The sequence below is a fragment of the Rhyacophila brunnea genome, unplaced genomic scaffold (genome assembly GCF_057557595.1).
Source record: "Rhyacophila brunnea isolate RB1 unplaced genomic scaffold, BYU_Rbru_1.0 scaffold_2, whole genome shotgun sequence".
NCBI lineage: Eukaryota > Metazoa > Arthropoda > Insecta > Trichoptera > Rhyacophilidae > Rhyacophila > Rhyacophila brunnea.
Window position 1 is genome coordinate 16,692,752 of NW_028232859.1, and position 144,179 is coordinate 16,836,930.

The 144,179-nt window shown below is 31.8% G+C and overlaps 9 protein-coding genes across 11 annotated transcripts in view; 5 read left to right on the forward strand and 4 right to left on the reverse strand.

Moving 5' to 3' along the window:
- The first annotated feature begins 9,222 nt into the window (after window positions 1-9,222).
- LOC147071965 (uncharacterized) lies at window positions 9,223-13,055 on the forward strand. Its single transcript, XM_085946522.1, has 3 exons — window positions 9,223-9,913; window positions 11,231-11,399; window positions 12,899-13,055. The coding sequence occupies exons 1-3, from the start codon at window positions 9,223-9,225 to the stop codon at window positions 13,053-13,055; spliced, it is 1,017 nt and encodes a 338-aa protein (XP_085802648.1).
- Window positions 13,056-17,220: 4,165 nt separating this feature from the next.
- Window positions 17,221-20,238, forward strand: LOC147071966 (uncharacterized). The gene is made up of 4 exons (XM_085946757.1): window positions 17,221-17,496; window positions 17,936-18,271; window positions 18,661-18,829; window positions 19,726-20,238. Exons 1-4 carry the CDS (start codon window positions 17,427-17,429, stop codon window positions 19,922-19,924), a joined length of 774 nt encoding a protein of 257 aa, XP_085802883.1. The 5' UTR covers window positions 17,221-17,426; the 3' UTR covers window positions 19,925-20,238.
- Window positions 20,239-24,125: 3,887 nt separating this feature from the next.
- Window positions 24,126-30,116, forward strand: LOC147071967 (uncharacterized). Its single transcript, XM_085946526.1, has 6 exons — window positions 24,126-24,162; window positions 24,722-24,849; window positions 25,905-26,052; window positions 26,588-26,680; window positions 27,940-28,091; window positions 29,889-30,116. The coding sequence occupies exons 1-6, from the start codon at window positions 24,126-24,128 to the stop codon at window positions 30,114-30,116; spliced, it is 786 nt and encodes a 261-aa protein (XP_085802652.1).
- Window positions 30,117-35,693: 5,577 nt separating this feature from the next.
- Naa35 (N-alpha-acetyltransferase 35) lies at window positions 35,694-50,444 on the forward strand. The gene is made up of 14 exons (XM_085947531.1): window positions 35,694-35,799; window positions 35,910-35,992; window positions 36,600-36,748; window positions 37,358-37,581; window positions 38,883-39,069; window positions 39,648-39,834; window positions 39,922-40,103; window positions 40,303-40,491; window positions 40,663-40,803; window positions 41,962-42,140; window positions 43,183-43,441; window positions 47,660-47,817; window positions 47,935-48,028; window positions 48,389-50,444. The coding sequence occupies exons 1-14, from the start codon at window positions 35,759-35,761 to the stop codon at window positions 48,527-48,529; spliced, it is 2,214 nt and encodes a 737-aa protein (XP_085803657.1). The 5' UTR covers window positions 35,694-35,758; the 3' UTR covers window positions 48,530-50,444.
- Window positions 50,444-57,081, reverse strand: LOC147071969 (uncharacterized). The gene is made up of 4 exons (XM_085947532.1): window positions 56,965-57,081; window positions 55,427-55,714; window positions 51,285-51,414; window positions 50,444-50,602 (listed from the first exon to the last, which is right to left on the reverse strand). The coding sequence occupies exons 2-4, from the start codon at window positions 55,661-55,663 to the stop codon at window positions 50,457-50,459; spliced, it is 513 nt and encodes a 170-aa protein (XP_085803658.1). The 5' UTR covers window positions 55,664-55,714; window positions 56,965-57,081; the 3' UTR covers window positions 50,444-50,456.
- Window positions 57,082-61,827: 4,746 nt separating this feature from the next.
- On the reverse strand, window positions 61,828-84,356 carry LOC147071970 (sodium-coupled monocarboxylate transporter 1-like). Its single transcript, XM_085946695.1, has 13 exons — window positions 83,917-84,356; window positions 80,274-80,433; window positions 79,387-79,452; window positions 78,632-78,683; window positions 75,330-75,397; window positions 73,503-73,657; window positions 72,653-72,793; window positions 69,845-70,063; window positions 68,734-68,876; window positions 67,970-68,097; window positions 65,397-65,587; window positions 63,622-63,811; window positions 61,828-61,997 (listed from the first exon to the last, which is right to left on the reverse strand). Exons 1-13 carry the CDS (start codon window positions 84,141-84,143, stop codon window positions 61,956-61,958), a joined length of 1,782 nt encoding a protein of 593 aa, XP_085802821.1. The 5' UTR covers window positions 84,144-84,356; the 3' UTR covers window positions 61,828-61,955.
- An 11,442-nt stretch (window positions 84,357-95,798) lies between these two features.
- On the reverse strand, window positions 95,799-106,961 carry LOC147071971 (sodium-coupled monocarboxylate transporter 1-like). Its single transcript, XM_085946389.1, has 14 exons — window positions 106,603-106,961; window positions 104,499-104,658; window positions 104,332-104,397; window positions 104,176-104,227; window positions 104,011-104,078; window positions 102,646-102,800; window positions 101,321-101,461; window positions 100,987-101,095; window positions 100,768-100,877; window positions 100,548-100,690; window positions 99,534-99,661; window positions 98,827-99,002; window positions 97,050-97,272; window positions 95,799-95,935 (listed from the first exon to the last, which is right to left on the reverse strand). The coding sequence occupies exons 1-14, from the start codon at window positions 106,806-106,808 to the stop codon at window positions 95,879-95,881; spliced, it is 1,794 nt and encodes a 597-aa protein (XP_085802515.1). The 5' UTR covers window positions 106,809-106,961; the 3' UTR covers window positions 95,799-95,878.
- A 2,892-nt stretch (window positions 106,962-109,853) lies between these two features.
- On the forward strand, window positions 109,854-113,229 carry Rrp42 (exosome complex component Rrp42). Its single transcript, XM_085946348.1, has 6 exons — window positions 109,854-110,000; window positions 110,086-110,282; window positions 111,139-111,304; window positions 112,158-112,337; window positions 112,450-112,667; window positions 112,772-113,229. The coding sequence occupies exons 1-6, from the start codon at window positions 109,944-109,946 to the stop codon at window positions 112,869-112,871; spliced, it is 918 nt and encodes a 305-aa protein (XP_085802474.1). The 5' UTR covers window positions 109,854-109,943; the 3' UTR covers window positions 112,872-113,229.
- Window positions 113,230-113,301: 72 nt separating this feature from the next.
- Window positions 113,302-144,179, reverse strand: part of HisT (Histamine transporter) — a 154,671-nt gene continuing 123,793 nt past the window's right edge. For all 3 annotated transcript variants that reach the window (XM_085946346.1, XM_085946347.1, XM_085946345.1), the window contains exons 4-8: window positions 126,334-126,475; window positions 121,035-121,234; window positions 120,685-120,899; window positions 119,503-119,608; window positions 113,302-118,505 (exon numbers count right to left, since the gene is read on the reverse strand). In XM_085946346.1, the coding sequence (XP_085802472.1) occupies window positions 118,344-118,505; window positions 119,503-119,608; window positions 120,685-120,899; window positions 121,035-121,234; window positions 126,334-126,475 (825 nt within the window). In that variant the 3' untranslated portion in view covers window positions 113,302-118,343. The remainder of the gene's footprint in view (window positions 118,506-119,502; window positions 119,609-120,684; window positions 120,900-121,034; window positions 121,235-126,333; window positions 126,476-144,179) is intronic.

Below are 144,179 nucleotides of genomic sequence, written 5' to 3' on the forward strand. Positions count from 1 at the left end.
TATTATGTATGAAAGTTTGGAATAAGACAAAAATATTAACTGTTACATCACTAATAAAATTAAGGTTACATGTATTTTATACCTACATGATTTAATATTTCACTGTAACGACACAAAAATTGGAAATATTTATAATATTATATTGTATCCCCTTGTGTTTCCAGATTGGAGTCAAAAACACATAAGATGCGGCTCTCCGTCGTTTTAGAACTCCTGCTCATTTTCATCCTCATCGCCTTCGCAGCATCAAGAGTGATTGGTAATTTATTATTTAAGTTTTATTAATTTTATAAAGAAACACACTACATTTATAAAATGGTGTTACGTCACATGATTTAAACATTAATGTTTGCACGAAGATTCTTGAAGTTTCCTGTTAAACCTTCATTACTGTATCAAGATATCTTTATTAACTCAAACTTTACATAAGCATAAAGAAAAGATAGGAGCATTTGAAATGTAGTCTTTTAGGAAAGTAGTCAATATTTCTTCGGTGAATAGACGGAAATGAAGCGACACTCAAACTGATGAAGAAGAAAATAGATCTTTGAATACCATCCGAGGCAAACAATAAGACATTGCAGGGGAAGTTCAGGCAAACATAAGAAGTGTTGAAGAATATTATACGTATCATATTTTATTGTTGCCTTGATTTACTAACGGAAGTTAAAGATGTGTTTTTATTAATTAAAAATAATTATATCTGCCATGATCGTTACCTAACATTTGTATTTGATGACTTTATTTCATATTATTTTATTTTATATACATACTGTAAAAGTATAATAAGTGTTTGTAGATATTACGGTAATGGTAATATTCTATCATTTAGAGGAAAATACTTATAACTTTTATAAATATTAAGTGAGACATGATACTGTCGCAAGTTACCACATAAATGGAAATTATGAGAAATTGTCAATTTTTTTTGTTTGTATTTTTGCACAAGTTACAAAATTAAACGTTTTATGTACTGTTTAGTGCCAACATGTTATATTTCAACGTACTAAGTAAAGATGACTTTACTTTAGTATTATTATTTTAGTTATATTTATCAATACTTACAGTAACTTTGCGTGTAGGTATTGTGAGACAATCAATATATTTTACTGTTGGATGACCAAGAAACGTGTACGCAATGATATTAAATTAGCACGCAGGGCTTGGGTGCTAGGCCAAATTTGCCACCCCCTCCCACAAATATGACAGAAGTCAAGGAAAAGTTGAAACAATAAATTGTTATTTATTATTTTCATCAACATATTGACATATTTTACTATCAATAGATACGTAGCGGAGCATTTATAAATACATATTTAATTATATAGAAGCGAATTGCGCTGCAGGCGACTTTTTTCGTTCATTTTCAGTAATTTAGTAGTATATATTTTTAAATAATGTCACTAAAAATGTTTTTGTTGGACTTTTGCCGCCCCCTGAATCCTGCCGCGATTGGGGCGTCCTTGCAAGCACGTACAATATTCATTTTAATTTTAAGTCAAACGTCTACAAAAGAGCACATTTTTCTCAGAATAAACGTGGTTAAAATGGATAAGATAATCTATTTTTTTTGTTTTGGTTTTTCAGACTCTAAAGATGTAAGCGAGTCGAGGAAAATCATCCAAACTGCCAAAAAAGATGAAAGGCAAGAGATTGGTGTGAACAAATACTGCAATTGTACTGATAGTCTCTGCAACTGCTGTCGCGAATTCCACGTACCAATCCTCAACATTAATGGACCAGGTATGAACAATGATTATATTAAAAATCAGCGATGGTGATACCAAATAATATGGGGATTGTTTGATTCTTTGAAAAAACACTAACTTTTGATTAATGATTTTGTAGAGATATTATTAACACATATCTACGTAAAATTTAAATGCCCCTTCAATACAATTAATATAAGACGGAACTCTAAATTATAATTATAATTTCCGTTACATAGTATGCTGTGTTCCAGTTGTGACAAAACATTTTTTATTTCTAAATAAATTAATATTTAAGCTTTTGAAATAATGTTGACAAAGGAAATCTCTATACTTAGGTATATAAATGTGACTATGCACTCTACTGTACCACATGATACGTATACAATAATAACTCAATGTTGTATCTTAGTAGTCATATTTATTTTGTTAATCAACATTAACGCATACATAAAATCACATACAAAATAAGACATTATTTTAATAGCTACAGTGAGTTACATATTATTATAAAATAATATCATTATCTTTCTTAATATCTACTACAATATAAAATAATAATAAAACATTCATGATTAACTCATACTCAACGAATTGTTATATATTATATTAAAATTATTGGTAAAATTTATTATTAACAAAATCATTGTATTAAAAGAGTAGCTACATATAGAAATAAATACGTGGGTTTATTTTAAATTAATATTTCATAATGCCAATAAAAATGCTACTAAAATATTTTAGTGGATACAAAAAGCACCGTTGTATGCATTTTATGCACTCAGTTATACATTATTACATTTCACATTATTTTTTTATATTTCAATTTCTGCTGTAATAAATGACGAAAGTGTGAACATTTACTTTCAATGTTTTTTTTATTATTTCAGGTTGTGCGAAGCTCCAATATATAGCCGAAGACAATTTGTCAGTAGCTTTGAGTATTGCAGACAGAGTTATCGCCACACAAACATTATCAGGTAATTATAAGATTTACCATTGAATCCAAAGAATTTGGACTATAAACGGAAGGAGCCCTATAATGTTACATTTTTAACTAAGTATTAATGCTGAAGTGTAGCATTATTAGCAACTTATCATGACCGACTGCCTTTTTACACGCCTTGAAAATTAGGAGATAAATGTCATAGAAGTAGGATGAAGTTCTCAGTAAATTAACCTGCAATATAAAGTCACCTTTAGTTACATTAATCAGTGGTCCTTTTTTGCATAAATTTCAAACATTTATGGTCATTTCATAAATTTTCTCTATATAAGAAGGATTGGTAATTGTGCCGTAGATGCCGTCATGAGCTTTTATAATATTTTTTTACGAAAACAGTTTATTCCATGTAGAAAATTATAATAAATACCTTTTTCTGTCGGCGCAGAGGCTTTTCGATCCAATAATTGTTAATTTCAATTTTGAAATATTCATACATTTTGATGCACCATTATCACAAACTAAGCTTATATTAGGTAATTTTATGTTGGGATAGGTTAGGTTAGATTAGGTTTGGTTTGGTCTAAAAAGAAAGTTATAAAGTCTCATGACGGCATCTGCGGCACATTTACCGAAGGATTTTTCAATATCTTTGATTGAATTATTCTAACAACGTGTCAAATTGACTATTTAAGTAGTTATCAAGGTTCAATAATAATGATATGATACTTAATGGAAAATCTGGACTCATCAATGCAGTGTTGCTTGTAATCATTTAATTTACAATGCAACATTTCCTACGTCAGTTATGTGAAAGATTAAATGATTTATTATTGAGGAAAGAAACTTTCTTAATGTATTTAACACAGTGATTTCTAACCGTTTTTATTTTGAAAAACCCGTGAAATATGTATTATAATTAGTAAGTAATTTCTACTATCTGACACACATGTATGAGTTTGAAAGAGGTATACAATTAGCATAAAATTCATGATTCGCCTAGGTTTTCTATTTGCGGCACACAAATAATGACTATGAAAATACACCCATGGCCGATTTAATAGCCCCCTACCATATTCAAATGCTATTGCATCTTTTTGTAATATGTATGTTTCTGATAAGTTACGATATTATCACGTATATTCAATATAGAATGTGACAATCTTAAATCTTGTCTATTATTCATCCGAATGAAAAAAAATAGTTTGATTTGTTAATCTGATCTACGTAAGTAAGTAACTACCTAAGTATCTAAAAGTGGCAAATGATACAGAGTCCCGAATTTCATAATTAAGAGGATTGCTCTCATTGGCGATAGAGTATATTCTATAATTTATATTATCTACCAACCATTTTAAAGAACGACTTTATTTTTTATAGAATCATGGTCAATATTAATATTTATAATTTATAAAAAATATGACAATCATCATGTATTATTTTGAAAAATAATATGTTAAAAGGAAAGTAAAACATGGGGCATTTTTTTAGTAATTCGGCATTTTTCCATAAAGTTGGCGGGTAATAAAGCTATTATCCTTGCTACGTCAAATTATGTAAGTTTTCCGTCATCCATAACGAGGTCGTAATGGCGTAATAAATAATTTTTGTTGTAAATATTTTTTAATGTTAGATATTATGATATATATTATATATTTAAGTTTGTCTAACTCTAACTGGTAGCTTTGTACTTTAGCTAAGCCGCAGGGGTCGGCAAACTCTTGGACCAAAAGAGTCAAATATGAGTAGCACAACGGTACATTTTTTTTCGAGAGCCATACATATATTTTTATAAATATGATTTATTTGAGTGAATTAATTACATGTTTTAATTGTTTATATATCAAATGAAGAAGATTTACCGAATAAAACTAGCGTAAATATATGTTTTTTTATTGTAGAAATTATAAATATAATTTTTACAGAATATGAATTACACACAATTTTCACGCATTATTTAAAACCAATGTGAACAATCCTTCATTGCATTTTTTTTGGACAGTCACTGTATGTTTGGTATGTAACTTGTAGTTTTTAATTTTAGGCACGACTCTGGCGGCGGCTTCTCTAAATATGCTCTTTATATGAAAACGATTGTTCACATACATATTATGTAGAATCGAATATAGTAAAAATAGCAAATGAAATTTGTTTCAATTGGTCATATTATAATTATGACTTTAGAAGGCTATTTCATGTATTAAAAATCATAGTATTTACCTTATGTAGATCTTTTAGAGCACTCCATTGTGTTGTGAAATTAAATTGAATTTTTCTCTCTCAAAATGTTAAATTTTGATGGCAAGACCTGCGAATAAATATGGAGCTCCATAACTCTTTGCTCGTTAACTCTTCCATTTGTATTTCATTAAATTAAATGGAGAAAAAATTAGGTTCTCGACATTTGCAATAGGTGGATTTAAAATAAATGCTAAGGTTCGTTCACTATTTTTAAATTCTTGGAATCTCCACATAATAATATATTCCCTCATATTTAATATTGCTGTCATCAAATAATCAGTGCTAATGAGGGCATTAATATTATCAGAGTTATTTGTAGTATTTTCAAACACTATTTATATTTTACTTTTTTATTTGTTTATAAAAATCTTAGCGAAAAATTGGGAATAGTTTGCACTGTGTGTATTGTACGTCACCTTTTTGCATACCAAAAAACGAGACATAAAGTAAACAAATAATCATACCTTTTTGCATCAAGCATCATGGAGGAATAATTAATAGGCTCGCGATAATGTCGAAAATTATATAATATAATAAGTGTACATATCTTATGTTTGAGGCTTTCACGGTTGTTTTTTTTATCGTAGTAGATTTTTGGGTTTCCACCGTGTGTCCTTCTTCCTTCTTTGCTCGACGTTTCATCTCACATGATCTCTTGAAAATGGACTCTGCAACGAGCCCGAAACGTCGAGTAAAGAAGGAAGAAGGACACACAGTGGAAACTTAAAAATCTACTACGATAGTGTACATATCAATGACAAAAAATAAGAATTGTGATTTTTGCAAAAGTTTTTATGAAAATTGTGAATTGGGACTTTGGCAAAAAAAGCCGTACGCCAATACTCCAAGAGCCACGGTTTTCCGATCTCTGAGCTAGGGTCTAAGTTAGCCCTAAAGCCCTGGGCTAAGTTAAATCCAAATGTTTTTTTACAATTGTCCCTTTCTTCCCATAAATTCCCTCCTTCAAATATGAGTACCTACGTAATATGTATAATAAATGGGTCGCGTGTATTTACGACTGTCATCTTTTATTTACAATTGTTGGTATATCATTTATTGGTATTTTTCTAGGACGCAAGCCTCGACCTGTCTGCATGCCACTCCCAGGCGGCTTCTCCAAATTTTGCGGCCGCGTCTACAACATTGCAAGAACCGGCGAAGAGTTCAAGGCGTGTCTAGGACTCGAACTGCAGTCGCAAAATACCGTCGAAGCTTCTATGAGGGTGTCGTGCTTCAAATTCGGACCCAGAGGAGTGCTCCAAGAGGCAGCCGAACCACTGCCACTCGCTACAGAGCTCCAGGACGGCGACGACGACGATGACGATGATGACGATGACGAAGATTTCGGAATCGGCGGCGACGACGACGACGACGATGATGAAGATGATGATGATGACGATGACGACTTTGGTATTGGTGATGACGGTGTGTTCTAATCGCACATTGCAGACATTCAAATAATCTACAATTTATAACAACATGTAAACGATGGTTTTGGCTAAGCGTAAAATCGTATTTTTTTGTTGTTGATATCAGTATAAATAAAAAAAATATTAGTTAACAGATGATAACATATAATACATACTGTTCATTAAATAAATTTTAAGAAATCTGTTAACGATATAATGTAGCTGTTTCGAGTAGAAAGGAGTGTCATTTTTGATTTCTAACGCATATATTATTTATTTATCTCAGAGGACGATGACGATGATGAAGCCGCCGGAAGCGAAGCGGACGATGACAGCGATAGCGCTGACTACACGGGGTTCAGTTACCTCGAAGACGGCCTGGGAAGTCTTTTCGGATCTGAGTCATCGGGTACTAAAAAGCCAATCAAAAAGAAAACGGGAACCACTCCTCAAGTAGCCAAACCTGTGGCAGCGACTCCGAAGCCACCGACAAAAACTCCCCTCAAAAGGAAACCTGCCAGAGCTCCGGTCAAAAAACAACCTCTCGCAGTCACCACTAAGAAGCCCGCGACGACAACCCCCGCAGTACAGGCAGATGTCACAGAAAAAAATGAATTTGTATCAGAAATAGCTCCTAGTAAAAATGCGAGTGGGCTAAATTTACTTCACACGTCGGCATTACTTCAGCTGACGAATAAGCCAGATGAACAAAATGAGGTGGGTGTGCCGAGTGCAATTTTAATTGCGTCCGATAATGACGTTGCAGCTTCAGATTTGTCGGTGCAAAAAATAAAGCCTCTGATTAATGAAAACAATCGTCCACGCCCGACTAAGCCTGGCCAGGTCAAGCCTAGTCCTGAACCTGCGACGCCAATTCAGGATCTCGGCATTCAATCATCCATTTCTTATATTACTGGCCAACTGTCTGAAGTACCGGTCACTACCATTGTGTCAAGTACAAAACCAATGCTCGAAGTCATTGATAAATCTAAATTAGATACATCCACTTCCTCGGGGAATATTAAAACTACCGCTCCCCCGCAGAACTCAAAGCCTACCACAGCGGCTCCAACAGTCGAAGCTGACGAAGACGAAGACGATGAAGGAGGTGTTGTTGAAATAGTTCAATCATTTGGAGACGATGAATATAAACCTACCAGTCAGATTACAGTTGAGACAACACCAATTAAAGATGAAGCTTCTAAATCCAATGAAGACAGTGAATCAGACGAAGGAGACAAAAATTCCGATGATAAAGAAGACGATGACAGCGACGATGACGATGACGACGATGAATATGATGACGATGATGATGACGAAGAAAATGCAACTGACAAAGTGGAGACTGGAGCATCTGACAAAAAGAAGAAGAAGAAAGAAGAAGACGATGATGATCTGCTAGGTTTCGGAGCTATCAGCGAAACGCTAGGGTTAAACTATTCGAAAGAAAAAAAGACGAAAGTAAAAAAGGGGACAACCAATAGCACTGGCATTAAAAAGAAAGATGATGATGATATTTTAAGCTCAATAACAGATTCGCTAGGCTTGCGCCGCAGCTTTAATTTGAGATCTAGAGGCCGACAAAATAAAATGCTGAGGTTCGAAAATCTCAATTGAAATCCAAACTCATTTTTGTATAAGACGTTAGATGTAGGTAATTTATTATATTTATTGAACATAATTGTAAGTATTTAAATAATTTATTTGGGGCCAGCAAATGTGTTGTAAATATGGAATAGTATTTAAAATTTAATCAGTATTTTTCAAAGTATAATGTTATCAATTACTTTCACAATAAAAATACCATCTGATGAAACAGTTGTTTTATTTCAAAATGCATTTCCGTTATTCCCGATAGGTAGTTTTAGTCTGAGAATGAATGATCACAAGGCATAAAATTAACCTCTTATGTAGATTTTAAAACAGGTTTAATTTGATGTACGCTAAAATGACAACCATATCTACAAGTTAAATCTGAAAGGCGTCAATCGCCCGAAATGAAGCGGCACAAATTTTTTCGGCGGACTCTCAGTTATATTCAAATACCCTCGTGAACAACAAGTTTTTTCAGCAAAGTCCTAACAACATTATTAATTCACTATGAAGGATATCAGAATAAAACAATTCTGTAAAATTTCTTTTATATTTTTGTTTAGTGTTTTTTTCTTATTTTGTGATGCTAAAACAGCACCTGGTGAGTTTTTGAAAAAAAAATCTTAAATATATTTTAACTATAATCATTTTTAAGAGTAAATATACAACAATATAATAGTACCTATGCATTTACTATAATTTTTAGTTTGGTAAAAAATATATTAGTAATATAATATGAAATAATTACAATACAACGAAGCTAAAATATTTGATTAATAAATATCACAGTAACACATTGAAAAAATTAACATTAGTATTTTATGAAAATTAATATACATATTAATTTCTATAAATTATATTATGAATTAAAAAAGCAAATGAAATTATATGCCATTTTCCAGGCTTGGCTATCAATTTGTTAATTTATTTTAAGAAATAAGAATGCATTTTTAATATTAAACAGCATGAGGCTGTACTTATTTCTATTCTATAAAAAAATATCATAAAAGCAAGAGCAGTGTGTCAAAAATCTCTACAGGCATTTTTTTATAAAGTTTCTATAAAAATGTAGCTAAAATTTAATATTAGTTATTATTTAGAAGATTTGGTTTATAATTAAAACTTTATTTGTGTTTATGGACTGGATAATCGTAATTTTTGTGTATCAGTCATTGATTGAATATACATTAAATTAAATAATATGAAGATTAAGACGTATCCACGTATGTTGTTTCTTTTAGAATTCACTATCACGAAATCTACGGAAAACTTCAAGGAAATAAGAATTCCATTACACCTATGGAATCAGATAGTTTTGACAAACTACATGCCTGCTAAAAAAGCAATCGGCGATGATTTAGATGCGAATTATACGATACCGGAATATCATTTAAATAAAACTCAAAATATAAATGTTCAAATAATAGAAGAAGCAGTCTTACCGCCAATAATTAATGATATCCAAAATATAACCAATCAAAACATAGACGAAGCAATTTTACCGCCAAAAAATGATACCGGTATTCTTTTGGATCCCATCATTCAAAATAACAACGATTTGACTGAGACATATGTGGAAGAAATTTTGCAAACAACGCCCATTAAGAAACCGAGTCATGAAATAGAATTGGAAATACTCTTACCTGGAGTAGATAGCTCGATAGAAGACAATTTAACGCAGATCACCTCGGAAGCGGAGATTGTTGAAACTTTGCCTCAAGAAGAAGTGATTGCCGAGGCTCCAGTGGCTGATGTAGTGGCGGGTGCTCAGGATGCGGTACCTGCACTTCCTGGCGCTCCACCCGGTGGTGCTGCATCCGACCCAGCCGACCCTGCCAATTCTGTATTGGTGCAGACAAGCCGCTCCCCGTGCGTTTGCTTGAATGGAGCTTGCGGCTGCTGCGCTACGATTTTCAGACAAAAAGGATGCGCGAATATTGCATTTTTGCCGGAAGAGTTTTCTTTTGAAATGAAGATGACGATGAATGGAAGGGTGCTCACACAAAGAAAATTACCAAGTTAGTATAACCTTATTTTTCAACCAATATATCCCTTGGTATTTCACTAGATCAAATTATTTATCATCTACTACATAAAGTTTAGCCAAAATTGTATTTGGTGAGTTTTTGGTATGGAGGGACTATTTTTTTTAAAACCATGTTCGATCTTAAGAAGATCATAGGCTTCCATAGAGTGGAGGTTGTTTTAACATTTTTTTTATTGAGAAAGTAATGATATACACTTGCTCAACCTATTAGGTTCATATTCTGGGTACAAAAACATGTAGGTAATTTTTTTCCAGATCCGGGATTCGAACCCGGGTCCCACGACATTATAAGCTGACACGCTACCGCTCAGGTATCGTGAGATTAATGGTGGCTATTAAACAATTTATTTATTCAATGAATAATTAGCAAGACACAAGAATGTAGCATTATTTATGGAACATACATAATTGTGAAATACACCATAAACATACCCGTTGGAAAAAAATAGAAAAAATATTTGTGCCCGAAATCAATATTTTTTCTAATAGGATATCATTATGATTTGTTTTAGAATTATGTAAATTAATGGCTGATTGATTGATTTATTTTTGTGAAGTGAAAGTTTATTTCGCGAAAATATTTTAATAGGTCCTGAAATATTATCGTAACATTTTGGGACCTAGAGTATATTGTTGGCTGCGTTTATTATTCTTGGTATAATCAATGATATCATCACAAATAAAGATTGGTGTATAAAAGTATACTCATAGAGTGAGATTAATTCCAGGAAATAATTCTGCTACTTAGGTACTTTTTTATATTATTGAATAGTTCCTAATAATTTATATTACGAATTTTGTGATACTGTCAGTACCGCTATCTGGGTTGAATTCTTTTTATTTCGTATATTTATTTAATTATTGATGTAGAGGTTTTACGACGACATATTATTATAATATTAAAAAAAACGTAGATTTTTTTAAATAACAGCCACCAATGGTGGGTTTAGAGATTTTGAGGTCATCATAAATTCTGACTTACAACGTAGGTACCTAGTTAAATAAACTATATTTCTGTCCAATTACTAATGAAGATGAGAGTGATTTCACGTAATACTCTTACATTAGTATTTTATTGTTTTGTACAAGTAAGTAGGTATCTATATGTGTGGATATAACATAGGCCTTCACGATGTAGGAATAATTGTGTTATGCTTTGAATAATTTATATGACTGCTTTAAAACTGTTTCGAGACACCATTTTAAATTTTTGATCATCTGACGACTGACAGCTACTCATTATATTAATGTAAATCTTCAACTATTTGATTACAATTTTTGCTTCCAGTCAGCGATCCACCGCCAGTTTGCTTCACTCCTCCTCGCGCACCCTTCCTGGACATTTGTGCGCAGGTGAAGAATGTCCACTTCCGTGATCAGAATGTCCACCTCTGCGTAGACCTCGACGCCGGCGTCGGCGGATTCGATCTTGTCACTTGGAACTTCAACTGCGTCAAGTAAGGATCTTCCATTTGACCAAATTATCACCAACATTGAAAAAAAATCATAAACATCAAAAATAATTCACTAAATATACACGGAACATTGTTAAAAAATCGTTTTATATACAAAAGACAAGTTTTGATACGACGTCATATTAAATAATATTTAATTACAGAGATAAAACATGGACGTTTTCAATTATTTCATTTCACTCTCAATCGGGAGTATCAAATAGGATTTGGTCGGCGTGCCAAAATAAGCCGATTTTTTAAAGTCGTGGCGCGTGCCATTTCTTTTTAGGTGTACATATGATATAATCTAAATCATATTTATTGAATACAAAAAAAAACAATTAAGTACATTGGTAAATATATTGTTTATTGAAGATATAAAAAAAGTATACACATAAATGATGAAAGAAAATAAGGAAATATAAAAACATTTAATAACATACTGATTTATATTTGAGGCTTTTTGTTTCATGTTATTTGAGAGGCTTTTTATATCAGGCTGATTGATTTTTAGCCATATTTAAAAGCATTGAGAAATCAATTATTTTCTTTCGGCACTGTTTTTATTACAATTTCTGTATAATGAGTTTCAACATGGCCCTTAAAAGAAGATGTTCGAAATACAATAATTTTAGAGCATAAGCCACAGCGACTTTTATCTCCATGTGTAATAAAACCAACACGGCACGCGTGCCACGTATTTGCTATCGCTGCTCTAAATCATACTATTATATAATTTATTGGGTCACAATATTAATGCTAGTAATGTAGTTATTATTTTTTGATAGTTTAAAAAATGGGTAAGCTGATATGTACCTATACCCATACTACGTACTAACATATAAAATATAATTTATTTAAAAAAATACTCAAAATTTTACGCAATTTCTTTTAAATTATAAATTGTATTCTATGAAATACTTTTAACAATTTAAAAACTTAAAACTTGAAAATATGTCATATCATACAAGCACATTTTTTGGAAGGAACAAATTTATAAGAAAAGTGTAAGATATTCTGTTCAGAAAATGAGAGTTATCAGCTACATACCTAAAATAATAGAATGATTCATTCGAGTTATCTTAAAAGTATGTTTAGAAAATCTGTAATATCGACTTTATGAAAAAAGCCCTCCCCTCATAGAGACCGCATTTCGCCACTGACTGTGATGATATATTATGACAGATACGTTGAATAAAACTTAAGGTACATATGGAGAACCTAAATATTATATTAAAGTGAAAAAAGATAAAAATTGTTATTAAGATTAGATTCGATTTATTTTTGCCAAAATTCACAATATTATAACAAACAAAACTACACTAAAATCTTTCCACAATAATTGCTGTCAAAACTACAAGTACTTGTAGTCATAAAAAAATTATTCAATCCGAAAATGGAACACAATCAGTTTTTGAGTTATTATATCGCTGACAGATAAAACAAAATTTCACGGTTTGTTTTTCAAGATTTTTATAATTAATCATGATATTTTCCTTTAGGTTTGGTGCCGGAGGAATTCAGACAGGATTGGACCCGGAAAGAGCTACCCCGGCAAACAGGCCAGCTCAACAAGACGGAGGTTTATTTGGACTATTCAGTGATTCAGACGATGTTAGTGATGAAGATGGAGGAGGGTTCTTCGATGATATTTTTTAAATAATATAATATCTTAGAATTTTACTAAGAATTAAAAATAATCTAATAGTAATTTTATTGTAAGTTAAAAAGTAGATGGCTTTTGGGTAAAATATGATAACATCAAAACTGCTATTAATATTTTACTAGAGTTGGAATTTTGAATTGACACAAAAGTTTATTTTTGATGCATAACTAATTATTGACATACATATAAAACAATAAAGATAGTTCATTTCGAAAAAGATAAATGTGAAAAAAACCCCAACTGTCAAAGAGGTGAAGATTGTGGTCGTAGTTAATTGTCATGATTTGCCCAAACGGCATGAAAATAATATACCTATGTTTCGTTTTATAATAAATTATAAATTATTTATTTATTGAATAAAATATTTATTTAAATATTTGCATAAGCATTATAATTTGTTAACCTGTCTCCAAAACCTCAAAATAAAGTTGAATTAATTGAGTAAGTAACGGTTTTCCTAATATAATCACCAACTGAATTCTGTTACTCAGACTAGACAAAATAGTTCTCATTAAAATTATCATAATTTATTCTAAAATATTACTGGTGATATTTATATTATTATGAATCCGACTTTTTGACCCAAAAGTTTGTGAATATAAAATGGATAATGACGAGCACAAACTCAACAACTTAATCATTTATTATTGTAAATGTATCCATAATATATGCATGACCTGTGTTTTTGTTATTTAAACAAAACTAAATTAAATAAAATAATATTGCACGGCTTTCAGTTAATTAGCCGCGTGCTTGATAAGTTAGTTACGATCTTCAAATTACAATATAGGTAATTAAATAATTTATCGAACATACATATTTTGAAAACATTTCTGAGAAAATATATTATAACGAATAGAAATTTTTTATTTTAAAAAAGTAAGACATCCAGCAGGAATCGAACCTGCATCGTAGATGCACATATACCACTATGCTATAGGCGCCATACTTAATTGCGATAAATTTTAACTAATGGCACCTAATTCAAATTCAGTAACTACCGGTGATCAGCTTTTGTATTTTAAATATTACTAACCGACGTCACGGATCACTCCAAGAGTTTTTATTGTAACTTACATGAACTTGAATATAACCAAAAAAAAATATATTTTTTAAAAAACGGTAAATGTTAAAACACGCGCGTTACTATGATCTTACTCCCTACTTCATTTATCGTTTGTCAATTTATGGCTACGGCCGTATGTTGTAGCTTAACCATTGGGAAATGCCAATAAAAATGACGTATTTCAAAAAAATACTACTTTATTCTTAGGTCAATAATTATTATAAAGCAATCATTATTCGTAGGATGTTTATCACATTTGAATGGGCAAAGACATAGCTTATAATCAGTGTCTTTAGAATTATCTTTAAATGTGTTAATCGTGCCCATTTTTTGAATAATAAAATGATTATTCTTGTCAAATTTGGGATCACAAAGATTATAAAATATAATTTTTTATCGTAAATATGTCACTATAATATAATGTAATGTAATAATAATAATGTTGACATAAATTTTACTAATGGTTTTATAAATGCTTTTAAAAATTAATAGATATAAAAAATCTTAACACCACTGTACATGGATGTACTGAAATATGACTATAATCTAAAACATTAGAGCGAGAGGTTTTATTTTATGTAATAAAAATACTTTATGCAGTCATAAATATAAAGGATAATAAGACTTCAAAATTATATAAATAGATTATCTACAACGTTTAAGGAGTGTCCAGGGTTATGCTCTGAAAATACCATAAAAGCTCCATTTGACCTACGCTGAGCATGTGGGCCCTTTTTGCGAATTTTTTATCATGCATAATAATATTAGTTTATATGCACTTTTGTAGAAAATAATTACAATAAGTAAATGAATCATATTATTATTAAGTATTACATATTATGATTTTTTTCCTTCATTAGCTTTAACCATAGTGATAATAAAGTACAGTGACGTCCCAAGACAAAGTGACGACCATAAGCAGGCTTAGAATGTCATCCCTATTAATTGTAAAAATCTAGCTACCTATGTATTTTATTATTTTTGAATATTTTAAACAAAAAAATGAAAAAAAAAAATCTTTTAAAAAATGACATAAGCACACAATATAACTTACTGAAGATTATAGCATTTTCTCGAAAACTACTTTCAAAACACAGTATTTTGAGGCACATAGTTGTCTGATGCGACTTTGATTGGAGAAACCTTTGTAAAAATTTTGAATGTTACAATACAATACAAAAAATAGGATAGGTAGGTTGCAAGGATTTTTTATGCTTTCATAATTTATAAAACTATGATGTCGGGACTTTTTAACAAAGCGACTACATCGCCTGCTTTGGAAACCGCCACTACTCTCAACAGTTCGGGTCGATACCCGGTCAGGACACAATAAATATTTTTATGTGATTTACTCAAAGTCTGAGTATTTATGCTTGTTCAAAATTACTAATAAACACCTTATACGAAAAAGCAAGGATATGGTTATTAATAATTTAAGAAAAATATATTCGTTCCATTATTTGCCACCTTTTATAATCTGCCGCCCCAAAGCAACGCGTGATACCCTGCCAGTCCCCATGTGATGTCACTGATAAGGTAAGATACCATTTCTTCCCGAGTACAATAAGTTAGTAAGTATACTATTTTCTAAGACCGCTATCTCTGACAGTATTTGCTGTCTCGTTAGGTGCTCCTCCCAGTTTTTCTTATTTCCTGTCAAACTATCGAACCTTACACAGAATTTGATATAATTTTTATAGAAAAAAAAATGTAATGGCGTTGTTTTCAGAAGGTTCTTGGATAACATTTCTACATATTTTTGTTTTCAGTAAGTATTATTTTTTTACCGTAAATAATGCTGAAAGAACATTGTATTATTGTAGTATATATTGATGAGAAATAATTATACTTGGTGTATACTTTCGCATGGTACCTATCAAAAATATCTGGAGGAAATCGATTATAAAATGACTGTGGACTGTTATTATTTCAGAAGAGAAAAAAAAACGATAAATTACTTTTGATGTTAAACTGGTTTCTGGTTTCAGTCCACGTTGAAATGGACGCGAAGATTCTTCTTCTGCTCAATTCTCAATCCCCTCTTAACAGAATCTTGCACAGAGCTGCATTCGAAGTAAATACCTAATAAGCAAATATTTTTTAATTCGTATTACATATTTCTTCACTTATTATTTTAAGGAAGATTATTGTAGTATTTATTATAATTAATATAATAATAATTATGTCATCGCCAGCTGATGATGGCCTCCTTTCATTCCATGTACTTTTCTCAAACTCTAGTCACCCTCGCCATGTTTTACCACAAAATTTGTTGAGTTTGTCGATCCACCACGTTTAAGGGCGGTCTTTTGATAGTTTAGTGCCCCTCAGTTGGTGAATTGCATTTATGTGATACCATTAAATTAGGCACGTAAGAATTATCCTGGTCCAGCAGGGTATACGATATAATAGTAGGTAGGTATAATATATAATATTATAAAAACATAAGAGTAGGTGTAACATATGTACTTATAAGATTTTTTTCCCCGACCATGTCCGATCCTAATAGGATCATATGAGCCTCCACAGAGTAGAGGTTTGTATTAACAGATTTTGTTTTTTACGAGAAATGGATGTCAGCCACTTGCTCAACCTATTAGGTCCATACCCTGACTCACACGCAAATTGAAAAACAATATGTGTACTTACCAGATCCAGGATTCGAACCTGGGACCCACGGCGTGATAGTCCAACGCTTAAGCCGCGCGGCCACCGTCGGCGTCAGAGAAATAATAAAATAAAATAATTTTAGTTTGTTTTCTCGAATTGGAAGTAGGTACTGACATTTTATTTGTCTATTAACAATCAATCACACATTTGATAGATTCCAGAAAACTGTATTTTTTTTAATTTATGATACTTCTGAAATGTTACGTAAAGAATGTTAAAAATAAGGGAATCAAAATTTTCTTACACAACTAATATTATAATTATTATTATCGAATTTGGCAATAATAATTAATATCATATAGACAAAGTAGGATTATCAGATTCTAGTGGAAAGGGCAATATGAAATTCTGCCGAAGTCTCAAGCCAGCCCGTCGGTAAGCACACCAGTATCCGCATCTCGATATTAATAACACAACTCGGTTCTCCAATCGTGTCGCATGTGGAGCACAAGTTGAACGGACACCGTTCAGTCGCGTCTCGCGTCGGGTCGACGGTTTGTTGACGTGTCCGATCCGATTCCTCCGCTCATTGTCGACCGGATCCCCGAAACGGTGTCACCAATTTCTTGGAACGCGTGTCGAAAGTGGCGGACGGTGATCTCCGGCCCAGTAGTGTTGATGGAGTGAAATGCGCGCCGCGGCCTGTGTATTGCTCGTCGCGATCAATTATTATTGTATCGTCACCTGGACGATCGCAGGTGAGAGCGGGCCGCAGCTGATTTTTGTGCCGTGTCTTGAATTCGTTTTATTTGTCACTGTCGATAAACAAAGCCGCGCGGCATTTACCGATGTGAAAACTAGGCTATTCAAATTTACATCGCGACATATATTTACGGCTTAATTACAACTTTTAATATTATACCTACATACATAAGCAGAGTTTACGAGACACTTTCACGCACGAATAATATTATAGATTTAACTTTTAAATGGATTTGTAATAGCAGTGTTACTTAAAGTGAAATTATACAAATAATATAAAGTATCTATAATAGTTTTTCCTCCATTTTTGGAAGCATGAAAATAATATATAATCAACACAAAAAAATCATGTAAATAATTTAATATTATTTATACAAAACGATTAGCTTTTTGATAAATAGATGTTTAAGATAATTTAATATTTCTATCTTTTAGATCATCACAATGAGATTGAAACTCGAGAAGACCGACAGTTTCTCATCGAAGATATACCAGAATATGAGATCCTTCCGTTTCCGAGCATCGAGACGAGTCGCAAGGTTGGAGTGAGCAGGAAGAAGAAGAAGCCCAAGCAGACTTCATCGACAACACCAGCACCTGGAGGTACACCGTGTACATGCAACACTGGAATATGCATGTGCTGTACGGGTCCTATCCTCGACCTGTTGCAGCAGAAGGCTTGCGTAAAGGTCGTTTATTCACCCGAAGACTTCTCCTTTGACGTCTCCATGCTTCTCAATAAAAGAGTCATGTACCAGAATAAGGTTTCAGGTAAAGAAATATTTTAAACCTGAGAATTTTAAAACAGTTTATTATTCGCGTTGAGACATTCGAAATATAATAGCAATTGTGAAAAACAACCACCCGAAAATAAACCTCCACACATTTATATTTTCTCAAAGCTTTTTAAAATTAACAACGTTATTCTTTTTTTCATTGTAATTGAAAACTTTAATAAGACAAAATGTGATTTGATCCGCATTCTATTATTAGGCATTACATTAAATTTTGAGCCTTTCGTCATTTTTATAAAGGTGTAACTAAAAAGATTAGAAAACTATAAATGAAAATTGATTTTTTTATACGCCTGTTCCAGATTTTGATATAATATTACCTATGTAGAAATATTAATTTAATGTATGTAATAATTATATTTGTAGGAAAAAATCCGCCACCAGCTTGCATTAGACTGCCACGGATATCGAGTCTAAAAATTTGTGCGAAATTTTCCAACGTCTACTTTGCTGGCAGAAACCTTCACATGTGTCTTGGAATGGAGGGCAGATGGGACTACTACGAGCTCTTCTCCATCTCATTCGACTGCCTAAGGTTAGCGTTTTTTTTTAAAATAGCTATACATCTATAAATTAATTAAAAAAGCTAAAACAATAAAAATAAACACATGGATCTACTGTTGCGGTTAACCAAATATACAGTATTATTATTTAATTTTATTAATATGATTAGCATAATGAATATTTATGACAGAAATAAAGTTACCGTTAACATACTTTGAAGCAGATCAAGCAGTATTTTGAAAATTATTATTATGTTTATAATAATTATAAAAAACATATTTTCTTTTATTTTTTATATGATTTTAGATACAATATGATTTTCTAAAAACAGCGAAATTCTGAGCAGAGTAGGTATAGCACACACAGATTATTATGGGATATTTCAATATACTCTTTCTGACGTATAACGGTTGTTAGCCATTACTCCGAACATTCAGGTTCTTACTTTAGATCAAATGAAAAAATGTATTTTTTTAACAGACGAGTAATTGAAATACGCACTCTGCTAAAAATATATATTTGTTCATTTTATATATAAAACTAACAAAAAATTTTCGTTTTTTTAATATACTTAGTAAGTTTTTTTATGTCATGCATTTAACAAGGATATAATATAAAAATATAGTAAGTGGTATGATTAATTTTGATATTGATTGAATTCCATTGTAGGGCTTGATATCTGTTCTTAAAACATATTAAACACCATAATTGGTTATTTAGTTAATATAGTGCCTATGATAATAATTAATAAAGATTTTTCGTGTCATAAATAGGTATCCATATTAGATTATTTTTAGGTCATAGTCATAGGTACATTTACTAATGGCAACTCTGATAATAGTCGAACCGTCAATATACGTACATAGTCATCGAAAACGAAACATTTTACTAATTTGGTATCTACCTACTACGTTTTCTATTTTTCAGAATGGGATCTGAAGGCGTCGCAATAGTAAAGCCTGAAGACGGAGGCGGTGTACTTCCTGGAGTGGCTGGTGGTGTCGACGCTGTTATAGATTCAGGAGGCGACGATATTGGAGATTACGATGAAAATGTCGTCAGATCGTTTGTTAATGACATGATCAAAAAACAACCGAAAACAATAAAACCGATAGATCATAATTAAAATACATATCGATGATAATTATTTATTTACCAGGATCTTATAAGATACCTAATATATTATTGTTTGAAAATGTTAATCGTATTATTTATTGAAATCATTAAAGTAAACATAAATAAATAAATGAATAAGCCATACTTTTGATATACCTACTTAGTATATTATCTATTTCAGATAGTACCTGCACGTAAAGACGATAACACTAGATAAAAATGTATTCCAAAATTGAATTACTGGAATAAATAAAGCAAAAAGTTATAAAAAAGTTAAATTGAGATAATATAGGGGTTATAATGAATAAATGTTTAAAATTATTGAAAACCAAACAGTGTATAATTATTATTAATGTATCGAAAAAGTCGTATTTATGATACAGGACTCAATATATTCAGTCAGCTATTTTATACCAATTTCCGTTCATTTCATTATTATCTAAAAAAAACTCACATTCTTGCCTGGTTTTATTTTATTTTTCCTAGCCACATGAATTCTTGTAGCACATTGAACCTTTTAGCTTACAGTATTTTGATGAATGTCTAATTCAATAATAGTGCTGGGTACCTAGATAAATACAACATAAAATGTGTATTACGGTTTGGATTTACGATGAACCATCTGGAATCATAGAGTATGGAAGTAACTCAATATTATTATAGTTATTCGCCATTGCTCAACCCATTGGGTCTATAACGTGAGCCTAAAGTTACATTATAATAACAGCCCACGGAATTTGGAGACAAGCATGCAAACCTTTTCTCTATTAGAATTTTATTATATTATAAGAATTCAATTAATGAACAGATTTTTTAATTAGTGTTCGTTGGGTGTGGGTTTGAATCTCGTATCTGATAAAATGTGTTTTTTATATAAAAGATGCGATACGATGGATTCGATAAATCATTCACCATTCCTCGTCAAAAATCTTCAATAACGTCGTAGCTTTGCTTGAAATGGTATTGTATTAATTTACTATTACATATTATTTAATGGAGACAGACAAAGGTTAAATGAAATTTATAGGATCTTTGAACAGAATTAATGATAAATGATAGAGTATGATGAATAATTGTTATACCATTATCTATTAAGTTTAGTGGTCTACGCAGCGTAGAGGTTTGTAGACTTTTGTAATTATTATAGTAAGTGTAGAAAAACATTTATTTATTCATATAGTAGTAAATTATGCGATATTCAAATGCTATTTTAATAGAAAATGACGTGTATAGAGTCCAAATAAAATTCCATATAAAGTCTTGGTTTATAATGAAATAATAAGTTATAATATATAATATATTGGTATATAAATAGGTACCTACTGTTTAGTTTTGTGAGAGAAATAATAGTGTTTAGTTTCTCTTCAAAGTCACGTCTTATTCTCGCTCCCTAAAATCTCATAATGGGCAGAACGTGTGATAAAAACATACCACATTAGTTTTGAACTGTTTAGCTCATGAATACATAATATATATTATATAGCCTATTAAGATTACAGTATATTAGTCAAACGCTTCCCAGTGAAAGGAAGTACCCACTAAAAAAACAAAGCCATTTAAATTGTACTTTTGTTTCTTTCACGTTTATATATTCTTGTCTCTAACATGTTTACACTTAGAAAACATATTTTTGACGTCTTAAGACGTTTAGTAATAATCAACAGGAAAACCAAAAATAAAGAAAAGTGTGAGTAAAAAATTGACACCTTCTTAAAAGAAGTTAAATTATTTTATCGGATAAAATGATCTCAATATGATTATATAATTTATCCTGTAGTTTATTTATTGGCCAATAAAATATTATTTATGGTAGATGTTTATTATATTAGATGATTAAATTAAATAAAGTGAAAACATATTATGCTTTGATGCATGACAGTGATGATAAAAGAGAAAGTAGATATCTTGGAAAAGCCTCATAATCATAGATACTATAAGGAAAATCCTGTAAACAATTGTTAACCAAATGGGATCTTAATAATAACTTTTTATCTTTCTAAAGATTCTCCGGTGTTCAGCATTGAATAAAATTTAATTAAGAATAATAATAGCCGGGCTTGGATAAAATAAAGATAAAATTTTTATAGCCCAGGACCAGAAAAATAAATTATTGCCAAGGGGAAAAGTATTTTACATACTGCCACAGATTAAAACCACACAACCCAAACAACATCCATCATGTTTAATGTGATCAAATTTAGTCAATTTTAATTAAGTAATTTTTCATAGGAAAGCAAAATTATTAAATCAATATTTAAGAAAAATAAATAGTCACGTTTTTAAATCCAGACTAGGATTTCTTTAAAGTTAAATTCTGTTCTGAATTTGTTTTTCTAAAAATGTTTTTTGCATCCTGTTTTAAATAGAATTATTAAACAATATATTAATTTAATTTATGAAACGAAATTATGGTGAAACCCTAAATATAAAATTGAAAAAACTGTTATTTTTGTTAATACTAATAATGTTTATTTTATGTTGGCCTTTTAGTGTTAAAGAGAAGATTGGAGTTTAAATTTAAGTCATAAAAAGTAATAAGTTATTATAAGCACATGATATCAGTAAAAAAAAATGTGGACAGTGCCACAGATAATTAGATAAAATTTGTGAAATTTTTGATCACAAATAATATTCTACGTAAATATTATAAGTATCTCAAGAATATAATCAACCAATAAATTGGATCTGGAAATGTCAGTGAAGGTTTTTCTTGAGTCGCAAGTTCCGTATTTTACGCAAATGGATTAAAATATGTAGGTAATAAAACTAACGTATTTTTTAAACGTCTGTGGGCTTATTTTCAATCTTAGAGATGTTGAAACTAGTCACTCCACCATGCTAACTATGATTTCAATATATATTATATATGGACGTAAAAATAACAGAAAGCTTTCGGAAGCATGTGGCAAGTTTATAAAAAGCTGTTGGTACCTATTTTTTTTCTTTTTTTGAAGTAATACTTCTTTTGGCGCGTTTGGGAAAACAGATCAGGGTGTGTTTTGACGTGTGACGAAGTTGCGCGCGCCGATGCAACACATAATTTATTATTATGATTATATTCATTTCGGTCTCAAGGGTACATACGCATGCGCATAGTGTCATTTAGTTAGCCGTTAAATACAACCAAGTAAACAGCACGTGTTGTAAACATAACCAATATTATGTCATCATAAATAATTTATATGTTTATAAACAAATTTCTGGAGACTAACATTCTACACTGTTAATTTATATTCATAAAACTTTATTTATATTGGAGTGTGAATTTATTTTTCATTGTAAAGATTGTGTATTTATTTATTTATATAAATATACATGTATTTGATTTTTCATTAATTCACCATGGGCACTTCTGAATCGATTATAACCGCTGTATGGAAAAGATGAGTTTTGGTCCAATACAATAATTAAATTACAATTATCATGTGCTATATGAGACACATATGAATCGCGTATGTTTTCATCAACCTAATCCACTGTAATATTAATAGACTCAGGTAATGGCTTTTTTGTTTTGTTACGCCAAAGAAGTATAACTTCTAATCCGTTTATATATGTTTGGAACCGGAACGCGAACCTACGCAATGGATTGTATACGTGTCCACACCGGATTGTAGCTATTGCCATTAAAAAAACAACCAGTATATTGTAATAATTTGAATTGTATAAAGTAAATTTTAAAAAGGTTCCTACCATCTTTTTTGTAATTCGGTACCTATCTAGGGAAATTAAACAATTTTCGGTACTGCGGTTAAAGCGGATACAGCGGAAAACGCATTTTGAAAATAGCCGATAAACTGGATTATTTGTTAGTTTGGGTTAGTTTAGGTTAGGTTAGGTTAACCTAACAAATAATCCAGTTTATCCGCTATTTTCAAAATGCGTTTTCCGCTGTATCCGCTTTAACCGAACAGTACCCAATTTTCTAATGTATTTAGAGAAAAATGAATCTTTATCAAAAGAAAATTGTTGCTTTAATATACGTACTTAATATAGTTTTACAATTTTAATTTCGGTTCACCTTGTAAGCGCGGGCTCATACTCGTTGGCGGACTCAAAGTACCTGTAAATTCTTCCCTGCAGACTGCCTTTATATGTGTTACACTTTTTACTGATTTTTCCAGAAGTAGAATAATTATACTAGTGGCCATGTTTCCTACGGCACTGACGATGCACATTGCAGGCATGTAGGAGTATTATAATAATTATACATGGCATGGCATCTTACTTTCGGTTTCCTTCGCACAAGTGAGCTGAAAAATCAGTTGACAGTGACTCTCTGCCTCATCCACATATTATTATATAAATTCCCTGCAGTTTGTCCAAAGGTGGAAGTGTTTGTTTTACTTACCAGACGACACAATCATATAATATAAATTCAACGATACTTAGAAATGATCCAAAATATTAGATTTTACACGAGTGTTCTATTGTTAGTATCGTCAATAAGAATAATTGACGGTGTTCAATATGGTAAGATTTGAATTTATTTTTGATATAATATAATACTTATGCACATATATATTTATTTTTAAAATACCCACCAACCTCTACATTAGTCACCCATTTCAATAAAACAAATTTGAGTGAATTATATCAGCACTTATTCAAATAATATTTGAGTTATAACTTACTGCATTATATTTTCTGGATTGTAATGTGAAGCTTTTTTTATTTCGACGGAATACATTATGAATGTATTCATGAAAATATATTACGATCACTGAGCCCAATTATGAGGAAGTTTAGGTATTTTAAATAATTGTTAGTTATTGTAAACAATAGTACAAAATACACATTTTTTCAGGTGATGAAACTGATGTTGGCTTTTCAACGAGAGCCGTTAAAGAACTAGGAAAATACATTTGGCGGCGAGCAATTGTATACGAGGATGCATCCGAGCTGTCTGTATATTACAACTTGAAGGACAATCAGGTTACTTTAATAATAATTATATTTTTAAAAGGTTTGTCGGTATCTCTTCAGCCTCCGAAACGTTTCCGCTTCGGCCCGGAACCCTTTTGAATTCTTCGGTTCTGTCAGACGCGTTCCGCAAACGGAAGACCTGTCTAGAAAAACCTTTAAAATTACTTAAATTATTATTGTTCATTATATTATTGGATTTAGCACTGTTGAACCCATTTTTTAATAAGTATTGTATATTATGTATCTCTCAAAACTGAATATTTAATAAATTGTATAACTGCATCGCACATACGTACGAATTTTGGACTATAGCGCTCAACCATTATATTAATTTATGGTAATGAAAAATTAACGAAGTTTTGTATATATTTTTCAATCCTATAATCATAAGAAAATTAGGTAGATTAACGGTTACATATTTTAAATGTATAAACTAACAGACCCCGTACACTGTTTTCTTCTGCAGTCTTAGGTTTGAATCCCACATCTTACCAATTTACGTAGGTATTGCTTTTTTAAACGTGCGTTTGGATCTAAAGCGTCCATCCAAAAATCTCTTATAGGATGTTTTGCCCTGCAAACGCGCACAGTTTAACATAAATGAAAATCGAAATTCTTGCATTATTTTAGCTTAAAAACATGAATGATTACGAATTGGAAATCGGTGTTCAGTAGGTACTTACACGATTATTAAAGGTATTTGCCTCATATAAAAAACTAATTCCATGTCACTATGTAAACAATAATAATAATAATATTTTTTTTGTTTTGTATCATGTGCGCGTCGATTTATTTTTCAACTGATTTTTGTATGACAAACTTCAACGGTAGGGCAAGCACAAAACCTTAAACAATAAAAAATATTTTAAGTTAATTTTAAAATTCTACTTTAATTGAATCATTTACATTGATGACAGCTGTTTCGGGCTATAAACTCATCTTCGAAACAGTGGACTATAACTGAATTTGAAGATTGGATAACCGTGTAAGCCCCGGGTCAATTAATAAAAAAAATATGCATTTGATGTTGCACATTGCTCTATTTTATCTGATGATTATTACAGACTATTCATGATATGATGCCTCGTCCGTGGTACCGTCCTGGACAGACCTTGCGACTTCCATTTATTGGAGAAGCGTGCGCATGCTCAGATCTGCAGTGTGGGTGCTGTGCCGGAATCAAAATAAACCAATTCAATATTAATAGAAAAGGTCGGTATATATACAATTGATGCTGATTTTATCATAGGTAATCGACCACAAATGCATAGATTCAGATATCAAGCAGTAGCAGTTGTTGATACGTGGATGCCCAAGGAACTGGCAGATTTAGATGTACGTATGAGAAATCGCTCGTGAGATAAACCGCCATTGGGTGTTAAAGTACATCAAAATAGTAGTTTGTGTTAGATACCAGATTTTATTTTCAAATCTTAGATTGAATTTTACACTCAGTTTGTAAATATTTTTTTATTATGTTCTATCTTAAGAAGTTCATATTGGCCTATGCCACTGAGCATGGGCATTCAATATAATAATAAATTAAAAAATATATATTATCGGTAATAAAAATACAGCCAGCTGGTATTTAGGTACCAAGTGAATTAAAATTGTTTAAAATATTCCGTGTGTCAATGAAGTGTAGGTATAATGTTAAGATACCTAAATTCACTGTTTAGAGTAGGTATTTAGATATTATGAGATTGATTCGGTTATAATATAATAGACATATTTTCACAATTTTCAGCTTGTGCAAACATGACGTATGATCCATCTATGTTTGCGATAAATTTAGATGTCAGCATGGACGGTGTGAATGTCTTACACCAACCATTATCAGGTAAGGATATTGTTTTTTTAGGCTTATGTTGTATAATTATTATAATATACCTACTCATATACGATTTATGCGTGTAGCGATTTTGATTTTTGATATTAATAAAATCAGGGCTTCGAATCGTTATTTTTTTCATTTCGGGTTTCGTTACAGTTCAAGTAAAAAAATAAAATATATTGGTTCGGTTCCAGTTTTCGTACCGAAAAAATAATGGTTTTTCCGGTTTTCGGCTAAGCTCCGAGTGATTCATTTTAAAATATTTTCTACCATACTTTAAAACAGTTTTTGGTACTTGTGTGATATCCCGGCGCCACAATCCAAAACCAATGATAATGCTCCACTGTACACGATCGTGAATGCTTTCTTTGCGCCCTGAATTTACACACATAAAATACAATAACAACTATAAAACTGATTGAAATTCTTGACAGAAACGTTATTGATCGATTATCTGCTACACAATAATGCAATTCTTAATCCCATTAAATTTTATTTCTGGTCATAAACAGAATAAAATATTATGTTTCACGAAATAGGAATATAAATTATAATTATAATGATGTCAGTGGGTAAAATGCCGCTCTTGGGTAGGGTTACAATGCTTCCTTTGTCGATTTAGAAGCGTCATATTTTTAATCCACATTAACCCATAGCTTACGGGCCGCACAAAATTGTGTTTTTGCTAATTACTTTTCAAATGCAAATTAACACGTTAATTACAAAATTAATTAAAAGGGCCCGTAAGCATTGTGTTTAAAGGCGTGCGTAAATATTTTCAAGTTGTTAGTGATTAAAATAATCAGTTAAATTACAAATATGAAATATACCAAAATATCTAGTAGATTTTTTGAATTAAAACAAAAATATATAAATACAAAAGTATATTGAAAAAAATATCAGTAGATCTACTGAAATTTCAGTAGAAAATGCAACGCTGGTGGGGAGTAAGATTGTGTTAACGAGCGTGTTTGAACATGTAGCGAACCTAAAAAAAATATCGTTTTTTTCGGTTCGGTTCCGGTTTTTGTTTCGAAAAAATAACGTTTTTTCGGTTTTCGGTTCAGTTCCAGTTCGAAGCCCATATAATAACATACTATGTACTATGTAGGTACATTATGTATATAGTATTTTTTCTCCAATCAAAAATTCATTTTCACACATTATTTACAATATTCAGATTGCAGAATCAAATCAAAATGAATAGGTAGGGTACATAATACCTACTAGCTAAAATAACTTAAATATTTGTTTTTATTTTTCAGCTAAAAATCCCCCGCCTTTATGCATCCCAGTTCCGATCGCAGGAATTCCTGGAATAGACTTCTGCATAAAACTTTTTGATATCTCCACTCAGGACAGAAATCTACATGTTTGCATAGATTTTGAAACACGGATAGCTTCAGCTCCGGTTCTGGTAATTTCTTGTTCATTTATTTATTTTCACAAAATAATTGTGAGAAAAAAACATTAAAATCTCGTATAATTCGACATAATATTATCCCTGGTCATATCATATTTAATGGTCAGGATGAAGGCGAATTACAAACAATCAACGACTTTTTTTATTTTTTCCGTTTTTTAATTTCAAATATTGGTACGCGTCCAAAATAATTATTAGGTAAGTATGTTATATTAAGGGAGAGGCTTCTACCTACCAGATGCACCTAGCGAAAAACTACGAAGCTTGCAATTTGAGACATATTTTTGATAATAAAAAGGATTTCAAGTTATACACATTTATATTTTTATAAAATTTATATATATATATAATATTTATATATAAAAATATTTTTTTAAATATATATAAAAAAATATTAAAACTATGAATTATTGAAAAATCTGTATGAGAAAAAATTGAAAACTTAATAAACTAAATGTTAATAATAAATATGACCATAAAATATAAAGTAATATAACGTAACTGTGTACCTACGTAAATATGCAACAAATTCACATTTTTTTTACAATTATTGTGCGTTTATCTTTGACTTAAATAAAAAATAATTTTCTTTTTAATGTTTTCAGATACATATTTATTAATTACTACAGTTGAAACTAAAAATTATCATAAACTTCTCTTAAATTGCAAGCTTCGTATTTTTCCGCTAGGTGCCTCTGGTAGGTAGATGCCTCCCCCTTAAGGTAATGAATGCTCCACCTACAAGAGGCACCTAGCAGAAAAATACGAAGCTTGCCATTTAAGTTAATTTATTGATATCAATTACATTTTGTTATTTTAAAAGTGTTTTAGTTAAAACGGTACTTCAGTGAAACGGCAAATAATTTTCAACTATAGGTGCGACGACATTTCGGACTGGCTAGCAATCGGAGAGCGAAAGTCGAGCTGTGAACACGTCAATTTGTTTCGTGATGGCGACGGGGGTATTAATTCTTAAATCGTGTAAAGATGACTAAGAAACGTTACCCATTTACTTGAAAAAGAATACATGTCAATGAATATATTATTATTGTTACGAATAGAACAATAAACAGAACATTAAATGGACGCATGCTGGATTTATATGACAAATTATATTTCGTTCGGCGCGCGTCATTTACACAATCCGCGCATCGCCTAGTTACGATCTTTTTAGACCGTGCCCCAGCTGAGGTATAGTCTTAATCAATAGGTCTTAAAACATTTCAACAAACATATTGTTTATAATATTTAATACTTTTGAAATATTTTATCAAAGATAAACTTACAATTTAATAAAAACGTTATAAATAATTGTGAATTCGTTAGGGGATCCTACCTTATTATTAGATATATTATTTTATTGTTATTTTTATCATTAAAATTTAGTTTATTAAGTTTTATCCAATACATAGAAAATATTTTAGAATAGTTCACAGTTTGAAAGTATTTTATATTTTTATTAAAAAAATAAATGTGTATTTAGGTATGACGTAAAATTATTTCTCTTTATATCGAATCTGATTTCGGTATGGATAAAATATTAAAGATCATAAGCTCATAAGCAGACTCAAAATACCAACCCCTAGGTACCCTTTTATAGTCTAAATTTTCATAAATAAATTACCTACTTGACAGGAAATGCTGAAAAATATCTTCATGAAATCTACTTGCAAAGGTTGTCATAGATTCGTTTTTTTAATTTACCACCCCTAAAATGTAACGCTTTCTAAGTAGTGCATTTCTTGTCTGCATACCCATCCATAATATTATAGATATTTTTATATTCCCCAGGTCCTTCACTTCGATTGCGTAAAAATGGGGGCAGATGGTGTGTCCCTTCAAAAACCTAGCCAAGGTGACACTCAGCAAGTGGTTCTTCCGACCGAAGTTCCCGACCAGGAAGAAATTGTAACATCTCCCCAGACCGGAGTCGATATTTTTGACGAAGTTACTGAAATTAAAAAGGACTTCAGCACGAGGAGTCCGTTACTTGCTGCTCAAACTAATAATGAAATATAAAGAAATCCTGTCTAGCTTAGTGTTATAACTGGAATACCATATATCTATAATAAATTATTGTTTCTAGAAATCTAACTTTGTACCTACTATACTTTTGCATTAATATACCTACTTACTACTCACTGACTGCACAACTTTCGTCCTTGTCCTGACGTCGTCCACCCATCTCTTCTGGAGGCTGTCCAGGCGCCGAGTGCTTATGATGCCTTTTTTAAAAACCTTAGCCCAGTCGCACATTGAAAATAGTTTCGACTTGGATATTGTCATACATCAAAACTTAGCGCATTATTGCACCTTTATTTTATGCGCATAGGCGAGGCCTGGCCGGGGACGGTGACATCACGCAGCTAGCCAAAATAAATAAAAAAAATCAGCTCCAGCACCAGCTGTGCTGGTGCGACATTTTGATATTATACCCGCGACCCTGTCGCGTGAAATTTGTTGCTTGCGACACCAGCTGTTTTTTTCAAACTAAAATGTCGCATTCAAGCTGTGTGCGGATTTGCATTAAATCATATTATTACATTATGTTTTGTGAATACCAAAAAATCATATCGTCATATTCGACGTGTTGCAGTCGGACGACTTTAGATATGCGATGCGGCTTATGGAGAGCTCTAGATCCATCGTACCTAAAAGCGACACCGGCCCATCGGAGCCTTTGCGCTATCAATATTATATTAATTATAGTGGACTTAAACTTCTCGTAGAGCTCAGAGTTAGTAAGAGTGTAGTGTGTACTACCATGGTACCTACTACAATTAGTTTTATTTAACCAAGCATTCTTTTCCATACCTACCTATTTGGATAGCCTTTTATTCTTTCTCCGTCGGGTTTCAGGTTTCAAATCCAAACAGAACTATCGGTACCCTGTCAGGGCCGCCAAATCCATATGAGCGAAATATGCATTGCACGAAGGCTGCCGAATTAAGAGGGCGACCAAAAAACTTTTCGGTTTGTTTCAATTTTGCGACATGTACGTACTTACATATTAAAATGTTTAAAGTTAGCGACCATTTTGCAACACAAAGACACCCTCCCAGCCAAACAAAACTACTATAGAAATACACTAAACGTAAATATCTGTACCTACATGTCATAAATTAATAAATCATATTTTTGTGGTAGGTAAATAATAATTATATTCTTTTCAACTAATGTAGGAGGTACTTATTTTCCTTTTGTTAGTTTGAAAATATACCCCAAATTAATACCTATCATTCCTGATACTTTTTAAGCGTAGGGATATTTTGATAATATACAGGAACATAATTATAATACATGATAGGTACCTACTTACATCTATCTGGAAAAATAAATTTACAAAAAACTTAAATAATTGTATTGTTCATGAAAATTTTCATCCGTTTTTTAATGGAAATGGGGAGGGCGTCTTTTTGAATATCGTACAGGGGCGGGCCTGTGCCCTACTCGTGAGCCACTTTGTCGTGGGCGCACTCAGAGCACCGGCATCCGTACCTGTGAAAAATCCACGATACCTTTACACAATAGGTATCTACACAAAGCAGTCGCAACATGCAAATACATAATACTCAATAATACTCAGTGCTCGAAATGGAAAATTTCACGAACAGGAACGCTGTATAATTTTCCGAAACTAAGTACTTATGCTAATCCTTTCTTTACGTACGTACGTACTTTTGATATAAAAATGCAACAATAAACTTTAAACTTCTTACGTGGATCTATATTGGGCAGGTTGGTAAGGATTGTCAGCGCCGCAGGCGAAATAATCTTGTTTTAACAAAGTATACCGTCAAAAATTGTATTATTCTTTATTTTTACTTTATCTACCACTATAACCAGTGCATGATACCTCTACCATCACTCGTCACTGATTATAACTTACTGTCTCATTTGGGATAGATAAGTTTGTAATTAATTAGTCATAACAAACAACATATCCACATAAGTACCTTATAGATTCAAATTAAAAAAATATTTACGTACTTATAGAAAATTTTACAAATTCCATTTAAATACGAGCACAGAATATCAAACATCAAGAAATAGTATTAAAATAGTGTTTAAAAAATAAAGAAATAGTATTAGAAAAAACAGTAAGTGCCTACCTATACCAAGAATTTATAAAATAGCGTTTACATAAACTCGTTCTCACGCAGGTGGAATATACGATTATCCGAAGCGATTTGGTTGAACATAGTTATTTCCTGCCCAATTATCATTAGCAATTATTGCACCTTGGCAGAACAAACAACTTAGATTATCAAGAAAGTTATAAAATAATATATAATAAAATCAATACTAAGTACCAATAATGGCAGAGTTCTCATTTGTACTGGGTAGATATAAGTTGGAAAAAGTACGTAGCCTAAATACCTAGCTCTCTTTTTAACTTTCAGAATACAGTATGTAAGCATACGTCTTGAGAAATCAATCGGATAAAACCATGGATAGTATCCACTATCCACACAGCTTTAAAGGATTCTCAAAGATTTATTTTGAACCTTATCCACTATAAGGGGCATAAGGCCGTACCTACATCTAATAAAAGTTTCAAGTCATCCAAACAACGTAAACATAGCATTATTTGTAATTAAATTACCAATGGTGTGTCATTTTCATTTATATAAGATAAAACATGACGGAAGGTGAAACTCAGGTTGCTAAGCGCGATTCTTATAGAATAATATAAAATTGTCATTAATTAGTACCTACTATATTCAACATTATAAGGACTAATATTGTATTGTATGCATGTTATGTTACAATGGTGATGCTTTGGTTACAATTATTGTAATATACATCTACCACCGTATTTATTTAATAATCTATGACTAACACCACCTAAGATAATTAGATGTCCGCACTGGACACATAGGTACCTAATTTGTTAGTACCTACTTATTCTAAACGATTCAATCTATGTTGTTTGTCCTTCCCTACTCACATTATTATTGCCATGGAAATAATAATAGGTACCTACATACAATACAGATATTATGATAGTCGTACATTTTTATTAAAGGATATTCCTATATTTTTTTTAAACAAATTTACAAACAAAAATTTAGTAAAAGTTCTCTCCACACTACCTATGTATTATTTCTATTATTTTTAAAGTCACAAGCTACAATGCATGTAATAATAATTGTAATACAATAGGAACGTCCCAAATAAATAAACTCTGCAGAAGGCTATTCAATATTTTCTGCCCAAACCATCAATGGCCCAAACACATTTTTGTAGAAAAAATCATTCATTATTCACTGTGAAAATTGGGGTTTACGACTTATCATAAATATTTTTTTAACACAAGTCAAGTTGTTGAGATGATAATAATTATTGAATCACAGAACAGATGTTGCCACTGTATTGTCCACCGGAAAGAATTCCTAATGTTTTAGCAGATTTACACGAAGTACCTACTACGTAATTAAGCCTTCATTATTTTTATAAATATCCACAAAATTATCAAATTGTGCGTGTGGCCAGAATTATCTTAAATCAGTTTGGATACCAGCGACAATAGTATATGTAATAATATAATTATGTAAAAATGGCGAATTTGTATCCCACAGGAAAGTACTTATTAAAAACGATAATTGTAAGGGTGATTATCCACTTAGTGTTACGAAGAAAAAGCGAATTTAAGATAATAGACTTTTTAAAATATTATATTATAAAGCCTATTATAAGGAAAGTATTCATCCACAGGTAATTAATAAATAAATGTCAAAGGTTAAAAATTCTCCTCCTGTAATAGTATTTTGGTTAATTCGCCATTTTTACAATACACCGACGATATAAAGGTATTCGTATCACCTGCTGAGAATTTTAACTAACTTTTAAGAGAAAAAATTGTTATTAAAAAATATGTTCAACACAAAGTTAAAATTAAAACACAAAACTTACCAGAAGCAACAAAATTCACTTACAAAAAAGTATACTCATCATGACCTATGGCAAATAAATGAATGAATGTAGTAGTTATATCACAAGATTTATTGCACTATAGTCGCAATTCAACAATAATGTAAATTACAAAACAAATGTAAACATCGTAAAAAGAGGGGTTTACGACACGTCATAAGCTTTTTTTAACAAAAGTTAATTGTTGAGATGAATACCATCTGTTGCCACTTCAATGGTTATTGGAGTGAATTCCTAATGTAATGTAATGTGGTTTTAGCAGATTTACACGAATTACCTACTACTTTATTATACTTTCATTATTTTTATAAATAACCACTCAATATCATTTTTTAAATGATCAAATTGTGTAGGTATGTGGCCAGCGTTACGTTACCTGCGACAAAATATTTTTCAATAGTTTCGGTTAACACGTTTCGCCTGATGACATTTTTGACCAACTTTTAGAACAATTTTTTATTAAAAAATCAAGTTAAACACACAGTTAAAATTAAAACACAAAACTTACTAGAATGTAGCAAAAAAACACCAAACTAATAATATAAACAATTTTGTTTAGAAACGTATTTATATCTTAAATAATACAAAATATTTTAAAAGGCAACTAATAGGAATATTATAGCGGATTGCACGAGTCAAATTATCAAATTTTTTTGTACTAATTTAACCATCGAAAACACAATTCATTCACCCGAAAATAAATGGCGAAGTAATAATTTTTGTCACTCCGAATAAAATAATATAATAAATTAGTAGGTAAGTAAATTAACAATGCGTAAGTCAAAGGCAAGATTGTATTGAGATTTGAAATGTTTCATCCTTTAGAAATTATTAAACAATGTATACTTTATTTTTTAAGAGTTTTCAAATAGTGTCAGCAAGGCACATTTTTTTGGGTAATAAAGTAATTTACGCTTGCAGCTGGTTGTTTCTTGTTATTTAGACAATGCATTTAGGCATGGACATATCGACACAAAATAAGAAGGTTGAAAGAAATTTAGGGATGTCATAATTTTTATTTTTAACCCTTGCACGCCCGGCATAACATAACTTCGTTAATTTTTAATTTTGAGAAAAACTTTAAAAGATACATTCATATATAATTATCTCAATCTAACGAACCGCAACGCAATTTTAAATGAATCCACGAGCCGGAACGGTATATTTTTGAATTCCACGAACCACAACGGCGCTCCGGTGCGTTCCTGTCCATTCCGAGCGCTGATAATACTATTAATTGGTACCTACGAAGAATATTCATTTCCAGATAGGTACAACGACAACATTACAAAAGATTCGATTCTGCGGTAGAGTTCTGTTAAAATAAAATTCGAAATAGGTAGGTACCTAGTGACCCTACGGTTCGGCCTGAATGAAAAAATATTATTATATTTTGAAATATAATAATATATTAACTTATTATTGAAAATATACTATTAATTAACCAAAACCACCAAAACACATTTTACGAGAATGAGACGAAAATATGTATTCCCGTGCAGAAAACATTTATTTATCTTATTCAATAATGATATTGTGATTTTAATTTTCTGTTATATAGTTTGAAAAATCAATTGATAATGAATGAAATTGTATTTTTTTTGTGGAAAAATATTTTTTTGATCACGAATTTTTCATTGTCAATTTATTTTTCGCGATGGCAATAATGTCGGGTAAGCTGTCACAAAACCATAAAATTTTATTCTTCGTTAACTAAAATTTGAAAAATGGAACAAGAAGAGAATTTTGGATATGGAGAGAATGATGGGTAAACAAATAGTATTTTTAGAAGCTTTCCTGAAGTGTGCCTTTGGTTTCACTTACATTACGGCACATAATATAATGATTTTGTTGAAACATACAGCTTGACATTTCCAGGGTAATGGACCCATTGCCGGCATCTCCTGAAGTAAATTACAACTGGGTAGATGTCACAGATGATTTTATGACGAGTATTAAAGGTACGACTTGAATATTATGTACGGTTGTGTTCGCGTATTCTTTTAATATATAACCAAATAAAATATCGTACACACATCATTGTACAATACCTTCACAATTTTGTAGTTATACCCCTTAAGGCCATGCATTAGTTGAGGCACGGTCTAAAAAGATCGTCGCTAGGCGATGCGCGGATTGCGGGTGGCGGGTGAAAATGACGCCTGTCAAACGAAATATTAATTGTCATATAAATCCAACATACGTCCATTTTATGTTCTGTTTATTGTTCTATTAGTAACAATAATAATATATTCATTGACATGTTTTCTTTTTAAAGTGAATGGCTAACGTTTTTAGTCATCTTTACACGATTTTAGAATTAATTGACCCGTCGCCATCACGCAGCAAAGTGACGTGTTCCCGGGTCAACATTCTCTCAGTGAATGGCAGCGAGTCCAAAATTTCGTCGCCCGTACAGTTGAAAATTATTTGGCGTTTCACTGATGCGTCACCTTAAGACGTATCTGTATTTTATTTGAACATCTTTGATTTTTTCTTGTGATCGGTTTATTCGGTTATTACTTTAAGGAGTTTCAACTTTAATCAAATTGAATACTATATTTTTAGAGTTAGAATTGGGAGAACTCTTACACGATGAACTGTTTGGGTTATTTGAAGCGATGTCAGCGATAGAAATGATGGATCCCAAAATGGATGCAGGCATGCACTGCAACAGAGGCTCCACAAAACCACTCACTTTTCAACAAGCTGTGCAGGTATTTATGTATTACATTGTAGTAGGTAACCATTGAGAAATCACTACAAACTACACTTGCCAGATTAAATTTGGTCACACTATGAATGCGGTGGGCAGAAAAATGTTCTAGAAAAAAGCTTCACAAGTGGGAGGCAATAAACGTTTGTGTGCATTGATAACTCCTTTCTTAGAAATCCTAATGGTGGTGTTTAGTTTACATAGAAGCAAAAATATGTATAGCATAATATCTTAGTCTGTTCCGTGAGCCTGTGAGTCAGATGGAGGACGACAGCAGCTGAAATATAAAGCATGCACTATTTGAATTTACGATTTACCAGAGACTTAAATCATCGAGTAATTCACTCGGCACGGGACTTTTATTACTAAACTTGCCAGTGGTGAATGGAAGTTTCGAGTGTTCCAATAGAGAACTGCTTGCCATGACTGCGTGTAATTAATTGAAATAATGTCCAATATTTCTTAAAGTGAATGTTATCTTTTTACTTGTTACCTTTTACTTATTAGATGCTAATATCCCACCAGTTGGTTGGTTGTCTTTATATTAGTTTTTCTTTAATAAAAATCTCAATTTAAATGCAGATGGATGGCTCTGTGTAATTCATTTCAGGTTGGAAAATTGAAATTGGACAATCTTACTCCCGCTGAAATAATCGGTGTGATAGATGCAACCTTTTCTTGCATCGTATCTTGGTTAGAGGGACACTCTTCAGCGCAGACTGTGTACACCAATTTGTATTTACATTATCCTCAAGCGATCGAGGACAAAACATTGAAAGCTTACTGTCAAGCAATTTACAAAATATTGGATCTTATAAGGAACTACATACATATGTGAGTATTTCTCTTATATAATACTTGTATTAGCCGTTTATAGTATCTGAACCGCTATTGGTGTGGTAGTATGAATATATTATTAAAAGTAAGGTTATCTTATATATGTCTCCACGGTGGAGTAGTGCTAGTAATTTTAGTGCTAGCCATTTCTCAAGTAATGGGATCTTCGCATGTGGAAAAAATCACATGTGTGGTTGATCCACAGGGATCCAATGAATTGGGAAAATGGCTAACAACTATTCCTCATAAAAAGTCAGTTAATATGAGCTCACTATGTCAAGGTCCGTGTGCTTTACTCTGCTTATTAGCGAAAAATGATTTACTATTTTTTATGTAAACATTGTAATGAAGCTTTATGTCAATGATTTATATCTGATTCCTTCACGAACAAGTTCATGCGTAGTAATGTGCCAATTGATTTATGGAAGTACCAATGAGCAAACTGCATTTGTATGAAGAATGAATCTTGTCAATTTGATGTTTCGAAAATGATGGTGTATGCCAGGGGTGGCGAACCTATTGCACACCTGCCACTAGTGGCACGCAAGATTAATTTGCACGGCACGCAAACGAAAACCAATAAAATTTTTCAAAAAAGTTTTACAAATAAATATTATACTTACCTACATATAAAAAAATAATGACGACATAGTCATACGCTTTCCTTCGGTATTTCGGTTAAAATTTAGTAACCTGCGTCACACGGCGATATTTTTCACCTAAAAAACAAGCCAACTGAAAAAAATTGGGCGAAAATATTTTCCTAAAAAAAACGAGCCAACTGCGAAAAATTAAGCAACCTGCGGCTCAAGCCGAAATTTTTTTCCTAAATAAACGTGCCGACTGTTAGGCACGTCAAGACAGTCGATAAATATCTTTTTGGAAATTTTGGCATGCGTATGTAAAAAGGTTCGCCAACCCTGGTGTATGCTAATGATAACATACATAATTTGAAAACACCTCAGATATATGCTTACTAGAAAAAATCTACCTGTAAGCACTGGATTTGCACCAATGTGCTTAACCAATTAAATTACGGACATCCTATCTAATTATGCTGAAATTAACTAGCAGTTTAAAAAATATTTTTTTTCTGATAGTTGTATATCTGGGGTGTTTTCAAATTTTGTATGTTCAATATAAAGAATGTTACATTCTCAAATCTTGTGAATTATTCGATGAATAAAAGAAATTGCTTATTAATTGTAACATGATCATGTATTCGATATTGTATGCATATTGTACCTCTATTGTAGAGAAATGCAAATTTTTTTATTTACTGCTTCCGTCAATTACAGAGCGCAAGTTTTTGAAGAGGAAGACTTTCAACCGATGGCATATGGCTACAGATTGGGGGCGAATCCTCTCGATGGAAAGTATGGCTCTTATGATCCAAGTGCCGAAGTCACTGAACAAAAATGCATAGCTGCCCTGAGGAAACAGGAAGACGAATTGCATAGACAATCTAGAAATAATCCTAGTGAGGTAAATGCTTATATATTTTATTCATTTACGTCAGTGCTTACCAAAATAAATTGTCCCCTTTTATAAAAAAACATTTAAGGTTACCCGATTTTTTTTAGATTTTAGTGGCCTAGGTGCTTAAATTTATGTTAAAAATAATAGAACCCTTCAAATACTTGTTCATAAATCACAAACAGTCAATTATCAACACGAAAGATTATTATCCAGACACAAAGTGCTATCGATAAACGTTAATCAAAAATCTCAAAATGTAATAGCGTAAGCACATTTTTTTAAAACTTCAGTATAGATTAACCAGAATTGTGCTGCAGGCAACTGTTTTTACTGTAAGTAGGTCAGTACATAGAACAAATTTGTGAGAGAAGTATACACACTTATCAATCTTTATAATAATTTAAATTACATTTAGATCTATATGAAACAGAAAGAATTATGTTTTTCCAGACCCAGAAATATTTCACTGTTTGGAGAAAACTTCATGGCCCCCTGGAGGGTCTTGTAAACCAGTTGAACCAATCCCTTTTTTGATTTACTAAAGTCATCTTAGTATTTTTTATTATTTAGAAATTTGGTTTTAGGGGGAAGCTTTAATTGGACTTTTTGCTCGGATAAAATTCACTCGTATGTTTTATCAAACACTTACATTATTGACAAAAAAAGATCAACAAGCGACCAATGACTGCATCCGCCTTCTAGCAGGTTGTTCTGAAATGATGATCATCATCAGTAAAACAATTTGTAAAGGAACACAACCCGAGGAAAATTGTAAGTTAAATAATTCTTGAATCCAAAAATTCTGTTATTTACTGTTTACCACTTATGTATAATAGTCATATTGATTAATTTTTTTAGCGGATATGCCTAATCCCATGGGCTTCGAACCTTTAGTGAATCAACGACTGCTGCCTCCCACCTTCCCTCGGTACACTCGCATTAAACCGCGGCTGGAAACAATGCAGTATTTCGACGAACTCATTTCTAAATTGCGGCATGCCATGAAGATCACAGCAATCCCTTCTTACCGCAGTATTCTGGTACAAATAATATTAAACACATTTCAAAACACTTACAAAATATTTTCTGTATATTTAATTTTAGGAAGCGAGGTGTTGACGTACACTTTGTGTAAATCTAAATATTTAAAATTTATATATCGGGTCATATGAGAAAAGTAAAACAATTATATTATGGAAGTGGTAATATTGTAATTGCAAATTGTGTCTGTTTTTTTAGGACTTTTTTATGGAGTTCAGTCGCAGTCAGCCATGTATACTTTCAAGGTCTGCTCTTCAGTTGCTTTATTTGGGGGCTGAACGGAGGGGTACGAATGCGGGGGCAGGTGTGGCAGAAGCCATTCGTGAAGCGGCAAAGAATTTCATTCCCGCTCTTCTTCCACGACATCAACTTCTCAGTTATCCACAGGTATGATACTAATGATATATAGATATTTTATTTCAAAACGCACCCCCACTCTGTTAGGCATGATGTACAGTAATAAAATTCAAAGGAGAAATCATCTCCACTTTCTGTAACATGTTTGCCACACTGTAAAATGTTTGTTTATTAAGTCACCTAAACTTTTTGTTATTGCAGGCTAGGGAATACGTAGATACATTTCTCAATAGGTGTACAGGTCCATTCATGGGACTGCTTCAAGTATGCGGCCACAACAGAGCTCGCCAGAGAGACAAACTCGCGCATCTGCTCGATGAATTTGCTGCGCTACAGGAAGAGGTATTTTTCTTTTTGTTAATTAAATGTTAATGAACAGGCACACTATTGCGTAGATTTCAATTGAATTCTATATGAATTTGATGTCATTTGAGTGTTAATTTTATTATTACATTTGGTGTCTCATATATATGAGACACCAAATTCAGGTGAGTAATGTTGAAGCAGTTCTTTAGTGGCCTTCTGAACATAAAATAGATAATACAAAAATCTTGCTCATGTAAAAATAATTTGATTACCATAGATTGTTATATTTATTTGTCAAATATATATTTATTAATTGAATTGGTGTTAACAAGGTAGAACTCCATTACAATGGTTTTAAAACATCTTTTTTTTGTTCATTTTTTGATAATTGAGTTGTCATGGAATAAAAATAGTGAAATAATAAAAATTTAACATAACAGGACAAATTATTTTCAGTTTAATTTATGTTATGAAATAAAAATAATATAATTATAAACATCGAACACCTTTCAATCACTGTTTAAATCAGGTCACTCACATTGCACTGGGTTCATTAATGCATTATTATCAATCTTGAGTAGAGGGGAATAAGCTGGTAACCCTGAATATGCCTCTGTGGAAATCTCTTGGTTCCTCGATGTACACAACTTATTAATGTTAACTCCTTGCAAAGTCTGCTCATATTATGTCAGTACACATCAGGGAACATACAAATAATGGGAAGTACTATGATGCCTTCTGGGCGAGGCTGACATATGCGATAAGCTTAAACACATGTTAAGGAATATGTTATTTTTAATAGTTATGTATGCACCATCATATCCGTTTGTCACATAAACGAAATGTGCATTGAATTTTGGTCATATTTGAGGGTTGAATTTTTTTACATTTTATGGCCGGACCATTAATAATAATAAATCGAGTCTAGCCTCAAATTCTTTGTCCATGTGAATTATTTTCACATTGCTATCTTATTAATCTGTACATATTATTCTTAAATCTGAGACAATTCATTTGACATTTCTGATGTATACCATTTTCATATTGCATCGACTTTTTAAGTTAACAGCTTTAGAAATAAATCTAACATAACACGTAAGAATATGAATTTGGCATTTTATGATGTGCGGTATGAATAGTAAATTATTATCATGTTGCTTTGAAAGCGTCTATTCGAAAGTGTTTTCGTTTCAGGCGGAGAATATTGATGGATTTCTGCGACAGCTGTCTCTCAAACTGGATCCGCCCCGTCCTCATCTACCGTCTTTCGGAACTTGGATCCTGTACTACGTTCTGAGAATTATGATCATGTACCTGCTGTCTGGTCTAGAGTTAGAACTGTACAGTGTTCATGAGTATCATTACATATTTTGGTAAGTGGGAAAACACTGAATGTCTATTTTGTTTATAGTAAGTAATATTATAGATTTATCCTGAAATAAAGATTAATTATTACAAAAAATTGATCTTCTAAATCCTGATAGTAAAGATTTTCTAGTTCAACGTGATGTGATGATTTATAAAAATATGTTTATCCTCCTACTAGTAGTATTTCTTACAGGAGTTTGGTTATTCTTATTTTGGACATTGGTGTGGATTACGATAAAACCAGTGTTTTTGTAACCATGAATGATTTTTTTTGTGATTGATTATTTTAAAAATGTTCTTTGTTAAATTTAACATTTCACACTTCAACACTCCAGTTTTCTTTCGTTAATTGAGTTGTGTGCTTTAATTATATGAGCAGACTCCCGGATCGACCTGTTTGACTTGATTGAGAAATGTCATTTTTCATCTGTAAATCGGCATAAAGTTTTCTGTTCTGACATGTTTCAATGAATGGACCCAACGATTGCCTCTTATTCATTATTTAAGCAGATAATAAAACAAAAAAAAACATGCTAGCTCCAAATACTACTAGTAGACTTTTAAATACCGGTCCAAATACAATTGTGACATTCAAATTAAGAGAATATGAGTGTTGTTTTTATTTAATAAAACGCATTTTTTTTTTTGTAGTACTTATTCCACTTTTAATCAAAAGATTAGGACCGGTTTCGTCCGCCTCATCGAGTTGAAAATGTCCCTCTGAGGCGGACGAAACTGGTCCTAATCTGTTGATTAAAAGTGGAATAAGTACTACAAAAAAAAAATGCGTTTTATTAAATAAAAACAACAATACAATGCAGTTCCACCATGAATTGACAGTTAACAAAATAAAAGAGAATATGAGTGATCGGTGTGTGGGTGAGTTTTTTCATATAATTTAGCCGTTGGAAAAAGTAGATTTTGTTAGATTGTTTCCATTTTTGTCTGGAGACCACCGAATGGTTTTCATATTTTGTTGAGACTTTCCATTGCACAAAATGCCCTCCAAACAATATAATATTTATAGAGACGTTCATCCAATTGCAGGTATCTATATGAGTTTTTGTATGGATGGCTGGTGAGCGCTTTGAGTAGAGCAGACTCAATTTTAGCCGAGCAAGAAGCCGCAAATGCCCTGAGTAGCGGAGGAAGCGGGGGAGGCGGAGGAGGATCAGGGGCGAATAATCGGCGTGGACCGAAAGCGCACGCCAACCGCCACAAAAAGCGACCGCCGCCGCAGAGGCCTTCGCAACGGGAGGCGCTGCTCTGTCAGATCATGCAGAACCTTTGCGGAGGATACTACACAGTATGTATTTCATTCACTCAGCTAGTCTTTACTAAAAATAAATTGTGTCGTGCCGGGGGCGATGTTCCTAGGTCATGTAATGATGGCAATGGGATATTAATTTTATTCTGTATACAGAATATTGCTCATTTTTATGTGTAATTGATTTTATCAAAAGTTGGCAAACAAAAGTTTTGGGACTCATGAAAACATGTCAGTAAAATTAATACAATTTATAGCTACCTAATATTATTTCAATCTTTAAATGTACAGAATATCAAGAATTTTGACCTATTAAATAATATTAATTACGAAAAATCAATGAACTTATAAAACCGCAATAATAGGTATATTTTAAGTATGATTCTGCATCAAAATTGATATAAACTGGTATCACAGAACAGATTAATAAATAAAAATGTAAAAGCCATCGCTGTCGACTAAGATTTTGAAGCAGGGTACTTTATGACGTTCATGCTAAAAATCTAAGTAAGGTGCATTGGGGTAATTCCGACAGGAATTTCTATGAGATGACTAGAGGTTATATATTTCGGTTAATTATTCAAAGTGTTTTATATTTACTGCCATTATTGTTTTACCTCTGTGTACTTAAAGAAAAGATGTATGATAAATATATATTAGATTCTTGAATATATAGTTGGGTTCTTTAAATTGAGAATTTGAAATATTGAGTCATTTTTTTTTGGTATTGGGGAAATTACGAACTATCTTGGGGTAATTCCGAAATTATTCAAAAGTTGATTTTATTGCACTTTGACCGAAGGTTTACCTTTCTTTTTCGACCGTAATTACTCCTAACACAAAATATCATCAATTTTGTTAATAGTTTCTATAATCCCTAACTTTTGATACTATTAGTTCGGAATTACCCCAAAAAAAGATAGTGGTTCTCAACATTTCAGTTAAGTACTTAGGATTATAGGGATTGTGGAACGGGATGGAGCAGAGCAGGTTTATTCCCGGTCGTCACTACCAGTTTTGTTCCCACCGGTGACAAATAATGAGAAAAAATATCTCAATATGACACAAGTACCTACCACCTTAAATCAATAAAATAAAGACGAGGAAAATCAAAGAAAGTGATAATTTTAAAAATCAATTTTTATTTGAGTCTACATTCTTATTTGCCTACCTTGATAGAACAATATTTTTTATAAAGATGTCTTTTGTTTACTTACTGCTTTTTGCATAGCAAAATAATCTTTCTTCATACCCATACAATTAAATTAGTCAACATTAAAAATGTTAAATCAAAGTCGGAACTTGTCTTTTTAATCATTTTCATCTACTTTTATGGCATAAACTTATAATTTATTCCTGCTAGCAAACCTAAAACTAAAATGCGGGCTACACTGTTAAAAAAATATAACAGAATTGATTAAGACACGGTCTGAAAGCCTCACATATACATAATAATGATCTATTGGTTTGGTACGCAATCAGTCAAAATAAATTCTATCTTTATCATTACATAAGTAATATTCTTTTTCATCAGCACTTTTTTTTGTATATCTATCTTCTTCACTATAGTGACTCTGGAACTTTGTCACTATCTTTTCTTTTGGTCGTAATAAAGGTTAGCTACTGCTGTGGTCTCATAGTTTTTAAGAAGTTGATAGAGAAGTATGTTTCCTCATGTTTTATTATTTTTTCTATGAACCCAATATAGTACCTCCATTTTTTTCTGATTGAATATCTGACAAGCACTGAATCATTTAATTTGTAATTTTCCTTCTTCTTGAGGGTCTTTTTCTTGCGTTTTGTATACTATATCTTTATTTTTCAGTTTTAGTAGCAGTTGTTCATCTTTGCCCTTTTCTTCTGAGTCTTCTCTAGTTGTGATATTTTTTTCCATTTATAAAAACATCAACGTTGTCTTTGTCATCTCTTTCAATGTGTCTTTTCTCTTCGTTTTTTTTTGTCTGTTTTATCCGCTTGATTTTCTTTACCTTTACTTTTTTGCCAACACCTTTACTCTTAGTACAGAGAGAATTTGAATCGTTGTTGGTGAGCATCTTTTCGTCAGTTAAACTTTCACCATATTTCACATCTTTTGTTTTTTTTGTGACCTTGGTTCTTCCATGTATATTTTAAAATCATCTTCAGAGTATTCATCCATCAATACTTCAAAATCAAGATAATCTATAATATCAGAATCGCTATATTCGCTCATGATGTCGGATACACTAGTTATGCTGTTAAGTGAAGGCTGGTGTTACCGCACTTACCCAAGATTATATATAATAGGACGTGCGATAGCTTCTTATTAGGACGACGCTAAATTTACTTACTTTAATATTAATTTAATTAAGTATATTATGTACATCTAAATTAGATATAATTTTAGTATCTTTACAGATTGAGAAGCACTGCCAATTACTATGAAAAAGTTAAGTGGGCTATTGCGGAATGAATATATATCGGAATAACCCCAAAGGGGTATTTCCGAAAAAAAATTAAAAACAGAGCTAGGACATTGTGTTCCTCTCACAATTCGTAAAAAACGATAATCTATCGTAAAAGCAATCACTTATTCAAATAACTTACCAGAATTCCGAGATATGTAAGTTGGGGTAATTACGAATCAGCAAAAATGGCGCGAAAAACACTTCTCCGAAAAAACTTGATGGTATGCACGCATTGTTGACACTAGCGACTAGCGACGACTGTCGAGGCGAGCACAATGAACATGGTGTCTAGACTAAATGTTGCCAATAGGAAAATATCGCTTCGATTGGTAGAATTTTTGAACTTTCGGAATATACCCATATTCGGAATTACCCCAATGCACCTTATAACAAAGCGTGCCGACTGCCCTTAATATTGAATGCACGGTACATTTACGTGGCAAACTTTAATGCATATTATTATCACACATGCATAACTATTGAAAATAACATACAGTACACTCTCAGTAATCCGCCGCACGATTATCCGACAACTACTATAATCCGCCGTTATTTTTACTAGTTGAAAGCACAAAATCTAGTACTATAATTCGCCGGTATTCGATTGTCAAATTCAGTAGTCCGCCGCGTATAAGTACATATACAACGCAGATGAGACGGGTTTACTTTGGAATCTTCTTTCTTGAAACGTACGTTTATCGCAAAGAAAGTAATGTACCAGGGAGGAAAGTGCCCAAGGACTGCATCACAATTATACTGTGCTCCAATGCAACCGGGACACACAAACTGAAGCTTTTGGTCGTAGGGAAAGCTAGGAACCCTAAGCCATTCTAGAATATCTTCCTCACTGAACAACTGGTTGTTTCAAGTGATTTAATGTTTAATATTCAGTTAAACTTTGTTTATAAATATGTATAATAATAATAATAATAATAAATAAAACCGTAATTTGCTAGTACAAATTTCTCAAAAAAAAAAACTATTTTAACGAAATACCTGTTTTAGTTTTTACCATATTTTGTATGTATGCACTGTAATCTGCCGCTTTCACTAATTGGACACTTGTCTGGTTTTTGGGGTGGCGGATTACTGAGAGAGTACTGTATTCTTTAACATGTCTTTAATTATATCCCATATTTTTCCACACTCGACATCCGTAGCCTGTTATATCACACCCAGTAGGGTAAGCCAGTTCTCATTAATTTTGTGTTCCTTGCCTGCAACCATAGAATTATAATACATATTATATTACTTGTAAAAATGTCTCATTTAACTCCTCACGAAGCCATGTAACTATATTTCTGACATTTCAAACTTAAGTCCGTCCTAACTATGGCATCATTCATTTTCTTTGTTAATCGTATCCAAGAGATGTATATGCAGTGGCGGCTCGTGGATAAGATATTTGGGGGTGCTGCGGTTGATTAAAAATAAATGTTTATTTGGTTTATATTTTACTATTAACATCAAAATTAAATATAAATAACTAATTATATTAGGTAATAATTAAAATAAAGAACTTTGCATAAATTGCTTGCAGAAATAAATTAGTACTAATCTACTAATACTAATCTAAGATCTAATATATATATATAATATTAGAATAAATAATAATCTAAGTCTGAATCATCAGAAATAAATCTATACACGCTTAATAATATTGATATTTTCATACAATATTGTATGTAAATTTATGGATATTATAATATTACATTTGTCTCAATTTGCTTGGGGGTGCTGCAGTACCGCAGTGCATATGGACGAGCCGGCACTGTGTATATGTATAATATATATATGTATTTTGTTTCAGGCTCTCGTAGCGTTTCAGCTGCAGGGCAAGATACCTCAACCCATGTCGGCGTTTGATGATGAAGCCGTCCGCTACAAGCATCGATTCGCTCCCCTCTCCATCATGACTCCTCATCAAGTTCAATATAAAGAGTTCAAAGACATGACTCAACCCTTACGGTAAGTCGAAAAGGTGTCATAATAGCCGCCTAACCTCCATCTCCATACTCATAATCACTATGCTTAGTTACTAATATTAATAATTATTGATACATTGTCATGAATTGTATTTTGCAGGTATGAACAGCCGGCAGTCCTATATATGGGAGGCTGCAAACATTTTCAACAAGCTCGTGTGTTGATGGAGACTATTCCAAATCCTGATCAGGAGGTATTGAATATTTTATTATTTTTATTAAAATTTTGCTATAATAATACTATCCTTAGATTACAAACAATTATCTAATGATTACCTTGAATTGTAAAGAAATAATTTAAATTTGAGCATTTATTAAATAAAATATGCAATTCGTGCTACACATAATGCAGAACTATTTACTTATTTTTGCTTATTTAAATTATGGACAGCACGAAAAAACGGTGACATTTATATGATTTCAATGGATTCTATATATTATTTGAGTGTACTTTGAGTGTTTAAAATGTCTTGTCGACAATCGCTTAGTTGTTAGAGAGACGATAACCAAAGGCGTTACAGAAATGATTAGAATGTTTTTATTCTTATTTTCAGATAACTGACCTCCTCAAAGTAGCAAAAACTAATTACGTTGTATTGAAATTACTTGCGGACGGACATAAAAGTAATTCTACAACACCTCCGGACTTTGACTTCACTCTTCATAGACACTTTCCTATCATTAAACTAGTCTAAATATCAGCTCATCACTCAGTGAACGTTGTGTTAGTCATAATTATTGTGCGTGTGTTTACGAAACAATGTTTTGTGTGCTGTGGTTTATAATACAATGACGTTTTGGTTAATATGGAATAAGAGTAGATAACACAGAATCAAAAAATGTTTTTTACAAAGCCAAATAATAATAGCTCATTGGTATGTCATGTTAAATTCGAGTTAATAAAATTAATTCTACAATTATTTGCGACTTCTTCTTGGGACAGCTTATTGATTTTGTATTTTGTAACTAAAAAGATAACTTAAAATTCCAACCCTAATAATATCTAAGTTGACTTCAGACTGCAGTGTTGCTATCTTTTTTCAAGCAGATTATAGTACAAATTGTAAATATCTAGTATTATGGTATTTCTGATTGAAATCATCATAATTATAGTATTTTTAGCATATATACCCCAAAATTATATATAACTTACTATTTTATATCTTAAGCGGTATCATAAAAATATTTTCTACTATAGTGTGGATGGTAACACTGCCTCAGAATGTAAGTTGTAAGTGAAGAATGTATTTTTTATTCAGCTACGTCGATTAATGAATATCAGTCACTGTTTTTATTTGCTAATAATTTAATTGGAAATTAATATTGCCAGATGAGTTGTTAAATGTTTGATCCCTTAGATCACCATTTTAATACAGTGACTGACTCCAGAGTTGATTTTCGGCCGATCTGAGAACTACCCTTTTTTGTTTTTGGCACGTTAATTCTGCTTGTGAAATTGTTTTCAGAGGAAGATAGGAGTGTCAAAAAGATTGAGGCTACACAGAAACCGTTAATTAAAGTCACTTCATCTCATTTCAATCGATAGCTGATGAGTCAAAGATTTCCCCTCTCGTGCCACTCAACTATCCCTTTATCAGGATAAATGAATGTGTGGGGTGTTTATATGCGTGGCTCCATCAGGCTGTTTCACAGGCCTGTAAGGTTCAAAGGGTTTACATATATCAAGGTATGAATATCAAATGATGGCGAAAGCACTATAAATTATATGATGTCATTGTTTGACATCTCAACTCTCTAGGGTCCAGATATAGATTTACCTATTAGATTTGTTGCAAATTGCTGTTGATATATCATAATGTGTTTTTTCGTGGAATGAAACTAATATATTTTGGTGAATATTCTTGTAATTTATTTGAAGCGAAAAATAGTACCTTATTAGGCGACATTTCGTTGATTCGTGAATTCAATTAGTTTTGCTTAATGATGTCAATATGTCGATAAAATGTTGCAAATAAAGAAATACCTTTTTCAAATAGCATTTACTATTTATCAAATGTGTTTATTGTGTGAATACATTACACCTTATCGGTAAATTCAAATTGATTCGACTTAAATAAACTTACTTACTAATATAGGTATATAATTCTAACAAAAAACAGTAATTTGAGAAATATTCAGAAGCAAATATTATTCACCGAATGATGAGCAAATAATATTTACTACATATTAATGAAAGAATTCATTTTAATACATGGTTGTAATCGAGGAGTTGGATAGAAGAGAAGCCCAATATAATTGAAGCGTTCAGTGTATTTAGAATTCTGGATTCCATGTCACCGAAAATCTGCTGCTATCGTTCAAAATGTAAACATGCATTGTTTGTTTCAATTATAATGCGTTTTTCTCAAAACCATAGTTAGGTATTAATGCCACTTCTTTCTAGCCAACTCCTCAATTGATACCCCATCCAGCGATTTATTATATCATGATGTACCACATTTTGAAATGATGGCTCGGTTGACATATAATTATTTTGTCTGTTTCGTATTTTTCTTAAAATATGACTAGATACTATTATATATTTTTACATAAATACAATGTTTTTATGTAAATAGTAGTTTTCAGTTGAAAAATAAAACAGAATGAACTTATTTTAAAAAATTAAGATGGAACTCTTTTAATAACGGAGCATGTGAATGCAGCTGCTTCTTCTGTGTCTTCTTCATTATCGGACTCTCCCTCCGACACATCTGTCAGACATTCCATATCTCTTTCGCCTACTTTTAGGAAATCACCCTGAGGAACTCCTGTAAAGATATTTAAAAGAGCCAATCAATCATACTATGATATTAACTTGTTCATTATCTATAAGAATCTGAATTTACCTTAAACATTTATACTGCGAATAATACAAGCTCAACTATATTGTAAAAATGATACTTGATTAACTAGAGCCTGGTTTTCAAACTTTTTTATTTCACACTGACCGTACTGTATTCATTCACAACACACTAAAATAAGTATGTTCTTTTAAAACAATTCAAAATTTCCCCTAGATTAGAAACCTCTTATATTCCATTCAGAATCAGATTTGAGGTTTTTTATCTTTTGTGAGACATCAGACGCAACTGGTTTTTTCTCCATGTGGAATTTATGCAGTATTTTATTAGTACAGTATTTCATTCATTAAAACTAAAATAAAGAATGAACGGTCACAGTAGCAATAAGAGAAGAGCAGTTTACATTTTGATATTGTCTAAGGAAAACAGCTACTGATGACCATTAATCTATCAATGTGATGTGCATCAGTGCATTAAATTAAGATTATCTGGAATAGTTGTACAAAGCCACTGAACAAAGCAATGATCTTATAAAAATAAATGCATTTTGATAATGCAATAATTATTTTACACATAATATCGGCATTATAAAGTTATTGGCAATTCTTTTGTGAAAATATCTATAACAAATTGGTTATGAAATACTCACTTTCTTTATAAGTAACATTTCCACTGCAGTCAGGAAATTGCATTTGTTGCACATGTTGTGGTGTGGGAGGTCGACTGCCGCCCTCGTCTGAACTTCCTGCACTCATTTCTTCTTCATCACAGTCTTCAATCTAAAATCAGAACACAACTTTCATAACAAAACAATGGCTCAGTGAGGTTTTTAGTCTATAAATTTCATATTCTAAATTGATAAAGGGTATGAATCAACCTTTTCCTGAGTTTTCTAATATTATTCATCGACGTTAATATGTAGACAACGATTACTATAACTTCAAGAGCGGTGGTTTTAAGAACTCAATGTGTACTGGCAATGCTCATACGTGATAATAGCTCCAAGGTCATACATCAAGTTATAGTTGTCAGTGTTGTACCAAAGAGTTAGGATTAATGAATAATAAAGAGGTAGCCTATCAAACTTTTTGTATTACAAAGCGACTTATCGTATCATATATCATATTGGCTGGTATTTAAAAGTTAATATTCTCTGTGTTAACAGCACTGAATGCATTGTGAATAAAATGAAAAAGACAGCACGCTATTTATGCTATTGGTTTGGTTACTTATTTGTGATTGTTCATTTGAATAATGACGGTTCGATGTATAGAAAAAAAATTCTTTAACAATAATTCAAGGTGTTTTATCTCGGTGTGACCATGGTCTTGTTACAAATGCAATGTAAAATAACTTGCAACTGTTAAAACAATATCTAGTCTTGGTAACCTTATTATTAGATTCACTTTCAATATAAAAAGGCTCCATCTTCATCAAACAATGTTTGTCTTCAACATCTTTGATAAATACATGTTAATGAATGGTGCTAAATAGCAGTGGCGAAGGGTGACTTTTGGGAAGAGGTAAGCTGTAGAGATCAGAGAAAAATAGCACACTTGTAAGGTATACTTACAGGAAATAAGAAGATAATACTTACGATATTAGTACTGATGAATAATAATATGTGCACACTAATGACAACGCCACACTGAATCGTTGAAATTTCAATAGCTCACCGACGGTATAAAATTGAGCGATGAGTTTAAATTATGTATTTTCATAAACATTCATACACGTAACATACGCCCAAAAATATATCATTGGTGGCTTTGAAAAAAGCCGTTGTTGTCATTTTGCCATTCAAAACACTTCAAGATATTTCAGTAGGTAATTAATATAAAGGCTTACTATATGATCATTTGTACTCTAAGTCAATTCGTCTGTTTTTCTGCAGAAATTTTTTTAAAACATCATCATAAAATGTTTGCCCACGTTTTAATTTAATTAATAATTCTTTTTCAATAGCTATAATTTAAAGATTCGATAATCTAGTTTGATTTTGAGTATTTCGACAATATGTGTGGACACGTTTTAGAGTAGAAAAACTCCTTTATGCCGTCGCTGTCGTGGTCGGTAGCGTTAAAAATAATTTGACTAGTTTATAAGTCTGTGAGAAAGCTTCCACTAGACATTTTTTGTTTTTAAAATATTCGAACAACTCTCTTAAATTTGAATCTTGAAATTCTGGTAAAGAATAAATGACTTTAAGTTCGTTTTTCAATTGACTTGAATCAAAAATACCAGAATAACTGTTTTTCAGGGATTCAAATAGTTTATCTGGAAATTTTCGTTTAAACGATTTAAATAGCGTCGGTTCAAGTAATTCTAAAAAATTTAATTTTTCAAATGAAACAAATCTATCGTTCATTTGCATTAAAATGTTATCGCAAACCTCCTTAAAAATGATTTTAAAATATTGCTCATCATTTAATTCATTTCTGCGACGTTTTTTTGGTGGTTCACAGAGGTTTTTATATTTATTAGAATTCGGTCTCTAACCATTTTTTAAATTCGTTAATTTTTTTAATGGAATAAGAAATGTTTACAGTTCTACTTTGAATAATTTTAAATAAAATATCCGTTCGGGCATAGATTTCGGAGAATATTCCTAAGTAAAAGTTAAATTCAAATTCTTTAAATTTACTATCATAAGCATCTGCAAAGGTTAAAGAATCTTCATCCCATTTAGAAGAATTATTCTGTATTGTCTCGAATGTCGTTATGAAATCAGATCTATTGTCATGTATTACATTAAGTATACGAGAGTGGTAGTGCCACCTGGTCGATGCAACACTTGGAAGACGGCGATCCATTATTTCATTGAGCAATGCACTTCTCTTTGTAGATGTCTTAAAAAAACTCACTAATTTATTAATGTGTCCAAAAAATTTTTTACATTCCGCAACATTTTCAACGGATCTAGATAAAACTAAATTTAAAATATGAGCATGGCACGGTACAAATATGGCCATAGAACATTTTTCTCGAACTTTTGATTGAACTCCGTTTAATTATGAAGACATTACTGCAGCCCCATCATAACTTTGCGCTACCAATTTTTCACTACAATTAAACTTTTCTAATATGGAGAATACATGTGAACTCAAAACAATGGCAGTTCTCTCTGAACTTACGTCTACATAACCTAAAAATCGTTCTTCTACAGAATTATTTGAAACGTATCGCAAAATGGTTGTTAACTGTTCACGGCGACTAATATCTGGTGTTTCATCTATCATTATAGAAACAAAACTAGCTTCTGCAATTTCAGCCTTAATTTCTGAAATAATTACGGATGATATTGACGAAATTAAATCATTCTGAATCTCACCTGATAATCCAGAAAAGGCGCACGAAGATTTTAATGAATTAAAATGTCCTTCAATTACAGAATCGTAAGATGATAAAAATTGAAGAGATTCTATGAAATTTCCACGATTATTTGATGATTAACTTTCATCGTGTGCTCGAAAAGATAATTCTTGTTTACCCAAAAAAATTGTTGTATCTATCAATCTACGCATTATATTAAGGTTTCTGTAAACTTTCTCATTGTGTACTCTAGCAATTGCCTTTTGTTGTTTATCAACGGCAAATTCGATTCTAGTTTTACCAAAAGATTCCAGATTTACGATTGAATGTAAATGTTTTTCTGTAGTCACATGTTTTACCACTGAATTTGTCAAATTATTTAAATCATTTATACCAGAATAATTCCACGCAGACTTATCTGTGGCAAATAGCATACATGGCCAACAATATAGTTTATTTAATTGACAACTGCCAGTCAAAAACGAATATTTGTCATATAAATTGTTGTGGAAATGTCTAACATAAGTTTTTTTTGCTGTATGCAAATTTAAATGAACGGTTGATCTTCCAGCTTTGATAATTTCTGATTTTTGGATAAACGTCAAACTTGAAAATGATATTTTTAAAATTTGATCTGTACTACAGCAATGACCAATTTCAGTTGGAAAACTAGACATTTTTACAAATAATTTGTATTTGAAGCACTGACGATTGACTTAGGGTACAAAAAAAGATAATCTATCCACATTCAGAATACAATAAATCACAGAATTGTCTCACAAAATAAAACTATACCACTATGTTTTGAACAACAATCTGACTGAATTAAAACGATATAAATTATGTTTGTCTATGACTGAACTAATCTAAATAATTATCACGAGATACAATTATTTGTTATTTTTAAAATCAATTAATAATTATATCTGATTGAACCCAATAGACATTATTTTTTTAAATCATCTTATTTATTTATTATTATTTAAAGCGGCAGGCATAGACAATAAACTTTGCAAAAAGAGTTGGAAGGCGGTCACTCGAACGCTTCCAAGACGTGATAACATTTGTAGACTTGCTCGAAGAGATGAGTCATAAAAGGTATAGAAAACAATTTTCGATTATGAAGTCAATAATCGACAATCGTCATTCAAAGAAAAACAACAGATGTCGTTACTCGCTTGTAATTTTTTGTTTGATTCTAAACTTGGCTAATTTACATAGTCTACATTCAAATTCACACAATAGATGACTCTTAATATTTTAAAATTTTCTATATATTTTTTTATTGCAATTTGAAATAAATACTTGAAGATATAGTTTTCTTAGAAGGTAGGCTTTAAATAATCGCTTAGTATGGAGCCTTCGCCACTGCTAAATAGGCTAGGTAAGGGATAGCCAATTATCTAGAATAGAAAAAGACTGCTTCCCTCGGAAAATAAAGTGTCATTGATTTAAGATAATAAATAATTAAAAACAAACATGTATTTCGAAGGACTGCTGCTTTTTACGAAACTCTGCTAAGGAACTGGAAGGCCGGGGATCATCATGGTCAGTAGAGATTCTGACATGGCCTAGTGATGGAGTTCCTTTTGTCACTCCTTCTATTATTTTGAATCCCACATCCAGGTCGATAGGAAGATTCGGTGCTGAATTATCCGGCCCTACTGACCTTCTCCGCAGACCACATGATGGATTCAGTTCTGATGAATTTTCCATCTTTGAAAAAATTTTCGATTTGAATTTGCCGCCGCCTGTTGTATAATGCACCTGAAAGATAATGAATGTATATTAGCAATGTTCAATCAAATCAGTTTGGCAGATTTAAAATGTAATCAGGTGGAGCAAAAGTATTTTTTCCAATTTGTAATACATACGTATTGGAAATCATTAAAATCCTTTGATTTACTCGCATGTAAAATCGCAATATTAAAGTGGACACGTTAGCAAAATGGTACAAATACATGAACACGAATTTGTAATAATCACCCTAATTACTATATAGATAGAATTAATATTTTATCTACAAAGACATATTATGTACGTGTGGCAATAGTTCAGTGGACATTTGTAGCCTTATTAGTAAAACGGGACAACAATGTCGTAAAGACATTAACACAGATTTGCAATAATGACCCTTATCGCAGTGTAGGTAGAGTTAATTTTCCACCATGTTCATCTCTTTTTTGAAGCTATTACTTTCAAAGTCAGTTTACCTCCATATTCCACCATTTTGAGATATTCGCAAAAAAAAACCGTCAAGCACATTAAATTACAGGAAATAGAATATTTTCTTTATACAGTTATTGAATATTCGTTGAAAATGATGAATGGCTGATGAATCTAACTGACTTTGCAATCAACTTCTGTTTTAATACTAATTTACTAACAAACGTAGCTGGATGGCTTATGAATATAGGTTCGATAGGAAATTACTTGGAGAACCAGAATCAAGAATAAAATAATAAAAAAATGGAGGTAACCAACTTTGAAACCAATAGCTTCATTTATCTGTCTTCAAAAGAATGAAATTTCTGTGAACGAGCATTTTTGCGAGACTCCACGTGTTGCATTTTAAATTAATGGTTATTATAATCTGACACCAACGCGATAGTAAAAAAATTCTATGTTTAGTCTACTGGATTCTACGTTCTATCATAATGTAATAATAGTGTAGTTCGAAAGATGGTTTAAGATTTATGAATACAATGGTTGATACATTCGAATATATTCGATTAGTTGTTATTATTTAATAATTTTAGTATTTTGTCTATAAACATTTATAGAAACATTTTGTTCAACACAAGATGAATTTATTCCAATTAAGATATTGTTAATCTTGTTATAAATTATGGGGATTAACTGTAACTTTGACAATAAATATGGCAATCATTGAATATTTCTAAATGCGTTTGATAATAATCATCCAAGGTACCATATAATATTTAAAAATCTGCATAATATACATAGGTATCATTAATTACTATTTAATATTAAATTTAAAAATGAAAATTACTCACGATTGGGAGTGATTCCTTTCACAGTTTGTAGTAAAGTAATTTTGTAGGTAGGCAATGTTTCTGAAACGTGTTTGTTAATACCAGCTTATTTGTCATCCTTCCTTCCATATAGTTTTCATCGATGGGCTCACAATATGTGGGGGGAAGCCATATAAATCTACTTATACGCTTATTACATACTGTCAATCTGTGGATGTACTACACAATGTATTGGGAAAAAAATAAGAAGTATATTTTATTCAGCGCTTAGTGTGTTTTAAACAAAACTAGTCAATAGGAATAATTGATAATAATGCTTAATGGTGTTGGAAGAATCCTTGTTTGGAGAAATCATGAAGCTGATAGAGAAAGGACCTAGGACAACACCGACTGGATGCCAGGATAATTGGATGATGGGACAACTGGACGGCGGACATCTGGGTGCCGCACAAATTAATGAAATGCGCGAAGAAATACATATACATCATAACTAGAACCTCCAAGTAACCCAAGACCCGAGCAATATAATAGTTGTCGAATAAGTATGTACCAATAAAATTATAAGTAAATATTTTGAAGCAGAGGGTTAGAGTGGACCCTTTTTTGAGTTGCTCCACTCCGGGACCTAATACTTGCTCCAGCTCCGCTCCAGGGCTTACTCGGCTCCGGGTAAAAAGTTATTTTTACCCGGTACCTACCTATTATATGTATACAGATGTTTAAAAAATAAGTAGTTTTAAAATAATCATCATTTTCATTACTAATTCTTATAAACAAAATTTTCCGACAGCAAATCGTTTTTCATTTGCCTCTTCTATCAAAAAAAGTGAGGTTATTTATCACTCGGCAGTGTTGCCGTATTTCAAATAATTCCATTAGATTTTTGGACAAACATGTATTAATAATAAAAAATATCCGGAGCAGTGGAGCATTACAAATTTTCGGTGCTCCGGCTCTGCTTCTGCTCCGGGTAAAACCCCATTGCTACGCGCTCCGCTCCAACGCTCTGTTTTGAAGTGTTTTATTTCTGATATTATAATAAATTATGTACCTGTAATAAAGTGAGCGTTGTTGTAAAGATTCATGTCAATGGTGTCCTTTTACGAATGAATTGCAGCGGTACAATTGTACCTTCATTATGTAAATGACGATTTTCGCTTTCAAATTGTGGAGCTTATATTAATGAACTTTTTAATAGGGTTGGCTGTAAGTCATTCGCCCGACCCATTGAGTTCTTGCTCTGAATTAAATACACATTGAAAAATATCATATAATTCTTGCCAGATACAGAATCATACCCTGCACCCACTACTTCAGAGATGGATATTCAAATACGCAACGCTAGAGAAAAAATTAAATCTATTCATGAACATAATGTAAAATCTATCATTTTGAGAAGCATGCAATATGTTTGATTGAATTCTATATCTTTGAAAGTCTGAGAATTTGTTCTGTAAGTGTGTTGTACTTACTCGACTGTAGTGGTAAGTATGAACACGTTCATTTGTGCGTCTCACTGTCAAATTGGATTATAACACACAAGCAAAATGTCTCTTGATTGTTTTTCCTTTTCAGCTGCAAATATGTAGGGCACTAACGTCTAATGAACAGTATTAGTTTAATAAACATGTTCAGATTAATCTCTTTTGAATACACAAATATTTATAATATTATTCATAATTCAGTTTACACGAAACTTTATTTATAGTAAAATTGCATAATGTTACATTTAAAAAAAGTAAATTTAATTAACATTTATAAATTATTAATTTAAATGAAATGCAAATTTTATCACACTGATTTTGTCGATCCCTCATGGCTGAGGATCGTGACTACCTTTGAATTTTGTCATCTTTTGAGTGACCAAGACTTTCTACCCCTCTATCTTCTGCTTCTCTCAGGGCAGAGTGAATGCTGTCCCCAGTCAGGTCCTTCACTTGGTCGCTCCAGCGCGACAACACTCTTCCTCTGCTTCTCCTTACCTGGAGGCCACCCATACCCAGATTGTCTGAACCGCACCGAAGAATATGTTCAAAAAACTGCAAAATGCGTCTCTACACATAATATTATTGAGAGCTGTTCCTTTATCTGCAGTCTCTGGATGATCGACTGGTTCGTCTTGTGCTCTATTTAAGAAATACAAAGCATTCGGCGCCAACACCACACCTCGAAGGCATCAATTGCCTTCCGCTCCCTTGCCTTCAGGGTCCATGACTCAACACCATATAAAAACATGGAGAACACTAATGTTTGCACAACCATCATTTTTGTGGCAATTGAAATTCCCCAATCTTTCCATATATTGGTAAGACATGTCATCGCATTTTTCGCAATCTGTGTGCGCCTTCTTATCTCTGCTTCACATCCGCCTTTTCCAACAATGGTCGATCCCAGATATACAAACTCGAATTACATGTTGATAATGTCCCTCTGAGGCAGATGAAACCGGTCCAGTTGTATTAATTAACAAAAGTGGAATCAGTACGATAAAATTTGCGTTTTATTTAAACTGGATTTCCAGGATGAATTGACAATTATTAACACAATAAAAGAAAATAACAATAAACTCTTCTCGCTTTACTCCTTACGCTTGCCTCCTGTTCCAAGGTCACGGGTTTGAATCCCACAGCTAGGCCCTTTTTTGCTATTTTTTATTTGACTATGAATATGAATGTATTCGAGTCCAGCCCATGTACTCAATTGGCAAATGGCTAACAATCAATTCTCTTACACAGTCAAGGGATACACTCATGGCAGAAAATATTGATTTATTTTTAGTAAGTACATACGATAATTATGGCCTATTTGAAATACCCATGATACATTGTATCATGGTCATGCGGCTTAAGCATCGGCTTTTAACAACGTGGGTCCCAGGTTCGAATCCTGGGTCTGGCAAGTACACATATTGTTTTTCATTTTGTGTATGAGTCAGCGTATGGACCTATTAGGTTGAGCAAGGACTAACATCCATTTCTCGTAAAATCAAAATCTGTAAATACAAACCTCCACTCTGTGGATGCCCATATGATCCTATTAGGATCGGACATGGAAAAAAAAATTTGAAATAAAATATAATTTACCAGAAATATTCAGTCATTATTCAGTAGCTGTCATTCGACAGCCTGCTGTAGAGCAATGTGGTAGTGATACAAGTCTTTAGGGTTTGAATTTCGACTGGTTGAAATATTTTTCAACCAATACTTGCATATTTATAATGTCATGATTTTTCTTGCTTTTAATTCAACACATCAGATAGTGAAGATATGAGTGAATGAATTCCAGTAAATACTTAAATCTGTTAGGATATATAAACATTTTAGGCGGTCCATACAATCAACACACATCAATTGTTAAGTTATTAATATTTAAACATTTTAGGTGGTCTATACCAGACGTTGGCAAATGCGGCTCTTCGTTTGATTAATTGCGGCTCCCAATAGCAAGTATTTTCTTTCCCCGTTATGCTTGTATTTTCTTGCATGTACAATGCACGTATATGAATGCAACTGTCAAAGAAGCACATATTGATGTATGCGTGTGCGGTGTGCCTTCAACAGTGACGTCCCTAGACAAAATGCCGCCACATTTTATTTATACAGTACTTTTTATCATCCTTTCGTGACTCCAATATCTAAGAAATGTGTTGTATGGATACATTACTAACAATAAATTATATATACCACTAAATCTAATTTAAATGCCATCTCTGCTTTAAAAGGCAATATTGCGAATCGACGGTTTCAGATAGGTACAGTTAAAAATACACCTGACAACGAGCGACTGGCAAACATAATATTTGGATAAATTTTAAATTAGGTATGCACGTGTCATTGCTGTTCACCATGAACGTGATGTCCAAGGATAACAGAAGTAAACTAGACATCGCGAACCCAACAAAAAAAGTCCAGTTAACACTTTTATAGTACCTAATAAATACATTTTGTTTCCAACCAGTGCGCTGATTTTTTTAATGGAAAGATATTTCCGTTATTACTAAGATTAGGTAGGTAGCTATTTCTATATATACCTAATGATTCTCTTCGATTTGCCGCCTTTTGGGTAACTGCCGCCCCCAAGCAACACTCTATCTGCCTACCCCCACGGGACGTCACTGGCTTTCAATGTGTAGGGTGGGTGCTTATATATGTATTTTTTATACATTATATAGCAATTAAGATTTGAAGGGTAAGCGGAAAGAAAGGTCATTGTCACATTTACTCAGTTTTTCGAGATAAAGTGAAAAAACTTAATATCTTCTTTGTTATATTATTTACTAAACTTAAATTAAAAGTTATCTTACACACCAATTTAATATTAATTACAATTACAATTCGCTCTATTTAAATATATAGTTTTGTTATTAAGAAAAAAAAAATATAAATACAAATATTCTTTGTCAAATGTTTGTCATAATGATCTTTCTTTTGAATTTCAAAGTTTTCTTTCTGATGTCAGTGTTTGGACAATGATTTTTATTATTTTTTTCCAAGTATGCCCTCTAATAGCTTACAAAATTCTTCACATGATGTCATCATTAACTCATTTTGTGATTTTTGTGGACAATGATCTTTCTTTCCGCTTACCATTCATTTGTGTAGAAATGTAATTAAATTTGAATTTCTGCATTTAATACTACGTGAGAACGTGAATATGGTGTGGCTCTTTATATTAAAATCCAGAATGCGACTCTCGTTGACCTCATGTATGGCCATCCCTTGTCTATACAGTCAGTTGTCAATTAATCACTTATTAGTTTGAGTACCTCTCTCTGTCCATTGTTTTATCACACCATTTTCAAATTCATATCCTATTATTGTTTTTTTTCAAATTTCTGCTATGCATTTTTTTAAATTGGTAGGTAGGTAAAAATAATTTTAATGTAACATCATAGTGTCTTCATTTATTTACGTATATTAAAAATAATTCAGTATTGATTCCTAAATAATATTATTTACATTTCCACTATCATAATATTATGTTAATTATTTTTAATGAATGGCTTCAACATCTTAGTTTGTGGATTGGATTGTTCCATTTTTTAATTCTTCTTCCTGAAAGTTAAAATTTAGTTATATTATATTACTTATAATAGGCTTAACATAATTATTTATTTTTCAAATTGCTAGGTACAAACTAAACTAAAAAAATTAGGAATTCTTTATTAAGGAGAAAAACCACAAAATTGAAATCAAATATGAACAATAATTACAATAAAAAAGATTTCAAGTTATTTATACACATTTATATTTTTTATAAAAATCAATGTTTTTTAAAATAAATATTAAAACTATGAATTAGTCAAAAATCTAACCCGTAAAAAATTGAAAACTTAAAACTAAACTAAATTTTAATAATAAATATAACCATAAAAATAATGTAACAATAACGTAACCTATACCATAAATATGTAACAAATTCACATTTTTTTTACAATTGTAAGTTTATCTTTGACTTAAAATAAAAAATATTTTTCGTTTTAATGTTTTCAGATACATAATTATTAATAAATACAGTTGAAATTGTAAATTATCAAAAAAAAATCTCAAATTGCAAGCTTCGTATTTTTCCGCTAGGTGCCTCTTTAAAAACGGCTCAGTAAAGGCTTCACCTTAAGGAGGAGAGGCACGCCAGCAGAGAACCTAGCGGAAAAATACGAAGCTTGCAATTTGAAATTTGTTTTTGATAATTTACAATTTCAACTGTATTAATTAATAAATATATATAATGGTCCCAATATTGAAACTTGATTTGATATAAATAAAAAGGATTTCAAGTTATACACATTTATATATTTTTATAAAAATCAATGTTTTTTAAAATAGATATAAAAAATATTAAATCTATGAATTAGTCAAAAATCTCTTAGGTGATGCTTAGAAAACTTAATAAAATTTAATAATAAATATGACCATAAAATATATGTAATAATAGGGTGTGGTCCGATTCAACAAATTCACATTTTATTACATTTTTTACAATAAAATTGTAAGTTTATCTTTGACTTAAAATAAAAAATATTTTTCTTTTTAATGTTTTCAGATACATATTTATAAAAAAAAAATCTCAAATTGCAAGCTTCGTATTGTTCCGCTAGGTGCCTCGTTAAAAAAGGCTCAGTGAAGACTTCACCTTAATACTGTTGAAATTATAAATTATCAAAAAAAAATTCTCAAATCGCAAGCTTTGTATTTTTCCGCTAGGTTCTCTGTTGGCATAAGGATCCCCCTTAAAGACAAAACATTTGGTACACTCTATATAGTTTTTAAAAAAATACAATAGATGGCGATATCTTTTGGGTGGATCAGTAATATTATAAATGAGGATGAAATGACAAACCGGTTGGAACTTATGGAGCCATCACCGTGTCAATCCTAGTCAAATCAGGATGTATGGGAAGCCTGGTTATATATCGTAAGTTTTAAACAATAAACTTACGGGAGAATGCATTTAAACTATGTTCACGAAATGAAAGTAAAATTATTACTGTCTCATATTTTACTTCCCATACCACACCATCTCTTTTGCACCTTATAGTAAAGGCACATAATTATAATATTTATATGTAATACCCAGGTCTCCCTTCTATATTTACGACAATTAAATATTTATTCGTAGGTGTTGGAAGTTTACACTTCCAATAGCTAACAAATGAAAAAATCGATGTGGTTTATTCACCTGTTGATTCAATTTTCCTTCTTTAGCAGTGTAATATTTTCGTAGAAATGGTGCCAGAACTATTGGATCAATATTTTTTGTGTCAACAGGTTGCCAACACAGGCTCACTAGTAATGCTACGACAATGGTTATTGAAGATCCCAGGAGAGTATACCAAAGGTATGACAAACGGTATAACATTAAAAGGTCCCTGAAATAAAAATTAATTTAAACGGAAACCATTGTAATAATGAGAAATTAAAATATCTTTCTTTCTTCCATTTTGGCCACAGAAGATTACAGTGTGTTCTAGGCCAGGAGTCGGCGTTTGGGGTACATACTCGTCAGAAATATTTAATGAAAAAATAAAACTACCATATTACGAATACTTGTCGAAATACCACTGAGAATAACATTGCGCCTATCAACATTTATTATTTCAGGATAGTTATTTTAAGCCCAAAGAAAATAATGAAACAATCCTAGGTATTGTTATGAATCCATTCTAACCAATTAGACACAAGCATTAAATAGAATAATCGCTGTAGGTAGGTACTAAACAAGAAAAGCGGTTTAGAGTTCCAAATTTGTATGTCTTTGTAAAGCATTTTCAACAATGGGTGTTCTTCCTATTTTACCATTTACACTGCTAATCATCACTACTCTCTAATCTGTCACCCCTCTACGTAAAAATATATGTATGGGTCTTGAAAACAATCTAAATAGTTATCTTAGCCATATTGGCTCTACAGTGTCAAAATTTTGCTAGACCCTGGCCTAGAACCTGTCTGCATGAAAGAAAGTTTAATTCTTTGCGTTGTCTGCGTTTGTTTCTTCAACAATTTTCACCAATGTCAATATCATAATATACTTACATAACATACTACAGAAAAAAATGTTTTCAGATTGACACATCATTGTTAAGGTCGATGCTAAACTGCTATAATATTCTAGACACATAATATGAGCCGTTAAAAACTAAAGTGGTGTAAGTCACTTTTTGCACAATTTAGAGTTTACACCATAAATCGAAAGATTGAGCATCATTCTGTATTGTACAAAAGCGGTGTAAGTGTAGTTCAGTTATTTATCCATAGATTACAGTAACAGTCTAAAAGTGGCTAACCGAACAGCTACAGCGTTTTACGGAGTAGTGGTGTATGTCACTTGTAAAAGTATATTAGTCTATGGTCACTTGTTGGTGATATCGCTGTCAGATGCGTCGTATTTCATCATCTTTTTTTTTAACTCCCTGAAGACAGGAAGTACAATCGAAGACATCGGTCCCCTTGAATACGCCAAAGCAGTTGACGAGTGATTAGTTTTAACTTCATTTCTTTATCAAATGTTTTAATAATTATGTTTATTCAGTTTTTTATTCTTAATAAATTTATGAAAACATTTTAGTCAAATTTATTCAATGCTCATTCTCTGATGATAGGTGCTAATGTTGAAGGTAGGTTTAGATACACACAAAAATGGTGTAAGTCATTGAAACAAAATATTTTAGAAAAAACGTTGAAAGCAGAAGTGGTATAATTCATTTTGACAGTAAATAAATGATACATTTTCCAATGTATTCAAGTAAAAATAGTCACTATTAGTTAACGATGGTTTTTTAATGAGTAGATTGTGCAAAGGGCATCAAAGTTTCTCTATTACACCAAGCTTTACAGAGTTTCTACTAAAAACCCAATTTCTGTAAATCGTCCTTTTTTGACTTTTTACACCACTTCAGCTTTCAATGGCTCATATGTAGAACAAAATATGCTTGTCAGAAAATAATTATTACTTACTCCGGCTGGGGTTCCTCAGTTGTGCTAATATTATGAGCAGGCAGCACAGCTGGAGTGAAAGAATACTGGCAACCGTCGGTGCTGACAGTCTTTACTGGAAAGCTTAGGTCTCCGATTGCAATGGCTGCTTGCGCGCGTATACAAATCCATGCCAATGCTATCAGACCTACTATGCCACCGACTAATGCACCCTGGGAATTTAAAAAATCATTCTTACATTATTCAAGGGTATTAACATAAAGTGTCTATTATTATCCAATAGTATGGAAATGGTTATATTGCCTAAGTATGAAAATAGGTTGTAGAACAATTACCTACCTTATTACCGGTGTAAAAAAAATATTTTGTCAAATAAATACAGAAAACATGTTTTTAGATTGATACATTGTTATGGTTGTATTTATGTGAAACTGCTATAATATTCTAGAAAGGTACAAGGATTTACATGCTCAGTCAATGGCTGGTCGCAAAAGCTCCAATTAATATTAATCATACTGAGCTCATTTTCCCAATTGTTGGACACTCATATATCCCAGAGTTTTTGCTCGCATTGAAAAAATCCTCAAGAAAAAGGATATTATTGTAGATCCAGACAACTATGTAGAAGTAATAGCAGAAAATTCAACTGTCTGGAATTTAGGAAAAAACATCGAGGTGTTTGACTGGAAACATGATTCAAAAATATATTTAAAACCGACTGCATCCTGGCATTTCCCTTTCAACAAGTCAAAGAGATTTTTCATAACCAAACACAAAAACATTATTATTAAAGTGCAAGGTGAAATATCGTACAGATCAGAAATTTTAAATGCGAAGGGGGTTTTAAAACAAGGAAAACGTATGGGCTTAGCAACTCCTTCGCTCATTTCACCAGGATTAGTACCAAATAAGAAGAAAGTAGCTGATGTCTAAAATTTGTTAAAGAAACACTATGGGCAAAATTGGAGAGATCTAGAAAGTTTAATATTTACTAAAGACATGGAGAATTTAGTGAGCACCGATACTTCGGAGAACACATTAGAATTCCCTGAATTGTGTGAATAAGGAGAAAACATTATTTTTCTGTATAAAACTCTACAAAAACCTTTTGATGGGTAAACGTTATCACCTTATCACTTATCACATATTTAGCAGTGGCAGCGTTATGTTATTTAGAATATTTTCAGTATGATTTTGTGATTGTGTCAAGCACGCCACTGTTTATTAAAGAAAATATTTAGCTCTACAGTATTATTCAAATGGAATTGCTCTGATATTAAATTTGATACTTTTCATAACATGTGAGCACCAAACCCCATAAAACCGATTTTATTAGTCAGGCACTAATGCGCGATAATAATGTAAATTATTATATTTTGGAGCATTTTTCAATGGCGCCAAACCGAACTTGTATGTTATCAATGTGTAGGTACTGTGAAATGTTTTATAATTTATTACATATAACTTATAAGTATAACAAATACCTTTCAAATTCAAGATCAAGTACTGATGCAACTGGCTCAGCGCGGTGACATAATATTTGACTCACTTATTTACATGTTATCGACTTATTAAAAATGGTATGAAAAATAAAGAAGGCAAACAATTAATTTACTCAAGTAAAATATAAAATAAATAAATGAAACATTTTACAGTCAAATTATGAGAGTACCGCGTCATTCATACATTTTTTAAATCTACAAACCAATGTATATTTTTTATTTTATATTATTTTTGTGAAAACGAAAAAAATATGCCATACATACAGTGTTTTTATGTCAATTGCATTGTATTTTTAATTGAATTATTTTTACTGAACAATGAAAAACTGTAACATTTTTAATAATTTTTAATGTTTCCTAATTTTTAATATATTAAAGTTTTGCTTAAATTTGTATTTATGTAATGTAGGAACAAGATGAAAATGTTTTTTTTCCATTTTAAACTGATATTTTAGAATATCTACTTTACTAATACTAATTTTAAATGAATAAAACGTTTAAATTTTTTGTTTTATTTTTATTTTTAAAATATATTTTGGTGTCGAGAAAACAACATTTTTGTAGCAACAACTTTAAATAAAAATATGTAACCCTTTTTCATCCTACCACGCGCCACCAATGGAAGATTCCGACATTAAGTTGTCAAAATATTCCCTATAACCTTCAATGCGTATTTCAAAAACCGCTATAACACTATGTAACTTACAAAAGCCCCTATAACCAAACATTTAATATTTCCAATAATGGTCCATCATTGGGCTATTGTATTAACTAAAAATGAATAGATTATGTATTCGAATGAGATATTATCGTTGTTAATTGTCATACTTTGTCATGCATATAATATTTTTACAGCATGAAGATGCGCACACGATGGGGTGATAGTGTTGCAAAGGATGCCAACCAGCTGCTAAAGGTCGGGAACTGGAAAGGACGTGCGGAGGACCGTTCCGGCTGGAGGACAGCGGTGGAGGAGGCCAGGGCTCAACTTGAGCTGTAGCGCCATCGAAGAAGAAGAAGATGCAAAAGGCGTTTTGTGTAAAAACTGGACATACAACATCAGCTGTGTTATATGCATCAATATTGTCTTACTTTTGAGTGAACTTTTGGTACTAGAAGACCGACACTGAAAATTCCTAACGATGCTCCATTAGTGATGGCTCCCAAACTGGTTGATAACTGTAAAACAGTTCCCATTTTTTCCACAACAAAAACCAAACCTGCAATAAATTAGTCGATAAATAATACAAAAAAAAACTCAGATATGAATCTTAACATAGATATAAGATTCAATTTTTTGTATAAATGTTAAAGAATTTTGTCTGAAAAAGTTTTAATAGTCTAAAATTGTTCTCATCAATACAATATGGCAGTCATCGATAGCTTTACTTACCCAGCATGCTTTTAGCTTGTCTCTTTGATTGCTTAACATTTTAGATTGACTTTGGAGTGTATTGTCTGCGGCAGGCAAAATTACCATAGAAAATATATATAGGTACTACTGTCATATAAATGACATTTCACGCTTGAGCCGATGTCTCGCGTGTGACCAGCAACGTTACTGCTTTTGAACCAGTAGTGTCACATTGCAACGAGTGTTGCTGTGCTTTAACTGCCATCTTTTCCATGTGCCGGTACATTGTCATTCATACAGAGCTGTTTGCTTCCAGTATTTATTGGCTCATAGATATGATGGAGGAAATGATTAGGACTCGTCATTTGGCAGAATTAATATCCAGGTTTCCGAGGTGTAGTGAGCACAGCATTTATAAGTGACTTGTAAAGCGTGGTTTTAGGTAGTGAGTACACTAATAAAAGTAGTAATTTAAAATTAGTTTAAATAATAAAATACATACACACACAAATGACACCCAAAATGATGACGGAACCCTTCATCAAGACACTCATTTGATATTCAGTCATGGTTGTTTTGGCAAACGGTTTATAAAAATCTTCCAGTACTACAGCTGCCATTGAATTTAGGCCCGTGGAGAGGGAGCTATAATAAAATAAATATTTTAATCAGTACGAAAAGTAATGAAACCGTTTTGATATGCTTTAAGCTAAATTCGTTCTCTCGTATACCTATGTAGTTTTTGGTATTTTGTAAAATCGTTCATTGGTCGACCTATAAGTATAAGGTGGTATGCAGCCAATGAGCTAATGACGTTATAAATATGTAACTCAAAAATGAAATTGGGCTTTGTAGAATTTTTACGCACATGAGCGTCTCCATCAGTGTAACGGTACATGTCAAATTTCAAATCTTGGTTTTAACCAATACAAATTATAATATACAGTATAACCTCGTTTTTACGTGCCCGGAATTCACGTTTTCCCGGCAATTGCGTGTAATTTTTTCAGTCCCGATGTATTTCAGTACATTTAATACCCGCATTTACGTTTTTCTTTCCCGCGATTTACGTCGGAAATATTCAAAATATGCGAGTTACGCGCGCTTGACAATGATTGGTCGTGACATTCGAACGGCGTAAGGTGTTTGGAGGGAAAACTCCTTGTCTTTAGAACGGCGCACGTTGTTTGTTCTTTACATAACAAAAAAACAAAATTGCAACAAACTAATAAATGTTGTTTTTTAATAAAACGTTATTTTTTTAGAAACATAAAATTTAAATGTTCTTTTTTTCAATACCCCCCTTTTACATTTTCCCTCCAATTAGGTTTTTTTTCTTCAGTCCCTTAAAAAACGTAAAATAGGGGTTATACTGTATATGAAAATTAAATCTGGGTTATAAAAAGATAGTAGGTAGCTTTGTTTTGCATTGCTTTGGTATTTATTATTTATAGCTTGATCATATTGTCTTCTTGTCAATCGAATAACATTGGGTGTAAATAAAAGTTTATTATAAAAGTGAAAAAAATTAATTGGCGTCCAAAAATCTACTTATAGAATGAATATTAATAAAAATGGTAAGAGGTAATATTACAACATGCTCTGGTCTGTACCTGAGAGCTGCACTAAAGACTCCAGCAACAAATAATCCCGGCATTCCGGGAAAATCTCCCAAGACGTCCATAACATAAAGAGGCAAAAGTTGATCTTTGGCTCTTGCCAACTTTGTTGTGAGAGGATCACAATCATGGTATGTTGCATAAATGAGTAGGCCACAATAGCAGCACAATCCAATGACACCCAATACGCCAACCACAAAACACCATGCAGCTCTGAAATTAATATGATATTACAATAATTAAGATGGCGCAATAGTAAACTGGAGGTAAGCGGCTTTGGATAAACCTGGATGGAGGCAAATGCTGGAGCTAGCACTAGGAAGAAGAAGAAGAATATTCCAAAAAAAGTGAAATACATAAGGTGGTTATGATGAGTTGAAGCTTGTCAGTGTATACAATACTGTGAGTGCTTTTTGTCTATCAGAAATATGGGATAAACTTAAACATATGTTAAGGGGGAGGGTTCTTCCTACCAGCGGGTCCATTCTATATACAAGGCGACTATCGACCGCTAAAGTGATAAAGTGAGTGTTTATTACATATTTGTATTGAGGTATTATAATTGTTACAATAAGTTAGCCGTCTAAACAGTCAAAACTGTCCATCTCGCTCTAAATTTTATCACAGTCAAGAGGGGTGCTGTTAAAATATAGCACTTATTGCAACAATTACATCCAACTTATTGTAATTGTTACAATAAGTGCTAATAATTTGATACAAACCTACCATAGTTAGCCGATGTATTGATCACTTTAGCTGTCGATAAGTTTAGAATAGACCCACAGAGGCACCTAGCGGAAAAATACGAAGCTTGCAATTTGAGACATTTTTTTGATAATTTACAATTTCAACTGTATTAATTAATAAATATGTATCTGAAAACATTAAAAAGAAAAATATTTTTTTTTAAGACAAAGATAAACTTGCAATTGTAAAAAAAATGTGAATTTGTTACATATTAAACACAGTTCACAGTTAGGTTATTATTACATTATATTTTATGGTCATATTTATTATTAAAATTTAGTTAATTAAGGGCGATGCTTATACCAGCAGAGGCACCTAGCGGAAAAATACGAAGCTTACAATTTGAGATTTTTTTTTGATTATTTACAATTTCAACTGTATTAATTAATAAATATGTATCTGAAAACATTAAAAAGATTTGTTTTTTTAGGTCAAAGATAAACTTACAATTATTGTAAAAAAAATGTGAATTTGTTACATATTTATGTCAACAGTTACGTTATTATTACATTATATTTTATGGTCATCCTTATTATTATTATTATTAAAATTTAGTTTATTAAGTTTTCAATTTTTTACCTTTTAGATTTTTGACTAATTCATTGTTTTAATCATTGCGTGCGCACAACTGATCAAAATTTCATCACAATCGGATGAATGGTATAAGAACGTATACTAATAGAAGAAGAAGAATATGGTTGTACTAATTCAGAAACCTTCGTGAGCGTGCGCACAACAACTGATCAAAATTTCATCGCAATCGGACGAATGGTATAGGAACGCATACGAATAGAAGAAGAAGAAAATGGTTGTACTATTTCAGAAACCTTCGCGGGCGTAGGCATAACAACTGACGAAAGTTGCATCGCAATCGGATGAATGGTATATGAACCATACGAATAAAAGAAGATATAATGAAGAAGAAGATGGTTGTACTAATTCAAAAACCTTCGCGGGTATTGGCACAACCACTGACAAAAGTTTCATTGCAATCGGATGAATGGTATAGGAACCATACGAATAAAAGAAGATAGAATGAAGAAGAAGAAGATGGTTGTACAAATTCAGAAACCTTTGCGGGTGTTACCACAACAACTGACGAAGATTTCATCGCAATCGGATGAATGGTATAGGAACCATACGAATAAAAGAAGATATAATGGAGAAGAAGATAGTTTTTCTAATTCAGAAACCTTCGCGGGTGTGCACACAACAACTGACGAAAGTTTCGTATATTTCGAAAGTATAGGAACCATACGAATAAAAGAAGAAAGAATGAAGAAGAAGAAGATGGTTGTACAAATTCAGAAACCTTTGCGGGTGTTACCACAACAACTGACGAAGTTTTCCTCGCAATCGGATGAATGGTATAGGAACCATACGAATAAAAGAAGAAATAATGGAGAAGAAGATAGTTTTTCTAATTCAGAAACCTTCGCGGGTGTGCACACAACAACTGACGAAAGTTTCGTATATTTCGAAAGTATAGGAACCATACGAATAAAAGAAGAAAGAATGGAGAAGAAGAAGGTGATTTTTCTATTTAAAAAATCTTCGCAGGTGTGCACATAACAACTCACCAAAGTTTCATCGCAATCAGATGAATGGTATAGGAACACATACGGGACAGACAGACAGACATTCATTTTTATATATGAGATATTATAGCCTATAAACTTCGCACAAGTGCAAGCAAATGGCAGCACATAAAATACAAACAAACAAACAAATATTGATTTTTATATATTAGATGTAGGTACAGCTAGTAAAAAATACAATTAATAATTAATTCACTTTTGTTGCATTGCGCTGCACCCAAAGTGTTGCATTTATAGCACTGCGGACCAGTTAATTACCACATTTAATTAACATGCTAATAGTATCTAATGGCAACGCACGGGATGGGCATTTATACATATTTTGGCATATTATCAATAGGTGATGGAAACAAGAACTTCATACTCTAAAGTGTGTATTTAAATTCATTGAAGTTAAAAGTTATCTTAGCCAGTAGCGGTAGGGAACAGAGGAGTAAAATAATAAGTGAAGCCTTACTTTTGTGCTGCAGCTAAGCTTGGCAGAGACAAATATCTTTGAACCATCGACTGGCTGACACCATTTGAAACGAGCCAATAGAAGCAGCCACCAATTCCAAGAGACCAAACGGTGTGACGCGCATACGGGCTTGGATCAAAGCTGCCAAAAAAATAAAAAAGGTTTATGGAATTGCAATCAATGTAAATCAATAAACGATAATAATATTAATGTATAATTATTATTACTCTAAGTACTACTAGTCTAACCTCACATCTTTTCACTGCCCGGGTGAATGTTCTATTCTCTGAGCTACTGACCTGACTATGATTCATGCAAATTAAATCATTTATACACGCTATTGGGTGTTACAGTCTTCGCCAAGTTATAGCAGCCGGTTTTGAAATTAAATCAAGGTACTTAATTGAATGTTGTATTTCGAAAACGTTACATGTCACATTTAAAAAAAGAGTGACATAAGTTGCAAAAATCTTCATATTACCTAAATACACAAGTGTAAGGTAATTTTATTGAAGTTTTTTTGAAGACAACAGTTAATACTTACTACTTATAAAATAATATATTTTACATAAAAACTTTTCATTTATTTTTATATAAGTACTTAGGATTGTTTTCACTATTTTGACTAAAATACAATAATGACTTGTAACATTTTCGAAATACAGCGTTCAATTAGTTACTAACTCAATTTGTAGATGCCTAGGAGGATAAGCCAACTTTATTTACGACGTCTTTATATTTGTGAGCAATTACTAGATATTTAATTTTTTTATTCAATATTGAACAGACGCAAAAATTATTTAAGAATCTTAAATTAATAATTGATAATATGATAAAAAATATTTTTTACTTTGGCGGTTCTAGCCTTTCGCTGTCGATATTTCTTTGCCATACGGTTGAAATGCCACCAATGTCTGCAGTTCCTTTAACTGCTACTATAAATATTGCTCCGACCATTACAATTGTTTGAATTACATCTGTCCACACTACAGCTTGTAAGCCACCCTGAAATTTTAATAATTTATTAATGGTTCCATGAATAAGCAGAACATGAATAAACAAAACATGATAAAACAGAACAAGGATATACAGAACATGAAGAAACAGAACATGAAAAAACAGAACAGGGATAAAACAGAACAGCGATAAATAGAACTTATGACCTATCAGGAAAAATATAACATTTAATATTGAAATTGTCATATCTCTATATTATGTTATATTTATAATTTCTGCATTACTAATCACTGGAAAGCCTCAATTAAACGGGACTCAACTCGGTGTTGCCGGCAAGCTAGGTATATCTCGTCTTAATCAATCTAATATGTTCAAAATGTTTGGGTGACTAGGTACAACAAAATAATGAGTTTAATAATTCTGTGGAGTTGTACATGATTATCAAAATCAAGCAGATACACTGAGGTTTTTACAATGAATTGCCAACATGCAGTGATTATATATATCAAATATGTATATATTTCGTTTATAAACTTAAGTTTTATAAGTATTTAATAATTATAATAAATAGATACTACAAAAATGAATGTTTTATTTTTCCCCTGGCTATTCTGTTTTATCAATGTTCTGTTTTTTCATGATGTGTTTTGTCACCATTCTGTTTCTTCATGTTCTGTTGTATCATGTTCTGTTATATCATGTTCTGTTTTGTCCGGTTACCTTTATTAATATGTCCTTTACTACAAGTTTAATTTACAGATGGTGAGAAGAAATATTCAATAATAATAAAAAAAAAAATGTACTGACCATATGGATTAAGAAATTATCACTATTAGTATTTAGGTAAATGATTATAACGTTACCTACACACTTAGAACGTAATGCAGAGCTGTCGTTGTCAAGGCGATACCTCTATCTACCAGAGGCACCTAGCGGAAAAATACGAAGCTAGCCATTCTATCAAGAATAATATTATGAAATAGGCCACACGTTCTTTCTCTCTTCCACTTAGGCGTTTTAATAAGAATAATAATATAAGTTTTTCTCACTGAACTTAGGTAGCCGAAAATGACCTCTTAAAGTTAGGCGTGGAACTTGAAGATTTACGCGCCTAAGTGGGGTTCTGCATGGCGCTCTTAGATAGTAATCAATGTGTTATTCTGACATAATAATTATTGATATGTTCTGTTTATTTTAAATACCTATTCATATTGCATAATATAAGTACTTTAACTAACGATTTTTTTGTCCTCCATGGGGCGGTAATATTAAATTTAATAAAGGTATAATTACAGGCTAATAATTATATACTAGGTAGGTACTTAAATATATCACTGATTTCTCACTTACGCATGGAATAATAAATCAATTTTGATTATTGAAAAAAAATACTTTGTATTATGTTTAGCAAATTTTCGTATTTAATTTATTTTAAAGCATAGGTAAGAGCCTTAACAACAGATAGTTAGATACCCAGGGACGGATCTACACCAACATTAAAATGTCATGTTATAAAATGGTATTTTTTCATTCAAATTACGCTACTTAATTTATATTTGTGAAATCATTTTATCAAAATCTATTATTTTTCATATTCATTTTTCGGGCTCCGGGGAAATTAAAAATCCGGGGGGCCTGGGCTTTCGTATATTCGGCCCTGTATGTATCCTATTATCAATACAGTGTACTAACTCACTGAGGTACTTATGTATGTACTTACCATACACGTGTAAAATATGCAAATAATGCACACTATCGGTGTGATGATATGAACATTGATTCCAGTTACTAAAACAATAAATTAAAGAAAATATATTTAATACTTTTAATACATTAATTTATATTATAGTAGTAGTATAACATATAGAGGAAGTTCGTGAAAAGCGAACATGTTAAAGGAAGATGATAAAAATCAAATAAAAATATTGGCATTGTGATCCACATTTTTATTAAGTACTTATATTAATTTCGTACTTTGCATGTAGGTACCTAATAGTGTACATACGGGTTATGAAAAATAGAAAAAGACTAATATAATCATTAATTAACAAGAAAAAATACAATTCATAGTTATTATCTATTTTACCCGAGACCTCCGGGAAAAACGAATAAAACCTTAATCAGCACCAGTGTTAGCACATGCTTGACAAATACAATATTATACCTAGTTTCAAATTAAATAATGTAAAAGCGTCACGGACCCGTTTTAGGCATTGGCTGTATTGAATCAGGTTGAATGTAGTCTTCCAGCGCCATCTTTAGATTAATAAAGCCTGGGCATATCTATTTGCACAAGCAACGAGTGGTCCACTGTTCAGCTGTCAAAATCAGATCCCAGATTGCTTGACATATTGATTCGCCCTTTCTCGTTTCAAATTGAATCAGTGATATTTCTAAATAGTATACATTATTCACCAGCTGTCAAAGTCAGACGAGTCCTTCACACAAAAACCGGTGGTAATATCGATTTCCAAAAAATATGTAGCATTGATCTATGCATTAGGTACATTAGTAGAAGGTGTGTTAATGCTTCTGTATTATTTAACATGCAACTCATCTATCCAAATCAAACCATTCCCTATGTGAACACGGCGGTTCCATGACAAAACAGAACATTACAAAACAGAACAGTGACAAAACAGAACAACGATAAATATAACTATGACCTTTCAGGAAAAAATATAAATTTAATATTGAAATTGTCCTATCTCTATTATGTTGATAGATTTTTAATAGCACAGATTTTCAATACGACATAATAAATCAAATTATAGGGTAGGTGCTCCTTTGGTCAGCCAGCTCCAGTAGTCAGCCATGCCAAACAAAACATTGTATGCGAAGTAAAGTAAACATTAAATTATTTAATTTATTTGACCCAATGCTCGGTCACCTAATAACGATTATTGACAATAGTGTACTGCCATCTGTGGTTCGAATGAGAAATAAATTTTAATATTTATTTAGTTGGAGTTGGAAGTTCGGAGAGTGAGTATGTGTTTTTGACGTTTTGGACGAGTTGACACAGTGCTCGAAAATACGATATACTTCAATATTCTGTGATAATTTGTTCAAGGTAAGTTTTCCTTCTACTTAATCATGATATATTTATTATGTTTTAGTGTAAAAAGAATGCATTTAAATAATATTAGTTACTTTTTTAAAGCGGCTGCCTTTAGGGTCAACTTTTTCCGAGTTTTCCAAAAGTCAGCCACCCGGCCAACAACTGGATTATTTGATAAAAAAATATATAATATCGCTTGGTATTGAAATGACAAGCTAATGATGTTCTCTAATCAATACAATTAAAAAATATTTATTTTTCTCAAAGGATCCTATAGTCAGCCGCTTGTAAAAGTACTATTATGCTGGCGGCCGAGAACTGGAGTTCTCAAATCCTTAGGTCAGCCACCTTTTAAGTTCTTCATTTAATCATTGTAGATTTCTTTCATAATAAAAACAGCTACTTGTATTTATAACAAGATCTAGTTGATAAATTGATTATTTGTTTTCAGTTTACAGATATGGAGCCAAAGAAGCGTTTGTTGCGGCAATATGACGAATCTGAAACAACTGAATAAAAAAAAAATACTGTGCTAGAAGACATATTCTTACCAACCAAATTTCTCTCACCCTTCCTTTCCTTCACCTTTTTCTAGCCATCTTTTTTACCCTTCCCCACTTCCAAGCCCATCTAATTCCAAACAGAAACTTTCCAAGCCCAGTGCGATTTCTTCGAGTGCATGGAGGTTGCTTGAAACGAACAAGGAAGCTTTAAAAATGAAAAAGGCTGAAGAAATAAGAACGAGGAAATAGGCTCGTCAGAAAGCGGGAAATATAGCCAAAAAAACTAAAAAAAGAGCACTTTCTTTAAAATATGTTCTAAAAGAAAATAAAAGTGTTGCAACTACGGAGATGATACCCAAGAAAAAGCTGAAAGCACGTAAAGAAAACAGTGAAAACTCTGTTCTATCTTCTGACGATGCTGAGTGCGAATATTGCAAACGAAAATTTTCACAAGGTTCATTAGGGGAAGAATGGATTAAATGCGTGGTCTGCGATGTGTGGTGTCATGTGGCATGTGCTGATGCAGACAGTTTTGTCTGCGATTTTTGTACCTAAGTAGTCGTAGTTTTCTATGTTTGTAGTATGTTTTGCAAGTTTTTTTATCGTCTAACAATAGTATTATACGTACAATTTTATATAATAAGTAAATATTTTTTACCTTTTTTAATAAAATTTGAGTACCCAAATTAAATAGCCCTGTTTTACTAGCATTATCGTAAGAGTATAATAATTCAAATCCTATTTAGAATCAGGCGGCTGACTTCTGGTGCTGGGGTGGCCAGAATTAGGAACATGGTGGCTGGCCACTGGGAAATTGGGTTTACTTTACAAAAACAATATTTATATGCTAAACTCCATGAGATATAGACATAATAAAAAATGTCAACAACACTTCGTTAAATTTCGCTTATTACAAAAAAAAACACAAACACCCAATGTTATTTATAAACATATTACATCAGTATGCACTTCAGATATGTGCTAAGTGGCTGACTACTGGTACAACTACCCTATACATAATTTCTGCATTCCTAATCGCTAGAAAGCCTCAAATAAGCGGAACTTAAGTCGGTGTTGCCGGCAAGCTTAGGATATCTCATCTTAATCGATGTAATATGTTCAAAATGTACAACGAAATAATGGCCTAACCCTAAACTAACATAACCTAACCTAAATAGATTCCACAAAAAATATTATTGTTTCATTTTCCCCCTGGCTGTTCTGTATTGTCACTGTTCTGTTTTGTCATGTTCTTTTCTCATGTTCTGTTTTGTCGGCAATGAGTCCTCCAATAAAACTATCCTGTGGTGGCTTTGCTCAAACCAGGCTTAGTCGAACCAGCTGTAGGTAGGTACTCGATTTATCTGTTTACATTTAGCGGATGGGGCAGTCGTTTAGTCCAGTTGATTAATTACATGCCATTTTCACATTAAAGTAGATAAACAATATAATTATTACCTTGATTAAATGCCAGTGCGGGTACATAAATTACGATTGGCAGCCATGTTATCTAAAATCATTCAAAATGCATCATATAATATAATTTTAATTGCATTTCTAAGTTTCAATTAATAAGATGCTGAGAGCAGCTGTTATTATACAATTACTTTTCATAGCAAAATTTAATGTACATAGATAATCCTCATGAACTACTTCGTTTCGTGGATGAATATTTTATTTATAATATTTGTTTGGGTTTTTCAATTACTTATAATTTCGCTCATGATTGTCATAAAGCAATTAAACTTAGAGGACATGTTGTTTCTGTCTGTTGATTAAATTTTGCATATTCAGTATAAACTACACCGAATTAAAATTTTGCATTCAAGTGTTTTTATATAGATTTTAATAATTTTCAAAAAAAAACATTGGTGGTAGTATGGTTTGCTAATAATAGTCAATTTTCAAATATTTGATTCTTTGACAAAGTTATGGGTATTATAGATATTTATGCTAATCGCATTGGTGCTTTAGGTTAATTTATAAAATATGCCGATTTATGATCCGCGTTTAACGTAAAAGCGTTTGCCTTGTATGAATGAATGCGTAGGCACTTCCGGGGACGTCTGTTCTCGTTTCCTGTGTTTCCGGTCTAGTACGGTCGCCGAGCTGCAGTAATTGGCAACTAATTAAACTAATTTCTATGTTTTTATGCTTCAAAATAATATATTATATTATTAATAATTATTGTGAACATACGTTTTTTTACTTACGAGACTTATTGTAAACAGGATGGATCCAAATATCCGCATAGTTTTGTCAAAACGTCTCTCCAGATACTAAAATAATAAAAAAAAAATTATACTTTATTCCGAACACTATAAATATTCGGTGAAATATTATTTAATTTTGATTTCACTGATTTTCGTCAATGCATTTAAAACTGAAAATACTGGCAACTCTTTTGTAATTAATGATTCGTTGAAATCAGTGGCGTCCTATGAGGTACGCAGCAGCCATTGCAGCAGCTAAGGCAGCGAAATTAATGTTGAGGGAGTTACATTGTAAAAAAGTACATACTAAATATACTGATAATCATTGTTAAACAGTTTTATTTTGGTGAAATAAAAACTTTTAACTGACAATTTCAATATTTTTTAAAATTTTAAATTACCACGCATTTTTCAATCGACTCGACTTATAATTTGTGTTGAAATATGATCTATACTTAGAGTTTAGTTCCTACTCGTAGGTACATGTTAAACTACATTTATATATGTCAAAGAATATTAAAAAGACTCCCCCGGGAACAGAATTCTAAGTTTACAATTTTTACAAATTTAAGCTCATGGCCCGACAAAATTACACCCGCCCCACACCACACCCGCCTCCCACCATACCCGGTCTTCATCGGGCGTATCACGGGACTCTACTTTTAGATTAGTGATTGCAATACCGAATGAAAATACTACGAGTAATACCGGCGATTTTTATTGACGCAGATATCGCCTCGAGGGGCCTCGAAACAGTTGAAATCAGTCATACAATTATTAAATTAGACATCGAGAAAATGTTGTTTTAAAGTGTTGGTCTATGGCGACTGGATTTACATTTTTATTTTATTAATCCGTTCTGTGGTCTAAACAAGTTTAATATTCACCTCATAAGATGATGTCAGCTTTAGTTCATGATAGACCGGCAGATAAATGTAAGTCAGTATTAATGCCATGATGATTACGCCCCCCGCGATGTACATGTACTGCATCCCGTATACGTACACTTCCGTCGGAGTTCCTAACAATGATATTCCTGAAATAAAACTGAAAAAAATAAATTGTGTGTCTTAATATTTTTTCATGGTAGACTAGTACCATATATATATACTTTATCTAAAGTAGGTACCTATATTACCTACTATTCAACTCTGACTGGTGATTTTACTTATGCGATGATTGCACTGCATTTGAGGGACCAGCGCATCTATTCTATACACAAGACTGCTATCGGCGGCCATCGAGGGTAGTTTATCATATGTTTGTTATACAAATTAAAGAAAATGGAAAAACAATATTAATACATATAAACGGCAGGGCTCGAAATGGACTGGAGCGCACCGTGCGCCGTTCCGGTTCGTGAAATCTGTAAAGTTATCGCTCCGTCTCGTGGATAAAATAATTTGACCGTCTGAGCTAATTATATGCCATATAACAAAAAATCTAGCACACCTATGTTTATAAAATAGACATAAAATTTGATAACCATGTTAATATCCTCAGAAAATTTTCGATCGCTACGGTTCGTAAACTTTACCATTTCGAGCGCTGTAACGGATAAGGTAAGGTATAAAATATCGTTGTTTTTGTTGTGAAATGTATACCCATATTAGGTTGTGATCGAGAAATCTCGTCGAAATAATCAGAATAGGCCAATTTCTCTGATAAAAGAAAGCGTTAAATTTTTATTGCCAGATCGAGAGTTTTTTGATTCCCATCTTTCGTGCTGAAATAACGCTACAATAATTTTATTGTATACAACTTATCCGGATTTTCTGTCAACCGTGACTTTGAAAATCGCGAGTGATATTTTTTTTCCGGCGGAGGACTTTGATACTGCCAGTGAAATGATCTGTTATTTTTGGACGGAAGATATACGAAATTATAAATATCGGCGCGAGGTAATTTCGTAATAATGTCGGTTTCTCAAGAAAATTGTCGAGATTCTCGAGAAAAATATATTCTTGATTTGGAGAATTCTCGATTCTTGAGAAATAAAAGAAATCAAGAAATAACAAGCTCTATTTATGTAATATTAGTATAAGAGAGGACAAAAAAAGAATAACAAAGAGTGAATACATAATATGTATTCACTCTTTGTTATTCTTTTTTTCTACATTCTACATCTACATTTGAATAACCGATTATACAAAATGTTGGAAATGGCGCGGAAGAAGGCGGGTTTTTAATGGTATCAAAAGTGAAGAAACAACTATCATTATTATAATCATTTCGACTGACATTGTACAAAGCATGGTATCGGGTAAATCTCAATGGACAATGAAAGCCCACCTTGTGAAGTAAGTTTAGCCAGTCATCAAAACAATATTTTATTATGTTCTATCAATTAATTACCTTGTTGTTAATAAAAAATGGAATATGCATGCGTTAATTTTTTTATGGATAGTGGCGTAGAGGTGTGAAAACTGCCGTAGATGGCTTCTACGCCCACTTTTTGTACCTTACCATATCATTTAAAACAGGTATTTATTTTTAAATAACACCTTCTTGCTGCCCATGATCGGCTGGGGTCGATCCATTGTTGTATGAAGTTCTTTCCATGGTCACTAGTTGTTACACTACCATGTACTTCCATACAGACATGGGTTGTGAATTGAACGAAAGTGAATAAATATATCATGGCCCCCACAAGGGGGTGGGGCTGACAGGGCTCTAGCCTGGAGGCCGTGGCTTAAGGGGGGCCCGGCCTGGCGAATTGACCAGTCAAGTGAGATAAACACAATTACAAAATTGCACTAATAGTAAAAAAATGTCGCTTGCGGCGCTATTTCACTTAAAGCATAATTAAAAATTAAAATTATGTGGTTGTGCGATGCAATTTTTGATTATTGTTATAATATATATGTCTACTTTCACAAGACCCGAAAGACCTCCAAAGTAGAATGCAAGAACTCACGGATGTCAGTCAAACGGTCGGCCTAAAGATAAACGTCTCAAAGACAAAAGTGATGAGGAACTGTTTTTCGGACCCTGCGATTATCTGTATTAATGGCACCCAACTCGAGCAAGTCAGCAGCCACGTCTATCTCGGACAGCAGGTGTCCATAGACGGAAGCATGCACGATGAAATTGCTCGAAGAACAAAGCTGGGATGGAGTGCTTTCGGACGTCTGGATAGTATCTTAAAGAGTGACCTAAATCTCTTAAGCGTAGGGTGTTCAACCAATTTGTGCTACCCGTGCTCACGTATGGCTGCGAGACGTGGACCCTCAACACGAGAGATGTCCAAAGGCTAAGAGTCGCACAGCGAGGCATGGAGAGGTGTATGTTGGGCACCACGCGAAAGGACCGTAAGAGAAACGAATGGGTAGGAAGTAGACAGGAGTACGCGATGTAATAGACGTTGCCAAACAGTTGAAATGGAGATGGGCGGGGCACATTGCTCGCCGAAAAGACGGCCGCTGGACAAATGCCGTCATCCAGTGGTACCCAAGGGGCACGAAACGGCCACAGGGTCGCCCTAAAAGCCGCTGGATTGACGAACTGCTTAAAGCTCGGCGGAAATACGTGACAGCGAACGACACAGGACCGAGAGAGTTGGAAAAACCTTGGGGAGGCCTTCATCCAGCAGTGGATTGACCATTCATTCATATTTAATCGGATTGGTGACATGTTATGTGTTGCGTAGGTATTTTTGTCTGCCTATTTATCGATTGGTTTCTTTTGCGATCTTTCTACGTTATGTCTAACATTTTAATATTAAAATAATTATTCTCATTTTGCTACACTCATTGAGACACTTTTAAATTACTCACTTGTGATTATCTAGACGTAGAATACAAAAATTCTTTTAGAACGTAAAATTAGTTGACCAGTAATTTTTCGGCAAATAATTTCCTATGAGATATTTAACGTTAACTTGGTGGTGCATCATAATTTATAAATTAAATTTATCATTTCATTAGTAGTCTGTATCATGGCCTCCACATAGTGGGGGCCGACAGGGCTCTAGCCTGGGGGCCCGGCATGGCGGGTCGACCCCGTACACGTAAGTAAGTGAAAAAAGAACACACCATAAATTTTATCTAAGAGTAAAAAAGTCGCCTGCGGCGCTACGTATGATTGTTAACATTAAAAAATATGTGGCTGTGTGATGTAATTTGGTGTAATATGATTAATGATATAATTAAATGATAATTCTCATGTAGAATTTTATTTTAAGTGTGATTCCTGATTTACAAAATGGTTTTTTTTACCCAACATGGCGAAGGGCTGCATGTTACTTGGCTAAATATCACAAAAGAAAAAACTGGATTTATTTAAAAATCGTTAAAAATACACCGAATACCCTTAACGCTGGGGTTCCGTGGAAACCACTTGGGGAACACTACTGTAGAAAATCACACTGCTCTTAACTTTAGCGATATGTAGGGGGGCCCGCCATTGAACCTGTCCTGGGGAACCGCTTCAGGATGTGGGGCCATGGTCTGTATATCAAACTACTTATAAGCCAATCGTCAGAACATTCAATTTCAACGCGGAACAAAATTATAAACCTTTCCAACTCACCTAGCGACCAATGACACTGATACGGGGAGAATCTTCATATGCCTACCCCCAACCAGGTATTCCTGAGCATTCTGCTTTCTCATGAAACCCCAATAGATGCCAATCCACGCGCATATCACCAGCATGAAGAGAAACACCGCATAATCTGGCCATCCAAATCTCTGCATGGAGAGCGCTACTTCCTCGACAGTGAGGATAACTTTTGATGTCGTACTTTCTTCGTCCATTTTGAAGTACGATAAAAATAGAACTTGTAATTAATAATTTCACTAAAATGCCACTCAAAATGGAAACGTACAAATATACTGTGACATCGCACTAATACTAAGAATTCAATAAAATAAATGTTAGTATTTACTGTTAAATAAATGCAATATAATTATATATAACATCCCGCAATTGCTGGATGATTAAGTACACGGTAAAATAAAATAATAACTATTGTTGAAACAAGAAAGATTGTGAATAATTATGTTTTATTGGTAATAAAAATCTAACGAAGTTAATATTATTAACTATGAAAAAATGTAGGCAGTGTTCGCGACACGAGCTGTAAGTAAGAAGATAAAGATGTCCTGCAAATATTTCACAGATTATACCTACATGCGATAAGATTGCACATTATATTCAAAAGAATATAGTTGCAAAACATTAATGTAGTTTTTTTTCAATATTAAATTGATGCTACTCAATTTTAGCTACAGAAACTGCATATAATTTTATAAACCCATGAGATTGACCCCTTTTCTTAGTTTTATTGGTACATGTCCGCTAAAGGGCTATAGCTTGCACTATAGATACCAGTGGCGAAGACTCCATACTAGGCGATTATTTAAAGCCTACCTTCTTAAGAAATGTATTTTTTAATTGCATATTGACATTTTTATAATATACTTAATCACTTCATTATTTTATGTTATATAAAAATAATTTATTTTGCCAACGAGAGATGTCGTATATGTAGAAATGTATTACAGTATTACACAGTTTACAAAACAACTGCAAAGGTATTAAAAAATATACCACAGCGCGCCGTAAATAAATAATAAACGCCGCGACGTCTCGACGTAAATAAATCTCCGATTATGTGTGAAATAATTCTGAATTTTTTTCGTATGGACTTTACGTCTCGTAACCTCAGCAAGTCTGCTGATTTGTACGAAATAAGGTAAGCTCCTATCGCAGAGCCTAAAACATTTGCGCATAATAATGTTGTCACGACTGCGCACTTTGTCCAAAATCTAAGATAATTAAAAAAATAATTTCAGCAGCGCTTAATCGAATATTAATAAATAAGTAAGTATAGATTGTTTTTATAAATAAAAATAAATTTTATCTAATGATTTTTGATGGGTATACATGTTTTAAAAAATACGTAATTTAAACACATCGCTCATTTTTATGTCGTCAATGAGTTTTTGAAGTTTCATTTACTAGTGTGTACCTATTCATTAGTAGTAAATATCGTACTATTCTCGTAAGTATACCTGACAGGTGTGCTCTTTTTATCAGATCTCCAGAGCATACCTCTTTCCAAAAGTCACCCTTCGCCACTGATAGATACATCGCTATAGAGCCCGATGGCACACGCAAACTTGTCGATGAAATTTTGTTGTCATTCACAAAACACAATATAACACTAATGATTTGATCTACCCCATCTCCACCCGTCATGTATTTGCAGCCGCGATTTGCGGACGGTCGCCTTCCTTGACGCTATTAACGTGTCCGGAAGAAAAGATTTTAGTGCCACACTTCCTTGTCCCGAAACGAAGCTGCACGGGGCTGATGTAGCGACCATGCATGCACCTTAGTGTTTAAAGAAAAAGTGTAGAAAAAAAGAATCTTGACTTGTTCTGCCGTCATTTATCTTTAGTGTCATGAAGTCTTAGTGTCCTCTGTAATTGTGTACTGAAACAGAGGAGTCAGGGGTTGGAAGTGATGAATCTAATTATCCCGCCGACCAGTACTGCCGCACATAATGTAGCATTAGTGCGATATTTTTAATATGAAAAATGGTTGTCGCATGTAACAAATTTCACTCGACATTGTCGGCAGTTAGAATAGTAAAATGTTGCGTCGTCGCATGTGCATAATATGCTGCTTTTGTCGGTCAGTCATTCGTTTCGGCTAACCGTGTGGTGTCACTATCTCGGTATGATCCCGCCCGCGTATGCGAAAGAGAGTTGCAACATTGCCGGCTGTTTTGATTTATGACCATGTCGCAGTCGAGACGATTTTATATGTGGGACATAAATAGTGCACATTAAACTTTGTCAGTCAAACGTATTTGTTTTCGTTGAACTAAGACTACAATGTGTAGATAGTATTTGTTAGTTTTTAAAATTCAATTAAACCCTGCCTAATCCAAGCCATAGTAGATAATAGTCAAAAATATTCGTTAAATATCTATCTACTAATTATTTATTTATTACCATTAAACCATATATCATTTTAAATATTTTATAGATAGAAGAATATTTCTTATCGATTATGGTTTGGTTAGGCAGTGCTTAACGAATTTATAAAAACTAACTAACACCATTTATATTATGTATTCTTAATTTAACGAAAAAAAATAAGTATGACTGAAAAATTAAGCACTATTTTTGTCGGATCGTCCATATCATACCTAAACTCTAAACTAACTAAACTAACTAAACTAACTAAACTAACTAAACCAACTAAACCAACTAAACCAACTAAACCAACTAAACCAACTAAACCAACTAAACTAGACTAACTAGACTAACTAGACTAACTAGACTAACTAGAATAACTAGACTAACTAGACTAACTAAACTAACTAAACTAACTAAACTAACTAAACTAACTAAACTAACTAAACTAACTAAACTAACTAAACTTACTAAACTAACTAAACTAACTAAACTAACTAAACTAACTAAACTAACTAAACTAACTAAACTAACTAAACTAACTAGACTAACTAGACTAACTAGACTAACTAGACTAACTAGACTAACTAGACTAACTAGACTAACTAGACTAACTAGACTAACTAGACTAACTAGACTAACTAGACTAACTAGACTAACTAGACTAACTAGACTAACTAGACTAACTAGACTAACTAGACTAACTAGACTAACTAGACTAACTAGAATAACTAGACTAACTAAACTAACTAAACTAACTAAACTAACTAAACTAACTAAACTAACTAAACTAACTAAACTAACTAAACTAACTAAATTAACTAAATTAACTAAACTAACTAAACTCTAAAGGGTAAATTGAATATTAAAAAATTGCTAGCACTATCTGCAAAAGGGGGGACATGCTCGTCGAAGGTCAAAATTGAGTTTTTATTGTATATTCAAACCATGATCCTGGACACTCCTTAAACGTTGTAGATGATCTATTTATATAATTTTGAAGCCTTATTATCCTTTATAGTTATTTTAAACATTTGATGACTGCATGAAGTATTTTTGTTACATAAAATATTATTCTTTTAAACCTCTCGCTCTAATGTTTTAGAATATAGTCATATTTCGGTACATAACTGTGCAGTGGTGTTAAAATTTTTTACATGTATTAATTTTTAAACGTATTTATAAAACCATTAGCATAATTTATTACGAGATAATTTTTGTAAAATATTCACGATAAAAAATTATATTGATAATCTCTGTGATCCCAAATTTGACAAGAATTAGGCATTTTATTATTCAAAAAATCGGCAAGAAAAACACATTTCAAGATGATTTTAAAGATATTTATTATAAGCTATGTTTTTGACCATTCAAGTGTGATAAACATCTTATGAATAATGATTGCTTTATAATAATTATTGACCTAAGAATAAGGTAGTGTTTTTTTGAAATACGCCATTTCTTTTGTCATTCCCCAGTAGTTAAGCTACAACATACGGCCGTAGCCATAAATTGACAAACTATAATTGAAGTAGTGAGTAAAATGATATTAACGCGCGTGTTTGAACATGTACCGTTTAAATAAAATTTAAAAAAAATTCGGTTAGGTACATGTTCAAACACGCGCGTTAACATAATTTTACTCCCTACTTTAATTATAGTTTGTCATTTTATGGCTACGGCCGTATGTTGTAGCTTAACCACTAGGGAATGACAAAAGAAATGGCGTATTTCAAAAAAACACTACCTTATTCTTAGGTCAATAATTATTATAAAGCAATCATTATTCATAAGATTTTTATCACACTTAAATGGTCAAAGACATAGCTTATAATAAATATCTTTAAAATCATCTTCAAATGTGTTAATTTTGCTGATTTTTTGAATAATAAAATGCCTAATTCTTGTCAAATTTGGGATCACAGAGATTATCAAAATAATTTTTTATCGTGAATATTTTACAAAAATTATCTCGTAATAAATTATACTAATGGTTTTATAAATGCGTTTAAAAATTAATAAATGTAAAAAAATTTAACACCACTGCACAGTTCTGTACCGAAATATGACTATATTCTAAAACATTAGAGCGAGAGGTTTAAAAGAATACTATTTTATGTAACAAAAATACTTCATGCAGTCATCAAATGTTTAAAATAACTATAAAGGATAATAAGGCTTCAATATTATATAAATAGATTATCTACAACGTTTAAGGAGTGTCCAGGATCATGGTTTGAAAATACAATAAAAACTCAATTTTGACCTTCGACGAGCATGTCCCCCCTTGTATGACTGACAAAGTTTAATGTGCACTATTTATGTCAAATCTTAACAGCTTACTTCCACATCTCGCTACTGGTATACGGTAAGAGATCTTGGATAATAATACACTAATTATTTCTTATTCACGCAAAAGTGACAAATCAGCAAGAAAATCAAATCAAACTGGCATTAGAGGGAAAGTCCACCCTAAAACGAAAACCGTGCTGCCTTTTTAAATACTTATTAATTATAAGCACCGTATTAAAGCACCCCAAGTCAAAGCGTATCAGTATTCTTAGATTTATTTCATTATTATATTAAAATCTACCACTATGTGGTTAGGACGCCGATCCGAATCTAATATCTAGCGAATATCTTACATTTAGATATTAGGGATGTACTATGTACATAGGTACGTATGATATTAAAAAGAGTACCGAGTTCCTGAATGAGTTTGATGGGAGTTACAACTTAATAAAGCATCCAGGTAAGCGCTACATTTTAAAATAATAATATTTCTCAGGTAGTGTATCTAGAACACTGTGGTAGTAAGTTTGGATTTTCTTTGAATCAAATTGGTCTTTATTATTTAGGCTATGCATGTCACGTTTGAGATTTGTATCCCTGTGATTATCTTCGAACTGTATCATCACTTGATGTATATTTATGATTATGATTAAATTTGACCTCTTTCAATTTGGTTAGGTCGGTAACTTATATGTACACATATATTATAGTATCTACTGTTGTAATTTAATTCGCAAAATATAATATTAAAATCGCCGCATCTAACGCATTAGTCAATATTACTTTTTACACTTTTCTTGTAAATGTAAATTTCTGATAAATGTAGACATTATACCTAAATACCTTGGTTTAAAAATTCGGGAATGAAATGTATTTTTTTTAAAGTTGGATGGAACAAGGTTGGATTTACCTTTGATGGGACCCGAGATCAAACGTAGCGAGGTGTCTAAATCAGCGTTATCCAACTGGTGGCCCGCGGGCAACATGCGGCCCGTGAGCTGTACAACACATTTTTCATCAAACATTGGGGAGAGAATTACCCATCATACATTAAAATATGAAAACATTTCATTATAATACTAAATATTAAAAATACTCTTTCAAAACAAAGAAATATACTGCTTAATTTTCCCAGTTTGAAAAAAACATAAATTTGTTGATGAGAATTAAAATATTGCATTAGTTAGAGGTGTTCAAACTTTTTGATATGGAAAAATACCCAAAAATGAGAGATTTTAGACTTCAAATCATGTCTATGTTCGGAAGTACATATTATATCTACGAGCGTGCCTTCTCTGAGATGAAATACATAAAATAAAAATATAGAAACAGCTTGAATTACTCCACGCTTGAAAATATAATTAGACTTGCCACAATAAATGTTGATATTGACATAAAAGAAATTTTTGCTCAACAACTAAGGCTACAATGCTCCCATTAAATAACTTATAAGTATGTATAAGTGTAATCTTTGTGTTGTAAACATAATTAATTTATGATGATTAAAAAAATTAAATAACTTAATAATATTATTGTTTTTATTATTTCTAGTTATGTGTCATTTTTATTGTTTTATATAAAAAATAGCTTTTGAATTGACATTAACTGACTTTTCATTTACCTATCTTTGGCCCCGAAATGTTTGCTAAGCCTAAAAGAAGTTGGACAGCGCTGGTCTACATAAAACAGTAAGCTATTATTTGTACCAATGTGTAATATGAAAATACATGTAATATTTTAAAAAAATAATTATATATTTCTTGTTTTTTGGCAGAGTTAAAAAAATAGCACTGTTGTGTGAAAGCATGAACTTTGTCATGATTGGCATAATATCTTAATTGTCAGTCTTAAGATATTGAGCGGCTTTTAAATTTACCCAGGACCTAAAATGGCAGAGAAAATGATTTGATTGATTTTTAATTTGGAAATGTATTTTATGGTGCTGAATAGTAATTTTAAATTAACGTAGAGAAGTCAATAAAATACTAAATTGTGGCCAAAATTTAAAATTATTTGATTTATTTTGAGTGTTTTTATGGTGTTGAATACTAATTTTAAGTTTAACTTGATATTTTGAAACTAAAAACCAATAAAATACCAACATTAAACAATGTGATTTTGGCCACCATCGGCCACGGACTCTTGTAAATCGTAAATTTCAAGTTTAAATAATTAGCACCATAGAATACATATCCAAACTAAAAATCAATTGAATCAGACATCAGTAATTTTATTTTTTCCACCATTTTTAAATCTAGGGGTCCTGGGTAAAATTTGAAGGGGCTAAATATTTTCAAAAATCGCCCTTATCTAACATGCCTATTCATCATGACAAAGCTTATGATTTTATCCAAAAGTGTACAATTCATTGGATTTCTCGAACTATGCAGGCGGATTAATAATCTAAATCTAATAAATTTAACATTCAAGACATGCTTGATATTATAATAGAAAGTAAGCATAATGTTATTAAAGTTAACTAATAAATGTATTGTAAAAATATTTCTATCAATCTGGAAAATAATATTTTCCAGAGATAAAATATATTATATTTTAATGTTCATGTCCGGTGGGCACCGCTGTTTAGGGAGCCCTGAAATCTGGGAAATCTGTCTAAACCTATCTAAAGGTTGTCTACAATTATGTATGTAGGTAAGTAATTATCTATTCACACTGTACTGTAATACATACCTATATAGGTATTTAAAAAAATATAGTAATTTTTATATCAATAGGTATTGTATGAAATATATTTTTTGGTTCATTGTCATGTCATTCTCTTTCCTCCCCCTAATTCCATCTCTTAACTCTTAAGCTCAACTCTTTAAGCATAGGGGATGTATGGTATATTTTGTAGGGTAGGGATTCTCAACCCTGTGCCCGCGAGAGTAGCACCCAGGGGCGGCTCTACCTTAAGGGTTCATAGGGACCATCCCCACATCGTTATCATGTCGAAAATGAGTAAAAAACGTCCGATATATTTATCATTGTCATAATATACCTACTTAATTAAATGAATTATTTAATTTATTTCATCTATCTAAATCTGTCGCAATTTTAGCGAGATATTTATTATTAAATAACAAATAAAAAAAGCAATAATTGTAAATTATGTGATAACATAATGATGATTACGCGGTATTAAAATAACTTATTAAATTAAATACGCCCTCTTTCACGGTGACACCTATGTACACACTAAGAAAGCTATTGCGTCTATTTTTTGCTGATCGGGGTCACTCAATCCCATCCCGTCGCTGAGGTACAAATCTCTTTCTACAAAGTATGTGAATCCATTAGCGGTATTATACGAATACTAGGGACCGAATCAAATGACCCTATAGGTTAGTAAAAACGCTCGTTGTATGTTGTTGTTCAAAACTGATTATGGTAAATCTATAATAATTATTATTAATTAAGCCGGTTCAAAATATTTTGAAAAAATAATAAAATAGTATTCTTAATATTGAACAATGATTTTACTGGTTGAAAATCTCTGATTATTGTTCTTACATAATATTATGTCGATACAAATGAGTGCCCGATTTTTCGATGTGATTAAGTAACTCACATAATCATATTATTTATTCTGAAAAATTACTCATTTCCTCATTAATAAAATTATGTTGTTATAAGTTAATGTATAATAATATGAGAATGTAGGTATGTATGTATATTGATAATAATTAATGGCTAAACCCCACCACCTAGAAAGTCGTCGAGCCGCCACTGGTAGCACCCATTTGTGTATTATTTTATCATTATTTTCAACAATGCGGATAATAAAATAGGTAAAATACAGATCGAGAGTCATCGATGCGAGTCTAAATGAGTGTTTATGAATCAGAATATTCACATATATTCCTACTATTAATTAATATCGATTGAAGAAATCCAAAGATTTTTTGCACGACGTTTATATTATATTAATTATCTGTTTCATTATGATGATTAATGATTTTACATAAAATTTAAAACGTGTTTTATCTTACAGGGTTATTGACCAGGTATTGTTAAAAATATAACTATTAACATTTATTTGTCAACTATATATTAATTATGTTATAAGTATCTAAGTACATAATCAATGTGTATTTAAGTTATATTAGTTTCATTGTAAAAAAAACTGGCCACCATTCCATTTTTGGCTATAAATGTGCTCCTGATGAAAATAAGGTTGGGGATTCCTGTTTTAGGGGATTCATATGATCCGTCTTGAGCGGAAATGGTGATGATATTATATTATCTTATTTAAAAACAGGAAAGAGGGGATAAAGTAATAGAATTAGTATATTGATCGCGGTCAGTTCATATCTGTCCTATTTTTTAAAGTATTTACCGGCTATAAAAATAGACTGGCATGTTGTGTACAGAGGGGTTCGGCCTTCCGTTGAATTAAATGACCGCTCATTTTCGAATTAAATCAGCGACAATGCATGCCGCGGTAATTTATAATGTCGAGGAGGTTGACTAAATAAATCAACACAATGTCGGTGCAAGTGTTTCGTGATTGGTGCTCAAGTCCACTTATTATTGGTCAGTTGTGCTTACCAGCGCAACTATCGGACGATATCGGACCCGATGTACTAATTATTGAAGACTAGCGCAATATAATAGCGCCTGTACACGTGCATGGATTTACTGTCGGCAATAGTGCTTATTTTAAACTATTGTGACAATAACTGTTTACACGTAGAAGTGCTGACTATCTCTCCGATCTCATTCTTCAAGCATTTTATAGTACTATTTGACAGGACGTATTGAAAATCGGTTAACCTCAAAATGAGTAGTCCGTTTTTTACCGGCAGGTTCGCCATTATCGTTCTACTGCGCAGATCTTACTGGCGTGTTAAAATTCAGGAGCTTCCAAACTTGTTTGATTCACGCACACAATCTTGCCAACTGCAGGATAATACATGTTTACCCATTCATATTCTTACTGTGAACACTAAATCCATGCACGTGTAAACGGGGTATTAGATTGGTTACCTAATATTGTAGTCTCTTTTAGGTTAATTATGCCTACGATGGCTGGCAAGTTGGCATGGGCCACAGTTACCACTAGCCTAAAAGGCCTAAAACACAGGGGCCCTCAAAATTGGTAGGGACCCCATGCTCAAAAAAAAAACATCTGCAATAGAATCAGTTTGGCCCTGTTACCGAATTTGTAGGAATAAAACCCTTGACAAAAGTAGGTCGCTACCATTAATTACTGTACTATTATTATCAATCAATTATAAAAAATATGCTATTGATTAGAAAGAGATGTTTATTATGCATAAATTTATAATATATTATCAGGAGCAGTCAGACATTATTAGAATGCAAATTCATTAATTTAGCACGTACTTACCTACAAGCCAACATTTGTGATAATATTCATGCAATATCGTTCCTACGGTAAAAAATATTAAAATATTTAACATTTTGAAAACTGCTGTTTTAATCAGATATTTTTCTGGAGCCCACAATGTATTAGCCCAAGGCCCCTTCAAGCATAAATCCGGCCCTGCAAATTGGTAACAAATATCCGCGTGTGACTGAAATTTTATTTATATTTTGGTAGTTTATTTTATTAGGTAAGTTGTAATATACAGTGAAAGAGGTAAATTACAAAAAAAAACCCGTAGAGCAGAAAACAATGAAATACCCAAGCAAAGTGCCAGGCCCTTACTGTTTTCAGTTTAAAAATGAATGTAAATTAATTTTCCTATAAAATTTTATTGCATTATTTCTGCGTATATATTGAATGACTACATAAAAAGGTGATCTTTAAAATTTAGAAATACAAATTCACAACAGTTTGTTAGCGACGCTAGCGCCGCGGGCGAAAAAATAATCATAGTTGCAGAATTTGGTATTCATATGCTGAGACTATGGAACGGACATGGGTTAAGAAGAATAAGAATTACTAATATTTATGCTGCGGATACTCACCATTAGATAGGTATTTTGGTTTTATTGTATTCTCGACGAACCTACTGGGTTCCGTGGCGTGGATCACTGATCTATGCGGATGACGCCGGTTCCCATCGTCATAAAATTATGTCGATCGAGTAGTAGGTATAATATTATCAATATCTGTCGTTCTACCAAGACTTGATAGTGAGCTAGTGAAGACTTGAGACTGGGCACTCCGTCCGTTATGATGTCCATCGAATACCTCTGTATAGAGTTGGGTATTTCCCGATAAAATCACAATCTCGAGATTCGGGATTTCCCGAAATGATGAAATTTTGAATTCTCGAGATTCGGGGTTTCCAGAAAAGATTTCTTGAGATATCGAAAAAATTAAAAAAAAACTGTAAAAAATCCAAAAATCAGTGTAAAAACAGACATATTCCATTTTTTTTTAAAAATTTAGACGACAAACAAATAGAAGTGGGAAAATAAAAATAGTTCAAAACATTACGTCTTATTAACATAGAATTTCAAAAAACACAGACGACAATGGCTGCGTTTGACAATCGCGTACGCTTTTGAGACACAAAATTCCCTGGTGTTGAAAAATTTCGGTCATTTTGAGTCGAATTATTGCGTGAAACGCCCTGATAAGTCTTTGCACGTTTTGTGTTTTCTATCCACTTTTTTCATACACTGTGTGACACACTCGAACTCAAATTTTGTTAATTTATTTCAATTAAAAAAAACGTTTTTTCAATTAATATTTTTGAAAGAAATCCCGAATCTCGAGACCCGGGATTTCCCGAAATGACAAAAATTTAAATTCTCGAGATTCGGGATGGAAAATCTCGAAAATTTTTCGAGAATTCTCGTCGGGAAATTCCCGAAACCCACCTCTACCTGTATACACCCGGGTGGTAGTTTCTTGTCTGACACTATTGCTATGACTGATTGGATAACGAGCGCAAAAAGATTTAATCTAATATTATGCTGATGTAAAAAAATACATTTTTTCCTCCAAGCGGAGTATATTATAGACATCGATAAAGTGAAAGTTGTAGTAAAAGTTTGAATGGTTGCGCGGAATCAAACCCGCAAACATAGGTTCTGAGACGGTTGCTCTACCAACCACATTTTTTTCTAATAGGTATGTTTCAAATATTTTGTTATTATCTGTAGAAAATTGATTTTAATTATAAATGTTATACGGTGATACTTATTTTGTTTTAAATCTATCAGTTTTTAGTGACGGGGTTTGGAAGGATTTAAGTAACAATAGCATCATTTATATTCAACGTGATTTTATTTAACGTGAAACATTATTTTACAAAAAAAAAAACTATAACTTATATGACATGAAATTTTCATCACTTTTCATTCTTCTTGTTGATATCGGTAAGACTGATGTGTGGTCCTTCAGACGTCTGAAACAGAATTATATAACGCTAGTGTAAATAATATATAAGGAAACTTGTTTGTTTGCAGTTCGCCGTACCACACTCCATCGTGAAATGTTGTATCGAAAATATATAGCCGTATATTAAAGACCGTCCAACCGCTTTGGGTCGTATAGTACTGACATAAAACACATGTCTAAAAAAACACGGTTCAATCATCTAAAAATCTAAAATCAAATCATCTAAAAAATCATCTATAAAAATTGAATTAATGTTCATATTGAATTTAATAAAATTGGAGACCGTATAGTATACACTCTACAGTTATCTCTTTCCGATAGAAATCTCACGGCGAACTGTGCCACGGTGAAATGTTTTACGTACAATTTACATGTGACAATTAATTTATCGATGTAAATATCCTTCAATGATAATATCAAGCCACATTCAGTATATTTACATTAATTAAGAACATAATTTATCATAAAATTGTTGTAACTCAATAATAGTTGAGTATTGTTTTAGAATTAAGATGAGTTGTTTCACTTTCGAATGTTTTTTTCTTCTCAATAATTATTACAATATTATTTACAAAATAAAAATTATATATTGCTATTTTATTCAGTTGGGTATGTAAATTATTCAAACTTAGAAGCTGGAAACGTGGTTTAATGAGTACCAATTATCGGCCAATAGTTAGTAAGTAATGTTGGCATGTTGGCAATAAGAGGTAACTACCTACCTATATAAATGTAGGTATGTATCGTTTTGGCCTGGCCACACTGTGCGGAATTATTGAAACGGAGAAAAACTGCCTTTTCAGTGTTTCCCACAAAACATGTATCTATTTAGTATAGGTAAACTGAGATTTTCCATTTATTATTAGAGTTTGCTCGTCGGTTTAGTAAAGCACGTGATTAGAACAGAGAAAAACGTCGCAAAATGTGGTACCGATTTCGGTTACCAAAAATACGTTGTCTAAATACCTAGATTCATTTAGTTTTTAATAATTTATTATTTATTGTTATGTTAATCTTACAGTCAGGTATATATACAATGGAATAAGATATTTTTTTTTTAATTTCTTTAAAATATAAAACGTAGTAATGGGAAAACCGAAAACTATTCAAAACTACAATACCTTTTCATAAGCATGTATCAATCGTCTCACTCCCGGCTGCACGCTCAAACTAGGTCGGGGCTTGATTAGCTTTCTCAGGAATGGAGCCAGGAGTTCAGGGTTTATATCACGTGGGTCGTTTGCTCGGAAAATGAAGCTGGTGATAAGTCCAACAACCACTGTCACCGAGGCTCCCACCAGCGTGTACCAGATGTAGGATATCCGGTATAATACAAACACCTCGCTGTGGGAAACGCAAATCATATCATTACGTTATTGATCGTAAAAATTTAGCTTTATAAAGCAAGAATAGTGACAAATATCTACAGCAGTGGTTTCCAAACTTTACGTTACTACGCCTCCCTTTTAAAACAATCTAATCTTAGCGCCTCCCCCCCTTTATTTCACTAAATATATTTTTACACAAAGTGCTTTTTTCAACTAAGCGTGCTCGATATATGGATTTCATTGCATCTAATGCAGAACATTCTGTTTCGTCTAAATGTGATGTTACGAATGGTGGCAGTACCTACTTGCATTGCTTTTTTTGACTAGTATTATATTATTCTTCAGTTTGATTCAACCAAAATTGAACAAAGGTTTTTGTTTCCATATAGCCATTTTTATTATTCAGGAAATACACTACAAATAATTATAAAATAAAATTCTACGTGTGAATTATCATCTATCACACACACCACACAATCACATCAAAATTACACAGACACATATATTATAAAATGTTAATAATTTGCAACCGAAACAGCGCCTCTGGCAACTTTTTTACTGACAGAACGAATTTGTGGTGTGTGTTTATCTCACTTAACTGGTCGATCCGCAATACCACGCCCCCAGGCTGGAGCCCTGTCAGCCCCCCTCTTATGGGGGGCATGCACAATAGTATAGAAATGAGGTATAACAAAATTAGTTTCCATATCTATCATTTGTAGGACTGTTTTTTATGTAGTTTATAACTAGCTGCCGTTTTATAAACTATGCACTTGCAAACTGAAAACCTGTGGCTACATTATTGTGTTAAACTTTTTGCGCCTCCCTTTGCAACAGTCGGCGCCTCCCCAGGGAGGCGCGCCCCCCAGTTTGGAAATCGCTGATCTACAGTTTGAATATAATGTCGTATGAAAGATTCTCACGAGAGAGTTAAACGTACCACCACATTACAAGTACAAGTATTTGTGAAACAACGCTCATCTGAGTATAAATTGGAATTATTGGCACTTCAAGAAAAGCACATGGACGTAATTTTATGATTTGTGGTTATTACCCATTTGCGTCAACGGATCAAAATCTCAATGTCTGGATCCAAACACATTATATTTTTACGTAGTTAATGGCTGCAACAATTATTTCACGTTGAACCTTTAAAGAGCGTTGCTGTGATATGAAGAACATTAAAAGGTTTTTTATAAGTAATATATTGTTTTGTCCATACTTTATACCTAGTACCTACATAATAAGCTAATACTGGAAAGTGATAAAAAATAATATTGTACTTTATTAACGAGAGTTTGAAAAAAGCCAATCAGTTGTTATAATCATTCCAATATGTACGTATAATACGAGTATGTTACTACATTATGTGTATATGAGAAAGAGCATGTTGATGTGTCAGAGTAGTACCTACAACTAATATTGTATGTCTTGTTTTTAACAAAACATAATTGAGTTATAATACAAAAAAAAAACGCCCGTCTACATCATACGGTTATGTTGTAAAAATTGAAATCGATTTGTAATCGATTCGAATCTTTTAATTTCTATACGATAAATTATTACGTACTCTTCTTCATTTGGCTGCGAGACTAGAACTGTCGACATCGTAAAGTTGTAGTCGCAGCCTTCAGTGGTGAGCGGTTTTGTGGGGAAGTTTATTTTCCCACTGGCAATGGCGAATTGAGCGTTCAAGCAAACCCATGACATTATTCCGAGTCCTGAAATTCCCCCTAATAGTGCTCCCTGAAATTTCAATTGTTTATTAATTTTATAATACTCCTAACTAAAGATTCTCAATTGGACATAGTTATGCAGAAAGTAGCCTGTCCACAAAAAATAAAAAAAATGAGATATGATATAGATCAGATGCGAGAAGGTTTTCTCTACGTTCTGCTGAAAATAATCAAGCCGCAAAAAAATTATTCTTGAAATAAAACACTAAGTATTAACAATTTTACATTTTACATACATTTTTAATATCATGTTGTTGCTAAAGTGCCATTATCTCAGCTCAACATTATTGTGGACTGGCTACATTCTGCATAACTATGTTCAATTATCTCCCCCGATATTATACCTACATCAGTACGTTATTCAATTGTTTACCTATGTATACTTTAAATATAGATATGCAATTCCAAATTTAAAAAAATAAATGTAATAACAAACTGCAAATAAAAACGACCACATTTAAAAGAGACAGAGCATGAAAGTTAAATAAGTAAAAACTTTGTGTAAATAAATAATAATTTAAAAATAATAAAAGAATTTTACTATTGAGTTCACCCAAGGGAAAAGAATTCCCATGGTGAAAATTCCCAACTGCGGACCATTGGTAATGGCTTCAAACGTCATGGTCAGCTGTAAGACAGTTCCCATTTTTTCTACAACGAACACTAGAGCTGAAATAATAATTAAAAATATATTAAGACAATTTTATGGAACTGTCGATTAATTAAAACTAAGCTAGTTGTGTGTACTGTATGCGCGTTAGAAGTTATACTTCTTTGGCGTAACAAAACAAAATAAGCCGTTACCTGAGTCTATTAATATTATAGTGGATTATGTTGATGAAAACGTACGCGATTTATCTGTGTCTCATATAGCATAATATGATAATTGTAATTTAATTATTGTATTGGACCAAAACTCATCTTTGCCATACAGCGGTTATAATCGATTCAGAAATGCCCATGATGAATTAATAAAAAATCAAATTTTAATATATATTTTTTGAATTATTTACCAATTCAATTCACAAAATTTATTTATTTATTGATATATAATTTTACTCATAAATAATAATTACATAAGTATAGCCTCAAATCTTGATACACAATATTTACAATGAAAAATAAATATACACTCCAATATAAATAAAGTTTTATGAATATAAATTAACAGTGTAGAATGTTAGTCTCCAGAAATTTATTTATAAACATATATATTTATTGTGATACAATATTGGTTATGTTTACAACACCTGCTCTTTATTTGGTCGTATTGAACGACTAACTAAATGACATTGCGCATGCGCATGTACCCTTGAGACCGAAATGAATATAATCATAATAATAAATTATGTGATACATCGGCGCGCTCAACTTCGACACACGCTAAAAATACACTCTGATCTGTTTTCCCAAACGCGCCAAAAGGAGTATGACTTCAATAAATATTATTCAATTGGGTTAGGTTAGGCACGACAATACATTTGGCAGTTAAATTGAAAGTGGCCTATGGACATTTCAATAATTTGTTTTTAATTGATAAATTATGCATACATACCTAAACATAAAGCTCCCATAAGTACAACAACTGATTTCATCAAAATATTTGCTTGCCTAGCAGACAATGGCTGTCTAAAGAATGGCTTATAAAAATCTTCAAGTACCACCGCTGACATAGAATTTAAGCTTGTTGATAATGAACTGGAATAAAAAAGGTTTCGTTAAAATATAGAACATAAATTTATCGTTTGTTCGTAAAAATATGATACTATCTGTACCTCAAAGCAGCACTAAATATTCCAGCAACAAATATTCCAGACAATCCAGGAATTTCTCCCAAAGTATCCATCACTAGGAGCGGAAGCAGCTGATCTTTAGCTCGCGCCAACTAAAAAACTATCAACATTGTAGTCAGATTTTGAAACCTAGGTTGGATTAAGGTATTGAATAACTTTCATTTGTACACGTAGGTATTTATTCGATAGAGATTTACTCACCTTTGTAGAGAGGGGATCGCAATTGTGATATTTCGCGTAAATTAGCATCCCACAATAGCAACAAAATCCCACTAAAGTTAAAATACCTACAACGAATATCGCCACAGCTCTGAAAACAGTATATTTAATGAAGTTTATTATTGTTTGATTACTTACGAATGATTTGATAAACAAATAAAAACTGGACATGACCAACACAGGAAAGTAAGTAAGATTGCTAATTCGTCTTATAGAACAATTGCCAATTAGAAGTTTAATAAGGTTTCCAGTTAAATACATATTTTTTTCTCTATTTTATGTTTACTTTAATTTAATTATTTAAAATAGTTTATACCTTTTGGCTGCTCTGAGATTGGGAAGAGCTAGATATCTTTGCATCATAGTTTGATTAACGGCATTGGTCTGTAGCCAGTACATGAAGCCTCCGATCACCAGTCCCCAAACTGTGTGGCGAGTTAAAGGATTCAAGTCGAAGCTGGTAAATAATAATAAAACATTATAATAAGTACAGTAAAAACAAAACCATGATTCGGTTGGTCGATGGTGTGCGTGCGGATGCTTAGCCCTACTAGTGCTACTAATTACCTGGCAGTCGGTGTGCCCGTAGCGCTGACAACAGTATACGTATTCGTACGCATACAATCCACGAACCGAATCATTGTTTTGTTTTTACTGTACATAGGTGCGGAAAATAAAATTTCTTTTCAATAATTCATGCAATAACATGTAAAATACTACATAGTCAAACATAATTGATTTTAAAGACTTTTTAATCATTCGGTGTTGATCCGATGATGGTTGAATGCTTCCTTCATCTCTTCCATCTCAGGAGATAGAACTCTATTATAATGTTTTTGAAATATGTTTGCATAAGCGTTGGACTATAAAGCCGTGGGTCCCAGGTTCGAATCCTGGGTCTGGCAAGTACACATATTGTTTTTCAATTTGTGTGTGTCAGGGTATGGACCTAATAGGTTGAGCAAGTGGCTGACATCCATTTCTCGTAAAAACAAAAAATCTGTCAATACAAACCTCCTCTCTGTGGAGGCCCATATGATCCTATCAGGATCGGACATGGTCAAAAAAAAAAATTTTTTTATTCTAAAAGTAGAATTGTTAATAAAACAATCGAAACCTTAATACGCTTTTCACTTTTCGCCGAACTTAATTAACTTATTACGGAAAATGTAAACCGTGTGTCTATTTAGTTGTATAAAAACGAACCAAATTAAAAATATATTATGTAAAAAAATCAGGCTCTAATCAAATTAGAAGTGGTGAATATAATCGTTATTTTTTGATCTTTGGCAATCTAGAGAAATGCTTCCCCTCGTGATAATTAATTTACTTTTCAGGCCCAGGACACTTGCTAATTTGGGGCCCATTGGCTATAGCTTTGTTTGGTTAATTGAAGTCTCGGGAAGCCCTGTAGTCACTGGAGCTGATGACACTCTGTGTTATAAATAAGTTATAAATACTATAAGTGTTCAACCAATAAAACAAATAGACCAACCAGAATATGTATTCTCAGTCGCAACAGTTTCTTGTAGGAAATGAACAGTACGCGATAATTTGCATCAAGTGGTCTACGTAATCCATTTATGCCCAAGGTAACCCACATAGTAATTTCTATGACCCATTTAAAGTGACGATTCTTACTTGGGTGTCTCGATTCTCCCGCTGTCCCAGTTCCTCTGCCATACGACAGAAATCCCTCCCACGTCCAGTGTCCCCTTAATTGCCACAAGTATCATCGCACCGAACATGACCAATATCTGAATCACATCTGTCCACACTACGGCTTGTAAACCACCCTAAAAGTATTTAAAAAAAATGCAATTTAAGTTATGAAGAAAGAAATAAAGCACACTCTTTAAGAAAGTTAATATGAGTATAATGAATACGACAATAGAAATAGGTAATATAAAAGAAATTTAGAAAAAAACTGTACTAAGTCATTTCATTAATTCATTACATATGTAGTTTCTATTCAACATATCATTAATCGCACTATTACTATTTATTTACCAGTGGTGAGGAGTGGGAGGTATGTTGTTAAGATTCGACATAAATAGTGCACACTAAACTTTGTTAGTCATACTGATTTGTTTTAATTGAATTAAGAATACAATTTGCGGATTGTGTTGATTAGTTTTTAAAAATTCCATTTAATCCTGCCTAAACCAAACTAGAATAGTGGGCGATTCGGAATAAATAGTGCACACCTTTTCAATAATACCTATTTGTTTTCGTTGAATTAAAAATACGTTAGTATATATTATTACGGAAAGTATTGGTTTGTTTTTTAAAGTTCAATAAGCCCTGCTTAAATCAAACCATAAACGATAAAAAAACATTCTTCTGTCTATAAAATATCTAAAATTATGTATGGTTTAATGGCATCATTTTACATATTTTTAGATAAACGAATATTCTTTGACTATTATCAACTATGGCTAAGATAATGCAAGGTTTAATTGAATTTTAAAAACTATTTACACACTGTAGTCAATGAAAACAAATACGTTTGACTAACAAAGTTTAGTGTCCTCTATTTATGTCGGATCTTAACCTTTATGTGCATAAGTTATGCTGCAATATACCTACATTAATTATTATGTATAAAGATTCAAGATAATATTAATATATTACCTATGTAGTTTAATAAAGCGTAGAACGGCCGCGTAGAGGCAATGTATTTTTTTCTGAGAAATGAGGATACATACATTTCTGATAGAATGATTTGTTTATTATGAACGTGTTCTTGTCAAAGTTGTGAACGATTGATTCTTTCGAACGATTTCTTCAACCGAAAAATGTAGTTTATTGTCGTTTAAAGTCATTTAATTTATAACTCATTTACTGCTAACAACGCGACTGGTGCGTTTGCAGTAGTTGCCCATTAGATATAATTAACATGATATTTAAATGTGGTAATTAAAAAGTAATTAAGTGGTCAGCAGTGAATGTAATAATGTTCAAAGCTTAGTAAAAAAAATAGTAAGCACTTAAACCATAACATACCACGCACGTGTAAAATATGCACACCAAGCATACAATAGGAGTGATGACGTGGACATTTACACCAGTAACTGAAAAAATATATATTTTAAATTAGGTAAAAGTATATACTTAATGTAAATTAGTAAAGCAAAATAATACAATATGTCGTATACGTTAGACGCCAACCTTGATTAAATGCTAAAGCTGGAACATATATTACAATTGGTAACCACGCGATCTGAAAAATACATTAAGAAATTAGTATATAATAAATTTGTTAAAATGATAATATTTAGTGATATACTTAGTAAAAAAAATAATAAATAATAAATATTTGCTTACCAAAGCGATTGTGAAGAGGACCGATCCAAAGAGTCTAACACTTTTATTGAATCGTTTTTCTAGGTACTGCAAAATAAAATATAAAATTAAATAAAATTTATAAAGAGCATACTTTAGAATAAAGATATTCATGTAATGTTTTGTGAATTTATTCTTGGATCACCTACCTCATAGTTGGATATAAGTCCCATGTTATGAAAGACTGGTAAATAAATATGAGCCATTACAAATGACATGGATATTATTCCTCCAGCAACGAAGACATATTGTGTACCGTACATATACATTTCGGTCGGTGCTCCTAGTAGCGTGATTCCAGAAATAAAGCTAAAATAAATCACCAAAACATAATAATTTATAATATATAATATTTAAAACATGTAGTAATTGTTAAGAAATATTCACTAGGTACTTAATTGAAAGTGTAGGAATATATAATATGTACTGAGATCCTGATTATTTTTCCATAAATGGCTGATTTTTTGCATGAAAACAAAATAAATACCATAATGGCTTACTAAACGGTTAAACGGTAAAACATTTCACCGTGGCACAGTTCGCCGTGAGCTTTCTTATCGGAAAGAGATGACCGTATATACGGTCTCCAATATTATTATATTTAATATGAACATTAATACAATTTTCATACATGATTTTGGCAAAATTCATGAATTCAAGAATGAAAACCCAACAAATAATCCAGTATATCGGCTATTTTAAAAATTTGTTTGATTCTGGCTTCCTGTAAAGTGTAAACCGACAAGAACCGTGTTTTTTTAGACATGAATTTTATGTCAGTAGGTACTATATGACCCAAAGAGGTTGGGCGGTCTTTAATATACGGCCATATTATTTTTCTGATACGAAATTTCACGGTTAAGTGTGGATACGGCGAACTGCATACGTACAAGTTTCTGAACACGTTACTAAACATGGTAGCTATTGAATACCTATTTTAGTTTTGAGGACAAACAGTTTTTTTGGTACTACCGATTATTAGTACCTACTATAATAATTTATTTACGCATTGGAAACGGAGTGAATCGGGGTGATAAATTAGTCCGCGGTTGGGTGAAGGCCTTTCCATGCCGTTTCCATTCCTGCCGGACCTGTGAAATGCGTTGTCACATACTTCTTCTTTTCTAACTAGCTACATATTTTGTTAATCCAGCTACATGTATTGTTTTCTCTCTTTTTTCGCCCATTTCCATTTGAGGTTTTTATCAAACTTTATTATATCGCATACCATTGTTTGTTCCTTTATCCAATTATAATGGTTCAGCAAGCACCTCTCCATACCACGCTGTGCTACTATATATTTCTGAATCTATATATTTTACCAAGAGTCCATTTTTCACACTCATATGTGATCACGGGAAGTGCAGACTGTTTGAACCCTTTGCGTTTTATGAATTTATTCGAAAAATGTCATCAAATTATTATACACTATATATTTTATATATACACTAATCGTGTCCCAGATAGATGTCATTATTCATCTATTCGAGCTGAGTGCTATTGGTAAGGATCTATTTTATATATACACTAATCGTGTCCCAGATAGATGTCATTATTCATCTATTCGAGCTGAGTGCTATTGGTAAGGATCTATTTTATATATACACTAATCGTGTCCCAGATAGATGTCATTATTCATCTATTCGAGCTGAGTGCTATTGGTAAGGATCTATTTTATATATACACTAATCGTGTCCCAGATAGATGTCATTATTCATCTATTCGAGCTGAGTGCTATTGGTAAGGATCTATTTTATATATACACTAATCGTGTCCCAGATAGATGTCATTATTCATCTATTCGAGCTGAGTGCTATTGGTAAGGATCTATTTTCGGTAAATAATGTGTTAAGTTAAGTTTATATTTAAACTTATGTAGGTACATGGCGACTTAGGTACTGCATCCTGACTCTTGCGAAAAGATTACTATGTCATCGGCGAACTCAGATTACTTCCCATTTCGTATTATTAAATAAATACCTACCTAATATTTTGTATAAGTATGTATAAAATATGTAAAGGACCGATTGTTTGAATGCATGCGAACCATAACAATTTTAGGGGGAATCAATATTATTGTATCACAGCTCACACGTCATATTTCAGAATACCTACCTACCTAAAGGGAAATGATAATTAATTCAATTTTATTTTACAATCAAAGCCGTCAATTACTCTTCTACCAAGTAACTCAACGATATTTCAGTATATTGTATTGAAAAAAGACACATTAACAATGTTTATTGATAATACCTGGCAACTAGCGACATGGACACCGGAAACACTTTCATATTCCGCCCGCCCATTAGATAATCTTGCTCGGACGTTTGCTTTTTGAAAAACCCCCAATAAACTCCCACGATTGCACTCAGAGCCAACATTATCACGAACACTATATAATCAACCCATCCGAATCGTTGGAGGTTTTTACTTAAGTTATGCACTTCAGAGTTATCCATTTTGGATCGATAAAATAATAATAAATATTTTTTTTATTGATCGATGTTGAATAGAATGGCGATATTGTGAAATATGCTTCGATTACTGGACACCTTTAGAGTTCAACTGGACAAAATGGCCTCAGTAGTGGACTAACTATTATATTGTATTATGATACAGGGACCCTAAGCAAATAGCATCCCAATCTCTTTATTAGTAAATTGCGCGAGTCGTTTGAATAGGTATATATCTACATACGTCGGTTATATTTATGTAGGTATTACAAGGATACGTAGCTAGAATTATTTAGACAGTATGTAGTGCTTTTTATATTATTTCGTCATAAGATAGTAAGTTAAAAATGTGATGTAGGCAATGACTGAGGTATAAAGGTGTAACATTAGTCGGAATTTATCTCAACTTTGGTTCAATTCTTATTATTATATACAATATAATTTACGTAGAATTAATTGTACAAAAAAAAAAACTACATATTATACGTCTCCGCGGTCACAGTGTGAGGTATTTGTAATTTTCAGGCGGATTGGTTTGACGCATTGGAGTAAAAAATATGAATGAAAACGGGTAAAAGTATACAGTAATTTTCGAAAAAAAATCTATTGGCTTATAAAGTAATTAGTCGTAAATAAAATTATCATTGCACAGTGACATAGTGTTGTTTTCCAAAATGTACTCGAAATCCATAGGTGCAAAATGTAGACGCTATCATAGTAGGTACAGACTTAATAATTAAACTGTTCTTTTAATGCTCCTGTGGGTCTATTATATTATACTTATCGACCGCTAAAGTGATAAATATTATCAAACTTAGGGTAGGTTTATGTATCAAGGTATTAGCACTTATTGTAACAATTACAATAAGTTGGTTGTAATTGTTGCAATAAGTGCTATATTTTAACAGCACCTCTCTTGCTGCTGGAAGCTAAATAGGGTGAGAAAGTATCGAATTATTAACATTTTTAGTGTAACAATTACAATAATTTAACCGTCTGAACTGTCAAAACTGTCTATCTCGGTATACAATTTTATCAGAGCCACGAAAATTTAGCTTTGCCAAGAAATGTGCTGTTAAGACATAGTACTTATTGTAGCAATTATAACTAAATTATTGTAATTGTTACAATAAGTGTTAATAATTTCGATACTTTCCTATCCTATTTAACTGCCGTAGCGGACCGAAAGCAGCCTTGTGTATAGAAATAGACCCGCTCCAAGGGTACACGCTCACATTTTTATTGTGTAGAGAGTGACATTCGTGTTGTGTGGCCCATGGCCGGTAAACGTTCGCTGTACTTCGTCGATCCTTCAACACGGCATAAATGGGCGAAAACTTTACTTGGGGCATTGTGAATTGAATTGAAGCATACGAAAACGGCGGGTTTAATAGGTATCATAGATAAGATGGATTATATTAAATAATCTTAATTAATAGTATATACTCAAATATCTTCCGTCACCTAATTATTATGACCATGGGCCCCACAAGGGGGGGGGGGGTTGACAGGGACCTACCCTGGGGGCCCGGGCTCAGGAAGGACCCGGCGAGGCGAGTCGACCAGATAAGTGAGATAAACACATATCACAAATTTGCTTCACAAGTAAAAAAAAGTCGACTGCGGCGCTATTTTCCTTCAATAATATTATTATTTTAAATTATGTGATACAATTTTTAATTGTGTATCAAAACTCGACAACTCCATAATTCAAATTGATGTATTAAAATATACAAAAAACACTGAATATACATTAATAATTTTACCATGTACCTACACCATTTGGAAAACAACTTTTTTCCTTAGCGATAGGTAAGGGGGCCCGCCAAAGATCCTGGTCTGGGGGCCCGCTTCAGGATGTGGGGGCCATGATTATGACTACCTATATGTACCTACATAGTATTGCAATATCATTGTGAAGTTAGTGTTACATTTTTACTTTTATTCGCTACTGTATTATACGCTACAGTGTTACAGTCAAACTTTAGTTCATAATTTATGAATTTAACTGTTGATAAGTAGGTAAGTACCTAATTGATATATTCTGCTCTTGTTGCGGCCACCAGCACTTTACAGAATAATATTTCAAAAAAATATTGATGAAATTATGAAATATGTTGAATACACGTCATACTTATCTTAAATTTCTTTCCACGCTCAAATGATCCATAATGTGTTTTTGTGATGAGATCATAATGGTGTGAAATAGTCCGTTTCTGAGAATAAAGTCAATTAAAAGAATTGACAACAATTGCTTTAATAATATTGTCGATTTTTCATACTACTGTGTACTGTGAAAGATCATTCAGTATAATGCACCTCATATAAAACAAATCGAAGCCAGTTGACAGACAAACTAGGAAGCAGCCATGCGGCTCGCATTGGAAAAAGGGAGTATTGAGGAATTTCCATTTGCATTATTTTTAAATAAATAGATATGTACTAAAATGTTCAAATGTGTTATTAAATGACTTGTCTAAATTAATAAATTGATCCATTTTTTAGTAAATAAAATTTAGCTTTATTTTTTTTCAATCACAGCAAAACTGAAATTTGGTGCGGCCTCCAGATGTTTCCATGGAACTGTCTGTCAATTGTGCGGCTACGGTTAATTTTCACGTGAGAACCACTGATATAGATCAAACAAGGTTATTAGTAAAGTTTTTCTTCTAATCATTCACAGAAGCTCTTTACAATTTTATTTCAGCAAAATTGGTACATGACGTTGTAATACCTACCAATACAATGAAAAATAATAATGAATGTAAGTAGCGAGGTATCAAATAGATTGGACCGTCCAATCTCTTTGGATTATCTACCTAAAACTAATACTACCTACTAACAATAAAAATAGTCTTAATATTGTTATAATATATATGTTTTCTTTAATACACAAACATAATAAAGCATGTTCATTAATTTACAGAGAATAATAAAATTTTAATGAAAATATTAAGCATTGAACTGAGTATACCATACCTATTATTTAAAATGTATTTTAAAATATTGCCACACATAAGTTGAATGTTTTGACATATTTAAGGTTATGTTACTATTTTGAACGTCAAACGCATTGTGTCAAACAGGAGTTGTTTAATTTAAATGTTATAAATTAAAACATCGATATAATTGACAATAAACATGGCGTGTGTCCTTTTAAGTGATGCTGAAAAAATGTTCATTATCCACGGTGTACAGGTGCCTCCCTCCTGCACGGTTACGTTTTTAAAATAAGTAACCTCTAATAATATTTCTGTACGCTGACGTTTTGTTTCTTTTTAAGGATGATTACCGCTCAGATGGAAGAGCTAGGATAGATTATAGACCCATGGAACTAGAAACAGACATTGTCAGTCACGCCAGTGGTTCTGCCAGATTGCGGCTTGCAAACACAGATATCTTAGTCGGCGTGAAATCAGAAATTGATGTACCAACACTAGACAAAAGAGACCAGGGAAAAATTGAATTTTTCGTTGACTGGTAAGATTTCATTACAATAGTATTGTCGTTTATTACCTATTGGTTATTTAGTTTTACATACACTTATACACCATTTTATTATTCTGACAAAGTTGCATAGGTAACTACCTATTTGGGTAATTATGCCGCAGATGCTTGATGAGCTTTTATATTTTTTTTTTTACGAAAACAGTTTATTCCATGTAGACAAATTTATTAAATACCTTTTTCTGTCGGCGCTGATACTTTCCGATACAATAATTGTTAATATAAAATTTGAAATTTTCATACATTTCGATGCATCATTATCACACACTAAGATTATATTAGGTTAGGGTGGGTTAGGTTATGTTTGGTTAGTTAGGTTAGGTCTAAAAAGAAAGATATAAAAACTCATGCGGGCATCTGCGGCACATTTACCCAATTTGAAGTAAGTATTGTTTAAATATGGGTAGGGCATGGCCCCCACATCCTGAAATGAGCCCCAAGGCTTAAAGGCAATGTTACGCTATACAAACATTTTCCAAATGCTGTTTGTGGTAAAATTATAGGTATGCAGTGTAATGTTAGCGATTTTGTGTATTTTTTAAAATATCTACTTAATTGAATTATGGAGTTGTCGAGTATTGATACACAATAATCAAAAATTGTATTGTTTCGTATAACCACATATTTTAGAATGTTAGTGTTCCTGAAGTAAAATAGTGCCGCAGGCAACTTTTTTATTATTAGAGTAAAATTTGAATGTGCCACACCGGGCCCCTTTTAAGCCTGGGCCCCCAGGCCAGAGCCCTGACAGCCACCCCTTTGTGGGGGCCATGGGGTAGGGTATCGCTTTAGTAGTAGGTATGTCATAAATTAATGTGTGAAATTTCAGTTCAGCCAATGCTACTCCAGAGTTTGAAGGAAGAGGTGGTGAACAGTTAGGAACACTTATTTCAAATTGTCTTCTTCGTGCCTACGAATCATCACAGGCTTTTGATTTGAAACAACTTTGTATCCTTACCGAAAAACAATGCTGGAAACTCTACGTAGATATATTGGTATGTCTCGTAGTACCTATACCTATATGTATTTTCATTAAATATTTTAGAGGAGGTATAATTCTTTTTAAAATATTCACAATAATCAATATATTTCAGTTCTGTGTAATGTCGAAAGGTTTACAACTATAAAATTCTTATTCTATCTGCGCATCTATTCTATACACAAGACTGCTATCGGCCAGTATTAGCACTTATTGTAACAATTACAATAAGTGGTATATTTTAACAGCACCTCTGGGGTGTGTTAAATTTTAAAGCGAGATAGACAGTTTTGACTGTTAACAATTATAATACTTCGATACAAACATATGAAAAACTACCCTCGATAGCTGCCAATAGCAGTCTTGTGTATAGAATAGATGCACTGATTTACTTTGGCTTTCTTTTAACTGGATGGCTTTATAATATGAATAAAAAGATAAGTGCAATATTTTTCTGTCTGGTTCTTGTGTAGCTCAGGATTTTGTGTCAGTTTTTTGGGTCACATTTGTTTTGCCTATTTTCTGTATACTCGAAGACTTAAAAATTTATTGCATACGGCTATTTCGCACTTGTAGCAAAGGGCGAGTAGAAGCTCCGGCAAGGGGTCGCGCGACCCAAGCCATGATGGGTGGTTGGGCTGCTGAATATGGTCTGGGGGCGGAGCCCATTAATTAAATCTAATACGCTGACGGAATTTGGAACATCCTTATTTGTATCGCCTCCAAAATTAACAATGTTTAAAGTTTTGAAAAAATGAATATAAGGCAATAAAAATACTTTCTACCTATTTACACAGTTTATTTTTTAAAGAACTTATTTGAGGTTACCATATAGATACATCTGACTGAGTATAATATAATATTTTTAGATTCTTGAATGCGGAGGAAATTTATTTGATGCTGTATCAATGGCAGTAAAAGCTGCTCTATTCAATACACGAGTACCTCGCGTAGAAGCTGCTGTTATGGATGGTGGATCTATTGACCTTAAACTATCTGATGATCCATTTGCCTCTATTAGATTAAAAGTCGGCAACGCACCATTGCTGGTAAGCACTAAACTAAAATTTATGATTAAATTTACACATCATATTTTATTTTCAGATAAATTTTGTCTTAATATGGTGTGTAGTCATTCAATACCACAATTTGTCTGTTTAGGTTACATTGTGCAGAATCGGTAATAGTTGTGTGGTAGACCCCAGTGCCGAAGAAGAGAAATGTAGTCCAGTATCTCTTGTCATTGGTGTAACAGGGAACCCTAAGCATTATGGAATGGAAGAAGGACCCTCACCGGCTGGAAAAATATCTACAATCATGACGCATGGTGGAGGCAGTCTTCACCCAATATCTTTACAGCAGGAACTCAAAGAAGGATGGTAATAATTTCTTGAATTCGGTAGCACTTAACTATCCAAGGTTTCCTGTAGTTCGTATTTTAGTTCATATATTTAAATTTAACATTACATTTATATTTTTATAGGACTGCTGGCTTGATGTTGGACAAAGCCTTGGGAGAGACACTATTGAAAGAAGAGGGCTTATGCGGTTCAAAGAAAACTGTTTATGGATTTTTGAAATAGGTTTCATGTATTGAATTAGTATAATCGCCTTTGGAGATGGAATCCTTTCGAGTGAGAAAAATCACTACATATATGAAATACATAAATACTTTCAAGATATTAAACAAATCATATGAGACATTCCTGAATACATGTATAGAAAAAATGTGTTTTCAACCTAGCTTCATCAACATTATGAGACATCTATATTTTATTTCTATTTGATATCTATAAAGTATGGACTGGAAGCAGTTTTGTTGGCCCTTTTATAGAAATCATTGAATATGAAAGTGTATTTGTTAAAAATCTTTCGTAAAGCTGGTAAATATGTATGTGTTGAAGACTATTTTTAAATAAACAGTAATTTATTTAAAATCCACATTCGACTTTTATTTGTTATGATAAGGATACATTTATGTAAAATGACAACAGAGCATTTTTTCAATCTTTTTTATTTTCTACATTTTTCAAACATTCAACATCATTTTTTTAATTCATTACATATGTACTACAATTAATTATTTTTTATTGTCAACATTGAAAGAATTTAAATATGCACTGATTATATCAGTTGCATTAACAAATATATCATTATTATTTTTATCATTACATAGTTCTGGCAATCAAAGATTGTTTTACAATCACATTTTCACATAGCCATGCCGTACATATTACATTTAATTATTGTCAATATTGTGTCCCCTGCAAACAATATTCAAAATATGGTTTACGTTTACACTATTGAAGCAAATAAACTTATTTTCAGTAATATCATACGGTTGTTTTTCGAGTAAGTTTTTTAAAATAAATGTATCGACGGTGAAAATTTTATTTTACCAAAAGAAAATTAAATAGTTATTTTTACAATAAATATAAAAATGTTGCTGGAGAAGTTTTGATGGTTCAATGAGACTGGGTGTAATAGATATTTATTTTTTTATGTCTGTTGGCTGTTCATTAACTTCATTGAAATTTCTATTGTCAATATCCCATGTTAAGGTTCTGTCTTCATTGACATATCGATTCCCTGCTCAATTATTTTAAGTTTGGATATCTATACATTATCAAGTGAATGAAACAAGTTATATTTCCATATGAAAAAATACATTGAGAAAAGTAGATTTTTTCCAAGAAATATTTTACATTGTCAAAATAGAATTTTTGGTAATATTTTCTATATAAATACATATCTAGGAAAATAGTTGGTTCGTTTAGTCAGTTTAGTGCTTTCCCATATCGTCGCTGTAGGATTGGTTTCCCGAATAGACCAAATGTTCAGGAGACGAAAAACAAATTTAATAATCCTATATTTAAATTGTTATTTTTACAGCATATGAATGATGTATTCATTACCATTACAAAGTAATTTAAAGAAAGGGATGGTTCTCGTCCAATTAGATACAAAAAAACATTCTGCATTAAGAGGTCGATTTCGACAAAAACGGATATTCGGGAAACCAATCCTATAGCGACGATATGTTGGGTATAATAAGTGAAACAGTGTCAACTATAAATATATTATAATAATATTTCTATTTGAAAGTGGTTCTCTGAAATTAGTAAATTTAATATGTGTTCACTCACCTCGCCTTATCAACACAATGGAATGGTTATTTTAAAAGACTAAATAATTGTGCCATTAAATTTGTGTAAATATTGTGAATGAGACATCACAATCGACTATATGGGGAACGGCAGAGCTTTCTTATAGAAACAAGTATCTACCTGATAATTGCTATAGAAATATTTGGTAGTATTAAATATGATTTTAAATGTGTGTTTAAAAAAAAGATTCAATTAATCTCAAAAGGAATAATGGTATCCATTTTTATATTTGAATTCAGTCAAAGCAACATTGATATTCTTCAATTGAATATATGTAACTTGATGTAAGCAGTGGAATGTTAACTCGCAGCGCACTTAATTGAGAGTGAGCCTTTTAATATTGAAAATAAATGCTTTGAAGTTTATGTGAAGAAGAAGATAAAATCCACACGCACACATTGAATGTTTCAATAGCCATTGTTCTTTCTGCCTTACCGTAAAACCTTTGAGGTATCTATCTTTATATTCTATTATCAGGTAATATTAATTTTATCAAATATAAGGAAGGATTTTATTATCCTAGTACATCTCTAAATATTCTCAAAAATATTTAATTCAAAATAAACTATGTGAATTGAATAGCCTAATAGTATAGCATAGTTATTATTTTTTCTTGCATTATAATTTTTATATTTTCATTTGACTTTTTCATTTATAGAAGAAGACTAAGTTTTATAATATAGAAAATTCTTTTTATTGTCATTTTCAGTATTTAATGTATTATATTCTCTTACATATATTTGAAAATCTACCACCAAACTATAATTTAAATCACAAATTAAATAATGCGTTTTGAAATATAAATACATATTTATTAGCTAGCAACCATAAAAATACTTTGTGCATATTGCAGGGAGAAATTATCATTCAGTGAACAAACAGTTTCATTCATAATTCTGTAATATTTGTATAGATTTTGGGGGGTATTTTTTTACATCATTTTTTTAGCAAAATATTTCACCAACGTTGTGAGTTGTTCAGAAAAATATTTTATATTGAATAGAAAAGGTTTATTGAGAGAAGTATTTAACAAACGGTTTCTTATTCCTTATAAAAATATTCATCTTATATAACCAATCTAAATTCATGTAGTTTTAAGCGTGAAGAGTTAAAATTTTATTTATTGTCATATTTATCGAAGGACTTATTTAAGAATAGTAATTTTTCATAAGTAAATATATTATGCAAATCTGAATTTTTTTACATACACAATTACTACATATTAATAATTATGATTTCAATAGCTGAAAATGGCACAATATAAATTAAAATTCTAAAACTAAAACAATTATCGTAAAATTAGTTACCTTAAACACTATTATTTTATACTATATCTATTACTTAAAATGATAATTGATGGAGATTCTCTATTACGTCATGTAATTTCAAATGATTTGTTAACGCTTAAATGAATGATTATTATATTGGGACGAGTAGTCATAAGAAGCATTTTTCAAAACGTATCTTTCATAGTCTTCAGTTTCAAAAAAAACTTGTTTCACAACTTTTAAAAATGAAAACCGGAAGCCTAGAAATTAGATTAAGCCCAATAATTACATAATTTATGACAGTTGATGTTTGAAAATTCTCTAATACTGAGTTTATCACATTGAAACACAATTATTATGGGTTTAATTAAATATTGTGTAGAGTTTCATTGAACTGTTTACATTTATATTTTTCTCAATAGAGCACAATATGAAATAAATTCACTCTGCAGCCAAAAAATACTAAACACTTTTTGGATTTAATTACAATATGTCCATTATATTGATTTACCGCTAAGCAATTGTTTATTTTTAATTCTGGAAATAGTATTTTTTTATAATCTTATGTGAGAATTTTCATTTCAATCTATCGACTACTATCACAAAAATAAATACTCAACTTATTATTGATCACATTATTATTAGGAAATTTGTAACAACTTATTTAAATGGGTAAATTCAAAAATAGGTAAATACTAAAACATCACTTAATAATATCTCATAAAAAGCCTCTTGTCGAATTGTTAAATTATGCAATCGTCTTTGGAATATTTGCCACACTGCTGGGAAATGGAATTTAGTCGCTACGTTTTCCCACTTCCATAGATAACTGGCCACACTAGCTACAGATTACGACTTCCATGTAATACATGCGCATCGTATATGAATTAGATACCATTTTTTATATATTATGACCCGCAGTAGTGGTGTGTTATATATACATGTATTGCAGGACGCAGCAGAAACATAATGATTACTCCGTTTCTGTAATATATATACATGTATTGCAAGACGCAGCAGAAACATAATGATTACTCCGTTTCTGTAAACCCATGCAGTGCGGCTGGGTGCTAATAGTCTGGTCAACATTATTCGCAAAATATAGGTAATTAAATTTTCACTCAGTTTGTTTGTTGTTAACTTATCGTTTTTATAAGCAAGACAGAATAGTGTTTCAAAATGGCTGAAAATTTGTATCTATTTTATTTTTATCGGTTTCCATAATTTAAATTTAAATTATTTTCAATTTAAGTCTTTGTAATGCCAAATGACAATCTTTTTTTGGCTTTCCTGAAAAGTAGCGCCTTTTTCTTTTCGCACACAGAAATAACTGATATACATAGCAAGAAATGAATATCATCAAATTATTATTTATTATTGATCTGTTTTGCTCATTTCTATTATTTGTAATTTTGCTGGTCAAATAGAGATCATTGAAGAGATATGGTAGAAAATCTTTTTCATTTGCTGCTTCTAACGTTTGCGCACACTCATTAAGTTTAGTTATGTAATACTGACATATTAAAACAACTTCATAGAATTTCGTGACATACATGTAAGTAAATGCTTCAAAAAGACAACATGGAAAATGCAGCATGAAAAGTTGAACCCTAGCTTGTCAACCTGATAATATTAGTTTTTGATTTAAAAACTATCAGGATTCTAATTTTGACCACGGAACCGAAACCTGTCCTACTATCTAGTGTCTTTATTATAATCTTACTTACCATAAACCCGGAATTTTCTACATTGAACCTATACATAATGTATTTATGAAAATGTGTTTCTATAAAATCTATAATACTGATGTCATTCAGTAACTTATGTTAATTTAACAGCCAATATATCTCAACTAACAATAATTAATAGTTAACACCAACATGTTCAATTCTAATGAATCGTTCATATTATTGACAGTTTATTGTCGTTTCACAGTTTGCTTTGCAAATTGTAGGTATTTGAATATATTTTGGTTTAAAAAATAACGTTTCATGTAAAAGTAGTGCCGAGTAATTAGGTCACACTTTTGTGAAAGTATTGGAAAGTCTATTTTAGTTTTTTGTATATCATGAATAATTAAATGTATCAAAATAATTATGAGAATCAGAAAATGTTATTTAAAAAATATTTTTACAAAGGTATGTAATCTAGAAGCGTAGAGTAGTTATTATACTATAATACGCAATCTTTTAAATTGAAAATTAAAATAAATATATTTTAATAAGTTATTTCTTAATCAAGTTTTATAGAATGAAAATTAGAACTGTGCAGCCTTTAATTATAGCTTCTATTATTTTTATATGACTCACAATGTAATGCTATTTCCTTCAAGTTGAAACATTGTAAGCACACGTTATGAATAAACGGTAGGTATTTGAATCATAAAGATTTAAAAGTACAGTTTTCAATACATCAAACATGCAAACTTGATTATTTTGGTTTTTACACGATTCAATTCGACATATCATTTTTCACATCATCACGGACCGATTAAAAAAGGTAAGTTATTTAAAAGATTCTCTCTGATCTTGATAACAAGATTACATCTTTTTTGTTGGTGATTTTTACCCAAATCGGTACATTTGGCAAGGAAATTACAATCAGTTTACATCATTCATGCTTAAGCCATGCCTTGGGCGGCTTGCCGCCGTAGATCCGACTTGATGACAGCCGTCACAATGGTGCCCACTACTAGTATGAGGCAGAGGGCGATGTTCGCCCAAATATCTCCCCACCAGTCCAGGAAATATCCGTACATTATGGTGAAGAGTATTCCGAAAACCTGAAACACATTGATAACGCTATAAAGAGTGGTCTGATGCCATATTTTTTTATAATATATTACTTAAAGCCAATGACGTGACCAACATGGTGCAGTTGGAATGAGTGCAGGCGCATCTCTCGCACAGAAACAACAGAAGAAGAATTAAAATCCCCTTTATTGATATTGGATAGAGCTTTGGTATGGTCACAATACTGCAGCGCGATTCAATATAAATAAAAGGGATTTCAAGTTATGGGTACACATTTTTATTGTTTTTTAATTTTAAAATATGTACAAGATTAAAACTATGAATTAAGCAGGTATTCCTTATTCAAAAATATTTGTCATCAAAATATATTTTTTTCTTTTAAATGTTTTTAGATGCTTATTGATTATTTAAAATGTAAATTATCAGTAATCAAAATGTATGCAACTTTTCTATTAAGTCGCTAGGGGCATTATGCTCCACCATAAGTGTGATTCTAGTGCTAGTCGATAAACACAGGAATAAAATTTTTATTGTTAAATCAACAGAGCCAACTTAATTTGAAGTGCATCTATGAGCAGAAGTGCTTCTATTGTTCATAACTTTTTCAAAAACCTTAAAGCTACTTTTTCATATCAAATTTTTTAAAGTTATGATTAATATACACTCTCCCCAACAGATGTACATAGTCCGATTAAATTTACTTTAATATAAATTCAAACAGAGTAGGTACTGATTTTTTTGTTTGTATTCCCACAAATTGGTTTATTTTTCGGTTACTCTGTTTTCTCTTGGTTTACTCGGTATTTCTAATAAATACTTATTTACAATTTTATTATCAGATTGTCGAATATAATAAACTTGAATGATGTAATGTGAGTCAATGTAATGAAATGTCTTAGTAATGAATGAAATTTTTTTAATAAAGTATTTGTTAATTTTCCAATTGTAGAATTGACAAAAAATCTGTTACACAAGTGTATCGTGTAAATGACAGTTTAGTTAGTAATTATTTTATGTGTCACGAACTTGTGCTGCAGCATTTAAAATTCCGGTGGTAGTTCCCTCTGGTTCAGGATATGTAACTTCGGCTGCAAACTCAAAACCAACGGCAAGGTAGCCTGTCATGAAGAAGCTGCAATGTATACAGAAAGTCTTGTATCCAATATTATTTGATTACATTCAAAATAATCAATGGACTACAATGTATATTATGTTATAGTACTGTTATAGCTCTGTTAAATACTGAATGTGATACGGAGATTATTTTGATTGGTAATCGAAAACAACACAGTATAGTCACTGTTATAATATTGTAGACACTAATGCCATTTAATATGTGGCAGTTTGCTCTGGCTTATTCATCCTATCAAATAATTTAAGAAAACCATATTTTCAGTTTATTCAATATTTTATTATATTGTTTAAGAATAAAAATTTCTAAATGTTTCTTATTTCTCCTAATTCTTATCTAACCAATAATTTCAAATTAATTATAGGTACTTAATACTATAAATACTCTAACTAAATTAGGATCACATATTTAGCTGCTATGACATTTCTCTCACGCATTGGCTAATAGAATTTAATGCAATATTACGTGGTATCTAATATCAACATTTATCAACATTTTACAAGCATCAGTGGCATTTTAATTGTATCGATTCTGATAATGATATCAATTAAGATCACATCAAATAAGAAAACAAGTTATTAAAGAACAGTATTGTTTATTCATAGTTAAACTACGTGATTGACAGATTAATGGATGTTACATATATCAAGAATACGTAGATACAATGTACAAATACATCGAAAAACAAGGACAGTAAGTTCGATTTATCTATCTGAATTCTTACGACAGATAGATTATAGTTTCTCATGGTTATAGTTTTAATACTTACGGCTAACCATCGGCTAATCAATTTGCTCTATTTATTTATCCAAATTATTATGACATTAGTTATGAATATAATATGTTTAACAATTTCTTGTAATTGATATATAATTTAAGTCATACTTGAGGAGTCAATAATAAAATAAAATTCTTACAAGTGGTTCAATTTTTTTCAGTCAGATGTCACTATTGCAATTTATGTAGCAGATATTCAAACCCATTTAGGACAGAGTGACTAATAATAAATTATTTTATATATGGACATTAAAATTCACAGAGTAATTGTAGGGTTGTAAAATTATATTCATACTCACCCAAGTAAAAAGCTGCTCATATAAACGATCCCGATGTAGCCTGTGCTGAGTGTGAAAGTATAGATGACCATTCCGATGACAGATGCTGAATAGACTCCAAGGGTCGTCTCCTTGAATCGATGTGTTTTGTCCAAGATGATACCACACATAACAGATCCAATCATTCCCGCCACCACAATCACCAGGCCAATCCTGCCGACATCTTCGTTCGCTCCCTGTAGACATTAAATATTATAAATATTATATTATATCTCTATATATTATTATGTAACCAAACACTAGGTATCTGCTCAATCAATTATAAATAATATTATATAATATTATTATTTTGATAAATACAATAATCTTACTGGGTAATATGCCAAAACAACTTGGTTGAGCAGTGTAGATATGGCATAAAATGTTCCAACGTTCATGCCGTATGAAATCAGAAGCAGGATATAGTTTCGATTGACAGCGAGACGTTTGATGGACTTGAAGAAGCTATCTCCGATGGGACTCTGGATATCTTGGGCTGCTGATGGAGGTGTTGGTGGAGCCGCTTTGAAGACTGGAAAGTCCAATACATAACCACATTTAATAATTATTATTTAAAAGGCCAATCTAAATCATCAAACGTGGAAAAGTTGTATACTTCTGCTATAATTTTATTCTAACCATAGAGAAGCCTGAGTAGGCCATATGGAAATGTAGGTAGAAAAAGATTTTCTTAGATATGCAATGACTCAATGGTAAAGGCGTTGGTGATCTGCTACATGTACCTACTTACTGCAATTTGGTCACCAGCATTCGACAGAGGACGGCATCACGAGAAGATTTTTAGAAGGTCTAGAGTACTTTTTATATAATTTATAATAAAAAAATATGTATATTATACATACACTACAATTGACAATGAGACTAAATTACAGTAGTGTATTCAGTAATAGAAGAGAAACAATAACAATCACCCAGACTTTGATAAAAATCATACAACATTATTTTAGAAAAACACTTTCTGAGAGAGTATTTATAACCAATAGAAAATATCTTTTTTGAAAAAAGTAAGCCACCCGGCCGGGAATCGAACCCTGCATCTCCTCGGGTAAACGCCCCAATTGTCGCATTTATCCAATAGCTATTGGTCATTTTAATACCTACTCATCGGCGCTCTTCGAAATCAAGCTACTTTGGCAATCGATTTTTGTTTATTAAATCAAAGTAGGTAACTATTTACTATTATATAGAATGATATATTCTTAAATCTTGTGAATTATTCGTTTGAATAAAAGAAATAGTTAATTAAAAATCATATAAATATTTTGCGACCTCACCGAGTCGACCTCGGTCACCCCTCGGATGCAAGGCCAGCGTCTCACGCACTGGAATATGAGAGCCGCATGCGAGGGCGAGTATACTAGAATCACCATATTATCTTGGCTATGATTTTATAGCACTGTATGCAGTGTTGTGGACTATAGCGGGTCTCGGGGGCGTAGATTTATACCTGAAACTGCATGGCCCCCATATCCCGAAGCGGGCCCACAGGCTAGGAACTTTGGTGGCCCCCCCTACCTATCGCTAAGGTTAAAGGCAGTGTGAAGATCTACAGTTGCATATTCTAAATGGTGTTCGAGGTAAAATTAAGGATATTTTAGTGATTTTTTTTTTGTATTTTTAATACACCCACTTTTGTGTTGCAATGCACAATTATTATGGACTTGTCGCATATCAACAATAATCAAAAATTGCATCGGACAACCACATATTATTATATTATGTTAGTATGCTAGAAGACATTTTTTTGCTATTAGTGAAATTTTGTGTTGTGTGTTTACCTCACTTGTCACCCCATGCCTGAAAGTATGGGGTTTCAGTAGTTCCCCAGATCTCCGCTATGACATCAGTAGCCAAAATATAATGATTAGGCTATAGTAGTAGGCTATTTTTGAAGTTATACTTCTTTTGGCGCGTTTGGGAAATCAGATCAGAGTGTATTTTTGGTGTGTGACATGTAACACTTAATTTATTTTTTCACACGAAAAAAAACGCACTCGATTAGATTCAAACCACCGATTGATGTTCGGTTATCAACCGAATGCACAATCATTACGCCACAGAATGATATCGTGACGACTATACAGTATAATATTATAGTTTAGAATTGTTCCGTTGCCTAGGCAGCGAATTTATTATTGTCGGCCATTTGCAATTCCTTACGTAAACAAACTATTAAACGCCATAGTGGCAGTTGTTACTTTAAAAATAAAAACAACGAGAAACCATTATATAATTTAGTAATATAAGTTAAAGTGTATAGAAATAAACCAACGGCGTTCCAATAAGCGGTCCCTTTTCTTGAGTGTGTAATTTAACAAGATAATTAAGAGGTAGTCAAAGAATCTAGCTTATCACAAATTTTTTTTTGTTTTGTTACGCCAAAGAAGTATAACTTCTAACGCGCGTACATAAATACACACACTGATTTTTTTAGATACTTACCTGATAATATAGTTTCCAGGTGAAAAATGCCAAACTTTTGTGAATATTGATGCGCAAGTATTCATTACGAAATGTTTAAAACCATGAATTTTTAATAATAAAAATATTTCAATATCGTCTGTTGGACCCGCCATGAAAGAGGTCACACATTTTACAAGTTTATATTTTGAGGAATTCGATAAAAAAATATAATGTTTTAATTTGAAAGAGCTTGCTCTAACTTCACGCCAATTATTTTTAAATTACTTTTGGTGGCGATATAATAATATTAAATTTTATAGCTGGTTCGAAAAAAACGCAATAAACTAACATTAAGACTTCCGGGGCATTCAGTTTTTCTTCCGGTTTTTTTCGGGATAGACCGAGAATATATATTTTCTTTCGCATATTCTCTAAGAAATAACTTATCTTTTATTACGTCGTAGAGAGCTCTCATAATTTATTTGCTTTATTGGTACCTATTAGAAAAAAATCTTAAGTGAAGATATTCTCTCCATAAATCGATTTTAAGCACCCAATTGTTTTACATTATGTATAATATACATAATATCATATTATGATAAGGGAAGACATGTGGGCTACACTTTTTTATCTAGCTAGAGTACTTACTTTCATAATAATCCTTATTAATTATATCGACGACAGAATAATAACTGAAAAAAATAACTTTGTACGTATACAATATATTTGGATCCCGAAATTTTGCGATTCACAATACTAATTATTTTACACGATTTTTTCCATAAGTAACAGATTTTTATATTATATATTTCATAGATATTGTCCCAGTTTGTAAAAAAATGGAAATATGAAAATTCACGAAAATTGCCATTTAGGTTCAATATAATTATACCTAAATATCGTCGGCTTTTTATGATATTCAAAAAAATACTGTTATAATAAATTAATGTGCATTGTGTTTTCTTTATATCAGCGCGCGAAATGGCCACTTTTGCGAATCGGAGCGCTCGATAACTTTTCGAAAATATTAACATGCCAATTTATGTACTATATAAAAATCAATGTTTAAGATTTATTTTGTTATACGAGTATACAACAAATGGAATAACAGTCTTGTGGCAAACAAAATTAGAGCATAATGTGGTCGGCGCTGCAGACGAAAATTGGGGTTTTCGTTACGTCATACTTAAAGATTATTTTACAACGTTTTTCTTAGCTCGTATTCTTATTTGTCAGGTGGTTGTTTGTCCGGTACAAATCTTGCAATCGATTTTTAACTAACTTCCCGATTAGCTAGACATTTGAAACTTTTAGAATATATCAGAACACGATGCCAATGCATTATTTTAATACTTTTAGCCATCTTTAAGTAGAATTGATTTAATTTTTAGTTAATTATGTTTTGTGCGAAAAGTTATTTCGATACCATTATTGGTTGCTAGGAGGTCCTAGCAACTAAATTATTAAATAATATATTCGCGCGTTACTATATTATATATGGAATATACATATTGATATATGGAATGACATTTCATTATTCAGTATTTCTATCAAGTACAATTTTTTTTGATCGTTTAAGCTAGTCAAGTCAAGTTTATATGATTCAACAGACAATTTAAAAACGTTTTATATAAAAAGTTCTTTTTATCTTGTAATTATTTTAATATAATTCTAATAAGTTTCGTATAAATTAAAAAAATATATATTTATTATTAATTCACGAATCGGAATGCAATATTTCATTTTTCCACGAGACGGAGCGATAATCTCGGGCTCCGGTGCGTGCCGGTCCATTTAGACTTTAGCGTACTTTATGTTTAAAATGTAGCAATACTAATAGCACCGTAATAATGCAGCTTGTACAAGTAGCTCGAATATGGTTTCAGGTTTTTTCGAATATTGTCGCGAACTGTCTTATGGTTAGCACCTACGTATTTGTTTTCTCGTGATTATGGAGCCGGCAATTTTTTAATATACTTATGAAACTTCTTCCTCCTCAACTCAACCAAAATAAATAAAATGTTTCTGAATTTTAAAAAGATGAGGAAAATATTATAATATAGTTAATTTGCCTTTATGGATAGTAAAAAAATGTGTAACATTCCACATGTCTTCTCGAAAAATAAATGTAAAATGTCTATGAACAATAATAACCTCCGAAAAACTCATGGAGCTTAAAGATTGTATTAATGTTTGAGTTTGTACAATTTTATTAATAAATTAATTCAAAATTACGTCATAAAGTAAAAAATGCGCAAATGTGCGAAGTCGGAGCAATATTCTAAGACCCTACATACATTTCGCTTGAGATTTTTTTAAAGTATAATATATTTTATATAATATACTTACCAATATCTTTCAAATTACTAAGATGGAACGTCACTATTTTACCACGTTTTTATTAACTCGTATTCTTGTTCGTCCAGTACAATTTTTTTCTTGTTTGTCCAATACAAATCTGGTTTAACTAACTTCCGGACTACCTATCTTTAAGCAGAATTGAATTCATTTTCAGTTAATTCTATGTTGTATGAAAAGTTATTTCGGAAAACATTCGTAAAAAGAAAAACACTATTATTGGTTGCTAAGGGGGTCCTAGCAACTAAATTATTAATATATACGTGCGTTAATATGGAAATCAATATGAAATGTCAAAATGACATTTCAGTATTCTATATTTATTCAGTATTTCTATCAAGTACAAAAAAAAGTATTTATTAATACATATAATTGTCAAGTTTTGATGATTCAACAGAAAATTTAAAAACGTGGTAAGTATATAAAAAGTTTTTTTTATCCTGTAATTATTTATCATAGTTTCATGTATTAAAGGTATTTATGCTAACCATTAATCAAAATGGATTAAGTTAAATTTTTGTAATGTCAACAAGGACTGAAATGTTAAGCAATATTATTCCAATGAAATACAATGTAGTTTGCTAATAAAACAGCAGGAGTATTATTTAAAAATAACATTTAAGTCTGGAGGAGGAGCGATATCGTTTAGCCCATGGCATAATTTTGATGCTATTTTATTACATTTAATACTATAAAATGGTACTTTACTCGTTTTAACTTTCTACCGACTGTGAATGACCAGTGTAGTAAAATAGGGACTTATTTTGTAAGCATAAAATTGTAAGCCTCTTTTTTACAGCGTCCAAACGATTGATTGAAATGATAAAACATCGATCAGTTAGTACTCACATAACAAAATCAAGACCAGAAGAACGCTGGTGAAGCCTGCGAGCATGTAAAACATCAGCTGAAGATCTTTACCGACCACTTCTTGGTCATCATTGTTCTTAACAAGCATCGGCGGCAGCAAGAAACCAGCCGCCACTCCAAGCTGAAACAGAGAAAATAAAGTAACTATTAATTAATGTGTAGGTGTTATGAGTTATGACCACGGCCCCGACATCTTGAAGTGGGCCCCCAGGCCAGGATGTTTGGCGGCCCCCCCAACCTATCGCTAAGACAAGGGCATTGTAATTTTCGACAGTAGTGTTCCTCAAATGGTTTCCGTAGAAACCCAGAATTAAGGTTATTCTGTGTATTTTTAGCGATTTTTAAATAAATATAGTTGATTTATTGAGTTGACGGCACTTATCGTCATAATATTATGAAGCACTGATCATACCCTTCTTTTATGGTACTAGCCAAATATCATGCAACCCTTCGGCATATTAAATAAATAGCCATTTTGTAAGTCAGGAAATAGGTACACTTAAAATAATTGTATAATAAATTTCTACATGTGAATTAACAGTGTATAATATGAATCATTATATCACATCAAATTGCATCGCACAGCGACATATTTTAAAATGTGACTTTTTTACTATTAAATGTGTGGTGTGTGTTGTTCTCAGTTAACTAGTGAACCAAGGCATAAACAAAAACGATGCATAAGTGCGAGTGAGAAAGTATTCGGCATCCTTATAATCTCTGCGACACGCGCTAGAGTAAGATAAAAGGTTTACAGACGTGGGAGATGGTTTGCTATGGTGTCGCCGCCAAATCTTACTTTATTGCTTAACTAAGCGTCGATAACCGTGTTGCCAAAATTGCTATTTTTTGTGTTAAACATGAAGTCAGTGGTAAATATTTTTAGTTAATTAAGTAGAAAAGATGGTTCTGTGTGCTGTATTAAAATGTGGTAGCCGTACTGATAAGCAAGAAGATGGTATTACGTTTCATAGGTAAGTTGATACATGTTCGTGATATATTTTTTTGTATATTATTATGTATTTTAACATCAAGTGACCGAGTGTTTCTTTAAAATAACTTAAATTACGAATATCTTTACCTAATGGTTGCAGTTTGACCGCTTAAAAATACTATATAACGTAAAAAAAAATAGAAAATTATATTTAAATTCTGAGCGTCTAGTACTAGCGAAATGGTCTATGGTCTCAAGCATTTGTGTACGAATGCGTTCGCTCGCCCACAAACCAAACGCACGGCACGCAGCTTCATTTAGCAATGCGTGGTGGCGTCTAGATGTATCCATAGTCTAAGAGTCGAACCGTCGCGCTGGGCTCTTCTTAAGCCCGGGCCCTCAGACTAGAGCCCTGTCAAAGGTTATGACAGTCCGTAGCGGTTTGCCATGAAGCAGGTGAGGTGTCGCTTAGTCAGAAAGTACCAAAATCTTAAAAAGATCCATTTTTTTCACAAGCTGATTAGGTATAAACAATCAATCAAAATAATCAGTCATATTGTAAAAATATTCTGACAATATACATAACTCTTGCTGCATTTTTAACGCACCCTGGCCATTTTATCGCATATGCTAACTTTTCGCAAACTAAAACCGCCACTGATACCAATAGATACGCCTGGTTACACCAAACTGAACTATGTGGGTTAAAAAAAATGTTTAGGTAAGTATATTATGTTTTCATTTTATTGTTAGAATTAGTTTTGTAAAAACTTTTAAAAGTTTTAAAAACTAGCTTTATTACAAGGGCACAAGGAATTTGCAAATTAACTGTTTCTAAGCTAAGCCTTTGTTCATTGAATCGATAAGGATAATACGATATTAGAACAAGGTTATCTTCAAAGACGAGAACTTTTCTTTGGTCATAAGATCAGTATTAACTAAATTAGGTATATGATATTATATAATATACTTAGATAATATTTATATATATTTAAGGTTGTGATGTATAATAAGGCTTATTATCGTTACATTAAACTTGTTGGTCATTACATTGATCGTACCTAATCATACCGATCGATTTAATGACTAAAAATTTCTACCATAAAAGTGAGTTTTATTTTATTTTTTATATTCAAGATGAAGAATAAAGATATTCAAATAATTATGATCAATACTCTGACAACAAAGTACAAGAAAAACATGAAAAAAAGTCACCAGTTAAAAGTTGGAAGTACGCAGTTATCGACCACATGCATAATATATTTATGATATTATCAAAGTTCGACGTACCGAAGGAAACTATAATAATATGTAAATATTTCAGTAATGAAAACGCCATGTATAAAATATTTGACTCTCATTTCGGATAGTTTATGACCTGCTGTGTATTTTGCTTGTCCAAACACAGTTTACTCGAGTTTACTTTGATAATAGAAAATTCTCTATGTGTACGAATAAAATTTCCCACTGATACTAGGATAGACAAAATTATCGTTCGGAATGGGTATTTTCCGAGCTATATATTTGCTCAAATTTACGAAGCGAGCGGGCTAAGGGTAAAACAATGTGACCACAGCGATTAATTTTACGACAGGGTTAATTCTCTTTCGTTCATGATTAAAACACCTGAAAAGGTTTAATTAATATAAAAGACGGCTAAATTTAAAATGGTTTTTAGATTAAGCCACATTCTAAAATTAAAACTGGCAATTTAACTGTAGGTATCAGATATTTACGCATTTACTATCTAATGAAAATTTCAAACATATCGAATGTATGTGGATTGGAATTTCGTACACGCGTGCTAATTTTTTTTTTAAATTTTGTATATTATTATTAATGAAATTGTGAAACTATTATCAGGTTATCGCATTACTCTATAGGTAAGAGGTGAAAGTATTTTTTTTATTTCAATCTGTAATTAGATTCAGGACAATGGCATAAAGGGTTGAGAAAATGGCCAATAGCTAATCAGTTTTAAAAGGTTGTTAAGATACACGTTTTGGAGTAGATAAAGTAATTAGCCTTTTTATATTATAGTTAGATGATATAACGTGTGTTCAGAAGAGCGAGAAAATCTGTATCAATTTGTGAAAGGTCTCCTCATTACTTATTAGTCTTATTAGGAAATGCTTAACAGAATTTTTATTTCTGGGATTTTGGGATCAGCTTCTATTCCTTATCCCGATTTCAGAATTGGAGAGTTTTTTTTTTAAATTAAATATATAATACACTAAAACTATGAATTATTAAGAAATCGTATTATAATATTCGAAAGAACGTATTAAACTACATTTTAATGATATAAACTAATCATATAATACGATGTAGGTACTAATAATAATGGGGTGTTCAACGAACGCACATTTAAAACGTTTTTTAGAATCTAAATTTATCTTTGAATTTAAAAAAAGTATTCATTTTTACCACGTTTTTCTTAGCTCGTATTCTTGTTTGTCCGGTGGTTGTTTATCCAGTACAAATCTTACAATCGATTTTTAACTAACTTCCCGACTAGCTAGACATTTGAAACTTTTAGAATATATCAGAACACGATGTCAATGCGTTCTTTTAATACTTTCAGCCATTTTTAAGTAGAATTGAATCCATTTTCAGTTAATTCTGTTTTGTATGAAAAGTTATTTCGGAAGAAATCCTTAATCCAATCCACTACTATTGGTTGCTAAGGGGGTGGTCCAACCAACTAAATTATTAATATATACGTTCGTTACCACGTAAATCAAAATGACATTTCAGTATTCTATATTTGTTTGTTTGTTGCACAATAGCAAAAAATCATTTGTTGACAATTGCCTTATTTGTCCTAAATTATTAATACATAGAATTGTCAAGTTTCTATGATTCAACAGAAAATTTAAAAACGTGGTAGGTATATAAAAATTTCTTTTTATCTTGTAAATATTGTTTTTGTTTTTAATATTTTAGATTGATTAATTAAAATATTTCTCGAAATTTCTCGAAATTTATTGTATACAGTATAAGAACGCGAATCCCAAAATCCAAGGACAAGAATTTTTAATCCCGGGTATGATATTCCGGGACTGAAAATCGTAATATTTTTTAATGCAACTGAACTTGAAAAATGTGCCTTTGATACATTCCTGACATATTATTACGAATATCAAACTGGTGCACGCATATATATGTTAAAGGTACAGTAGGATACGCTCTTTATAAGTGTAGGATGTGAGGTCGTTGCGCGTAATAGTCGGTACCAACTAAAGATTTGGTTCAGGCATAGGTAGTGAGTACCTATTATAATTATTATGATTTTGTTTCCACACTGTAGAGTATGGAAACAATATCAGAAACTTATCAATAAAACTTTAATTAAGCGTAATGTAAAAATAGTAGGATGCCAATAATTATTACTTCATGTTAGGAAAAATAATTATGCATTGTTTCGGTCGCAGCATATTGATGTTTTGAGACAATATTATGCTTATATTAAAGACGTTCCCAACACCATAACTTTATATGGACCTTTACATTTATAACTTTCATAACTATATAAGTACTTACTGTTTATAATGTTATTTTAGAATTTTGCGTTAGCCATTATTTATATATTGTTACCAACATAATTAATTAGGGCTATAGATTTCGGAATATAAAAACTGTCGATACCTAGTCAATTCAAGTAAACCGATAATTTGCAAACACAAACAGAAATATTTGTTGTTTAGGTTCTGTGTTTCCTGTTTATTTTGAGGACATTTGTGTAGGTAGATAAAGATTTTATAAATTTTCCGCAGTCTCGTAGATTTTCTAAAGACCGTAAATACCTCGGTCTGCTGAGCCTTCACGAGTCCCATGTGTCAGACATCCCGTTATGAGGGGTTTCGAAGGCATTTATTGTGGACATAAAGAGAGCGATATATCTTGCACGGCAGGGGTTTGCTATTTCTGCCAGTTTTACCACCGACGCCATTACTCAGACCTCGTGTTATGGAGGTTTATTATTTAATTGCGTGAGGCGGTGATAATAGAACCGTTTGTTAGTAAAGTACGGTCTGTTTTCACTGTTCAATAAGCACCTTCTGATTATTATCTGGCGAGGCTGAAATTCGGCGACAGTTGTTTCTAGTAATGAATAGTGAATTAAACTTAATTTAAGACGCAGAAACTCAACAAACTCGCGAAATTGTTGACTAGATTGACTTTGAAAATAATTAAAATTCGTCTTTATTTAAAAATAAATGATGAAGTCATTAATTAAATCGGTGATTTTTACCCCGATTTCCCCGATTTCCCTAATAGGATCATATATGGGCTTCCACAGAGTAAAGGTTTGTATTAAAAGATTTTGTTTTTTACGAGAAATGGATATCAGCCACTTGCTCAACCTATTAGGTCCATACCCTGACTCGCACACAAATTGAAAAACAATATGTGTACTTGCCAGACCCGGGATTTGAACCTGGGACCCACGGCATTATAGTCCAACGCTTAAGCCGCACGGCCACCGTGGGTGATTAGGTTATTGAGAAATTTGGTTATTAGGTTTTCTCAATTATTAGTACTTAAGACTAAGACATGATATTATGTTAGATAAGTCAGATAGCTAAATCGGACACATACTGTCCCTGTCTTTTGACATAGGTACAAGGTCTCTCAGCCAGAGTTGAGGCGATGTGTATTGAAGTATTCCTGAAGCAACGGGCATTGCACGACGTCTACGAGAAACAGCCGTTTGTCTTGCTTACGCCTACTTATTGCGTATATAGCGAAAAGAGGACAACATGCGTATACGTTGATCTCGGCTTCAAATTTTGAAACACTTGATGCGTCTGTGAGTATTGTCTTCGTCTCAACTCTTGTTAACATATCTATACCTGTATAACATTGTATGTATGTATTTTTGACGCAAATGTAATATCCATATATCAGTCAATCATTTAGTTTAACCACGAATTCAGGAAACTGTCCGTTATTACTTGTTTTGTTTTTTCTCAATTGACATAATTTTCAAATCACAGCTTAAGAATACTAACAATACAAAACAACTTATCAACGCTTGTAAAATGTTATACCATATTGACAATAAATATTGATATTAGTTACTGCGCTAAATAATATTGGCCATTGCGCGAAAGAAATGTCAAAGCGGGACAGCATCTAGTATATTCTAGCTACATGCCATCCTAATAAGGATCGAGTATAATATAATATAACCGAAATAAAATAAGAAAATTGGGTTCTTGTTGGTTTACAGAAAGTCAGTGCCAAACAAATTTTAGGTTAGGTAGGTAAAAAGTTAGTTAGGTAAACAGTTAGGTTAGGTTTTCATTATTGAATTCGTGAAATTTTCCAAAATTGGCAATGAAAATTGGCGCGGTTCCCGTCTGGCTTCCTGTAAACTGATTTGTACCGAAAATTATTATAATTATAATTATGAAAGAAAAAAAAATAAACCTAATAATTAAAAACATGTGGCCACACTTCAAAATATTTAAATATTACTGTATCTTCTTATAAACTTAATTGTATGGCTAGACTATGATTGGAAATCAATAGTTTCATAAATTATTTATCGATTTGACAGGCATTTATGTGTACAAAAATTAATACGTACGTATACTGTTTGCGGTTCTTATCACAACCCTGATTGGATTTGAGTTTAAACATTTTTAATGCCTACCCAAATACTATCCAAATAATTATTACGAAGGTCCTACAAACTTTTGTAATTTCACAGCCAAGGTTATAAATTTATAACATTACTGTATATTATATTAATAATTGATTCATAAACGTCATCAGAATTTCTTGTTTTTATTTGAAATAACACCTCAGTTGAATACTGTGAAATTAGTGTTTGTATGTATATAATTATATGAATTAATTATTGGCAGAACACAACGCCTGGATTGCAATGGTTGTGGGTTAAAATCACATTCGGTAACATATTTTTCTAAAAAAAAAAATTAGGTAAGTCAATTTAACTGAATCGAATAATACGACTACTTCACCATGTTAGACCCTTAGAGGATCATATAGGCCTCCACAAAGTGGAGGTTGTATTAAAATATACAGTTTTACGAGAAATAGATATTAGTCACTTATTAGGTACACACTTTGACTACAAACACAAATTGAAAAACAGTATGTGTATTTGCCAGACCCAGGATTAGAACTTAGGGCCCACGACATTATAAGCCGAAGCTTAAGAAAAATAATTATATACCTAATATTATTAAAGTGTAGGTACTCATTAATTTATCTAAATATAACAATTATCTTATTGAGTTATGTCGAGTTTAATTATTAGCATATTGAAAATACGTACCTACTGTTTTTTTTTTTAATTATGATAGTAAACTAATAATTTTGCGTAATCCAATATTGAATTTAACCAAAAGTTCATTAACAAAACCCCGCTTTTTCTTTGTGATGTTTATTTTATGTAGCTAACATAAACAACCTTTTTGTTTCCGGATTGATATAGATATATGGATGTGTAAAAAACAGGCCGGGTCGCAAAACCACTTTAATCAAGTATAAACGGGATAAAAGTTGGCGTTATCGAGCCCTTTACAATGCTTAGAGGATTAAACTGATCTGACTAGATTAGTTTACTCGATAAGAAAACCGCAAGCAAGATATATCTAACTAAACGAATCTTGCGGAAAGCCGGTCTTGTTTGAGAGGAGAACCATATCAAACATTGAAGGATGCTAACACCTGTTTAAATTGAAGTACCTAAAAATTATTATATATGTATCTATGTAAATATATTTGGATCGCGTTGTGCACTGACAATTTTTTAAATGGCTCTACAATCCGATTTAGATATTGACGGCCTCACGAATAGGTTTCTAAAGATGTCTTTACGAGAGATGTACGCTTACCACTGGTCGTATTGGAAAACAACATGTCAATTTTCCGGATCTGGGATGTAAACCTAAGACCCAATACTTCATAAACAGTTACGCTATAACTCGTCCGTCGTGGGAGCGTTGTCAATAATTAATTAAGAGACATCATATAGTGAGTTATGAATGCCGTTTTCTAATAAAACATTAAATAAATTATAGTAAATATTTAAATAGGATATATTTTAGTGGGTAAAATGCTTAATGTTACTTTGAGAGAGTTTTGAATTAAGCGCCATTATGGAGGTTGCAATCAATTATTTAGGGGTAATATTTTTTGACATACGCTTGAGTGACAGCGACCTCTGACAGTTTTATTTTCTTTCTATTTTCCACTTGATGTTGATTCATTAAGGCAAAGTCTTCATTGAGCCTTTTTTAAAGAGGCACCTAGCGGAAAAATACGAAGCTTGCAATTTGAGACATTTTTTTGGTAATTTACAATTTCAACTGTGTTAATGAATAAATATGTATCTGAAAACATTAAAAATAAAAATATTTTTTATTTTAAGTCAAAGACAAACTTACAATTGTAAAAAATATAATAAAATGTGAATTTGTTCTATCGATCCGCACCCTATTATTACATATATTTTATGGTCATATTTATTATTAATATTTAGTTTATTAAGTTTTCTAAGCATCACCTAAGCGATTTTTTACAAATTCATAGTTTTAATATTTTTTATATCTATTTTAAGAAACATCGATTTTTATAAAAAATATAAATGTGTATAACTTGAAATCCTTTTTATTTATATCAAATCAATTATTTTTATAAATATAAATAAAATATTTATATTAATATAAATAAAAAGGATTTCAAGTTATACACATTTATATTTTTTATAAAAATCGATGTTTTTTAAAATAGATATAAAAAATATTAAAACTATGAATTTGACAAAAATCGCTTAGGTGATGCTTAGAAAACTTAATAAACTAAATTTTAATAATAAATATGACCATAAAATACATGTAATAATAGGGTGCGGATCGATAGAACAAATTCACATTTTATTACATTTTTTACAATTGTAAGTTTGTCTTTGACTTAAAATAAAAAATATTTTTATTTTTAATGTTTTCAGATACATATTTATTCATTAATACAGTTGAAATTGTAAATTATCAAAAAAATGTCTCAAATTGCAAGCTTCGTATTTTTCCGCTAGGTGCCTCTTTAAGAAAGGCTCAGTGAAGACTTCGCCTTAATATTACTTTATAAGGAATTATCATCATTGTTATTTTTATTAAGTACAACGTTTTTATTAGGTCGTATTCTTATTTGTCTGGTGGTTGTTTATCCAGTACAAATCTTGCAATCGATTTTTAACTTTCCGACTAACTAGACATTTGAAACTTTTAGAATATATCAGAACACGATGTCAATGCATTCTTATAATACTTTTAGCCATCTTTAAGTAGAATTGAATTATTTTTCAGTTAATAATGTTTGTATGTAAAGTTATTTCGGAAGAAATCCGTAATCCAATCCACTATTATTGGTTGCTAGGGGACTTGGGTCCTAGCAACTAAATTATTAATATATAAGTGCGTTACTATGGAAATCAATATGAAATGTCAAAATGACATATTTCAGTATTATTTCTATCAAGTACAAGTTTTTTTGAACGTTTAAGCTAGTCAAGTTTATATGATTCAACAGAAAATTTAAAAACGTTGTATATAAAAAGTTCTTTTTATCTTGTAATTATTTCATATTGTGTTTAACGTACTCTTAAAATGCAATACTAGTCTTTTGTGTGCCTCTTATGTGTGTGCTACATCACTGGAGATAAAGTTTTTTTACTGGATATACCTACTTATGTATTATAAATAATACGTATGTATATATAATTAACTATTTTATTTATTCAAACGTATAATTCACAAGATTCAAGAATGTAACATTCTTTTTATTGAACATACATAATTTGAAAAAACTTCTGAAAAATATATACGTAACTAATAATCTTTATTGAAAAGAGAGACCCAGGTTCGAATCCTGCTTTTTCAAGTAAGATTTTTTCTATTGGTCACATATTTCTCAGAAGTGTTTTCAAATGATGTATGTTCAATAAAAATAATTTTCCATTTTTAAATCTTGTGGTTTGATTTGAATAAAACAATAGTTAATTAAACTATCAGCAAGTTCAAGTAAGTTACAACAAAAAATCTTGGAGTGATCTGTGACGTCGGTTAGTAATTATTAAGGTAATTTAATACCTTGTTTTAAAATACAAAAGCCGATTGCCAATAGTAACGTAATTTAGAAAGCGCTTCAGAGAGTATTGTAAGAACCATTAGTTAAAAATCGTCACAATTAGATAATATTCGTATAGCATAGTGGACAATGCACGTGGGCGTGAATCCCGAGAGACGCAAGTTTGAATCCTGCTGGGTGTTGTATTTTTTTCAAAAAAGATATATTATATATATTTTATAATGGTTATATATTTCTCAGAAGTCTTTTCAAATTATGTAAGTATATATATAATATGTAAACATATGACTTGTACATTATTATGTTTGTTCTCAAATGTATATCTTTTAGAGTAAGCTCTAATATCATGTATATTTTGTGTGTGTAAAATAAATTATTACAAATATACTTCTGTATAGTTAAAAACAAGCGATTCATTTATCCGAATTTTCATGATAACAACATTTTAAGGGTTTCAGAGAAAAGGTTCAGTCGGGGTGGTTTCACTTCTTGTTTTTCAATTAGGTTGCATTTTAATTGGATAACCCTGTAAAATTCAGCCCTTCATACGGAGTAATTTCTCTATTCGGTATGCGACATGCTTGCTTGGAGCTTTGAAGGACTACATAATGATACGAATTGTGTACGCAAAAGGTAGCTCTGATATTTTCGCTGTATTTGAAAGAAATAATTTGTAAGAAGTATGGGTCAAAAAATGTTGAAGATATTATTATATTTTCGTTTTTCGAGCTTACTCTTATTTACCAGAAAATACTTGAATGATAATATTATTGAAGCGTCTCTCGTTACATTTGGATATATTAATTTTTTGTATCAATCTATATTAATAAAATTAGTTTTCTATTAATAAAGGCAGTGCAAATGAAGGTCTATAAATTAAAATCTAACTAAAGATTTTCCAAACTGAGTTCGTTTGCCATTGATAATATACATTATGTATGGGAAAACACGGACCGGCAGTCACAGAGATTTATAAATTTGTAACAACATAGCTTACATGTACACAACATGTAAATTGTACGTAAAACATTTCACTGTCGCACAGTTTGCCGTGAGCTTTCTATCGGAAAGAGATGAGTGTATATTATTCGGTCTCCAATTTTATTAGATTCAATATGAACATTAATTCAATTTTCATAGCCAATTTTGGCAAAATTCATGAATTTAAGAATAAAAACCTAGCCTAACCTATACTAACCTAACAAACAATTTAGTATATCGGCTATTTTCAAAATTTGTTTGCCCCTGGCCTGAATTTCATCTCAGTACTATACGACCCAAAGAGATTGGAAGATTTTTAATATACGACCATAAATATTTCCGATACACCATTTCATGGTGAAGTGTGATACGGCGAAATGCATACGTATAAATTTCCGGACATGGCTGCGCATAACGCGTCATGTCAAAAAATTTAATATTTGGATGAAAAAATGGGGATACGTGATGTAATAGAGGGCAGAAGCATACATAGCTCGAAGACGTGACATTCGTTGTACAAATAATATAGTCATCTAATTGTACCCAAAAGGTATACGTAGAGGCCGCTGATTCTACGAAGAGTTTGGAAGCATCTATGTGGGAATGCAACGTCATGGAATTAGCTTGAATAATGTTCACACAGGATTAATCCTAAGTTGATGATAATTACAAAACATTACATGTAGGAGATTTGTATTCTGGAGCCGCGAAACTGAAATTCAAATGTAAGACAAATTGGTAATGGCTATTCTGTTTTTTTTCTTTCACATTTTCAGATAGTTCACTAAATATGTAGTTTATTGATAAGTTTTATAAGAACACTTAGTTATATCTAGTTGGGTATTGGCTTTTTCCTACAATGAATAATTATTGTTCCTAGTCTACGAGATAGTTTATTATTTTGTTGGAAAGTTTTGAGCTTTGTACATTTTCCTCATTAATCCACAAATATAACAATAGTAAAGTTAAACTAGACACCAAGGCGCCATGGCACAAGAAAAGATTTTTGCAATTTCCTTTTCCCGCAAGTCTCCTTTTACGTATCGATGGTCAGAGACAATACGCCACAAGATGAAGTATTATAGTACGTAAAAGAGAAACTTTGTGGATACTATTATAAATAATACAAATTTATGGAAATATTAATTACTGCAAAGCAATTTAAAGTGATAAATTTGTATAAGTATCCATAAGACTGCTGCTGTAAAATTTTATATAAAAGGACAGTATATTATCTTCTGATTATAACTTGAATTTTATTAATTAAATTTTAAATAAAAGGTAAGGTATCTTTCAAGGAATAATAAAAATGATCTTCAAAGGGAAATAGGAATAATATTATTATCTGATTGCATAAAAATGGAAATCAATAAAGAATATTCGTTACGCAAGAGGCTTCAGTTCAAAGAACTTTCAGCGAAATCCTACATTGATTGCTGAAAATAAAATAAAATGAGATTGAGAGAGTAAAAATAGATTTTCAACGAAAGAAAAATGGATCGTAAATATTGATTAAATACAAAACTTTATTTCATGAGTTTTTTAATTTATTTTTAGGTTGGTTTATAGCATAACGCAAATTCTGAAATCAATTAATTGACGTTCATGATTATTTATATGGTCTTTAAAGAGGTAGGTATATTATCTAGCCAATTACTATTTTCATTTAAAAAACGAAAATTTAATGTTAATTTAATTTAATGTATTCTGTATTTATTTCAATAATAGCGTTGGAAAACTTCTGATTGGTGGGCAGCATCAGAATGATTGGTGAGGCAACTGGTTAAAGTTGGTATAATACATAGTGGAGTCCATGATAGAATGAGAGGCCTGTAAACATAATATGGCAAAGTCCGACAGCAATAATTAATAGGCGATAAGAGGAATTCGCATATAGAAAACTTCTTAGTGACGCAAATACCATGGCGGCAACTCGCGCACGGCAGGCGTGTATAAATATTTTATCGACTCTCTTTTTAGATGTGACTCCTTTTATCCTTCGCAATAAGCCAAAAGTTTACTAATAATAATTCTAACATCACTCCTGATCGTTTTTAATAGTGAATGAACATATCGGATCGATGATAGGATTCGTCTGAAAGGTATGGTGAATTGGAAAAATTTAAAAATATTATTACTGAATCAAATACTTACCTATTAATTATGAATCATAGACAGTTATTATTGTTGTTGTTTTAAAATATCATGATTTTCTACAATTTCGGACATAAAAAATGTATTATTTTGTTGCTCCAATTTTTTTATAGGCAAGGCCGTAATGACATTTTTTAAAGCTAGTTCGGCCGCAATGATTATTCAGGTGTATCTAAGCCGAGAGCCACGCATAAGTTGTAATGGCGTAATTTTTTCAATCGTGATGGTACTGATTTAGAGTAACATCACGAGACTTTAATCTAACCCTAATTAATTAAAACAGGACATGTCTTTTTCCAACTGAAATGATTGAACATAATCACAGACCGATGCTTTGTGCTGACACGCACAGAAAATTGTCAATAATGGAGAAAAAAGATTTTCACAGTAATTGCTTCCTTTCAACAAAATAAATGGGATTTAAACTCGATCGGATTAGAAAAGACCTGTACATAGATAGATTGAAGAAAACTAGAAAAAAAATATAAAGAGAATGCTTTTGTAAATTTTCCATCAGTATTTTCCATCTGCCTGAAAATCTTATAACGGCTTTGTTTCCTGTAGAGACAATTGGTTAAAAGCCTTTCTTTAGTAGCAAGACACGCTATTATTAGATTGTTACATCATAGCTATTATTGGAAAAGGTAAGATATATTTTCAAATTATGCGTAATGTTGTTACAAAATCACTTAGAACATTAAGTATTTTATGTATTATTATTTCAATGATAACAAAGCTATAATTAAGGTTAGTTATTAATTATTATTATCTTTTATCTTTTTAAATACCCGACATGCTCTTTGAATGTCCGCATAAAAATTTCCCCCTCTTTTTGAACATGTTCAAATTGGAAACTGCCGTTTTTATTTACTCTTTGTGCGTAAAATCCGGAAAATATAAACGTTGTACAAACAATTCCTTTTTCGCATTTTGATGGACGTTGATGTTCGTTGGTTGATATCACAAAAGCACCATATTATTTTTAATAAAAATATATTACGCTAATTAAAAAAAACTGTGCAAAAACAGCATTAGTAATAATTTTTATGAAATATGTACCAGCTACCTGATTAAATTTTTATTTATATTGGTGTTTTATTTTCATGACTACATCATACTAGGAAAGTATCTCTTAATAATAAAAAAATAATATTTTACTGACAGTCAACGTATTTTTTATCATTTTTAGATGGATATATAAAAAATATTTTTGCAGAATGAACATTTGTATGTCATAATTATGTATTTAAATTATTAATATTTAATAAATACAGAGTGTATGTTGTGCATAAATCACTGGACGTATAATAGTCAATTAATCGAATTGATTTAACAATAGGGCAATATTGATATAAAGATAAAAGAACATTTACGGGATATTTTCAGATCTTTAATATCTATAGTAGGTAATTTTAGATGCTTAGTAAATAATATTATACATGTTCTTTTATAATATAACACCCACGATGGTCGCGCGGCTTAAATGTCGACGTTTTTTTTTTACCATGTCCGATCCTAATAAGATCATAATAATTATGTGGGCCTCTACAGAGTAGGATTTTACGAGAAATGGATATTGGCCACTTGTTCAACCTAAGGTCCGTACTCTCACACAAACATAGATTGAAAAACAATATGTGTATTTTCCAGACCCATGATTCGAACCTGGGGCCCACGACGTTATATCTATAACGTCGTGGGCCTCAGGTTCTTCATGTTCAGCACCTGCTTAAGCCGCGCGGCCATCGTGGGGCCGTCATTAATCTTAATAGTTATATACTACATCATAATTGTTCAATAATTTGAGCAGGAAACCAAAAATGGTAGGAGCGAGACAAGGCGATATATCGATAGTGACCATAACTGATACACACATTAATTCTAAGGGGAACGACAATAGCTGAAAATATTTCGCATTATTTGAGTATACTTTATACTTTGTACGCATATTTTAAAGTTTTATTGTAGTTATTTCGACATCATATTTACTAAATAAATAATACATAAACAATAATATTATGTATTTATGTAAGTTGTATGTTGGGCATCACGCACAAATACAGAAAAAATATCGAATGGAATGGGAAGCAAACGAGAGTATTCGACGTAAATAATTATGCCAAAATCCTAAAGTGAAAATGGGCTGGTCACCTAGCAGACAGAATGGTCGTTGGAGGAATACGATAATTCAATAGGTAGTAAAAGAAGGATATAAGAAGATCGAAAGGCTGCCTCGAGGTATGTTTGATTGAAGAAGTATTAAGTTTCAGTGGAACTACGTGGCAACGAAGAATAATTTACCGAGAAGAGTGGAGGAAGCTTAAGGAGGCCGTCATCCAACAGTGAATTGAAACAGTTTGATTAAAATAAAAATAGGCAGCAACATATTTTGTTTAATGTAGCAAGTACCTCTTAATGTATCTACCTACACCAATCTACACTCTGTTTAATTACTAGCAAAGACTAGCGATATAAATGAGAAGTACTTTTGGCATACTCTTGATGCCAATGGGTTTTGATTTATTTATACGATGTGTAAAAGTTTTCTTGTAGAGAAATTCGGAGGAATATAAATCCCACACACATCTGGTTTCGTATTTACATTTTAGATTAGAGAGAGCTGCTTTCAACTTTCTCCAAAGTGGGCTTGTTTGTTTCTATGCATCACGTGAAATAATAATAGCTTACCATAGAAATATTTTGCAATTTCGAAATATGTTTTCAAAATTACTCAATGTTTTGGCGAATACGATGAGCGTCCAATAGTAGATACTGATGCAAATAAATTTATAACAATGCGTTTAGTTAGACAACTAAAATAATCCGCTCAAAACAGTTGGTCGAAATATCGATTTTATAAGCCGTTTGATGTTGCTGAAGTTGGCTGTACGATGTACGTATAACCTATAAGTAGGTAGGTACTATTATCTGGTATACTATGTAATGAAAAGTTAGGTTGTTACATTGTGAATTTCCTTTTAACATATGTAACGTAATAATTTTATTCTCATATCACTATATTATAGGTATCTACTTAGTACATAATTTATTTATAAAAAAAACCTCAGAAATATACGGATTAGAATTAATATCCAAGAAAAAAGGGTTAGACCGAGTGGGATTCGAAGTCACACCTTTCACTGTCTGGCTGATTGCACTTATGTTATGAGTTATCGATCCGTCTATGACTCCAATTCTAATAACCACGGTATCAGAAGTGTTTCAAAATTATCTAACTAAAAGAATCTACCGTTTTAAAATATTGTATACAATATTGTATTTAGTATAGAATAAAAATATATTCATTTTATTAGTAATTTATTTATTTTTGTTTTTGAAAAATGTATTAGAGAAAAAAATAAACTTTTACAGATTGGCAAACATATTTCAGAGCTTTTGATTTTCACTAAATATTAAATGACTTGCGAGCTTTTAGATTTTGAAGAGAAACGAGAACGTGCGGTTTAAAATTTTGTGGTCTGTTATAAAATATTAGTTATCATTTTGAGTTTAAGCGTCGTAACAGTGTTTGTTATATTTTCTAACTTTAAATAATTTAATATTGAAAGATTATTACAAAAAATCGATTATAAGCAGTATTATATTTTTTTTCAGACTACGTTGATTTTCGTTGAGTATTCTTACGATATATCCATAAAAATCTTGACTGCATTATTATTTTTCTTTCATACTTATTTATAAAGGAAAAGTAAAAAAGTTAATATAAACTCAGCTACAGTTTAATTAATGTGCCAATCTGATAATGGCTTATCAAACGCCGAGATTATTCGAAGCGAAATGCAATAACGACACCCCATTACGTTAGACAAAGGCTTCTTTTGGTGTATACAAAATGTTTCCAAAAATTCCCCTTTCATTTACGAAAAATGTCCGTTTTCATTTGTGAGATTAACATTTTCGTTACGGATTTCCGAAATTTCGGGTCTTGGATTTAGTTACGAAATTTAATCACACTTGTTTGGCAAACTAATGAATAAACCGTTTAATAATTTAGGTCTAAGTTTAAAGATTCAGCCATAAAACGATAACTACTATAGATATCTATCTCCAATATTATGGCAATGAAATATAGATGTTGAAAGTAATTATCAACCGAAGATTTAATTAATATAATCACTTCGTTATCGGTAGCTTAAAACAATAGTTATGCAGTATCAATCATTGATGTTTAAGTAATTTTAATTGCACATTATTGCTTTAACGATTATACTAAATAAATGCTAATCTAGTTAAAAATTTTAACAACATAAAACTTTATAATAATAAACAATAGTAAGTACTTTTATAAGGGCAGAATGCAGGGATCGAGAAAATTTCGTAACGAAGATTTACTCAAAATGTAGCATTATGGACTTTGATTATCATTAGTTATTAGCCGTAAATTTTAATTATTATGCTGAATTCAATAAAGGTGGAAGTGTTAATTAAAAAAAAAATCGTTCAAATGACCAGTGGCGCACCCAGGATTTAATATTGAGGGGGCCAAGGAGGAGAATGTAAATTAGTCCCATAGGATCTTTTTCTTCTTCACAGCCTAATTTCTCGTTTATCGGTCTTTTGTACACCATGGTCTCTACATCCTGAAACGGGCTCTCAGGCTACGATATTTGGC

Bases quoted from the DNA above. Each gene is read 5' to 3' on its own strand.
- Naa35 (XM_085947531.1), top strand. From the start codon at position 35,759: ATGGAACAAGAAGAGAATTTTGGATATGGAGAGAATGATGG. The intron at 36,749-37,357 runs GTATTTATGTAT...AATTCATTTCAG, and splicing joins CTTTTCAACAAGCTGTGCAG to GTTGGAAAATTGAAATTGGA. The intron at 40,492-40,662 runs GTATGATACTAA...TTGTTATTGCAG, and splicing joins AACTTCTCAGTTATCCACAG to GCTAGGGAATACGTAGATAC.
- LOC147071970 (XM_085946695.1), bottom strand. From the start codon at position 84,143: ATGGACGAAGAAAGTACGACATCAAAAGTTATCCTCACTGTCGAGGAA. The intron at 75,398-78,631 runs GTAATAATTATA...TTATTGTTTTAG, and splicing joins CGCACTGGCATTTAATCAAG to TAACTGGAATCAATGTTCAT. The intron at 65,588-67,969 runs GTAAGACAATAT...TTAAATTCCCAG, and splicing joins TACCAAAAGTTCACTCAAAA to GGTGCATTAGTCGGTGGCAT.
- LOC147071966 (XM_085946757.1), top strand. From the start codon at position 17,427: ATGCGCGCCGCGGCCTGTGTATTGCTCGTCGCGATCAATTATTATTGT. The intron at 17,497-17,935 runs GTGAGAGCGGGC...TCTATCTTTTAG, and splicing joins CGTCACCTGGACGATCGCAG to ATCATCACAATGAGATTGAA. The intron at 18,830-19,725 runs GTTAGCGTTTTT...TCTATTTTTCAG, and splicing joins ATCTCATTCGACTGCCTAAG to AATGGGATCTGAAGGCGTCG.
- LOC147071971 (XM_085946389.1), bottom strand. From the start codon at position 106,808: ATGGATAACTCTGAAGTGCATAACTTAAGTAAAAACCTCCAACGATTC. The intron at 104,398-104,498 runs GTAGGTGATCCA...TTTATTTTGCAG, and splicing joins GACTTATATCCAACTATGAG to TACCTAGAAAAACGATTCAA. The intron at 97,273-98,826 runs GTACGTAATAAT...CGTTTCCCACAG, and splicing joins TCGCAGCCAAATGAAGAAGA to CGAGGTGTTTGTATTATACC.
- LOC147071965 (XM_085946522.1), top strand. From the start codon at position 9,223: ATGCCTGCTAAAAAAGCAATCGGCGATGATTTAGATGCGAATTATACG. The intron at 9,914-11,230 runs GTTAGTATAACC...TTTTGCTTCCAG, and splicing joins CACACAAAGAAAATTACCAA to TCAGCGATCCACCGCCAGTT. The intron at 11,400-12,898 runs GTAAGGATCTTC...ATTTTCCTTTAG, and splicing joins TGGAACTTCAACTGCGTCAA to GTTTGGTGCCGGAGGAATTC.
- LOC147071969 (XM_085947532.1), bottom strand. From the start codon at position 55,663: ATGGAAAATTCATCAGAACTGAATCCATCATGTGGTCTGCGGAGAAGG. The intron at 51,415-55,426 runs GTTTGTTTTTAA...TTCTGATTTTAG, and splicing joins AGCAGTCCTTCGAAATACAT to ATTGAAGACTGTGATGAAGA. The intron at 50,603-51,284 runs GTGAGTATTTCA...ATATCTTTACAG, and splicing joins AAATGTTACTTATAAAGAAA to GAGTTCCTCAGGGTGATTTC.
- Rrp42 (XM_085946348.1), top strand. From the start codon at position 109,944: ATGGCGTGTGTCCTTTTAAGTGATGCTGAAAAAATGTTCATTATCCAC. The intron at 111,305-112,157 runs GTATGTCTCGTA...TAATATTTTTAG, and splicing joins AACTCTACGTAGATATATTG to ATTCTTGAATGCGGAGGAAA. The intron at 112,668-112,771 runs GTAATAATTTCT...ATATTTTTATAG, and splicing joins CAGGAACTCAAAGAAGGATG to GACTGCTGGCTTGATGTTGG.
- LOC147071967 (XM_085946526.1), top strand. From the start codon at position 24,126: ATGGCATGGCATCTTACTTTCGGTTTCCTTCGCACAA. The intron at 26,053-26,587 runs GTCGGTATATAT...CACAATTTTCAG, and splicing joins ATTCAATATTAATAGAAAAG to CTTGTGCAAACATGACGTAT. The intron at 28,092-29,888 runs GTAATTTCTTGT...TATATTCCCCAG, and splicing joins TAGCTTCAGCTCCGGTTCTG to GTCCTTCACTTCGATTGCGT.